This window comes from Mirounga angustirostris, unplaced genomic scaffold (assembly GCF_029215605.1).
Source record: "Mirounga angustirostris isolate CCGP_5_RB_7025 unplaced genomic scaffold, mMirAng1.0.hap1 SCAF_6, whole genome shotgun sequence".
NCBI lineage: Eukaryota > Metazoa > Chordata > Mammalia > Carnivora > Phocidae > Mirounga > Mirounga angustirostris.
This window is the reverse complement of record NW_026991714.1, coordinates 2759408-2903065: the sequence shown is the minus strand read 5'-3', so window position 1 is coordinate 2903065 and position 143658 is coordinate 2759408. Positions and strand designations below refer to the sequence as shown.

Here is a 143658-nt window from a genome sequence, read left to right as displayed (position 1 = left end):
TTTGAATATCATCTTAATTGTTTTATCTGAACCAGCTCTGCCATAGACAATGGGACATGGTCTCTAATTGTGCCCATTTCTCCATTAGTAACTTCCCTAAGAGGATGCATTCCAAATTTATGGGGAGCTCCTGGAAGATAGGGAGTTCCACTCCTGGTATGTCCAGCTGAGCTGGGAGCAGATGGATCTTGGGATTTATAAGAAGGCTGGATAGCAACAGAGCTGGTGTCCTCTTTGTCTGGACTGGCTGGTGATTCCTCCAGTGGCCCAGGTTTGTTAGGAGGAATGGGTCTATTTACACAATCATCATCCAATATGTCCAGAGGGGGGTTATTAACTTGGCTCCTGGTTAGACATATTCTGCAAGAGGCCCTCAGGTCTGGATCCTGATTTAGGGCCATGAAGGCCTGGACATAGGGTACCTCAGTCCATTTGCCCTGTTTCTCACAGAAGTGATCTAACTTATAGATCATATTAAAGTATAATGTCCTATCAATGGGTCATTTTTTTCTCATCTCCTAAGGAGTACTGAGGCCAGACATAAGAAGATTAGTTCATTTGTTCTTTCTTTCTTTCCTTTCTTCCTTTTCTTTTTTTTAGTTTAAATTTTAGTAAGTGAACATACAGTGCAATATTGGTTTCTGGAGTAGAATTCAGTGATTCATCACTTACATACAATACCCAGTGCTCATCACAACAAGTGCCCTCCTTAATGCCCATCACCCATCTAGCCCATCACCCACCCATCTCATTCCATCAAACCTCAGTTTGTTCTCTATCTTCAAGACTCTCCTATGGTTTGTTACCCTCTCTCCTTTTTCTTCCCCCCTTCCCCTATGTTCATTTGTCTTGTTTCTTAAATTCCACATATAAGTGAGATCATATGGTATTTGTCTTTCTCTGACTGATGTATTTCACAGAGCATAATACACTCTAGCTGCATCCATATCATTGCAAATGACAAAATTTCATTCTTTTTGATGGCTGAGTAATATTCCAGTGCGTGTGTGTGTGTGTGTGTGTGTGTGTGTGTGTGTGTGTAAACCAAACTTCTTTATCCACTCATCAGTCAATGGACATTTGGGCTCTCTGCATAGTTTGGCTATTGTTGATAATGTTGCTATAAGCATTGGGGTGCATTACCCCTTCAAATCTGTATTTTTGTATTGTTTGGGTAAATACCTAGTATTGCAATTGCTGGATCATAGGGTAGTTCTATTTTTAACTTTTTGAGGAACCTCCATACTATTTTCCAGAGTGGCTGCACCGGTTTGCATTTCCACCAACAGCACACAGGGTTCCCCTTTCTCTGCATCCTCGCCAGCCCCTGTAATGTTTCCTGTGTTGTTAATTTTAGCCATTCTGACAGGTGTGAGGTGGTATCTCATTGTGGTTTTGATTTGTATTTCCTTGGTGATGAGTGACATTGAGCATCTTTTCATGTGTCTGTTAACCATCTGGATGTTTTCTTTGAAAAAGTGTCTATTCATGTCTTCTGTCCATTTCTTAAATGGATTATTTGTTTTTGGGGTGTTGAGTTTGATAAGTTCTTTATAGATTTTGGATACTAACGCCTTTTTTTTTTTAAGATTTTATTTATTTATTTGACAGAGAGAGAGATAGCGAGAGCAGGAACACAAGCAGGGGGAGTGGGAGAGGAAGAAGCAGGCTTCCCGCCGGGAGCCGGATGGGGGACTCGATCCCAGGACCCTGGGATCATGACCTGAGCCGAAGGCAGACACTTAACGACTGAGCCACCCAGGCGGCCCACTAACCCCTTTTTCAGATATGTTGTTTGCAAATATCTTCTCCCATTCTGCAGACTGCCTTTTAGTTTTGTTGATTGTCCCCTTTGCTATGCAGAAGCTTTTTATCTTGATGAAGTCCCAATAGTTCATTTTTGCTTTTGTTTCCCTTGCCTCAGGCAATGTGTCTAGTAAGAAGTTGCTATGGATGAGGTCAAAGAGATTTCTGCCTGTGTTCTCTAGGATTTTGATGGTTTCCAGTCTCACATTTAGGTCTTTCATCCACTTTGAATTTATTTTTGTGTATGGCATAAGGAAATGGTCCAGGTTCATTCTTCTGCATGTGGCTGTCCAATTTTCCCAACACCATTTGTTGAAGAGACTGTCTTTTTCCCATTGGACATTCTTCCCTGCTTTGTCAAAGATGAGTTGACCATAGAGTTGAGGGTCCATTTCTGGGCTCTCTATTCTGTTCCATTGATCTATGTGTCTGTTTTTGTGCCAGTACCATACTGTCTTGATGATGACAGCTTTGTAATACAGTTTGAAATCCAGAATCGTGATGCCTCCAGTCTTGTTTTTCTTTTTCAGGATTGCTTTGGCTATTTGGGGCCTTTTGTGGTTCCATACAAATTTTAGGATTGTTTCTTCTAGCTCTATGAAAAATGCTGGCGGTATTTTGATAGGGATTGCATTAAGTGTGTAGATTGCTTCGGGTAGTATAGATATTTTAACAATGTTTGTTCTTCCAATCCATGAGCATGAAATGCATTCCCATTTCTTTGTGTCCTCTTCAATTTCTTTCATAAGCATTCTATAGTTTGCAGACTCCAAATATTTTACCTCTTTAGTTAGTTTTATTCTTATGTGTTGGAATTCTTAAGTATCTTATTGTTTTTGGTGCAGTTGCAAATGGGACTGATTCCTTGATTTCTTTTGCTGCTGTTTCATTATTGGTGTATAGAAATGCAACAAATTTCTGCACATTGATTTTATATCCTATAACTTTGCTGAATTCATGTATTCTAGCAATTTTTTGGTGGAGCCTTTTAGGTTTTCTACATAGAGTATCATGTCGTCTGCATATAGTGGAAGTTTGATTTCTTTCTTGCTGATTTGGATGCCTTTTATTTTTGTTGTTGTTGTTGTTGTTGTGTGATTGCTGAGGCTAAGACTTCCAGTACTATGTTAAATAGTAATGGTGAGAGTGGACATCCCTGTCTTTTTCCTGACCATAGAGGAAAAGCTCTCATCTTTGAAGGTGATACTAACTGTGGGTCTTTCATATATGGCCTTTATGACATTGAGGTGTGTTCCATCTATCCCTACTTTGTTGAGGGTTTTTACCAAGAATGGATGCTGTATTTTGTCAAATGATTTTTCTGCCTCTATTGAGATGATCACATGGTTTTTATCTTTTCTTTTATTAAAGTTGTGCATCACATTGATTGATTTATGAATATTGAACCACCCTTAGGACTCAAGAATAAATCCCACTTGATTGTGGTGAATAATTCTTTTAATGTACCGTTGAATTTGATTTGCTAGTATTTTATTGAGAATTTTTGCATCCATGTTCATCAGGGATATTGGGGTGTAATTCTCCTTTCTAGTGGGGTCTTTGTCTGCTTTTGGAATCAAGGTAATGCTGGCTTTGTAGAATGAGTTTGGAAGTTTTCCTCCCATTTCTATTTTTTGAAACAGTTTGAGAAGACTAGGTATTAACTCTTCTTTAAATGTTTGGTAAAATTCCCCTGGGAAGCCATCTGGCCAGGACTTTTGTTTGTTGGGAGATTTTTGATTACTGATTCTATTTCTTTGCTGGTTATGAGTCTGTTCAAATTTTCTATTTCTTCCTGTTTCAGTTTTAGTAGTTTGTACATTTCTACCAGATTGCCCAGTTTGTTGGGGCATAATTTTTCTTAGTATTATCTTATAATTGTTTGTATTTCTGTGGTGTTGGTTATGATCTCTCCTCTTTCTTTCATGATTTTATTTATTTGGGTCCTTTCTCTTTTCTTTTTGATGAGTCAGGCTAGGGGTTTATCAATTATATGAATTCTTTTGAAGAAGCAGCTCTTAGTTTCATTGATCTGTTCTCCTGGGATTTTTTGTTTCTTTCTATATCATTTATTTCTGCTCTAATCTTTATTATTTCCCTTCTTTTGGCTTTAGGCTTTATTTGCTGTTCCTTTTCTAGCTCCTTTAGGTGTAAGTAGATTGTGTACTTGAGACTTTTCTTGCTTCTTGAGGTAGGCCTGAATTGCATTATACTTCCCTCTTAGGACTGCCTTTGCTGCATCCCAAAGGTTTTGGACTGTCATGTTTTCATTTGCACTTGCTTCCATGAGCTTTTATTATTATTATTATTATTTATTCTTTAATTTCCTGGTTAACCCATTAATTCTTTAGTAGGATGTTTTTTAATCTCCATGTATTTGAGGCCTTCCCAGTTTTTTTCTTGTGATTGACCTCAAGTTTCATAGCATTGTGGTCTGAAAATATGCATTGTATGATCTCAGTCTTTTTGTTCTTGTTGAGAGCTGATTTGTGACATAGTATGTGATGTAGTCTGGCAAATGTTCCATGAGTATTCAAAAAGAATGTGCATTCTGCTGCTTTAGGATGAAATGTTCTGAATATATATGTTAAGTCTGTCCAGTCCAGTCTGTCATTCAAAGTCATTGTTCCTTATTCATTTTCTGCTTAGACCATCTGTCCATTGCTGTAAGTGGGGTGTTAAAGTCCCCTACTATTATTGTATTATTATCAATGAGTTTCTTTTTTTAATTTTATTATGTTGTGTTAGTCACCATACAATACATCATTAGTTTTTGATGTAGTGATCCACGATTCATTGTTTTCGTATAACACCCAGTGCTCCATGCAGTATGTGCCCTCCTTAATACCCATTACCAGGCTAACCCATTCCTCCCACCCCCCTCCCCTCTAAAACACTCAGATTGTTTCTCAGAGTCCATAGTCTCTCATGGCTCATGTCTCCCTCCGATTTCCACCCCCCCTTCATTTTTCCCTTCCTTCTCCTAATGTCCTCCATGCTATTCCTTATGTTCCACAAATAAGTGAAACCATATGATAATTGACTTTCTCTGCTTGACTTATTTCACTTAGCATAATCTCCTCCAGTCCCATCCATGTTGATGTAAAAGTTGGGTATTCATCCCTTCTGATGGCTGAGTAATATTCCATTGTATATATGAACCACATCTTCTTTATCCGTTCATCTGTTGAAGGGCATCTCGGCTCTTTCCACAGTTTGGCTATTGCGGACATTGCTGCTATGAACATTGGGGTGCATATGGCCCTTCTTTTCACTACATCTGTGTCTTTGGGGTAAATACCCAATAGTGCGATTGCTGAGTCATAGGGTAGCTCTATTTTTAATTTTCTGAGGCACCTTCACACTGTTTTCAAAGTGGCTGTACCAACTTGCATTCCCACCAAGAGTGTAAGAGGGTTCCCCTTTCTCCACAACCTCTCCAACATTTGTTGTTTCTTGCCGTGTCAATTTTTGCCATTCTGACTGGTGTAAGATGGTATCTCAATGTGATTTTGATTTGAATTTCCCTGATGGCTAATGATGATGAACATTTTTTCATGTGTCTGTTAGCCATATTTATGTCTTCTTTGGAGAAGTGTCTGTTCATGACTTCTGCCCATTTTTTGACTTGATTATTTGGTTTTTGGGTGTTGAGTTTGAGAAGTTCTCTATAGATCTTGGATACCAGCCCTTTATCTGTAGTATCATATGCAAATATATTCTCCCATTCTGTGGGTTGCCTCTTTGTTTAGTTGACTGTTTCCTTTACTGTGCAGAAGCTTTTTATCTTGATAAAGTGCCAAAAGTTCATTTTTGCTTTTGTTTCACTAGCCTTTGGAGATGTATCTTAAAAAATGTTGCTGTGGACAATGTCAAAGAGGTTACTGCCTATGTTCTCCTCTAGGATTCTGATGGATTCCTGTCTCACACTGAGGTCTTTCATCCATTTTGAGTTTATCTTTTTGTAGGGTGTTAGGGAATGGTCGAGTTTCATTCTTCTGCATGTGGCTGTCCAATTTTCCCATCACCATTTATTGAAGAGACTGTCTTTTTTCCATTACATATATTTTCTTGCTTTGTCAAAGATTATTTGACCATAGAGTGGAGGGTCCACATCTCGGCTCTCTATTCTGTTCCATTGGTCTATATGTCTATTTTTGTGCCAGTATCATGTTGTCTTGGTGATCACTGCTTTGTAATATAGCTTGAAATTGGGCAACGTGATGCCCCCAGCTTTGTTTTTCTTTTTCAACATTACCTTGGCAGTTCAGGGTCTTTTCTGATTCCATACAAATTTTAGGATTGTTTGTTCCAGCACTTTGAAAAATGTCATTGGAATTTTGATTGGGATGGTGTTGAAGGTATAGATTGCTCTGGGTAGCATAGACGTTTTAACAATGTTTATTCTTCCGATCCATGAGCATGGAATATTTTTCCATCTTTTTGTGTCTTCTTCAATTTCTTTTGTTAGTGTTCTGTAGTTCCTAGAGTACAGATCCTTTACCACTTTCGTTAGGTTTATTCCGAGGTATCTTATGGTTTTTGGTGCTAGTGTAAATGGAATCGTTTCTCTAATTTCTGTTTCTACAGTTGCATTGTTAGTGTATAAGAAAGCAACTAATTTCTGTGCATTGATTTTGTATCCTGCCACATTACTGAATTGCTGGATGAGTTCTAGTAATTTGGGGGTGGAGTTTTGGGTTTTCCACATAAAGTATCATGTCATCTGCAAAAAGAGAGAGTTTGACTTCTTCTTTGTCAATTTGAATACCTTTTATTTCTTTTGTTGTCTGATTGCTGTTGCTAGGACTTCTAGTACTATGTTGAACAGTAGTGGTGAGAGTGGGCATCCTTGACGTGTTCTTGATCTTAAGGGAAAGGCTCTCAGTTTTTCCCCATTGAGGATGATATTCACTGTGGGTTTTTCATAGATGGATTTTATGAACTTGAGGAATGTTCCTTCTATGCTTATACTCTGAAGAGTTCTAATCATGAAAGGATGCTATATTTTGTCAAATGCTTTTTCTGCATCAATTGAGAGAACCATATTGTTCTTCTCTCTCCTCTTATTAGTGTGTTCTATCACACTGATTGATTTGTGAATGCTGAACCACCCTTGCATCCCAGGGATAAATCCCATGTGGTCTTGGTGGATGATCCTTTTAATGTATTGTTGGATCCTATTACCTAGGATTTTGCTGAGGATTTTGGAATCCATATTCATCAGGGATATCGGTCTGAAATTCTCCTTTTTGATGGGGTCTTTGCCTGGTTTGGGGATTAAGGTAATGCTGGCCTCATAGAATGAGTATGGAGGCTTTCCTTCTGTTTCTATTTTTTGAAACAGCTTCAGGAGAATAGGTACTATTTCTTCTTTGAATGTTTGGTAGAATTCCCCAGGGAATCCATCAGGCCCTGGACTCTTGTTTTTTGGGAGGTTTTTGATCACTGTTTCAATCTCATTACTGGTTATTGGCCTATTCAGGTTGTCTATTTCTTCCTGTTTCAGTCTTGGCAGTTTATAGGTTTCCAGGAAGGCATCTATGTCATCCAGATTGCTCAGTTTATTGGCATATAGTTGTTGATAATAATTTCTAATAATTGTTTCTATTTCCTTGGTGTTAGTCGTGATCTCTCCCCTTTCATTCATAATTTTGTTAATTTGGGTCCTTTCTCTTTTCTTTTGGATAAGTCTGTCCAGTTGCTAATCAATCTTACTAATCCTTTCAAAGAGCGAGCTTCTAGTTTTGTTGATCTGATCTACTGTGTTTCTGGTTTCTAATTCATTCATCTCTGCTCTAATCTTAATTATTTCTCTTCTAATGTGTGGCTTAGGCATTGTTTGTTGCTTTTTCTCCAGTTCTTTAAGGTGTAGAGTTAGTTGGTGAATTCAGGATTTTTCTATTTTTTTGAGTGAGGCTTGGATGGCTATGTATTTCCCCCTTAGGACCGCCTTTGCAGTATCCCATAGGTTTTGGACCAATGTGTTTTCATTCTCATTGGTTTCCATGAGTTGTTTAAGTTCTTCTTTGATATCCTGGTTGACCCAAACATTCCTGAGCAGAGTGGTCTTTAGTTTCCAAGTGTTTGAATTTCTTCCAAATTTTTTCTTGTGATTGAGTTTCAGTTTTAAAGCATTGTGGTCTGAGAATATGCAGGGAATAATCTCTGGTTGAGACCTGATTTGTGACCCAGTATGTGGTCTATTCTGGAGAAAGTTCCATGTGTGCTCGAGAAGAATGAGTATTCTGTTGTTTTAGGGTGGAATGTTCTGTATATATCTATGAGGTCCCTCTGGTTCAGTGTGTCATTCAAAGCTCTTGTTTCTTTGTTGATTTTCGGCTTAGATGATCTGTCTATTGCTGAGAGTGAAGTATTGAGGTCTCCTACAATTAACATATTGTTATCAATATGACTCTTTATTTTGGTTAACAGTTGGCTTATGTAGATGGCTGCTCCCATGTTGGGGGCATAGATATTTACAATTGTTAGATCTTCTTGTTGGATAGACCCTTTAAGAATGATTTAGTGTCCTTCCATGTCTCTAACTACAGTTTTTAGTTTAAAATCTAATTTGTCTAATATAAGAATTGCTACCCCAGCTTTCTTTTGAGGTCCATTGGCATGGAAGATGGATCTCCATCCCTTCACTTTTAGTCTGGATGTATCTTTAGGTTCAAAATGAGTCTCTTGTAGACAGCATATAGATGGGTCCTGTCTTTTTATCCAATCTGCAACCCTGTGCCATTTTATGGGAACATTTAGGCCGTTCATGTTGAGAGTGATTATTGAAAGATACGAATTTATTGTCATCATGTTGCCTGTGAAGACCTTGTTTCTATAGATTGTCTCTGTAAATTTCTGTTCTATATCACTCTTGGGGTCTTTCTCCTTTTATAGGATCCCTCTTAATATTTCTTGCAGGGCCAGCTTAGTGGTCACATATTCTTTCAGTTTCTGCCAGTCTTGGAAGCTCTGCATCTCTCCATCCATTCTAAATGAAAGCCTTGCCGATAAAGTATTCTTGGCTGCATGTTCTTCTCATTTAGTACCCTTAGAATATGTTTTGCCAGGCCTTTCTGGCTTGCCAGGTCTCTGTGGATAGGTCTGATGTTATTCTTATGTTCCTTCCCTCTGTACGTAAGGAATCTCTTCCCCCTAACTGCCCTTAAGATGGTTTCCTTGGTTCTAAGATTTGCGAGTTTTACTATTACATGCCGGGGTGTTGCCCTGTTTTCCTTGATCTTGGGAGGGGTCCTCTCTGCCTCTAGGACATGAATGTTTGTTTCATTCCCCAGATTAGGGAAGTTCTCAGCTACTATTCGCTCAAATATATCTTCTAGTCTTCTCTCTTTCTCCAGCCCCTCAGGGATTCCAATAATTCTGACATTGGAACATTTCATGGTGTCACTTATTTCTCTGATTCTATTTTCATGGATTCTGAGTTGTTTTTCCCTGGCCTCCTTTTTTCCCTTTTTATCTATTAAATGGTCTTCCAGGTCACTAATTTGTTCTTCTGCCTTGCTTACCCTGGCTGTTAGATTATCTAGATTAGATTGGATCTCATTGATAACATTTTTAAGTTCTGCCAATTCAGCTTTCATTTTTGCCCTTAGAGACTCTATGTTGCCATTAATCAATTTCTCCATTCTAGCTATTGTCTTAACAATTGCTAGCCTGAATTCCATCTCCAACATCTTGGTTATATCTGCATCCATTTGTAAATCTGCAGCATAAATCATAATCTTTGAGTCTTTCCTATTTTGGGGGTTCCTCCTCCTAGTCATTCTGTTGAGGGGTGGTTGAGGGAATGTATAGAATCCAAATTATTGACCACAACCCAAGCAAGATGCACCTGTTTTCGAGGGACCTTAGTGTTGCTGGTCTCTTGTTTTCCCAGCCTGTCTTCTGGGGGAGGGGGCTGCTGTGCTGTTACTTAGGCAACCCTGTTTGGGCAGAGTTGCCCTGCCCCCTGTGGTGGGGGATGGGCTCAGTGAAAACCGGTTTTCTGGGGCTTTTGTTCTCTGGAGGCTTTCTGCGTCTCAGAACAGAAGAGACCATTTCCAACCCTTGCCTCAGAGCAGAGAGATTGCAGTCTGTTCTTCAGTGAGCTCTCCAGGCCACACTATCTCCATTTCCTTTTGTGCTGCTATAAACTGCAGCGTCCTGGGTTGTGCACCCCTCAGCAGCTCTCCCCGTCCTCGCCTCCAGGTTGGGGCACTCTCTGCCCTTTGTGCTTCTAAAACCACCAGTTTGCACTCATGGCCCTGCAGCTCCAGGTTTCTGTCCAGCGGGCTGCCCTAAAGTCCTTTCCCTGCCCCTACTGGTCTGCGAGTCTGTGCCCTGTCCCCAGCGTGGGAGGCTATCACTCACCAGCGGTGTAGGATCCCGGCAGTGTAGGATCCCTTCGGCTTGGCTCCCTCCCCATTCCATTTATCCTCCAATATCTGCCCTCAGAATCACGGCTCCCTGCTTTATACCTCGAAACCAACTGCCTACAATATTCTGTTTGTAGAGATCCAGATCTATCTTCTTACATCTCAGGCTGATTTTGTGGGTGTTCAGAGTTGTCTAGTAGATATCCAGCTCAATTCTGGGGACAGGTTGGAATAGAGTCCCCTACTACTCCATGATCTTTTCCAGTCTCTATCAATGAGTTTATTAATTGACATACATTTTGGTGCTCCCAGGTTGGGGGCATAAATATTTATAATTGTTAGATCTTCTTGATGGATAGATCCTTTAATTATGATATAATGCCCTTCATCTCTTGTTACAGTCTTTGTTTTAAAATCAAGTTAGTCTGATATAAGTATGGCTACTCCAGCTTTGTTTTGACATCCATTAGCATGATAGATGGTTCTCCATCCCCTCACTTCCAGTCTGCAGGTGGCTTTAGGTCTAAAATGAGCCTCTTGTAGGCAGCATATAGATGGATCTTGTTTTTTCATCCATTCTGATACCCTAGGTCTTTTGATTGGAACATTTAGTCCATTTACATTCAGAGTGATTATTGAAAGATATGAATTTAGTGCCATTGTGTTACCTGTAGAGTTGGTGTTTCTGGTGATATTCTCTGTTCCTTTTTAGTCTTTGTTGCTTTTGGTGTTTCTTTTCCCCACTCCAAGAGTCTCCCTTAATATTTCTTGCAGGGCTGGTTTAGTGGTCATGAACTCCTTTACTTTTTGTTTTTCCTGGGAAACTTTTTTTAAATTTTATTATGTTATGTTAGTCACCATACAATACATCATTAGTTCTTCATTTTTTCTAGATCTTCATTGTTTTCATATAAAACCCAGTGCTCCATGCAGTACATGCCCTCCTTAATACCCCTGAACAGGCTAACCTATCCCCCTACCCCCTCCCCTCTAACACCCTCACTTTGTTTCTCAGAGTCCATAGTCTCTCATGATTCATCTCTCCCTCCAATTTCCCCCCTTCATTTTTACATTCCTTCTCCTAGTGTCCTCCATGCTATTCCTTATGTTCCACAAATAAGTGAAACCATATGGTAACTGACTTTCTCTGCTTGACTTATTTCACTTAGCATAATCTCCTCCAGTCCCATCCATGTTGATGTAAAAGTTGGGTATTCATCCCTTCTGATGGCTGATTAATATTCCATTGTATGGACCACCCGGGAAACTTTTTATCTCTCCTTCTATTCTGAATGACAGCATCGCTGGACAAAATATCCTTGGCTGCATATTTTTCCCATTCAGCACTTTGAATATACCCTGTCCCTCTATTCTGGCCTGTCAAGATCTGCTGTGAACCTGACTGGTCTTCCCTTGTAGGTTAAGGACTTTTTTTCTCTTGCTGCTTTCAGGATTTTTTCCTTGTCTGTGTATTTTGCGAATTTGACTCTGATATGCCTTGGCAATGGTCAGCTTTTGTTGAATTCAATGGGAGTTCTCTGTGCTTCTTGGATTTTGATGTCTGTGTCCTTCCCCAGATTAAGGAAGTGTTCAGCTATAATTTTCTTGAATAAACCTTCTGCCCCTTTTTCTCTCTCTTCATCTTCTGGGACTCCTATGATACGAATGTTATTGTGTTTTAAGTAGTCACTGAGTTCCCTAAGTTAACTTCATGGTCCATTACCATTCTTTCTCTCTTCTTTTCAGCTTCATTATTTTCCATAATTTTATCTCCTATATCACTGATTCCCCTCCTCTGCTTCATCCACCCTAGTTTTTATGGCATCCATTTGGGTTTGCATCTTAGTTATAACATTTTTAATTTTGGCCTGATTGGATTTTAGCTCTTTTTTTTTTTTTTTTTTTTTTTTTTTTTTTTTTTTTATGATATTGTATATAGCACCTTACGTTTTTTTTTTTTTTTTTTTTTAATTTTTTTATTCTTATGTTATTCCCCTTACATTACAACATTAGTTTTAGATGAAGTGTTCCATGATTCATTGTTTGTGCACAACACCCAGTGCTCCATGCAGAATGTGCCCTCCTAAATACCCACCACCAGGCTAACCCATCCTCCCACCCCCCTCCCCTCTAGAACCCTGTTTGTTTTTCAGAGTCCATCGTCTCTCATGGTTCGTCTACCCCTCCGATTTCCCCCGCTTCATTCTTCCCCTCCCGCTACCTTCTTCTTCTTCTTCTTCTTTTTTTTTTTTTCTTAACATATATTGCATTATTTGTTTCAGAGGTACAGATCTGAGATTCAACAGTCTTGCACAATTCACAGCGCTTACCAGAGCACATACACTCCCCAGTGTCTATCACCCAGTCCCCCCATCCCTCCCACCCCACCCCCCACTCCAACAACCCTCAGTTTGTTTCCTGCGATTAAGAATTCCTCATATCAGTGAGATCATATGATACATGTCTTTCTCTGTTTGACTTATTTCACTCAACATAATACCCTCCAGTTCCATCCACGTCGTTGCAAATGGCAAGATCTCATTCTTTTTGATGGCTGCATAATATTCCATTGTATATATATACCACATCTTCTTTATCCATTCATCTGTCGATGGACATCTTGGCTCTTTCCACAGTTTGGCTATTGTGGACATTGCTGCTATAAACATCGGGGTGCACGTAGCCCTTCGGATCCCTACTTTTGTATCTTTGGGGTAAATACCCAGTAGTGCAATTGCTGGATCATATGGTAGCTCTATTTTCAACTTTTTGAGGAACCTCCATACAGTTTTCCAGAGTGGCTGCACCAGCTTGCATTCCCACCAACAGTGTAGGAGGGTTCCCCTTTCTCCGCATCCCCGCCAACATCTGTCGTTTCCTGACTTGTTAATTTTAGCCATTCTGACTGGTGTGAGGTGATATCTCATTGAGGTTTTGATTTGGATTTCCCTGATGCTGAGCGATATTGAGCACTTTTTCATGTGTCTGTTGGCCATTTGGATGTCTTCTTTGGAAAAATGTCTGTTCATGTCTTCTGCCCATTTCTTAATTGGATTCTTTGTTCTTTGGGTGTTGAGTTTGATGAGTTCTTTATAGATTTTGGATACTAGCCCTTTATCTGATATGTCATTTGCAAATATCTTCTCCCATTCTGTCGGTTGTCTTTTGGTTTTGTTAACTGTTTCCTTTGCTTTGCAAAAGCTTCTTATCTTGATGAAGTCCCAATAGTTCATTTTTGCCCTTGCTTCCCTTGCCTTTGGCGATGTTTCTAGGAAGAAGTTGCTTCGGCTGAGGTCAAAGAGGTTGTTGCCTGTGTTCTCCTTTAGGATTTTGATGGACTCCTGTCTCACATTGAGGTCTTTCAACCATTTGGAGTCTATTTTTGTGTGTGGTGTAAGGAAGTGGTCCAGTTTCATTCTTCTGCATGTGTCTATCCAATTTTCCCAACACCATTTGTTGAAGAGACTGTCTTTGTTCCATTGGACATTCTTTCCCGCTTTGTCGAAGATTAGTTGACCATAGAGTTGAGGGTCCATTTCTGGGCTCTCTATTCTGTTCCATTGATCGATGTGTCTGTTTTTGTGCCAGTACCATGCTGTCTTGATGATGACAGCTTTGTAATAGAGCTTGAAGTCCGGAATTGTGATGCCACCGGCTTTGCTTTTCTTTTTCAATATTCCTCTGGCTATGCGGGGTCTTTTCTGGTTCCATACAAATTTTAGGATTATTTGTTCCATTTCTTTGAAAAAAGTGGATGGTATTTTGATGGGGATTGCATTGAATGTGTAGATTGCTCTAGGTAGCATTGACATCTTCACAATATTTGTTCTTCCAATCCATGAGCATGGAACGTTTTTCCATTTCTTTGTGTCTTCCTCAATTTCTTTCATGAGTATTTTATAGTTTTCTGAGTACAGATCCTTTGTCTCTTTGGTTAGATTTATTCCTAGGTATCTTATGGTTTTGGGTGCAATTGTAAATGGGATCGACTCCTTAATTTCTCTTTCTTCTGTCTTGTTGTTGGTGTATAGGAATGCCACTGACTTCTGTGCATTGATTTTATATCCTGCCACTTTACTGAATTCCTGTATGAGTTCTAGCAGTTTTGGGGTGGAGTCTTTTGGGTTTTCCACATAAAGTATCATATCATCTGCAAAGAGTGAGAGTTTGACTTCTTCTTTGCCAATTTGGATGCCTTTGATTTCTTTTTGTTGTCTGATTGCTGTGGCTAGGACTTCCAATACTATGTTGAATAGCAGTGGTGATAGTGGACATCCCTGCCGCGTTCCTGACCTTAGGGGGAAAGCTCTCAGTTTTTCCCCATTGAGAATAATATTTGCTGTAGGTTTTTCATAGATGGCTTTTATGATATTGAGGTATGTACCCTCTATCCCTATACTCTGAAGAGTTTTGATCAAGAAAGGATGCTGTACTTTGTCAAAAGCTTTTTCAGCATCTATCGAGAGGATCATATGATTCTTGTTCTTTCCTTTGTTAATGTACTGTATCACATTGATTGATTTGCGGATGTTGAACCAACCTTGCAGCCCAGGGATAAATCCCACTTGGTCATGGTGAATAATCCTTTTAATGTACTGTTGGATCCTATTGGCTAGTATTTTGGTGAGAATTTTTGCATCCATGTTCATCAGGGATATTGGTCTGTAATTCTCCTTTTTGATGGGGTCTTTGTCTGGTTTGGGGATCAAGGTAATGCTGGCCTCGTAAAATGAGTTTGGAAGTTTTCCTTCCGTTTCAATTTTTTGGAACAGTTTCAGAAGAATAGGTATTAATTCTTCTTGAAATGTTTGGTAGAATTCCCCAGGGAAGCCATCTGGCCCTGGGCTTTTGTTTTTTGGGAGATTTTTGATGACTGCTTCAATTTCCTTAGTGGTTATAGGTCTGTTCAGGTTTTCTATTTCATCCTGGTTCAGTTTTGGTAGTTGATACATCTCTAGGAATGCATCCATCTCTTCCAGGTTATCTAATTTGCTGGCATAGAGTTGCTCATAATATGTTCTTATAATTGTTTGTATTTCTTTGGTGTTGGTTGTGATCTCTCCTCTTTCACTCATGATTTTGTTGATTTGGGTCATTTCTCTTCTCTTTTTGATAAGTCTGGCCAGGGGTTTATCAATCTTGTTAATTCTTTCAAAGAACCAGCTCCTAGTTTCGTTGATCTGTTCTACTGTTCTTTTAGTTTCTATTTCATTGATTTCTGCTCTGATCTTTATGATTTCTCTTCTCCTGCTGGGTTTAGGCTTTATTTGCTGTTCTTTCTCCAGCTCCTTTAGGTGTAGGGTTAGGTTGTGTACTTGAGACCTTTCTTGTTTCTTGAGAAAGGCTTGTATTGCTATATACTTTCCTCTTAGGACTGCCTTTGCTGCATCCCAAAGATTTTGAACAGTTGTGTTTTCATTTTCATTAGTTTCCATGTATTTTTTTAATTCTTCTTTAATTTCCTGGTTGACCCATTCATTCTTCAGTAGGATGCTCTTTAGCCTCCATGTATTTGAGTTCTTTCCGACTTTCCTCTTGGGATTGAGTTCTAGTTTCAAAGCATTGTGGTCTGAAAATAGGCAGGGAATGATCCCAATCTTTTGGTACCGGTTGAGACCTGATTTATGACCTAGGATGTGGTCGATTCTGGAGAATGTTCCATGGGCAGTAGAGAAGAATGTGTATTCCGTTGCTTTGGGGTGGAATGTTCTGAATATGTCTGTGAAGTCCATTTGGTCCAGTGTGTCATTTAAAGTCTTTATTTCCTTGTTGATCTTTTGCTTAGATGATCTGTCCATTTCAGTGAGGGGGATGTTAAAGTCCCCCACTATTATTGTATTGTTGTTGATGTGTTTCTTTGCTTTTGTTATTAATTGCCTTATATAATTGGCTGCTCCCATGTTAGGGGCATAGATATTTACAATTGTTAGATCTTCTTGTTGGATAGATCCTTTAAGTATGATATAGTGTCCTTCCTCATCTCTTATTACAGTCTTTGGTTTAAAATCTAATTTGTCTGATATAAGGATTGCCACCCCAGCTTTCTTTTGGTGTCCATTAGCATGGTAAATGGTTTTCCACCCCCTCACTTTCAATCTGGGGGTGTCTTTGGGTCTAAAATGAGTCTCTTGCAGACAGCATATCGATGGATCTTGTTTTTTAATCCAGTCTGTTAGCCTGTGTCTTTTGATTGGGGCATTTAGCCCATTTACATTCAAGGTAACTATTGAAAGATAGGAATTTAGTGCCATTGTATTGCCTGTAAGGTGACTGTTACCATATATTGTCTGTGTTCCTTTCTGGTCTATGTTGCTTTTAGGGTCTCTCTTTGCTTAGAGGACCCCTTTCAAGATTTCCTGTAGGGCTGGTTTTGTGTTTGCAAATTCCTTTAGTTTTTTTTTGTCCTGGAAACTTTTTATCTCTCCTTCAATTTTCAATGACAGCCTAGCTGGATAGAGTATTCTTGGCTGCATATTTTTCTCATTTAGTGCTCTGAATATATCCTGCCAGTCCTTTCTGGCCTGCCAGGTCTCTGTGGATAGGTCTGTTGCCAATCTAATGTTTCTACCATTGTAGGTTACATATCTCTTCTCCCGAGCTGCTTTCAGGATTTTCTCTTTGTCTGTGAGACTTGTAAGTTTTACTATTAGATGTCGGGAAGTTGACCTATTTTTATTGATTTTGAGAGGGGTTCTCTGTGCTTCCTGGATTTTCATGCCTGTTTCTTTCCCCAAATTAGGGAAGTTCTCTGCTATAATTTGCTCCATTATACCTTCTGCCCCCCTCTCTCTTTCTTCTTCTTCTGGGATCCCAATTATTCTAATGTTGTTTCGTCTTATGGTATCACTTATCTCTCGAATTCTGCCCTCATGATCCAGTAGTTGTTTATCTCTCTTTTTCTCAGCTTCTTTATTTTCCAGCATTTCATCTTCTATATTACTGATTCTCTCTTCTGCCTCATTTATTCTAGCAGTTAGTGCCCCCATTTTTGATTGCACCTCATTAATAGCCTTTTTGATTTCTACTTGGTTGGATTTTAGCTCTTTTACTTCTCCAGAAAGAGTTTCTCTAATAACTTCCATATTTTTTTCAAGCCCAGCTAGTATCTTTAAAGTGATGATTCTGAACTCTAGATCTGACATCGTACTAATGTCCGTATTGAGTAGGTCCCTGGCAGTCGGTACTGCCTCTTGTTCTTTTTGTTGAGGTGATTTTTTCCGTCTCGTCATTTTGTGCAGAGGAGAATAGATTAATGAGAGAACAAAATGCTAGCAGAGTAACCACGTCCCCAGAAAATATACTCTAAACAAATCAGAAAAGACCTGAAGCAGTGCGATAAGAAGGGGAAAGAGAGAAAAAAAAAAAAGAAAAAAAAAAGAAAAAGATAAAGATAAAAACAACAACAAACAAAACAAAAGAACAACAACAAAAGAAAAACCGGAATGTGATCAAATATGATCTATATGGTATATAGATCAGTGCCACACACTAGATTTGGGGTGTGTTTTGGTCTTTTAGAAGAAAGTGTCTCCCAAAATTTTAAAGAAAGAGAAACTTATATATGTACAAAAATAAGGGTTGATATGATGAAGGGATGGAAAATGACTGTAAAAATGGAAATTATAAAAAATTTTATAAAAGGAATTGATAAGAAGTTGTTTGAAAAAAGAAAGAGGATTTAAAAAAAGAAAAAAGAAAAAGAAAAAAAAAGGGAGAGGATGTGATCAGGCAGGGGAATAGAGAACACCATATACTAGAGATTTAGGGTATATTTTAATCTGTTAGAAGAAACTATCTCAAAATTTTAAAGAGAGAACAACTTATATATATAAGCCAAAAATATGGGTAACTACTATGAAGGGATAGAATATGACTCTAAAAATGAAAAATAAAAATGTTTTTTTTAAAAAAAAGGGATTGATAAGATGTTGTTTGAAAAAGGGAAAAAGAAAAATTCAAAAAGAAATAAAAAGACAAAAAGACAGTTAAAAAAAAAATTAACTTTAAAAGACTAAGGAATCATGGTAAAAAAGCCGTGAATTCTGTGTGCAGTAGTCCCCTAGCGCTGGAGTTCTGCCGTTCTCATTGATCGGTCAACTTGGTCTTGGCTGGCTGTTCTCGCTGATCTTCTGGGGAGGGGCCTGTTGCCGTGGTTTCCAAATGTCTCTGCCGGAGGCGGAAGTGCCCCGCCCTTGCCCCCTCCCGGCTGAGTCATCTGCTCGGGTTTGCTCTCCGGGGCTTTTGTTCCCTGCGAGCTTTCCGTACAGCTTTGGAGGCGGAGAGTGAAAATGGCGGCCTCCCAATCTCCGCCCCGGAGGAGCCGAGAACTCGGGCCCGCTCCTCAGGGAGCCCCCAGAGAAAAGCCGTCAGTCACTCCCGTCTCCCCGGTCTGCAGCTGCACTCCGTGCTCAACCGGCCTGTGACCACGCGTTTCTATCTCTGGCACCGGACCCGGTCTGGAGTCTCCAAACCCAGCAGATCCCTGCGGTGCCCTCCCGCGCGGCTCCTCCCGGGGGAGGAAGGGGAGTCTCCCCGGATCGGCCGCTTGTTGGGTCCCTGCTGGAGGAGCAGGGGCCCGACTGGGCCGCGGATCCCGGTTTATGGCCACCCCGAGCTGAGAGCCCGCGTCTGGGCTCCGCCTCTGCAGCCGGCTTCCCGGCTCCGATACCTGGGAGCTCTGCTGCCCTCAGGCACCCCCGGTCTTTCTGTGACCCCGAGGGTCCTGAGACCACACTGTCCCGGAGGGTTCCACCCCCCGCTGAGCCACCAGAGTGACGTCCCTCGGCGGAGCAGACTTTTAAAAGTTCCGATTTTGTGCTCCGCGGCTCTATCACTTGCCAGAAGCGGCCGACGGAGGCCCCTCCCCCGCCGTCTATCCTCCCGAATATCGCCTCGGATTCACTTCTCCGCACGTCCTACCTTCCAGAAAGTGGTCGCTTTTCTGATCAGAAAGTTGTTGCTCTTCTTTTCTTCGATCTCCTGTTGAGTTTGTAGGTGTTCAGAATGGTTTGATCCCTATCCAGCTGAATTCCTGAGAGGAGACGAAATCCAGGTCTCCTACTCCTCCGCCATCTTGCTCCGCCCCCCCGGATTTTAGCTCTTTTATCTCTGCAGTAAGGGATTCTCCAGTGTCTTCTATGCTTTTTTCCATCCCAGCTAGTATCTTTATAATTGTTGTTTTAAGTTCTAATTCAGACTTCTTACTTACATCTGTATTATTTAAATCCTTGGCCATGAGTTCTACTTCCTACTCTTCTTTTGGGGTGAATTTCTCCATCTCATCATTTTGTCCAGAAAAGAACACAAGAAACAAATAAAACAAAACAAAAACAAAACAAAAATGAAAAATAAAACAAAATAAAAACCAAAAAAACTAAATCCTGAGTGTGTTTTGGTCTGCTTGTTAGAAGAACCTAGGTCCCAAAATAATAATAATAATAATAATAATAATAATAATAATAATAATAATAATAATAAATAAAATGAAAATAAACAAAAATATAAAATATATATAAATTAAAAATAAATAAAAAAGGAATTGAAGAAATAAAATAAATGAAAAAAATTAAAAATAAAAGTAAAAAGGAAGCTAGATCTTATTTCTCCTAGAGCTGAAGCTCTGCAACACTCTATGATCAGTAGACTTGGTGCAAGTGAGTTGTTTGAGCTGGTCTCGGGGAGGGGTGTGTTGAGCTAATTCTCAGGCTGACTTGTTTCAGTGGAGATACACCTCCAGGGCACAGAGGGGCGGGACTCGGTGTAAGTGGCTCTGGACTCCACTAGGTGGTGCTGTTTTGCTCCGTGAAGTCTTCAGGGCTGATGCGTGGGATGAATATGGTGTGCTCCGCTCTCCAGCACGGGAGTTGTTAAGTTTGCACCCCCCGCCCTTCAGTGAGCCCTTACAGAAATGCGATCAATCACCCTTCTTGTGCCCCTGGTTTCCGTGTGAATCCTGCATTTGCCCTGCCTGTGTCTGAGCTGTTTTATCTCAGGCATGCAACAGAGTTTCAGAACTCCAAATTTTAGGGACTCCTGCATTGCAGACCCACACTGTTCCTCTGGGGGAGGGTCTTGCTGTGCTTTTGCTGTGTGCTGGCCAGTCCCAGGAAAGCAGGTGCACAACCACACAGCAGTCTGCAGTTCATGGCAAGGTGGAATGGAAATCCAGCACCAAAACTCACTGCTCTCAGCCGGCTTCCCTGCACCCATGCCTGGGAACAGCGTGCACGTTGGCACCACTTGTTCTTCTTGCAACCCAGGGGATCCTCACCCGACCACACTGTCACTCCTGGCGCTCTGCCCTGCTTCACCACCTGAGCACCTTTAAGCCTGGCATGTACCTCACAGTAGTGGACTTCTAACAGTTCAGATTTTGCACTCCACTGCTTATAATACTTTGTGGTAGGCTACAAATCAGGCTCCTTCCCTGCTGCCATATCCACAGCTATATCTCCCCCAAGTCACCTTCTGCACCTCCTGCCTTCCAGAAGGTAGTCACTCTTCTACTTGTAGACTTGCGGTTTTTGTTCTCTCAGAACTCTGATTGACTTCTCGGATGTTCAGAATGATTTAATAACTATCTAGCTGCGTTGGAAAGAGACAAGCTTATAGGGTCCCCTACTCCTCCACCACCTTAACTCTCCAGTTTTTTTCTTTTTTAGAAAAGAATTGATCCCAGTGGGTTAAAAACATCCCAAGGGAGAGTCTTGGGACTGAAGAAGAAGATCCCATGTTTCTAGAAAAGTAGAGGTCCATTACCAAAAATTTCCCCCCAACTCCTGGATGGTGTCCCACCAGGATATATCAGAGGTTCCAGGTGTCAAAAGCAGCTGGTGGTGTCCTTCAAAGGAAATTGGTATTGACCACCATTCTTCCATAAAGGCCCCACAGGAGGGATGTCAGGGACCCCCTCCTTCCCCATTGCATTCTAGACTACAAATAGGTGCCAGAGCATGGACTGAAATACCGTGCTGTGCCATGAAGAACCTGCCATTTTTTAACCCATGGAAAACACCAGAAAAGCTTTACAAGGGGACATTACCCAATTTTGTAACTTAAGTAGTCAGTAGGGGACATTGATGAAAAACAGTAAAGATAGAAATCCATCATGATCTAAGTGACATCCCAACACATGTAGTCTGCACAGCCAATTTCTCTAGGAAACATCCTTGGTTAGGTTTTAATTCTATTCACTACTGGTTTTGGCCAGTTCTGAGTGGAGTTTCCTCAGCCAGAAGTAGCTAGCTAGGCCAAGGATGTGGAGGGGATCACATTAGACCAATGAAGAGGAAACCTCACATGGGAGTCTTAAGTTCAGCGGCTATGCTGGTCACTTAGGTAGCTGTCTCATGCCCAAGACAGACACCTTTCTATAAGGACAGGAATAAAGAGAGGTCATCAAGTTTCTGGGTCTTATTACCATTCTGGCCAGGGTACTAACTTCTAGCCAAAAGGCAGGCTTTCTCCTCCTCCTAGAGTAGCCACGGGCTAGAGGTTTAGAGCCTGAGCAATCAACAGGACAGTGTTCAATAAGACCATACTCCTTGAAAAGCTCCTGGAGTGAAAGTAAAGGGAGAGGAGAGGAAATAGTCACCAAATTTCATCAAGGCTCAGAGTCCAGATGAGCAGACTCAAAGCCCCATGTTGGACACCAAATGATGTAAATGATGTGACTTGAAGTTTTGGGTTTGTGAGCGAATGGCTAAGGAAGAATTCTTGAGACATTTTTGGTGCAAAAAGTGATTTTATTGTAACATGGGGACAGGACCCGTAGGCAGAAAGAGTTGCACTGGCATTGTGATGGGTGACACTATATACTTTTAGGTTTGTGGAGGAAGGTGGGGTAGAGATAAAGTAAGTTTCAAAGGAATTTTGAAGCGAGCCTTTCAAGATGTCGAAGGGCTGCCTGCTGTTAAGATAAGATTACTCTTGGTCTCCAGCAAAACATCCACATCAAGGCAGCCTCAAGTTCCTCAAAGAAGGTCACGCTCTGCATGTCTCAGGGATCTATCAGTGGGCTGCAAGCTGTAAGATTTGATTTAAGCTAGATTTCTCTTGCCTTTGTTTTCCTCATTAGAGACCCAAAAGAAGAAAGGACTAGAGAGACAAAAACAGGTCACCAGAAATACTTCAGTTAGGGGAGCAAAAAGGAAAAAAAGCCCCATGAGGCAAGTCAATACCCACATTGTGAGGATTTCAGGAGAAGGAGGGACGGACCAGAAAGATAAGGAAATAATGGCCAAGAACTCTCCAGAGCTGGGGAGGGAAATTGACAAACTATGAGAAACGTTCCTGGGGCTGAAACAGGAAATAATTAGGAAAGATCCGTGGACCGCGAGGCTGCAGAGGGCCCCTCTGGGGACCGTCCACATTGGACACAGGGTTTCTGTGTGAGTAGATGGGGGTTTCCGTTTATAGGGCAAGCTCCTGCCTGAAGGCTGTGGTGCCCAGAGCACCCATTGCATGGTGGCAGCCCCTGGCCTCTGAGACCGAGCCACCGCCCTCCACCCCATGCTCCCTTGTTTCAGAGATCTTAGTCGATCTCACTAACTGACCGTTTGGACCTCTTATTTGTTTTGTTTTTGTTTTTTTTTTCTTCACGAACTTAAATTCCTGCTCTTATGTTAAATTCTCTGATAAAGAGTAAGCCCATGAAACCCGAAGTGCCCTCCACCCAATAAAAGCAGAAGAACCCCAGGCTTGTGGCCTCGCTGTGTGGTCCCAGGTGTGTCATGTACTTCCCAGGACATGTGAGTAATAAACCTCCCCCCCGCCCGCCACCATGTTTCCTGATGGTTATTGCTGGGGGCAATGGTGAGAACCACAGGGGCTGATCCAGACACAACACTGGTTGTTGACAGGCTGAGACCCCCACATCACAGGTTCTTGTTTGTGTGCTTGTTCATTCATCCCCTCATCTGTGCAGGTCTGAGTGGCACTTAGTGGGGCCTGTTTTGTTAATCTGCAGAGGGGTTTTGTTTTTGTTTTTTTAAGTAGGCTCAACGCCAAACATAGGGCTGGAACTCATGACCCTGAGATCAAGAGTCGTACGCTCCACCAACCGAGCCAATCTGCAAATTTCTATTATTTTCCTCCTCAGCAACCTCAGGCCAGCTTGTATAAAGTTCAAAAGGCTTTTACATCTGCTTTGACCCTTTGACTTTGTGGGGCTCACATCATAAAACATACCTTGACACCCCACTCACCAAGTGTGTCTATATTAGGACCTCATGTGACACAAAAGTTAGTATGAATTTAAGGTAAGGAAGGGGGTTTCCATTTGAAAAATGAAGAAAAAGTTATTTAAATACTAGAAAATCCACAGCTTGGCATTTTCTGAGGACCCAGGCACAGCCTTGGAGACGTTTTTCCTGACAGGCGTGGACCACCGGAAGGTGGCCACCGACATCGGAAACGGCACAGCCCCGAAAGACAAGCAGCATGTAGGAAGGTAGCCACATTCACATTTTGAGAACATAGGCAAGATATGATTATTTTACTTCCTCTTTGTAACTCTTGTGAGCCTTATCTGAGTACCACTATCCGGTCGTCCTTCGCAGATGGGGGAGAAGCCTGGCCTCTGGTGAGATGAGCTTTCCCTGCCATCGGCCAGGCCGGGTCGCCAGGCTTCTGCAGCTGCTGCTGCTGACCCTGGGTGAGTAGGGGCCACACAGGGACAGGGGCCTAAGTTCCTAATGTCAGCCAGTGGGGGGAAACCCAGGGGGCTTCTGCCTCCGCTTCCACTTGGGCTTCAGAGACACAGCAGGAGGTGGAAAGTGAGCAGAGCCAGGTTTCCAGGAAAACCAAAAGGCTCCAGAGACCTTGGAGTCTTTTGTGGCCCCTTGGCTTCCTGCCTGGTCCCTCTCCCACCTCATAGGAAGCTGGGATTTTTCTCTCTGCCAAACCACACCTCTAAACCCTCAGAGAAACAATTACTGCCAACATGGGCAAGGGAGGGAAGGTCTGCAGAGCAATACAGCTCCCTTCCTGAGATTTTAAGCCAATATTTAACCAGAGATTGAAAAAGTCGGGGGTTGGGTGCCTGGGTGACTCAGTCGTTAAGCGTCTGCCTTCAGCCCAGGTCTTGATCCCAGGGTCCTGGGATTGAGCCCCATGTCAGGGCTCTCTGCTCAGCTGGGAGTCTGCTTCTCTCTCCCTCTGCCTCTTCCCCTCCTTGTGCTCTCTCTCGCTCTTGCTCTCTCAAATAAATAAATAAAATCTTTTAAAAAAAAGAAAGAAAAAGTAGGGGGAACAGTGCCCAAGAAGTGGGGTTGAGGGGGGAGATAAGGCATCTCTCCCAGCCCTTCTCTGCTTCTGCCCTGCCCCAGTTCAGGCCGGAGAAGAGAGGGAGAGCGAGCACAAGCTACTATGTGCATAGCAGGGAGACCAGGGGTGTGGGTACGAGACATTCACGTTCATTCCATAAATCATAGGCTGTGTTTTTGTTTGGGCGCTATGGGAGGTATGGAATGTGGGGGAAGGAATGGGAGGAAGAGCCTGAGAAGGGGCTGTGGCTGGGATGCTGGGGCATTTCTCAGAGTCTAAGGAAGCGATGGAACAGCATCACCCCATGCTAACCTTTAACCCTTGGCTCTCTCACAGCTTCCGGACAAGAGCAGCCAGGTCAGTCTTCCTTTCTCTTTCCTTCCTGCTCTCTGGGCATTGGTCCTCCTGGCCAGCACGCCTGTCCCCGTACATGCAGGCTGAGGGGATGTGTCAGCAGGAGTGGTGCTGCCACTCTGGGGTCACACCTGTTACCATGGCGCCTGAGCAGAACCTCCCGTGATCTCTGCAGCCTTCAGTTCTTTCCGCATCAGTGCAGGGCAAGGAAGCATTTGCAGAGACAAGAGGCTAATGCCCAGAACCTTCCAACTGTCTCTTTTCTTCCCTAAGGACCATCCCCTCACACCTGTATATTCAAGCTAGAGCCACCATCAAAGGACAGAAAAACAGCTCCCATTCACAGAACAAGTGCTGCAGCCAAATCTTTATACACCTCCAAGGGAGTTCATGTTGCTATCCCACTTCAATTTCTGGTCCCATTTGTCGGTTGCGATCTTACATACAAAGATGATTTCCCAAGTAGCCCATGCCTCTCCATTCAAATTCTTTATACCCTTTAATCTTTTATTGTGTCTGACTTAGATGGAGTGTAGACAAAGGTTGTCTTCTCCATAGAATCTCAAGTTAAACAAAGTTTAAAAGTAATGAAAGCAGAAAAAAAAAAAAAAAAACGTTCATTATATATGAGCAATCAAGTAGGAAGTGGTTTTTCAGAGTTTAGAAACTACATCCCAGGCCCACCTATACCTTGACAGGAATGTACAGGACAAGAGCATTTCAAAATCAGCCACCTACAGAGGCCCTCATAGTGTGTCCCCAGCTACACATCCCATCTCCCGAGCTTTTCTGAGCCCACCCCAAGGACCTGAGACCTCTCCCCTATGACACCTACCTGCCCACTTCTGGGCTAGGCAAAGGATGAGGAAGAGCAGGTTCTGCCCCAGGCATGTCCCCAGGTTGTATCTGCTCCCTTCCCAGTGGGAATCAGCCCAGCTGCAGGTTGGGCCTTCCCCTGGGTTCAACCCACTTCCCATTCACCTTCACCTGCCTGCACCTTTCTCTTTCCTATTCAGCAACATTCCCAAAAGCTTTTCTTCTCCTCACACCTCCATGGTCCACAACCTTCAAAGGAGAGAAAATGACTCTCACCTGCAAGGATCACCATTCTCTGGTCCAGGGATACATATCTTGGTATTACAATGGGGCTTTATGGAGAAGAGGACCTGAAACAATCGAAATAAAGACGTCTGCACATTACTCATGCAAGACCCAAAGATCTTCCCTCAGTGACCCCGTGCATGTGGAATTTTTATCTGGTGAGGAAAGAAAGGGGTGAGTTTCTGAAATCAAGCTGCTGGGCACATGTCTGAAGGTTGGGTGAATGCAGGGAACCCAGACAGAGTTGTAAGCAGACATGAGGATATCTGATGAGCTGATCCCAGTGGGGAGAATGAGGAGATAGGGCTGTGGAGGATAGCACACTGTCCATCTCCTCCATCCAGAGACACATTAGTAACCCAGAAGCCACCAGACAAAAAGGGACTCAGGTCTGAAGAAAGATATGGTAGAAAATTCCTCTTTTAATGATACATAGGAGGATCTCTTAAGTATGTTTTCTGAAAATTAGTTCACTATTGAGGACAAGGGAGTATTGGGTATTGGGGCCACATGAAATGGTGGTGGAAGACATTTACTGGTGTTTGCAGGGCTGTAGCTCTTCCCTCATGGGTAGAAGTGAGAGTTTGAAGAAAGAAAGAGATGGAATATGTTTGTTCACTCTTTGCAGACTGGCTGATCCTCCAGGCTTCTCACCCTGTCTTTGAAGGAGATGATGTATATCTGAGATGCCGGGGGAAGGAAGAAGAAGATATTAATGAAAAGATTTACTACAGAAATAACAAACAAATTACGCATGATTATAACTCAGAAGTCATAAGACTACATTCAGTATCCAGGGACAATAGCAAATATCATTGTACTGCTTCTGGGGGATCTTTTTGGGGGCCATGGGAAATAACTTCCAAACCTTTAAAGATCCAAGTTCAAGGTAATGGCTACACTCCTGTGGGTAATAGGTCTTGGCAGGGGAAGTGTGTGAGGATCAAAGAGGGAGTACTCATCAGTGGGGACTTCATGAGAAGCCTCTTCTGAGCAGCCATGAGAAGGAGATGGGAGGTGGTTCCATCTCCACGGGTCCCTACCTCCTGATGCTCTGCTTAGAACACAGATGCATCTCTCCAGGAGCTCGGAGCCTCACTGCCCTGGAAACTGTGTTTGTTCTCTCTAGAGCTGTTTCCACATCCTGTGCTGAGAGCCAGCTCCTCCCAGCCCATCGAGGGGAGCCCAGTGAGCCTGAAATGTGAGACCTGGCTCCCTCCACTGAGGTCACACATTCAGCTTCAGTTCTGTTTCTTCAGAGAAGATAAGGTCCTAGGATCTGGCTGGATCGACTCACCGGAGCTCCAGATCCTCACCATGTGGAGTGAAGACTCAGGGTCCTACTGGTGCCAGGCAAAGGCAGTGACCCCCAATATCATAAAAAAAAGCCTGAGATCCTGGATACATGTGCAGAGTTGAGTGTCTGTGGGGCAGCTTTTCCAGAGTGAGGACTGGGAGATGAGAGCAGAGCATGACTTCACCTGCTCCCTGAGATAGTGAACATGGCAGAAAGGAGCTGCCAGCCATCCCGCTATCCTTTTCTCTTAGGTTCAACGTTGGCCTAACTTCCCTATAACATTCTCTCCCACCTAAGTTAGGTGATAGTCGTTATTGATCACTTACTGGGTGTCCAACATGTGGGGGCCTCAAAGACATACAGGGTACATTTTCTCATGGGTCAACAGTTACCGAAAAGCACCAATGACCACGCAAAGTCTGTAGAAGCCCCTATGGGGCTGTCCATGTGTCGACCGAAAATTATTCCAAAATAATAAGAAAAGAGGACGATAAACACAAACTAAAATAGTCAGAGAAGAAGGAGGGGAGGTGGTGCTGAGAGTGGAGCTTTGGAGGATGGAGAGAGGTTTGGGATCTGAATCAACTGGAGGAGCCTTGGAGGATGGAGAGAGGTTTGGGATCTGAATCAAGTCACTTCGGGATACAAGGAACCTTCCCTGTTCTCTATCTTTGTGGTCCATTGGATACATCAGAGATGTCTTACAGATAAAGGTCTGTAAAATTTGACTGTGGTCAATGCTAAGTTTAAAAAGAAGATAGACCTGGCCCCCACATTACCCAAGGATGGTAACTGTTGTGTGTGGGGACAGGTACTGCTCCCTTCATAAGAATGTACACAATCAAGTCCTTATTTCCCACTTTAGACCTGTTGCTATTGGCTTATTCGTGGCAACCCCAGCCTTCCCCTTGGCCCTGCAGCACCTGCCTTTGAGACCCTCTCAAGACCTTCTCTGTCCTCCTAGGGATCCCTGTGTCTGATGTGAATCTAGAGATCCAGCCCCCTGGGGGCCAGCTGATTGAAGGAGAAGATCTGGTCCTTATCTGCTCAGTTGCCAAGGGCACAGGGACTGTCACGTTCTCCTGGCACCGGGAGGGCACAGAGAGGAACTTGGGCAGGAAGATTCAGCGTGCCCTGTCAGCAGAGCTGCGGATAGCCGCCATGAAGGAGCAGGATGCTGGGAGGTACTACTGCTCAGCCGACAACTTCTATGGCCCCATCCTCAGTAAACGGATCAGAGTCACACTGAGAAGTAAGTTCCTCCTTCTTTCACTCAACCTTGTTCCCAAGCCAGGGTTTAGGTTCTCTGTCAGCCACTAGGATCTTCTGAAGGAGGCAAGGAAGAGAGGCGTGAAGATTTAAATGCCAACAAGGAATGGCAAAAGTGGAAAGTAATGTGAGACAATTTACTTCTTGTGGAGAAGACTGAGTGGTAATGAAAACAAAATCATCTAACATCCCTCCTCATGGTTCAAGGAATCCATCTACTTTTAGGCTCCTTGAGTGGAGCCATTAATCTGTCACAGTGTCAGGGACTCTTTCTGACGGCCCCCTATCTCCCTCAGTTCCAGCGTCCCGCCCCGTCCTCACCCTCAGGACTCCCGGGACCCGGGCCGTGGTGGGGGACGTGGTGGAGCTTCGCTGTGAGGCCCAGAGGGGCTCTCCCCCGATCCAGTACCGGTTTTATCACGAGGATGTCACCCTGGGGAGCAGCTCAGCCCCGTCTGGAGGAGGAGTGTCCTTCAACCTCTCTCTGACCCCAGAACATTCTGGAAACTACTCATGTGAGGCTGACAACAGCCTGGGGGCCCAGCACAGCGAGGCGGTACCACTCAGGGTCACAGGTAGGACATGTCCTGATCCCAGGTCCATATTCCTCCCACTAAATTATGCTGGATATTTCCTTTATTATCTGGTATACTTGCTCAATTAAAACTGCCCATGAACTATGTTTACTCCCTCAGTTCCAGTGTCCCGCCCTGTCCTCACCTTCAACCCTGCTCGGGCCCAGGTTATGGTGGGAGATTTGTTAGAACTTCGCTGCGAGGTCCAGAGAGGCTCCCCCCCGATCTTATACTGGTTTTATCATGAAGATACCGTCCTGGGGAACACCTCAGCCCCCTTTGGAGGAGGATCATCTTTTAACCTCTCCCTGACCACAGAGCATTCTGGAAATTACTCCTGTGGGGCTGACAATGGCCTGGGAGTCCAGAGCAGTTACATGGTGACACTCAACTTCACAGGTGGGTTGGGGGTACCTGAGCTACAGGTGAGAGTTAAGGTCAATAAATATTTTTCCTACAGACTATACAAATTCTATCAGCACAAAGAGTTTTTGAACATGCCACCAAGGCTTGGGGCTTCTAGAGATTGTGCTGATTTCATGGGGGAAGGAAAGGGAATAGATTTCAATCTTAGATGCTGACAATCATGTGCCATTATTTTGAAAGTTACAAATTATACTGGAGATCATTTAAATGGAGGAATCAGAACCTGGAAGAAAACTGCCCTGATAGATCTCTAGCCCCCACCTTCATGTTGTCTAGATCAAAAACACTTGCCAACAGAACTCAAATATAGGTCTTCCCACTTAGGGCTTTCCACGAACAAAGTAATCCAAATCACTTCGGGCGTCATCGGGTGGCTGCTAAGCATGCTTGGCCTTGCTGCTACTGCTTCTTTGGTGAGTCACTTCAGGACCCAAAGGAAATCAGGTGAGTGTCTATGTATTACCCTTTGGAGTTGTGACTTTTGCCATTGCCATAATACTTGGGACTTGTATGGTGCATCCTATTAAGGTCATTATTCTTTTTTTTTTTTTTTTTTTTTAATTTTTTTATTCTTATGTTAATCCCCTTACATTACAACATTAGTTTTAGATGAAGTGTTCCATGATTCATTGTTTGTGCACAACACCCAGTGCTCCATGCAGAATGTGCCCTCCTAAATACCCACCACCAGGCTAACCCATCCTCCCACCCCCCTCCCCTCTAGAACCCTGTTTGTTTTTCAGAGTCCATCGTCTCTCATGGTTCGTCTACCCCTCCGATTTCCCCCGCTTCATTCTTCCCCTCCTGCTACCTTCTTCTTCTTCTTCTTCTTTTTTTTTTTTCTTAACATATATTGCATTATTTGTTTCAGAGGTACAGATCTGAGATTCAACAGTCTTGCACAATTCACAGCGCTTACCAGAGCACATACACTCCCCAGTGTCTATCACCCAGTCACCCCATCCCTCCCACCCCACCCCCCACTCCAACAACACTCAGTTTGTTTCCTGCGATTAAGAATTCCTCATATCAGTGAGATCATATGATACATGTCTTTCTCTGTTTGACTTATTTCACTCAACATAATACCCTCCAGTTCCATCCACGTTGTTGCAAATGGCAATATCTCATTCCTTTTGATGGCTGCATAATATTCCATTGTATATATATACCACCTCTTCTTTATCCATTCATCTGTCGATGGACATCTTGGCTCTTTCCACAGTTTGGCTATTGTGGACATTGCTGCTATAAACATCGGGGTGCACGTACCCCTTCGGATCCCTACTTTTGTATCTTTGGGGTAAATACCCAGTAGTGCAATTGCTGGATCCTATGGTAGCTCTATTTTCAACTTTTTGAGGAACCTTCATACAGTTTTCCAGAGTGGCTGCACCAGTTTGCATTCCCACCAACAGTGTAGGAGGGTTCCCCTTTCTCCGCATCCCCGCCAACATCTGTCGTTTCCTGACTTGTTAATTTTAGCCATTCTGACTGGTGTGAGGTGATACCTCATTGAGGTTTTGATTTGGATTTCCCTGATGCCGAGCGATATTGAGCACTTTTTCATGTGTCTGTTGGCCATTTGGATGTCTTCTTTGGAAAAATGTCTGTTCATGTCTTCTGCCCATTTCTTAATTGGATTCTTTGTTCTTTGGGTGTTGAGTTTGATGAGTTCTTTATAGATTTTGGATACTAGCCCTTTATCTGATATGTCATTTGCAAATATCTTCTCCCATTCTGTCGGTTGTCTTTTGGTTTTCTTAACTGTTTCCTTTGCTTTGCAAAAGCTTTTTATCTTGATGAAGTCCCAATAGTTCATTTTTGCCCTTGCTTCCCTTGCCTTTGGTGATGTTTCTAGGAAGAAGTTGCTTCGGCTGAGGTCAAAGAGGTTGTTGCCTGTGTTCTCCTTTAGGATTTTGATGGACTCCTGTCTCACATTGAGGTCTTTCAGCCATTTGGAGTCTATTTTTGTGTGTGGTGTAAGGAAGTGGTCCAGTTTCATTCTTCTGCATGTGTCTATCCAATTTTCCCAACACCATTTGTTGAAGAGACTGTCTTTGTTCCATTGGACATTCTTTCCTGCTTTGTCGAAGATTAGTTGACCATAGAGTTGAGGGTCCATTTCTGGGCTCTCTATTCTGTTCCATTGATCTATGTGTCTGTTTTTGTGCCAGTACCATGCTGTCTTGATGATGACAGCTTTGTAATAGAGCTTGAAGTCCGGAATTGTGATGCCACCGGCTTTGCTTTTCTTTTTCAATATTCCTCTGGCTATGCGGGGTCTTTTCTGGTTCCATACAAATTTTAGGATTATTTGTTCCATTTCTTTGAAAAAAATGGATGGTATTTTGATGGGGATTGCATTGAATGTGTAGATTGCTCTAGGTAGCATTGACATCTTCACAATATTTGTTCTTCCAATCCATGAGCATGGAATGTTTTTCCATTTCTTTGTGTCTTCCTCAATTTCTTTCATGAGTATTTTATAGTTTTCTGAGTAAAGATCCTTTGTCTCTTTGGTTAGATTTATTCCTAGGTATCTTATGGTTTTGGGTGCAATTGTAAATGGGATCGACTCCTTAATTTCTCTTTCTTCTGTCTTGTTGTTGGTGTATAGGAATGCCACTGACTTCTGTGCATTGATTTTATATCCTGCCACGTTACTGAATTCCTGTATGAGTTCTAGCAGTTTTGGGGTGGAGTCTTTTGGGTTTTCCACATAAAGTATCATATCATCTGCAAAGAGTGAGAGTTTGACTTCTTCTTTGCCAATTTGGATGCCTTTGATTTCTTTTTGTTGTCTGATTGCTGTGGCTAGGACTTCCAATACTATGTTGAATAGCAGTGGTGATAGTGGACATCCCTGCCGCGTTCCTGACCTTAGGGGGAAAGCTCTCAGTTTTTCCCCATTGAGAATAATATTTGCTGTAGGTTTTTCATAGATGGCTTTTATGATATTGAGGTATGTACCCTCGATCCCTATACTCTGAAGAGTTTTGATCAAGAAAGGATGCTGTACTTTGTCAAAAGCTTTTTCTGCATCTATTGAGAGGATCATATGATTCTTGTTCTTTCCTTTGTTAATGTACTGTATCACATTGATTGATTTGCGGATGTTGAACCAACCTTGCAGCCCAGGGATAAATCCCACTTGGTCATGGTGAATAATCCTTTTAATGTACTGTTGGATTCTATTGGCTAGTATTTTGGTGAGAATTTTTGCATCCATGTTCATCAGGGATATTGGTCTGTAATTCTCCTTTTTGATGGGGTCTTTGTCTGGTTTGGGGATCAAGGTAATGCTGGCCTCATAAAATGAGTTTGGAAGTTTTCCTTCCGTTTCGATTTTTTGGAACAGTTTCAGAAGAATAGGTATTAATTCTTCTTGAAATGTTTGGTAGAATTCCCCAGGGAAGCCATCTGGCCCTGGGCTTTTGTTTTTTGGGAGATTTTTGATGACTGCTTCAATTTCCTTAGTGGTTATAGGTCTGTTCAGGTTTTCTATTTCATCCTGGTTCAGTTTTGGTAGTTGATACATCTCTAGGAATGCATCCATCTCTTCCAGGTTATCTAATTTGCTGGCATAGAGTTGCTCATAATATGTTCTTATAATTGTTTGTATTTCTTTGGTGTTGGTTGTGATCTCTCCTCTTTCATTCATGATTTTGTTGATTTGGGTCATTTCTCTTCTCTTTTTGATAAGTCTGGCCAGGGGTTTATCAATCTTGTTAATTCTTTCAAAGAACCAGCTCCTAGTTTCGTTGATCTGTTCTACTGTTCTTTTAGTTTCTATTTCATTGATTTCTGCTCTGATCTTTATGATTTCTCTTCTCCTGCTGGGTTTAGGCTTTATTTGCTGTTCTTTCTCCAGCTCCTTTAGGTGTAGGGTTAGGTTGTGTACTTGAGACCTTTCTTGTTTCTTGAGAAAGGCTTGTATTGCTATATACTTTCCTCTTAGGACTGCCTTTGCTGCATCCCAAAGATTTTGAACAGTTGTGTTTTCATTTTCATTGGTTTCCATGTATTTTTTTAATTCTTCTTTAATTTCCTGGTTGACCCATTCATTCTTCAGTAGGATGCTCTTTAGCCTCCATGTATTTGAGTTCTTTCCGACTTTCCTCTTGGGATTGAGTTCTAGTTTCAAAGCATTGTGGTCTGAAAATAGGCAGGGAATGATCCCAATCTTTTGGTACCGGTTGAGACCTGATTTATGACCTAGGATGTGATCGATTCTGGAGAATGTTCCATGGGCACTAGAGAAGAATGTGTATTCCGTTGCTTTGGGGTGGAATGTTCTGAATATGTCTGTGAAGTCCATTTGGTCCAGTGTGTCATTTAAAGTCTTTATTTCCTTGTTGATCTTTTGCTTAGATGATCTGTCCATTTCAGTGAGGGGGATGTTAAAGTCCCCCACTATTATTGTATTGTTGTTGATGTGTTTCTTTGCTTTTGTTATTAATTGCCTTATATAATTGGCTGCTCCCATGTTAGGGGCATAGATATTTACAATTGTTAGATCTTCTTGTTGGATAGATCCTTTAAGTATGATATAGTGTCCTTCCTCATCTCTTATTACAGTCTTTGGTTTAAAATCTAATTTGTCTGATATAAGGATTGCCACCCCAGCTTTCTTTTGGTGTCCATTAGCATGGTAAATGGTTTTCCACCCCCTCACTTTCAATCTGGGGGTGTCTTTGGGTCTAAAATGAGTCTCTTGCAGACAGCATATCGATGGATCTTGTTTTTTAATCCAGTCTGTTAGCCTGTGTCTTTTGATTGGGGCATTTAGCCCATTTACATTCAAGGTAACTATTGAAAGATAGGAATTTAGTGCCATTGTATTGCCTGTAAGGTGACTGTTACCGTATATTGTCTGTGTTCCTTTCTGGTCTATGTTGCTTTTAGGGTCTCTCTTTGCTTAGAGGACCCCTTTCAAGATTTCCTGTAGGGCTGGTTTTGTGTTTGCAAATTCCTTTAGTTTTTGTTTGTCCTGGAAGCTTTTTATCTCTCCTTCAATTTTCAATGACAGCCTAGCTGGATAGAGTATTCTTGGCTGCATATTTTTCTCATTTAGTGCTCTGAATATATCCTGCCAGTCCTTTCTGGCCTGCCAGGTCTCTGTGGATAGGTCTGTTGCCAATCTAATGTTTCTACCATTGTAGGTTACATATCTCTTCTCCCGAGCTGCTTTCAGGATTTTCTCTTTGTCTCTGAGACTCGTAAGTTTTACTATTAGATGTCGGGGAGTTGACCTATTTTTATTGATTTTGAGAGGGGTTCTCTGTGCTTCCTGGATTTTCATGCCTGTTTCTTTCCCCAAATTAGGGAAGTTCTCTGCTATAATTTGCTCCATTATATTAAGGTCATTATTCTCTTCCAAACACTAGACCCTCAGCTCTACTCACTGGCACTCTGTAGGCAATAGTGACAAAATGGTAGAATACATTTCTCAATGAAGTTGTTACTCCATGTGTTTAATTTGAGATTTAAGTCAGGTAGCAGAATTTTGTTTCCAATTAAAAATTAGAAAGGTAAGTATTTACTATTCCACTCCTGGTTCAAAACTTACTGAGAACAAAAGGAATAATAATAAAAAGGCTTCCATTTGTAACAACAAAAAATAGGTCATAGCCATGGTGCAAACGGTAAACTCTGAGATATATTTGAGTTCCAGTCAAATATCGTGAAATTTGGAAAATTAATGGAGATGCTGAGAATGAAATTAAAATTTCAGGTTTTATTATTGCTAGTATATAGAAATACAATTGATTTTTATATTGATCTTAAGTCCTGCAACCATGCTAAATATATACTTATTAGTTCCAATCTCTGTTTTGTAGATTCCATCAGATTTTCTGCATAGGTGATTCTGTCATCTGCAAATAAAGATAGTCCTACTCCTTCCTTTCCAATCTGGGTTACTTTTATTTCTTCTTCTTGCCTTAAGGCACTGGCTAGAACCTCCTGTACATGCTGAATAGAAGTGGTGAGAGCAGACATGCTGGTCTTGTTCCTAATCTTAGGGGAAAGTATTTGGTCTCTCATCATTTACTATGATAATGTTAGCTGTGGATTTTTTATACATGTTTTTTTATTAGGCTAAGGCAGTCCCTACTATTTATAATTTGCTGAAAATTTTTATAGGAAAAATGTTTGTCAAATGCTTTTTCGACATTGATTAAGATGATCGTATGATTTTCTTTTCTAGTCTATTGATATGGATTTTGAATTTTGAATGTTAAAACAGCCTTGCATTTGTGAGGTCAACTTCACTTGGTCATGATTGTTGAATTTGATTTGGTAAAATTTTGTTAAGAATGCTTGCAACTACATTCATGAGGTATATTGCTTGGTAGCTTTATTTTCTTGTCATACCTTTATCTGACTTGATGTCAATGTAACACCCACTTAGTTACCACTTCTAGTATTTGTCATTCCTTTTTGTGTTTCCGTATTTCCATATGGTATCACTTTCTTTCTGCCTGAAGTATTTTTCACATTTCTTACAGTATGGGTCTGCTGGTGAACTTGCCTGGTTGTGTTGCTAAAGTCTATTATATCCTTACTGATTTTCTACTTGATCTATCAATTATTGAAAGAAGGGTATTGAAATAGCTGTCTCTCTTGTGCCGCTTGGCCATACCTCCTTAGAGTGCATGCTGCTTTTACTGACTGAATAAGTATGATTCTGGGCAACTATCTTTCCAGACCCCAACTTCCTCATTGGTAATCTCCTATGGGGGTAGAGGGGTGGGTTAGAGCCAGATGTTCTCTAAGATTTGCCATAGCTGAGACCTAGAATAAACCTGATTTCCAGGAAAGGACATTCTAATGTAGAGCCCACTACCTACACAGCTCACTCACCATCAGTTATCCTTTGTTTTTCAGGAGGACTTCCTGACACTGGAACACCCAGGTGAGGTCTCTTGTTTCTTATGCTGACAACATTGTCATGATTTAGTCATACCCACAAAACAGGGTCACAGAATTATAAGTACATTAAAAAATATTTGACCGGACTTCCTATTAACATTTTCAAATTCTTACGAAATCCAAAAATGTGATTCAGAAAGCCACTTTCAGCCATATTTATAATACTCACTTAGACCTACACATACACAGAACTCATGTCATTTGCCCTCCATGTTAATCTATCTACTTCCTTAAATGTGCCCTGGTGGAGAGCTGACCCCTCACACCTTAATGGCATCATCTGTCACAGGGCTGCACCTCACTCTTCCCCCCTCATTCCTCTACCACACACTCATTCAGGACATAATTATTGAATCCTGGCAATGTTCAATTCCCAATATTAATTGCAGAAGGAAACAGAAGTGGGAAAAAACACACCACTCTTTTCCCAGAAAGTCTTCATGATATCTTACAAGAAAGGTAGATTATTGTAATATGAGCTGGAACATTGAAAGGGACCTTTTTAAAAAGACAAAGGTCAAGTTCTGTGGGAATGCAAAAGTCTTTTTGTATCAGTGTTTAAACATTTAAATTTTTGAGAACAATAAAAAATTAGGCAGATATAACTGTTTACCAGAAAGATCTTGAGACTGTGCACTTTTGCCCACTGACCTTGTGTCAGTCCTCCCTCTCTGTAATGCTGTCTTGGGCTGCACATCGTGTCACACACACCTTCTGAGTTCTCTTGAGAGAGCCATGCAGAGTCAGGCTAGGCAGCCATGATATTTTTAAAATATTTTATTTATTTATTATTTGAGAGAGAGAGCGAGAGCATGAGTGAGCATGAGCAGGGAAAGGGCAGAGGGAAAAGGAAGGAACTGTCAGAGAGAGAATCCCAAGCAGACTCCACACTGAGCGTGGAGCCTGATGCGGTGCTCGATTTCATGACCTTGAGATTATGACCCGAGCCAAAATCAAGAGTCCGACGCTTAACCAAATGAGCCACCCAGGCGTCACCACAGCCATGATATTTTTACATGGACCATGCTGGGCTCCTCCTGGATACCGGTTTTCCTGAGACTCGGTATGATCCACAAATCCTTTTCTCCCTTGTGTCTCTCCCTGTCTGTCACAGTTACAGTCCCGAGGAGCATCGAGAGCCTTCCCGGTCCAGACCCTCCAGCACAGACCCCCACAGGCCCATCCACTCTGAGCCAGCAGCCCTGATAGAGCTGCAGCCTGTGTATAGCAATGGTGAGGACTTCCTAAGTATCCCAGGGCTCCAGGGATGAGCCAGAGTGGGAGGAGAGGTTGAGCCACTGCCCAGGAATGAGTCACACTCAACTTTAAAATGACATTCCTGGCACTGTGTCTGAGACAGAAGGTGGTTATGAACTTAGTGGCTGAGAAGAGTCTAGAGTGTGGGTTCTGGACTACAGCTAGCTATCATCTGTTCTCTCACAGTGAGTCCTGGACATGACAATCTGGTTTATTCCCAGATCTGGAGCAGCCATCATACAAAGGAAAATCCAGGTGAGACTGCTTCCGAGCAAGTGGAGGTGAGGTGGCCATGTGTGAGCGGATCCTCGAGGGGCCTCTGATCAGGCCTCTCAAATATGAGTGGGACACGGAAGGAAGGCATCATCTCCTCCCGCACTGCCATCATATGGCTGAGTCCCTTCCCATGGACCCGTGTGCACTGCCACCGGACCCCGCAAACTCTCTGAGGACAGACACTATTGTTTCCCATGAACATACCAACAGCATTGGTTAGAAAACTAACCAAAAACTAACCAGTGCTTAGAAAACTATGGGCCTCTTCAAATACTGTTTTGAAAGAATGCATGACTGGTAATTGCTAAGTGTCACTTTCTCATAACCTAATGTGTAGACAATCATAATTCTCCCAACTGGTCTCTTTATTTCTAATCTTGTCCTCCTCTAGCCCCCAACACTGTTTCCAGCACAATCCCTCTGAGACACACTGCTGATCACACCCTGCCTCAGTGACTCTTCATTCCAAAGCAGGACCCTTGCCCCCGCTGCACTTCACCCCCTCCTCAATGCCTCCTCTGTCCTTACTCTAGCCGAGCTGACCCTTCCCATTTTCCTGCTCATACTGGGCTGTTGCCTGCTTTGGTGCTCATGTGTCTTATTTGTTCTGAAATGTCCTTACCCCCACCTAGTTTACCTCCGACCCCTGCTCACATGTCAAGACATAGTTCAGGTACCTCTGTGAAACGTCCCACCAGCCCTCCCTGTGTCCGAACCTGGGAGGACGGATTTCCCTTTTGGCAACAACAGAGTTCAGTAGGTATTTCTATCTTGGTGCCCATTGTACTTGTTGCATACATTTACACGTCCATTGTCCCCCTTACAAATTATAGGCTCCTTGGGTATATGGACTGAGTTTGTGTTGTTTCTCTGTCCTTGTAGCTTACCAGTGCTTAATAGAAGGTCAGTGTTCACTGAGTGCTTATTGGCTGAATAAATAAATGAAAGAGATCCAGAGGATCCCTTGGAAAGACAGAAGAAACACACACACTGAATTTTCTTAATGCTTCACTGCAAATCTTCACTGGGAATTTACTGTGTGGCCTTAGAATGACAACCCCCTCTCCAGCCTCCTCCACTCTCCCTGCATGAAGTGAAACCCGTATTCCACTTTCTCCCAATCAGTGCAGCCACAGAAGCCCTGAATGGGGGTGGGATGGGAGCAGGGGGACCGCTTTCCTGGGGTGAAGAGCAGTGGAGAGAGAAGGAAATCATCAGGAAAGTCACTCTGGACATTTGGTGGGCAGGGGAAAGGCTTTATCAGTGCACGGGGGTGGGGTACTCTGTCTGAGGCTTGGAAGAATCCAGCAGAGCAAACCGTTGAAAGCTGAGTCAGCAGAGGAGAGATTTTGAAATGCATTGTGAGTGGGTTGTAAGTTGGAATATGTCACCCACAGTCTAATACTTTTCTTCCCTCCTCCCATCCAACAGCACCTTCACCAAAGACACATCAGAAGGATGAGGTGGGTCACCCTTTCCGGCTCCCTCTCCCCTCTGCACCTCCTCACCTTTACTTAGGTACTTACTGTTTGTGGGTTTCCCGCCAGGAACCAGCAATCATCTATTCAGAGGTGAAGAAGGCACATCCAGATGACCATGAAGGGCAGGCCCATGAAGATGCTGCAGAAAACTATGAGAATCTCCCATGTGTACCGCTGGCCCTGGACCACTAGCCCCCTGCCCAGAGTGGCCCACAGGGAGCCTGGGAGCAGCCTATGCCTTCTCCCTGTTCTCCACAACCATGCACCCCCCTTCCGCTCAGGGGGCTGAGTGAAAGTTCCGCCCCACCCCTCCATGCCTGAGTCTCTGTGCTCTCTGGGAGCAAAAGGGGCAGCATTTCAGTAAACACTGCATTTCTTCACAGTAGAGACACATGTGAAGGCAGGGCAGATGGGCCTTCACCCCCTGGCCCATGGAACAGCGGAGGAAGGGCGAATGGTCTAGCCAGGATCACAAGGGTGCAGTCATGACCATGAGCTCCAAGTGTGATCGAAAGCTTTGAATGCGCCATCTCTGCATAAACAATTTGCTCTAAGCACTTTGTTTCCTTTTTTAGGTAGATAGGTGATAAGTGACTGATGATGATGATATTAATGAATAAGATAAATACAGATATAAGACACACACACCAATCCACTCAGAGTTTGGGGCCTGCACAAGTCTTCCTCTCTCACAAGATCAAACCTCCCTCCTTCCTGTAGTGGCCGAGTTCCACTGCTTAATTGTTCAACATCCACTATTTGGAGGCTCCAGAAATCAGCAGCAATCCTGGAATCCCAGTGGAGCCGGTGACTCTCACGACTCACAGGGCAAAGCCTAGTGTCGTGACACACCCCTCCCTTTGCCCACCGACTCCCAGTTAATCCAAGCACTGAGTGTCCACCATGGGAGAAAACATTTAAAAAGCATGCCATCTGTGCTTAAGTCTCCAGAAAAGCAGCAGAGTTGCTTTGAGTGGCTTTTATTCGTATGGAATAGCTGGAATCGTTAGCTTGTGTCACCTGGGGTGACAGTGAAGTTTTTACTGCAGTAAAAAAAAATAGGCCTTAGCAAGCTGGTGCGTTCACCGAGGACTGGTGTACATCAGCTGATACACGTTATGGACAGTGGTGATTTCACACCTGCCGTATTTATGACTTCAAGTAAATAACACAGTGAGGCTTTGCAAACCTTTGGAGTAGCATGAATAAAAAGTACTAAGTGTATTTCAAATGTTATTCCTTTCCCTGTGGGTGTCAGAAGCTTAGGCAACGGGAAGTGTAACATACAGCAAAATGCAATCCAATTTGAGGTTTTAATCTTAGCCTTAGGAATTTGGCTAGCAAGCTAATTTGCTGAGGGGGAAAAAAAAGTGATGTCCTTTATAGAGGGAATACATTATTTGTTATGCAAGAGGGACTTATATGTCTTGTTTCCGTATTATCTGGTACAAAATGCTCTCCAGAATGTATGCTTGGCCTTTAGAGAGAGCAAGAAATCCAGGTGTAATCTGTGCCTATGCTTAAATTTGGCCGTGAATGCCTCCCAACTTTGGGCTCCAGGAAGAATAGAGCCAAGGGGGAGAGGGACATGCCACGAGGTGCCAGCTGTGGGAAACCCATCAGAAAGAATGGTGACAAAAGGCAAAGCCCCAAGGGAGAGAGGCAGCATCAAGGCATCATTCTGTGGCCGGTAAGAGTCACTCTGCAGAAGGGCACATCAGCCATGGAACAGCCACCAGGACGGCAGCCACTCAGGTGGACAAGATCCGTGATGCCAGCAAGAAATGGAGACTGCACGAGGCTCTCTGGTGCACAGAACAGCTCTGACAGGGTGCAGACCCTTCTCCCAGAACTCCTTATCCAGGTCCTCAAACTGAGGGCAAACAGTACCTGTGAGCAGTCAGGAAGAGCCTAAGGAATAATTGGGAGAATATCCAAGAGGAAATCATGTTTCCAGCTAGTCAAGAAGGTAACATTTGAGTCATCAAGATCTAAGACATGACTATAATCTCTTTCTTTATATTTATTTTATTTAGTTACAAATGTCTTGAAGAATAATTTATACGCAATAAATCACACATATCTAAAGTATACAATTTGATGTTTTGGCAGAAATGTACATCCACGAAACCACCACAATCAAGATCCCAAACATCTCCATCACTCCCCAGTGTTCTCCTGCCCTAAGGAACACCTCTTTCCCTCCACACCTTCTCATGCCATCACGAGATGCTTTCTGTCACTGTAGATTAGAGCGTATTTTCTAAAGTTTTATGTAAATAGAATCATACAGTATATACTCTTTTGTGCCGGGCTTCCCTCACTAAGCAAAAGAATTTTGAGACTCATTCCCATTGTATCAATAGCCGCAACACATTCCTTTTTATTGCTACATAATATTCCACTGGATATACCACATTTTCATTATCCATCTATCTGTAAATGGACGTTTGGATTGTTTCATTTGTCATTAAAAATAAAACTACTACAAAAATTCACATACAAGTGTTTGTGTGGACATGTTTCCATTGCTCCTTTGTAAATACCCGGGAGTATAATTGCTGAGTCACATAGTAGATTTATGTTGAAGGTTTTAAGAGGCTTGATACTCTTTTTCCAAAATACCTGCACCATGTCACATCCCCGCCAGCACTGACTGATAGCTACAGTAGTTCCACACCCTTGTCAACACTTGGCATTTGCAGTCTTTAACTTTAGCCGTTGCAAAGAGTGTGTGCTCTAGTGTAGCGTGATCTCACTGTGGTTTTAATTTCCCTGGTGACCCACGATGCTGATTCTCTTCTCAAGTCCTTATTCACTCTTTGCAGACTTTTGTGAAGGGGCTGTTCACACCTTTCACTTCTTTATTGGGCTATTTGTCTTTTTATTATTGAATTGCAAGAATTTGGTATCTTTAGTTTTTTATTCTGGTCTGATTTACATGTTGCAAATATCTTCTCTATGTAGCTTGCTGTTCATTTTCTTAATGATATTTTTTGAAGAGCACAAGTTTTCAGTTTTGAAAAGGTGCAATTTATCAATTTTTTTAATTTTGTGAGCCTACTCTGTGTTTCTTATCTAAGAAAGTATACCCCAAGGTCAAAAAGATTCTCTTCTATTTTTCCCTAGAAGTTTTATAGTTTTCGTATGTACATTCAGGTCTATTCACCATTCAAAGTGAATTTTTTGGTATATGTATAGTATAGGGAAAATATTCTTTTTATTCCTGTGACTATCCACTTGTTCCAGCACCATTTGCTGAGTAAGCATTCTTTTGCTTCTTTTTAATTTGAGTTGTTCATCTCTTATCCAATTACTGGAGTTATTTATGTATTTGGGATATATATCCCTGTGTCAGATATATGTTTAGCAAATATTTCCTCCTGATTTGTGACCTGTGTTTATGTCCTCCTAACTGTGTCTTTCAAACAGCAAAGATTTATAATTTAATGGAAATTATTTACCATTTTTCTCTTACAATTCATATTTTGTATAGCCTGTTTAAAAACTATTTGCCTAACTGAATATTATAAAGTTCTTTGTCTACATTTTCTTCTAGAAATATAACAGTTTTTAACTCTTCTATTTAGATATGTGGTGCATATCAAGTTAATTTTTGTATACTATGAGGTGAGAGCTGATGTTAATTTTTTCCCATACAGACATCCAGGTGTTTTGCCACCATTTCCTTAAAAAACAAAACAAAAACAAAAGCAAAAACCGTACCTTTTTTCCATAGAATTACTTTATAACCTTTGTCAACAATAATGGGCCATATCAATGTTGGCCTACCTCTGGGTTACCAGTAGATGATCTTACACATCTATCCTTATGCCCAAAACCACACTTTCCTGATTACTGTTGCTTTGTGTTAAGTCTTGAGATCAATTGGTATAAGCTCACCAACTATGTTGTTGTTTTTTTCCAAAATTGTTTTAACTAACCCAGGGTTTTTTGCCTTTCCATATGAATTTTTACACTGATTTTTAAAATTTATTCAAAAAATCCTCTTAGAATTTCAACTGGGATTGCATTGAATCTGTGGATGAATTTGAAGAGAGCCGCCATCTTAAAAACACTGTGTTCCAATCCATGAACTTCATACAACTTTCCATTTTTGTAGTTCTATTTTGCACATTTTTAATTAAATTTATTCCTGATTGTTTTATACTGTATGCAAACATAAGTGGAGTTTTTATTTCCTTTTAAAATTATTACTAGTACTCTTTGGTAATACTCCTCAATTTTCTGAAAGAGTTTGTGTAGAATTGAAATGTTTCCCCCTTGGATATTTGATAGAATACACCAGTGAGGCTGTTTGGACCTGGATTTTTCTTCATGGGAAAGTTTTTGGATAAGGAACTTAAGCTCTTAATTGATAGAGGACTATTCAGACTTTTTTTTTCTTTTTGTGTCAATTTTGGCAAGTTGTATTTTCCAAGGAATTTGCTCACTTCATTTAGTTGTCAATTTTATTAGCATAAAATTTTACATAATATTTTCTGATTCAGTGCTGACTTTCTTTCATTCCTAGTATTTCTGATGTTTTTGCTCTTTTTCTTTTTGATCTGTTTAGCTAAGTTTCTCAGTTTTATCGAAGAATTGACTTTGGTCTTTGCTAATCAATTCTATTTTTTTTGTTTTTCATGACTTTGCTTCTGTTATCTTTATGGTTTTATTCCTCTGACTTACTTTATGTGTGGTAGATAGAACTCTTAGATGGATCCTAAGATTCCTGCCCCCGATGACCCTCATCCTTGTCTTCTCTTCTCTTCTCGAATGTGATCAGGACTTGTAAATACAATGAGATATTGCTCAATAAATAGGTTACTAATCATTGATTTTTGGTTAATCAAAAGGGAGATTTTCCTAAGCTACCTAATCAGGTATGTCTTGAAAAAGAAATGAAACATCAGAGAGATTCTCCTACAGGCCTCAAAGAAGAAGCAAGCCATGTGCTGGAAAGGGCCCATGAGGATAGGGACCATGTGCAGGAGCTGAGGTTGGTCCCCAGCCCACTGCCAGCAAGAACAAAAGGACCTCAGTCACACAGCAGAAAAGGAATTAAGGGAACTGGGGAGGGGATCTTGCCCCCTTATGAGGATTCAGTCAGCTGACACTCAGATTCCAGACTTGTGAAACCTTGAGCCAAATACCCAGTGGAAGTTCCAGGCCCCTCACCCACCCAGACTGCAAGCAATAGATGTTTGTTGGCTTAAGTTGCTATATTTGTTGTAATAGAAACACAATAGACAGCGAATATGTTGTCTGCTCTGTTCCTCTGTTTCTTGCTGCTTCTTTTTTTTTTTTTTTTTTGTCTTTTAAGAGAGAGAGGGAATGGGGGGAAAGGGCAGAAGGAGAAGGTTAGAGAGAATCCCAAGCAGGCTCCACACTCAGCACAGAGCCCGAGGCGGGGCTTGATCTCACGACCCTGAGATCATGACCTGAGCCAAAATCAAGAGTCAGTGAACCTACTGAGTCACCAAGTGCCCCCTCTGTTTCTTGCTTCTTAAAATGGTACATTGAGTCATTCATTTTCAACCTTTCTTCTTTTCTAATATCAGCATTAAAAGCTATGGGGTTTTGATACTAAAACTTGTGAAGCAGAATCCCAAAGTTTGGTTACTATTGATATGGTTAATTTAGGCTGTTATTTTTTGTTTTTTGTTTTCCTGATTTGTCTTTCTCTGCTCACTCTTCCTGCCTTCTTCTAGATTATTTGCATATTTTAAAAATATTTTATTCAAGGGCGCCTGGGTGGCTCAGTTGGTTAAGCGACTGCCTTCGGCTCAGGTCATGATCCTGGAGTCCCTGGATCGAGTCCCACATTGAGTTCCCTGCTCGGCAGGGAGTCTGCTTCTCCCTCTGACCCTCCCCCCTCTCATGTGCCCTCTCTCTCATTCTCTCTCTCTCAAATAAATAAATAAAATCTTTAAAAAAATAAATAAATAAAATAAAATATTTTATTCAGTTCTAAATAGTCTGTAGTAGCCATTATGATTTTTCTTTGACTCAGTAATTATTTAAAAGAATATTGTTAATTCCCAAGTATTTGGGATTTTCCCAAATATTTTATTGGTACTGATTTCTTATTTTTACATTTTCATACTTAAATATTCTTCTAAAATTTCAATTTAATAGCTTGATAATATTACATTATATAGATGTATTCTCACTTACCATTCCATCAGTTTTGACAATTCCTTTTTTTTCTATTTTTATAAAAACTTAGAGTTGAAACTTTTGTCTGCATCTCTGATTTTTTCCTCACAATCAATTCTTATTGGGGAAAGGACTATAAAGAACTTTCCAGCTTTTTTTTTAAAGATTTTATTTATTTATTTTACAGAGAGAGATATATAGAGAGGGAACACAAGTAGGGGGAGAGGGAGAAGCAGGCTTCCCGCAGAGCAGGGAGCCCAATGCGGGGCTCGATCCCAGGACGCTGGGATCACGACCTGAGCCAAAGGCAGATGTTTAATGACTGAGCCACCCAGGCGCCCCAAGAACTTTTCAGCTCTTAATACAGAAAAGATTTACAGTTTATAGTCCTAGAAACATTGTTCATTAGTTTCAACATTAGGTGGTTCACTTTTTTTACAAAAATGATAGAAATTATATTTTATTGTTTCAAGTTTCATTTATTTAGTCATTAGTGGAGTTGAATATAATTTTGTGTGTTTGGGGCAGAGTTTTTTCCTTTAATAAATAGTTTAGGATCAGAACTTTACTCATTTTCTAGAAATTGGAATAGTCTTTTCCTTTTTTTTCTTTTTAAAAAATTTTTTTAATTTAAATTTTTTTTAATTCTTTATTTAAATTCAGTTTATTAACATATACTGTATTATTAGTTTCAAGCATAGAATTTAGTGATTCATCAGTTGCATATAACACCAGTGCTCATTACATTAAGTGCCCTCCTTAATGCCCATCACCCAATTACTTCTTCCCCGTCCAGCAATCCTCAGTTTGTTTCCTAGAGTTCAGTGTCTCTTATGGTTTCCTCCCTCTCTATTTTTTTCTTCCCTTCCCCTATGTTCATCTGTTTTGTTTCTTAATTTCCCCATATGAGGGAAATCATATGGCATTTGTCTTCCTCTGACTCTTATTTCATTTAGCATAAAATCCTCTAGTTCTATCCACATCATTGCAAATGGCAAGATTTCATTCTTTGTGATGGCTGAGTAATATTCCATTGTGTGTGTATATATATATATATATATATATATATATATATATATATATATATATATATATATATCACATCTTCTTTATCCATTCATCCATCAATGGACATCTGGGCTTTTTCCATAGTTTGGCTATTGTGGACATTACTGCTGTAAACATTTGGGTGTATGTGCCCCTTCGGATCACTACACTTGTATCTTTGGGATAAATACCCAGTAGGGCAATTGCTGGGTCGTAAGGTAGCTCTATTTTTAACTCTTTGAGGAACCATCATACTGTTATCCAGAGTGGCTGCACCAGTTTGTATTCTCACCAACAGTGCAAGAGGGTCCCCCCCTTCTCCACATCCTCACCAACATCTCTTGTTTCCTGAGTTGTTAATTTTAGCCATTCTAACTGGTGTGAGGTGGTATCTCATTGTGGGTTTGATTTGGATTTCCCTGATGCCAAGTGATGTTGAGCATTTTTTCATGTGTCTGTTGGCCATTTGTATGTCTTCTTTGGAGAAATGTCTGAAGAATAAAAGTGAACCACTTTCTTACACCATACACAAAAATAGACTCAAAACGGATGAAAGATCTAAATGTGAGACAGGAATCCATCAAAACCCTAGAGGAGAACACAGGCAGCAGCTTCTCCAACCTGAGCTGCAATAACTTCTTGCTAGACACAATGCCAAAGTCAAGGGAAACAAAGGCAAAAATGAACTATTGGGACTTCATCAAGATAAAAAGCTTTTGCACAGCAAAGGAAACAGTTAACAAAACTAAAGGACAACCTATGGAGTGGGAGAAGATATTTGCAAATGACTTATCAAATAAAGGGCTTGTATCCAAAATCTATAAAGAACTTAACAAACTCAAAACCCAAAAAACAAAAAAATCCAGTCAAGAAATGGGCAGAAGACATGGAATAGTCTTTTTCTAATGAGTTGTATGAGTACTTTATAAACTAGGGATACTAATTCTTTATCTATTATGTGTGATGTAGATATTCATGGTGTGCCATTTGCCTTATACTTTTGCTTGTGGTATTTTAATATGCCAAAGTCCTCACATAGATTATGAAAATATATTCCTTACTAAGATGCTTTCTTCTAGTTGTGGGTTTTGGGTCATAAGACATATCCTGAGACTTCTTTAAATTTCTCTAAACCTGAAATCCAGACTTAGTCTCAAGAGAGGAAATATTCATGTGAATGTGGGAGAAAAGCCACTTCTCCAATTGTGTTCTCCAAAGCAGAATGTCTTGATGGTCTTATTCTTAATATTCTTAATATTCTTAAGCCAAAAGCAGTGCTCATCGATGAATGAAGAGACATGTATGTGAAGAATTATAACCCATAACACAGTAGCCCCTCAAAAACCCCTTTGATATCTGTTTCCTCCTGAGACTAATCTTTCTGTACATGAAATCATATTTACAAACTGTCTCCTCCTCGTAACTGTAAATCTTCTCTCCCTTCCTTGGATTGGAGGAAGTTGAATGGATCTATGTACACATGCCACTCTGAAATCAATCTCTCCCCTCTTCCTTATCAGTGAATAATTAATGTGATTCTGCTTCCACAACTGGCATTTCTTCTGCCCCTGAGCAAGGTCAGGGCTGCTTTACATGCGGTAGGAGGGGTAAAAATGGAACAGAGGGAAGTAGAAACAAAAGGAAGAAGTAGTGGTTAGTGGTCTGCTGAGAAAGTTTTCAGAAGACTACAAAATCAAAAAGATGAGAAAATGAATAATTCTGTGCAAGTCTCTGGTTTCTTCTTTTTGGCAGTTCCAGGCAGAAGAAAAAGAATCTGTCCCTTCTTCTGTTCTCTCTTCAAGATTTCCAGGCAAGGCCAGCTCCCTGGCCAGTGCCCAGAGGCTCCTATGTATCTACCTAAGCCCCTTTTAACAATGACAACAGTGTGGTCTCCCATCACCCAAGGCCACAGGAGCTCTGTAGTCACACCTGCCTGCCTCCCATTCTGTGTGAGCATGGCCTGCCCCACAGGTAAGCCTGACTTCTGAGGAATGGCAACGAGGGGATGAATAAGATCTCCAAAGAGAAGGGCAGGTTTTACAGGTGGCTATTGATGAAACAATGTCTGAGCTATAAATCTGCTCACAGTTCAGCAGCTGACAGACTCCAGTGAGATGGATCTGAAAACAAACATGCACCAAGGGAGTCTTACTGAAAAGTCCCTGCTTCCTGCCAGAATCAAGTGGTCTCACTGTGAATCTGTTTTCAATACCCTGTCACTTTGCTTCAGCTTCAGGTTAACAAGGTACCTGGAATATTTCTTGGCACAAACTGCTTTTGACCCTCTGTACCTGGTGGAATTAGAAAGATCCCCACACTAGTTTGGAAAAGAGAAGACACTTGCTCTCGACAGAGGCTTAAATCTACTGAAAGTGGGACTTGCTCTTTTATTCATAAAATATCAACAAGCTTCTTTTGGAATCAGGAACATGGTCCAAGTTATATGGCCTTAAATAGAAATGGGAATTTATTCCCATTAGGAATGGCTTTTAGAACACCGATCAGGAAGGTCAAGAATAAACTGGGATCAGAAGGCAGCATGCTGTGGGAAGCTGGCAGAAACCTGCCCCTCACCTGCCATGGGTGTCGTACTCAACCTCCCTGTGCCTCCATCTCCTTACCCTAAAATGAGATCAAACGTGCAGCTCATAAGATCTTGTGAAAATTAAATGAGTTAATGCATGTGAAGGCCTTAGAACTATGTCTGGAATTTACCAAATACTCAAATGTTAGTGATTTCTCTTGCTGTCTGCTCTTGCTTCTATCTGCCTACACATCAGTTTCTATTTTGCTTCTCTGACAGAACGTCCCAGCATCTGAAATTATCTTTTTTGCTTAACTGTTCACTTGTATGACATCGACCTTCCTTCACAGCCTCCATTGAGGGGGACAGTCTGCTCTGCTGTGTGCTCCATGCTGGTGCTGAGAACTCAGGCTGCCTTTCACTGACGCTCTGAATGCTTCTGCTCTGGAAACTGTCACTGTCTGGCACACCCGGACTGTTTCTGTCTCCCCAGGGAAGGCTGAACTTCTGGACTCAGGGAGGCGTGGTTGATCAAAATTCATCTGGTTCAAGTCAGACTGATGGAGAAGATGACTACATGCAACACTTGAAGTCCTGCCCCTGGGAGGTTTCCTTCATCACCTGCTTGGAGGGACGATGCTGATTGGGGATGCTATGTGACAACAGACCCCCTCCCATGAATTCCAGCACACTGTACAAGAACACCTGTGAAGCAAGCCCTGGTTCCTCTTCTTCGGTTCCTTGTCTCCAGTGAACTGGTTTTACAGAGTTTGACACGGGGCCATAAGTGTGGACTGAGGGAGAAGACAGGCAGCAGAAGTCAAGCTACATGCTCCTACAATGCCCATATGCCAGCATGAGCCTGTGAGGAGGGACGCTGCTGTGCACGCACAGCCTGGTGGTCACAGGAGACTTGCTCATGATGGATGAGCAGTTCAGATTGCCTCATCCTTCAATGTGCCATGATGGAGCATGAAATTTCCAGTAAGACCCAGTGGCGAACTGGATGCTTTTTCTCAAAAAAGAATATAGTTTGCCTTAAAACCCTAGGAGCCATGCCCTGATTCTCTCATCCTGGCTCCTTGGAAGCCCCATGCAAGACCCATTTTGGCTACAGTCACTCCGGACAACACGAGATCTGCTGTATCCCTCGTCTCAAGTGGTTGAGCAGTTTCTGCAGCAATCCGAGCTTGCAGATCCTTCTCTTGCCCTGGGCCTGGCTGAAAACTGACTGCCTTATGGGCTACTCAGCAATTGGGTAAGAACAATACACTTAAGTGAGGAATATGTTGCCTCCAAAATCCAAAGAAATCCGCCGAGTATTTTATCTCTTCTTTAGTGACAAAGGGGTACAAGTGGCAGCAATTTGCTTTAACTCTGAAGATGTCCTAAGATGGGGTTAATAAAAACATCTAACTTACATGAACTCTGTGAGGAGAAATTGGATACTTGGGCCAATACATGGTGTTGAGCAAGTGCTTGTAAGTGTTAGCTCTGACGATGATGATGGTAATGCTGATTACGTTTATTATTGTTGTTATATTTGAAATTTAAGCAAGATTGTACAGAAAAGGCCTTTTTAGTTCTCTAAAAGCCTCCCTTTGCCCCTTCCTGGCCATGGCACACCACACAGTCAGTGTGGTCAGTCAGTGGGGTCAGAAGGAGCAGAGGTAATGTCTGACACAGATATGACAGGAGCCACATCTCTTCCACTCAGTCCCTTTACCTAAGGTTGAATCTCCTGAGTAACTCAGATACACAGCCAGGTTTGGGCTAGTTTGGGCTAATTAACAAAACCAACAATAACATAGGAAATATTGAGTACCAGATACTGTTACCTTCACTTAGCATGCATTAATGAATTTAATCTCCATTTGAGAGGTATTATTACTGTTTTCCTCATTTCACAGACACAGAAATCAAAGCACAGGGTGGTTGAACAACTTACCCAAAGTGGCCCAGCCAGTAGCTGGCTAAGGAAGCGTGGCCCCAGAACCTTGCTCTGTTGCATACACACTATTCGTAAAAAGTACAGCAAGGCCCACAGAAGCTAAGTGATTCACTCAGGTTAACCAGCCAGTAGCCAAATCACTAAATTTTCCAGGTGCAAAGCACCAGCTGGCTGCCCTTGGGAAGACAGGCATCTCACATTTTTCATTCATTCCACTAACACGTATGAAGCACGAGCTCTCTGCCAGGAGGGAGAGACACTGTGGGATGAGCCGGGGCACCGACAGCCAAGGAGTATATAGGGTGGCGGTCCCACGACATGTCCTGACTGCACATTTCTGGGCAAGGAGCCTGCCAGCCTGTATTCTGAGGTGCCTAAAACAAGTGGACCACTTGTGTGCAATCCATCCCCAGAGAATGTGCCCTTGGCCAACACCAACGCTTTGCCATGTGGGAAGGGTGCCAGGGCCAACACCCGAAGCTGAGACTGCTGTGTTTAGTCCACACTTATGGGCTGGTTCACTTATTCAACATTTATTATGCATGTGCTAAGATGCTGAAATTCTCCTGATTTAACACTCAAAACAGAGAACTTGGGAAAAGTCTCAAAACAGGAATTTGAACATGCTGCATTCTACATCGCTTGCCTTCTTTGGCACTAAGCACATGCTGTACCTCCTGAAACAACCACTTCTGCTACCCCCACCCCCCACTCCTGGCTAACTCCTGCTTCTTCATATTCCAGCTCAGTGCCACTGTCTCTGAGAAGTCCCATTGTTCTCCCAACTCCATTAAAAATAATGATGAAAGATTATAATTCCTAATGATAATAATAGCTAGTCCTTAACACAGCACTTGCCTCGAGCCCCGCACTGTTCTAAGTGCTGGACATATGTTAACTGATTGTATACAGTATTGTTTACATATGAGGGACTTAGGCACAGGGAGGGCAAGCAAGTTAGCCAAGGTCACACAACCAGCAAATGATAAAGCCTAGTTTTGAACTCAAAAGTCTGGCTCCAGAATCAATACAAAGATGCCATAGATTTAAGACAATATTTTATGACACCTTTCAGAATGCAAAAAAGAAACACTGCATTAAATGTATACTAAAACCCTGTGTTGATGACAATTGATATATATTCACATAATTGTATCCCATTTTCTTCCTTGATGTTACATTTGACTTTTGTGTCCACGACTCCCTCTCACTGAGAGTGTACATTTTCTTCTGAACCACTTCAGCCAGCAGCAGTATATGGGTACTTTAGATGTCATGATACAGTTTCCAGGCATATCAGAGAGCAAAAAGCTAAGTCGAAGTTTCATTTTTTTATCTGGGTTGTACCAGTTAAGTAACTTTTCTGGGACACTAGCCCAATGTGATAGAAAGATACATACACAGCCTAGATCTCTGAAGGAGATGACAATGAGCAATGCTATTGATGAAAATTTCCAGTCAGGTGATTAGTTTTCTCTGAACTTGCCTCAGACATCCCCAGCTTAGATTCATCCTGGTCACCCCGGGCCACAGGGCTTGCTCCTGGCAGACCTCACCTGCACTACCCATGCACAGCTGTGTGAGGCAGCAGGCGACCGATCTTGCCAGACCCTGTGCCTCTCTTGGTGCTGGATCCCTGACACTCTACCTTTTAGCTCCCTTGCCAGCCTTTCTCCCCTCCCTCTGATTCACCGTGGACCCTCCCCAGCCCCGGTCCCTAACTCACCCTTCCCAGCCAAGGACCAGGAGCCCATGTCGAGCCAGGGTGACCACAGCTGTCAGGTAGGGGTTCCAAGGGAGGGGCCCAGCTCTGTGAGATGAGGCTTGTAAGGATGTCCTTGACAGCCCAGGGCCTGCTGAGACTCACTTGGGGGGTCAAGGGAGGCATGCAGCGGGTGGTTGGGGAAAGTGCCTGTGTGAGCGCTTGGCCACAGTCTCCCGTCTAACCTTGTCCTTCTTTGGGAGCATCCCGCATGTCTGGACATGGCTTATGCCCAGGTCTGGAGCGGCCGTCAGGGACAGGAAAGTGCAGATGAGCTTTGGAGCGGTGCCTCTGTCTTTGCTGGAGCTGAGGGGTGCTGGGGTTCAGGGCACAGCAGAGCCCTGCCCAGCAGTGGCTGCTGGCCCCTTGGCATGGGCAGAGACCATTGCTCGGCACGTGGGAAGAGCGTGGTCTCTGCTGCTGGTTTCCTTCAGAGCCTGCTGCTACCGTGCCCTTTCCATCTTCGGAGAGAGCCTGAAGCCCCGTAGGATGAAGTTTCAGGACTGAGCTCTAAGAGGCTCACTGTTATTTTTTTTTACTACTCCTGATTCTCTCATTTCCTCCACCAGAGCCGCTAGGAACACCTAGGAAGGCAAGCAGGGTCCAAGTCCCCGGCTCTTCTCTTCCAGGGACTTAGTCTCCAAATGGAGTGTGTGGTACAGCACATTAGACACAGCGGGCCCTCAACAAACCTTATTTTCCTTTGTTTCATGAATGGTTTCCTCCTCAGGGCCCCTCTGTTCTCTGCTCCATGGTGAAGAGAGGGCAGCCTCGGCTGAGCAGCCCAGGCATGGAGGGAGCCCCAGAGGCAGCTACAGTAAATGAATAATGTCCTGCAGGCGTGTCTTGATCTTGACTCAATCGTCAGGGTCTCCAGGTGCCAACCAGGATGCCCGTGTGCATCCCTCCCTGGAGTCCTCAGCCACTGCTTCCAAGAAAAGGAGAAATATTCACCAGGGAGCTGGCAGGATGGCCAGTGGCTCAGAAGTGCCCCATGAGGATGCTGGAGAAGGTTCTGAGACTGTCCAGTCCCTGACCTGCTCATGACCCAGACCCAGACACTCAGGGACCAGGGCTTGCGTGGCCGAGCTGCCCTCCCGGTTCTTTCCATCCCCTCGCTCATGGCTATCCCTCCTGCACCCTGAGGTGAAGCCAGCCCCACCCCAGCCAGAACAGCCAAGGCACAGAAGGGACACAGGCTGAGGGGACCCGGGTGAGTAGGAGCTGCCCACAAGCCCCTGAGGGCCAGCCGTGCAGAGTCTGCTCCCACACATGGTGAGCAGGAGCGCGGGCCAGGCCACGGTTGGTGTAGCAGAGCCCCTGGGGGACATGTTGCCACGGTCCTTGGGTTTGGTGGTGACAAAGGGCCTCAACTGGGTAAGCAGTGGGAGGAGACCTGGACTTTGCCACTCGGGGCAAAACTGGCGTCCCTCTCAGGAATGTCACCAAGCCAGAACGAAACTTAGCAACAGCTCTTCGCTTTGGTCACTGGAAGACCAAACCCTGAGCTTTCAGCCACTTGAACACGTGGGCAGGACCTTCCAGTTTTATCTTGACATTTGAATCTTGATTGTCATACATAGTTCCATCATCCACCTCGTGAGACCCGTGTAAGTGAATAAACTAAACATAAGAACGTAGTGTCGATAGTTCTGGTTGCAGTGAGAAAACCAGTTGTGAAAGCAAATTGCTGCAACGCTCCTGCACCGATGGCCGACTTCTAGTCCCACCACGATGGTGGAACACGCAGACTACATCATACTGCATTAACTTAATTATGTGAAAAACTACCTTCTAGCCAGTAAGTTCCTGGCTAACGGACTCCCTTCCTCACTATGCACCCTCTACTTCCCACTCTTAGGAAACAAATTAATTCTTAACACGGTTTTTAGATTAACTTCACAACATTTTAAGAGAAAAAAACACTTGACTTTCCAAGGCAATTTGAGCATGAATATTCTTTCTAGAACTTTTTTACATGTAATCAGCCTTAATATCACACATCAATGCAGAGTCCTAGAAATTTCAAACAGGTATGAAGTAAGGCTTTCATATCAAAGAATACAAATAATTGAGACAAATGTGAATCTGCCTTTACAGGCTAGTTCACTGCAACTGTTCCTAAAGCAGAGAACTGCTTCTCTTTTTCTTTTATGCCAAATTTCATAGAGTCCCTGGTTCTCCAAACAGCACAGACTGTCTCTCTTCTTACCTCCACCCCACTTCCCACCATATACCACCATCAGCCTCCTGGATTGCAGGAAAAATTAAAATCTTTGAAATGTTTCCAGAAACTTGAAGCCAAGTAGATGAGACATATAATTCTGAATTAAAAGCAAAGGAAAATAAATCCTAAAAAAGAAGAGGAATGCGACCCATTAGCTCCTGGGTGCTACAGAAATAATAAAAAATATTATTGACAGGCAAGATGGGGAAAAAATGAATAGAGGAAGGAAGGAAAACCTGACAAAGTAGCTGGGGTGAAATCGAGACATGGTAGTGAATTTTACATGTCAACATAACTGGGCTCAGGGGTGCCCAGATAGCTGGGAAGACATTCATTCTGGGCGTGTCTTCGAGGCATCTCTGAAGACATCAGCATGGGAACCAGTAGGCCGGGCAGAGAAGGTCACCCTCACCAGTGTGGGCAGGCATCGTCCATGCTGCCGAGGACAGATAGAACAAGAAGTTGAAGAAAGGGCTTGAGGTGGTACATCCACACTCCAGGTTCTCAAGTCTTGGACGTGGACCTGGACTCACATCATGGGCCCTGTGGTTCTCAGGCCCACGGGTTTGGACCGGAACTCCACCAGCGGCTTCCCTGGGCCCCCAGCTTGTAGATGGCAGACTGTGGGACTTCTCCATACAAAGAAGTATATAGTATGGGTTATGCTTCCATAATTGCATGAGACAATCCCTCATAATAAACATTTTTCCTCTGGAGAACCCTGACTGATACAAAGCACAAAGAACTATCTAGTTCAACAAAAAATAAGACATGTTTGGAAGAAGAGCAGCATGGCCACTGTGCTTTAGAGCTGGCGATCCTGGCAGGTGCCCATGAGTAAGTTACAAACGTGTAAGATCTGAAAACAAGATGAGGTATGATAATATCTGGTTGACACATGGATAGTAAAGATCACTGCAGAGACTCAAGAATAACAACATCGGTTCACAGGTCACAATTGGGAATAGTCCCTTCCCACTGTTTTTGGAAGACAGGTGACTCGGCAGAACAAGAAGACACGATTTGGGCTGGGCGGGAGTGCTGACCACCATGCATGCTGTCTGACCTTGAGAGCTTATTGTCCTCTCTGAGCCTCCGACATCTTCTCTACAAATGGGAGCGATTGCCCCATCTAGTAGGGTTGTTGGAAGACGAAATGAGACCTTCTAAGCAATGCCTGTTGCAAAGAAGACATATCATCAATGGCAAATTTAATGTTGGATCATTGCTACCATTTTTATGATGGGAAGTAAAGTCTCTTTTAGATATTCCAAAAACTACTCATCAGGAGGTCTCCAGTGAATCCTATTCATGTTGCTGCCATGATATTCTCCATCCTGGGTGTCCAAACCCAGGCACATACATAGGATCCTGTATGCATTCATCTAGGCTCATCCAGTCTTCAGACAGTATTTCAGTCAGAACTCTTGGTTCTGGCAACAGAACGTCTCTGGATCTCTTTTTTCAAAAGGGGGAAACTTCACTGGAAGTATATCAAGAGCTCAGAAAATGGGAGCTGGAAACCCAAGCATTAGGAGCCACAGTAAGTGTCCTGCTATAGAAACGTGACCCACGCACTGCCCCATCCACGGTCTTGGCTGGACAGCTCTGTGCCACCAGCAAGTCCCAGGGTAGAGGTCTGACTTGCTGAGCCCAGGTCGCAAGCCCAACCCAAGGCAGCTCAGGCAATGGGGGATGAAGAGTCTTCTTCCTTGGGCTTTTCAAATAAGAGGCTATCCTGCCCCCACCGTGCCCGTACTTCAGGTGAGTCCATCTAAAGGGAACTCAAAGAACCAATGGGAAGGGTGTGTGGTACTCAAGACATCAAATAAATAAGTAAGCAACAAAACTCTGCTGAAGACAGTAACACACAGCCCCACAAACTCCGTTCTTTCCCTGCCTGGAAAACTTGGACATTAAAAGAACATGAGTCTGAGAAGTTCTAGATTCTCTATGTTCCAATTACAGATTTATTTCATTAACCAGTTCAAATATTTTCTTGACTCTACTTTCTACTCTGAAATGGGAGATTTTTTGATTAGATGTGTTTTGTGATCTTTATAAAATCAATACACTAGCTGGTGTGACTTACCCCAATGCAGGAGATACTAATTCTATATAACAAGCCACCCTATAACTTTTTTTAAAAAGATTTTATTTATTTAAGAGAGAGCACAAGCAGGGGGAGCAGCAGGCAGAGGGAGAAGCAGGCTCCCCGCTGAGCAAGGAGCCCAACACGGGACTCGATCCCAGGACTCTGGGATCATGACCTGAGCTGAAGGCAGACGCTTAATCGTCTGAGCCACCCAGGTGTCCCATCCACCCTAAAACTTAATGGCTTAAGTCAACAGCCAGTTATTTATCCTGTGGTTCTGCAGTTTGGCAGCATGAGCTGGATCCAGCTAGACAGTTCTTATCACCTGGGCGGTGCTGGCCTGATTCGTCTGGACTCTTTTATGTGTTTCTGTTGTCAGTGGAAGGATGGTTTGGGCTGCCCGGTTTGTGATGGCCTCACTTGGCGTGGCTGGGATGACGGGGTCCTTTCCCCCATGGTCTTTCATCTTCAGCATCTAGCCCGGGCTTGGTCACATGGCAGTTACTGTCTGCCAAACAGTGAAGGCAGATGCATACAAAGCCTCTTGAGACAAATACCCAGAACATGCACAACATTTCTCCTGCCCCTTCTAATGGCCAAAACAAGTCACAAGGCCAGACCATGTTCAAGATGCACAGAAACAGATTTCCTCTTTATGAGAGGAGTCACATTATAAGGTCATTCATGCAGGGAAGGGAAGCATTTGTGGGGTGCTGTAAGTGGTGAAAAGTTGAATATAGCCTGGACAAACTTAGTAAACAGAATGTAGATAGACCCTGCAGTGGTCACGGCTAACACTGCACTCATGAGAAATTTAAGTTCAGGAGCGCCTGGTGGCTCAGTCTTGATTTCAGCTCAGGGTCGTGAGCTCGAGCCCTGCATCACGCTCATACTGAGCATAGAGCCTGCTTAGGATTCTCCTTCTTCCTCTGCCCCCACCATTCTCTCTTTCTCTCAAAAAAAAAAGAAAAAGAGAGAGAGAAAGAGAGAAAGAAAGAAAGAAAGAAAGAAAGAAAGAAAGAAAGAAAGAAAGAAAGAAAGAAAGAAAGAAAGAAAGAAAGAAAGAAAGAAATGTGAGCTCAAATTGACAATGTTTTGCAATGATAGGAACTTAAATCCCACATTACATCATTGATTAGGAATCAGTCTGCACTAAAAAGTTAGAAATGGAACACATCTCAAACTCAGTAATTAAAACCACGAACTAGACATGCCCCTGAGATGAGCAGGTCAGAGAGGTCAGAGTTTAGGTCTTCACCCGAGAGCAAGACACAGGGCATGGTGGTCATCGAGGAGTCTTGCTTGTCACACAGCACCAAAGGGAAGAGGAAAAAAACAACTTGTTTCCGTCATCTGAGGAGCAGTCTGGCCTCAGCTCCCCACCAGAGATGAGATCAAATACATGGCTCTTTTAGCAGATGAAACAATCCATTTAAACTGTAACGGTTTCTCCAAGAAGCGCTCATTAGGAATTGCCCCAAATTAGGGATTTTAGTCACTGAAGTCAGTTCCTAGAAATAAAAGGGTGGATTTAAATGCATAGTCCCAAATCGTGGAACTGAAAAGTGAATGTGGAAAATGTAAATCTGAACATCAACCAGCATGGTTAAACTGGCCTTTCCCGATGAATATGATCACTGAAGAGTAAGGTGACCTCACACCTACCAACAAACCCGGCCACGTGGGAACGGCAGAACTGTACATACCTCAGCAGCTCCCCTAAATACAAGGAGTGTGGTGCAAAGTTTCTACCCGTGATCGGGAGCGCTTGTAAACTTGTACAGTAATAAAACAAGAAAACTAAAGAGTGGCACTATTGAACGTTTACAGAACTGAATTTTATGTTGCACACACACCATGAAATGCCAATTCTGGTCTTGATTTCTTGATGCAGGAGAAAAGACGTCAGGTTTCCAGTTCCCGATTTAAACGTAATGAACAACGAAGGAAAAGTAATAATTTAATTATGTCTACATTCCAATTTGTTTTTTCAAATTTGGATTTAGAATATAATCTCCAACTTTTCCGTGTTTATATTACGAGGCACACGTATCCAATAGTTCAGTAAAAACAATTACACTTTTGTTGCATTCTGGCAGTTGATTTTTCTCACACCTCGCTTTCTTTACTCCACACTGCCTGCCAGCATCCCAAGGCTTTGAATTCACACCCCTTAAAATAGGCTGAGTCAGATTAAAACAGATGCCTGGGGCGCCAATCTATGAAAAGCAATTAAAGCAGAGTAAATCGGTAAAATGTAAATCTTCCCACTCCCATCAAGTAGACAGCACCCTCTCTAAAACCTTCTCTCTGGTGAGGTTTTTCTGATGTGCACGCAGTTCCAGCCAAAAATCCGTAGCCACAGATGAAATTTGGAAGCCAAATGCATAGTTTAATGTTGTTTGCCAGTGGATGAGTGATTTTACTTTGGTGCTGTCGGGGAGCAAGAATTCCTGTCCCCTTCATGGCCCTTCTAGCCAAATTGACATGCGACAGATTAACAGGAAAAAATCAAGTTTAATAGCATATATATGGGGAATCCACACAGATATGGAAATTTCAAAGACCATCAGGCAAAATGAAGTATCTATGTCATCCCACACTAAGGAGAAGGGGGCAGGGGTCTGGGACTTTAGAGGGAAGGAGTGTGGTTCACAGGGCAATGTGGAGAAGAGCAGATGTTTGGTAATTAGGTGTTTGCCCTGCCGTGCAGATGGGTCACGCAGATAAAATTCATCTCTGCTAGTAACCCTCATTCTAGGAAAGATCCCCAATTTAGATTCTTCTGTGTGGTTAAGGGAGGGGCAAAAGTTTCTCTTGAGCCCCTCGATTGCCTTCAGCTCAGAATAATCTTCATGCTAGAGTGGCCCATTTGGGGGTAGTCTACCCTCAGTGCCTACGGTAGCTAAATTTTATTTTTTATTTTATTTACTTATGTATTCATTCATTCATTTAATTTGAGTATAGTTGACACACAATGTTATACTAGTTGCAGGCATACAACAGAGGTATCTAAGTTTTAAATTTTTTAATATACAGACTTCCAGTGAATTGCCAGGTTTGGAAAAATCACAAAATTGAACTAAAAATTACAGTTTAAAACAATTTTTATTTTGCTGATTTTTTTTTTTCAAAATGTTTTAACCAATGATGGTGAAATAATAATAATAAAGTTAGTTTCTACTGTTGGAGAGGAAAAACTCTTATCTATCCTTCAAGACTCTTCTGACTGGTGTAAGAATTAAACTGCCATGATACAGATTACCAGGAGAAAATAAAATTTAATTACATCTGTATGGGGAATCCACATAAGCACGAGATTCCAAATATGTTGGGCAAAATGAGGTATTTATGTCATTCCGAACTAAGGGGAACAAAGGGTCTAGGACTTAGAGGGAAGGAAAACAATGCATAGGAAGAGGGAAAAGTAAATTTTCGGTAGACAAATGTCTGCTGGTCCATACAGCAACGATGGGACACAGAAATCCTCACAACAGACTTGGCTAAGTTCTCCCTGTCTCCCACCCCTGGTTCATATTGTAACGTAGTTATCTATGGTGAGAGCTCCCTTCCTGGAGCAGGTCATCAGTCCAAATTCTTTTAGGCAGTCCGGGGGGAAGGTCAAAATTTCTTTCTGAATCTTGACTGTTTTCAGCTCAAAATAAACTGCATGCCAAATTGGCACACCTTGCGGTCACTGATTCTAATCCCCACACTACATATAAGTGAAATCAGTGGAAAGCAATATGTCCTCTCCCCTTCCAAACAAGTGTTAGGTGTCCCCCCCACCCCACATCTGGCCCAGGACTATGGTCAAATGGAGGCCTTCACACTATACATCTAAAGGTTTAAAAGTTAGAGCTCAATCTAGTAAACTAATAACATAGATTTTATCCCCCTGCCTTGACAAATATAGCTTTATTATAACCTGGTAGTCTAGGTTCAAATAGAAAATTCTTGGATCCTTGGGATTCCCTACAGAACATGGCAGTGTAAGGAAAGTAAGCTTCTGGTCGCTGACCCCAAGCCCGCAGTGTCCTCCTTCTCTCCCCATGCCCAGCTCTACCCCGTAGCAGAATACTTGTGAACAAGCCAGCCTGCACACACCAGCTCCTTACACATCCTGCAAACACTGTTGTCTTGGCCATCGCTCAGAAAAAGATTAGCAAATGTGACAACATGTTAACAATTGATGAATCTAGGTAAAGAACATGCCAGTATTCATTGTGTTATTCTTGCCATTTTTCTAAAGGTTTTAAATTTTTTTAAATGTAGGGGGAAAAATCAGCATTTTGTTTTAAAAAGATAATAAATCTCAAAGTGGTGAAGTGCATTGACTTTGACCTGTACAGCTCTTGAGTGACAGAGCGAGTCCACCGCCAGGCCTTAGGCTGCAAATCTAGTTCCGCACCCTCTGCCACATCAGTGTGGGTCGTGAGTCTGAGCACCAAAGAGCTGTGATTCTGTTCTCAACTGGCCCTTTTTTTTTTTTTTAAGATTTATTTATTTGAGAGAGAGAGCATAGAGGAGTGCAGAGGGAGAGGGAGAGAGTCTCAAGCAGACTCAGAGCTGAGCACGGAGCCTGATGTGGGGCTCGATCTCACAACCCTAAGATCACGACCTGAGTTGAAACCAAGAGATGGACACTGAACCGACTCCACCACCAGGCGCCCGTCAGCTGGTCCAGTTTGTGAGCAGAAAGATCTGTATGTTCATGAATATGGAGGCATCTAGACTTAGAACAAGTGACCATCTTGGAAAATTTTCTAATACCAAAGAGGAGTGTCTTTTGCCATTGGAGGTTAGAACTATCCGTATCTGTATGTAGGAAAAGTGAAAGAAGTCTTGCAGATAGCATTGGCCTCCAAAGATGTGTAACAGAGCAGACACACTGCCTTTTCTCTGAGGGTCAAAGTGGACGATTCTAAGGACTTACTCTTCCATCACTTGCAAGTCAGCCTCGGGACAATGGTTACAGAAACCACAGCTGCTGGTTTGGGAGCAGAGTCTGTTAATAACAAGATTTATAACAAATTTATCTGTTCAGTATTTTTCCACTCATAAAGTATTCTCAAGATGACAGATTTCCTGTCCCTTACTTAAAAATGCATAACATTCCCCCAGTAGTGAGAAACATACCCAGCACCCAGATCTTAGTTTCTAAGTGCCATTTTCTACAGAAAAAGACAGAGATCCTTGGAGGAATGGCTGGTTCTAGAGCAGGGGCAGGAAAACACAAGACAAGCCCAGAATATCTTGTAGTGCCAGAAAGTTCCAGAAGTGCCCCGAGAAAAGCAAAAGGATGAGGGCATGTCAAAGGGACACAGGAGCTAATGTGAAAGAGCCCCGAGTGGCCAAAGCTGGAAACATTTGAGCAATGAAATAAAGTAGCCTAGCCTTGGATTATTACCTAACGTACAAAATAAATATACATGAGTCTGTGGTGATAGAAACAAATGACTGATTGAATGAATGAATGAATGAATGAACACACACACAAACAAATAAATAAATGAAGGAGAAGAGACAAGTCTTCCTTACAGAGCTGGAACTTAACCCCTTCCTTGTCCCACCCCCCGAGGGACAGGACCTTGTGGCTTGTTTCCAAACAACCGAGTGTGGAAAGGGACAAACAGCATCTTCACGTTGAAGAAACCTGGTGAGACCACCAGAACCACATGATCACGATGAGCAGCACCTGCAATAATTATGCCGATATCACAGATTCCCTGATAGGACATGACAAGAAGTACACGTGACTCCTGTGTCATTCTTTCTGAAAGCCCAGACCTCCAGTCTCATGTTTTCATGAGAAAAGCACCAAACCCAGACCGAAGACATTACCAAATATTTGACTGATGTTCTTCAATACAATCAAGGTCACAAAAAAAGAAGAAAAAAAAAGAAAACTGAGAAATGGTCACAAATCAGGGGAGACTAAGGAGAGGTAAACAAATGCAATGTGGTATTTTGGATGGGATATTGGAAGAGGAAAAGGCTATTAATGGAAAAGCTGATGAAATCTGAATAAAGAGTCGAGCTGATTAATCCTAAGGTACTCATCCTGGTTTCTTAGTATTGACAAATGACCCGGTACAGTGTGAGATGACCACCTTCAGGGAAACGGGAACGGGGTGAGAGATATATGGGCACTTTCTTTCCTGTCTTTGCAACTTTTCTGTGAGTCTAAACTCATTCCAAAATTTAAAGTTTAGTCTTGAACTATAGGATTTTAAATGCTTTTTTTTTTAATATGAAAAAGATCAGGATTTTCACAGTTTCTAACAGTCACTGACTCCAAGTAGTACTGGCCTCCCTTCATGTAAAATCTAAACGCTGTCCCCGATTAATCAAGCCACAGCCTAGTAAATTGTGGTCTATGCAATGCACAGCTGATATTTTGAAATGAAACCACAGTTTTGGTGCCGTAACTGAGACATTCATCTCAGTGACTCAAACACAACTGAAAAAAACAGCACTTAACTTACTTAAACTATTTAAGTCTTTGGAAGTTGACTGTAAACATGACTTGTGTGTTTGGACATCTTATATCATGTCATGAATGCAAAATTTTATTTGCTAATTGAAAGCCCCTCTTTCAACAAAATTAATGCCAGAAACAAGAGAACAGAGGATAGGACTTCAACTTCCCCTCAAGCCTTCGTCAATCAATAATATTCGAGTTTTCCACTTCTGTAAACCACTCTTGTTGGTTGGAAACTATATCAGTCATGAAGCGTGTCCCAGTTCATGGCTGTAGAATAGTCATAGTGACATTGAGTGTTCACGGTGCACTGGGCTCTGGGCCACGAACTCTACAGCATCATTGCTCTCATACATACATCGATGCCAACATCCCCCTAAAGTGGATATTATTTTTACCTCCTTTGTAGTAGTAGTGCTGAGAGTGGGGCCTGAGGACGCTAACTAGGTACTTGACCAAGGTCACGTAACTAATAAGAGGCAGAGGCAGGATCTCATCTCAGCTCTCCTGAGACAAATAAAGGCAGCGGAGACAGGGTGCAGAGGCCAGAGGGCTAGGTGACGAAGGGCCGAATGCCACTTGACCCCCTTTGTGTCCCCAGAGGGCCTGATGTCTATGGCTCATATGGCTCATACCACATTTTATAAGGTTTTGAAAGAAATGCATCTTATTCATCTTATTATACTTCTAAGGTCCTGGACATTGCGTGGAATATAACTGATGTTCAACACAAGCTCGTCGGAGAAAGAAGCTGTTATAGACACATGGACACACGTCGTTACATTAGAACAATAGCAAACGTTCATTATTCATCCTCTGTCTGATGTCCTCTGCTCACAGAAAGATCAGGGTCATTTACTCATGGGTATCTTGAGGGTGAGGATGATGGTGATGGTGACCACCTTCTACCCTTGTCCATGCTCATCACTCAGTCCCAGAATGATGCCTTCTCAACTTGGGTGTTTCTTCCACTGAGAAACCTCTCCTGGGTCTCCAGAATTGGGTTAGATTTCCCTCCTACTGGACCATCAGAGCACTTTCCACTCTGTATTTAACTCCCTGCTGGCTCTTCTGCCTGCCCCACTAGAAGTAAGTAAAGCCTACTGAGTCTCGCTTACCACTGTACTCCCAGCACCCGGCCCCATACATAACATACCGTTACAGAATCCGGATGGATTTGTCAAGATATTCCTGTAACAGATTTTAGATTCTAGAACACTAAGTTAAAAATATTACAGTCCATTCTCTAGGAAGAGCAAGACAGGGCTATAATTTATTCTGTGGTCTATGTCCTAATCAGACCAAAGTGTGTGACTTCCTCTGAGACAAATGACTCAAGATATTTTCATATGTGACAGACAGGGTATGAGTTGTCTTATGATTTAGATGCTTCATCATATATGAATGGTCAGCTGGGAGTGGTCCAGCAGAGGCCTTGGGGTTCGGAGGAGTGTCTTTCTGCATTGAAAGAGGACCTTTTGGGGCGCCTGGGTGGCTCAGGCGGTTGGGCGTCTGCCTTCAGCTCAGGTCACAGTCTCAGGGTCCTGGGATCAAGTCCCTGCATTGGGCTCCCTGCTCAGCAGGGAGTTCGCTTCTCCCTCCTCTCTGCCCCTCCCCCCACTGCTTGTGCACGCCCTCTCAAGTAAATAAATAAAATCTTAAAAAAAAAAAAAAAAAAAAGAAAGAGAACTTCTCCAGCTCTGGAGCGATTCAGGTACCTCTTCGGATTATGTGAATCTCAGCAGGATTGCAGTCTTGCCTGGTATCTGGTAGCAGAGGGAATGTGTTGCATTGTCCTTGGAAGACAGTGGCTGAAGTTTCCGAAAATACGGTAACTAAAGCTTTGAGGAGCTTTTCACACCAAGAAGTCAGAGTGCTACTTCAGGCATTCTGTTAAATAGTGACTTTCGTTCTCGGGAGTCTCTGACACCAGGTAACATGCTGCTGGTATTTTAAGAAAGATTCCTCTACTTCTCCTTTTCACTTGATGACTGCATGAGCTGTTCTCAGAAGCACCTCGCTGCACTCACTGCCGGCCGCTGGGCCTGCGCCTTGTTCGAGCTATTCCTCGGGGTTCCAGGGCACGCTCCCATGCTCCCGTGGGCGTCTCTGCTGTTCCTCGGTAAGTGCTGGTGGGGAAGCCTCCGCTCGAGGAGGAGCCAGGGCCTCTCCACGAGCCAAAGGCTTCCCCTGTGGACTTTGGGACAAGTGGATTATTTATGCTCCTGTTTCAGAGCCACAGAGAATGAACCAAGGGGAAGATACTGAGGGGATTGGGGGGGATTGATTTCCAAAAGTGCATCCATCGCTTGCTTTTAATTGCCTACAAAAAATTCCTCCTACTCAAGAAGTGGGCTTATTTTTCCATATAAAAAAAATCTACAGTTAGGGGCTGCTTGGCTGGCTCAGTCGATGGAACGCTTGACTCTTGATCTCAGGGTTGTGAGTGTGACCCCCACGTTGGGTGTAGAGATTACTTACAAAAAAACTTAAAAAAAAAAAAAAAAAAAACTTAAAAAAAAATCTGCAGTTAGATTCAGTTACCTCCCCAATCACAGATCATGGAGACCCAGGCTGAAAGATGAACTGAGTCTGTGTGAATGTCCTAATTGTGAGCTGATGTAGAAATGAGCTTCTGCTGGGAATAGTTATTTCCTTCTCGGTGTCCTACGATCATGCCTGCTCTGATAATTGCAAAAAGCATGAAAGGAGCAGAAATAAGATGGTTTCCCTTCGATTATTTCTCCCTGCGTCTGTACTATTTTCAATATTTGTCCAAGTGAGGCACTGATTTCCTAGTAGCTCAAACTAGGGAAACAAAGACCAGTCAGTCAGTCGTATAGTAAATATTTATGAAGCGTGTTTGTCTTATTCCCAGCTGCATGTCCAGACCCTAACTAAAGGACCAGTTATTAGTGTGGCTGGCACATCATGGGAACTCGGTAAAAAGTGAATGAAGGGGTACACTGGGCACAGTGCAGTGCTGGGCAGTGAGAGGACACAGGGACGTGGAGGACAGTCTCTGCCCCCAAGAGCTGACCCTCTAATGAGGAAATCAAGGTACAAGTGCAAGAGCATTTGACTTGAAAACATAGACAAAAATATTACACAGGGGGTTATAAGATAATGTGTGATAATTATTCACTCTTGCTGATAGTAATTAATAATTAATTGCTGAGCCCTGACTATGCCAGACACTCCTCGAAGAGTATCCCATGTATTGATCTATCCAATCTTCTAACAATCAGTGAGCTGGAACTGCTATAAATCCCATTTTACAGATAAGGGAGCCGAGGCACAGAGACAGTCTCTTGCCTTAAGCTCCGTGCAGTGGCAGAGCCGGGAGGGAAACCCACCCATGGCATTGGGACCACGCTGCTAGCCGCCGTCCCGCGCTGCATGTCCAATTTCCAGCCCCAGGGAGCTGTGACTGCGGTGTTCTGAGCCTAGAGCAGCGTGAGGGCACGGCAGCCCACAGGCATCCAAGAAGGCTTCATGGAGGAAGTGGCTTTGCTCGGGGTGTCGGGCTTGGGTGTGACTTGACTTTGCTCGGTACTGAAGGAGACTAACGTCCCGGGCGAGGAGACGGTGAAGCCCCGTAGGACAGCAGCCACAGCACGGTCGTGTCTGAGGAAGAGTGACAGTGGCCATTCATGGAAGACTTACTAATTAGACTCACTGAAATAGGACTACGAGGCCACTTTTATGGTCCCCATGTGACCGATGAGGAGAGGCAGGCTTGGGAGTTTGCCGTAGCTTGCCCAGTGCCGCACGGCTCAGCTTCAGGCCTCGGTGGCCCTGGCTTCTCCGGGTGGTGGAGCTGGGCGCTCCTCTCCCGCCCTCGGATGGGCTGGGGCGGGCAGTGGGCTCTCTGGGTGGGAGGGCTCGGCTCCATGCCTCTTGCTGACCTTGGCCCTCACCTCTCTTACAGCCGCAGTTGATGGACAGCTTGGTAAGTAGGTCCCCTTTTCCTTTCTTCTTTTATGTTTCTAGATATTCTAGTGACCATCTCTGCACGAAATGCTGGTAAGGGGGGGCCTGGTACTTGCGTCCTCATCCTGAGGACTTCGGGCAGGGCAGCATCACCCCGTCCTATGACCCTGACCCTAGGAGCTGGGAGTCACACTCTTGGCCCAAATCCGCCATTGTGTCAGGTGAACCTAAGGGGCCTGGGACGCAGGACATGGAGGTCAAGGAGGGGTGTGTCCCCACCTGATGTGGGGTGCTGGCCAGCCTGACAGAGTGCGCAGCCCCCAGAGGAACACTAGGAATAGGCTGAGACCGCAGTGGCGTCGGAGGGCGGCCGAGGCGCAAACAGCTCTGCTCCTCCACCCTCCGTGGCCCAGCCCAGCACGGCCACAACCACTGCATCCCAAACTCCAGCACGCTGTGAACAGCTCAGATCACAGTGCCTCTGAGCGCCCCTCCTCTGGTCAGCAGGAAGGCCCCCTCTCCGGGGGAGCTGTCTCCAGGTGTAGTAGTAATCCCTGAAAATCCCTTCAAGAGGGCGCCTGGGTGGCTCAGTTGGTTAAGCGACTGCCTTCGGCTCAGGTCATGATCCTGGAGTCCCGGGATCGAGTCCCGCATCGGGCTCCCTGCTCGGCAGGGAGTCTGCTTCTCCCTCTGACCCTCCTCCCTCTCATGCTCTCTGTCTCTCCTTCTCTCTCTCACAAATAAATAAAATCTTAAAAAAAAAGAAAGAAAGAAAAGCACTCAGGGGCGCCTGGGTGGCTCAGTTGGTTAAGCGACTGCCTTCGGCTCAGGTCATGATCCTGGAGTCCCGGGATCGAGTCCCGCATCGGACTCCCTGCTCAGCGGGGAGTCTGCTTCTCCCTCTGACCCTCTTCCCTCTCGTGCTCTCTCTCATTCTCTCTCTCAAATAAATAAATAAAATCTTTTAAAAAAAAAAAAATCCCTTCAAGAGCACCGAGTTCATCCTGGGGGCTGCTCGCTGTCGCCCAGCCCCAGCCAGCTGGCATGCACCCTCTCCCCTGCGGCTCCTGGCTCCGCAGTCCTTCCGCTCGATGCCTGGACACAGACCATCTCCCACAAATCGCTGCCCAACTGGGAAGAGACTGTAACTTGACAGAACTTTGTTAAACACTCCGGGAGGGAGAAATAGAATACAGAGAGTGTCTCAGATGAGCTGCCAGACGTGGTTAAGCTAGAGCTCACTGACTCAGTCCCAGCCTCACAAGGCCCCGACCAGATGTGTCTTCTTGCAGTACATGGCAGCGGCAGGTACAGGACCGGTGGGGAATCTGGCTGCACCCCCCTGGCCGAAGCTTCCCCTCCTTGGGGCAGGAGAACTGCTGCCCTGTCCCCACTTCCCATCCCAGAGGCCTCCCAGGAATACAGACAGTGGGGATTTCTGTTCTCTCCAGGAGAAACACGACTCACTGGAAACATGGGACATTCTATGCAATCCTCTAAAGAGAGAAAGAAAAAGTCTGCAGAGACACATGAACGTTTGCATTACCAAACAGAACATTGAGCTGCTTCATCTAAAACGAGCGTTCAGGTTACTCTCTGCCCCCAAACACGGGGAGGGTATTTCCTTTACATTTGGGTGTAACTAAAAGATCTATTTGGGCATTCTTGCAGACAAAGGTAAGAATACTTCAAGTCTCAAGCTTTAGAAAAGCAACCATTTGTAGGTCCTTAAAGGTAGATAGTCCTCCTTATCTGAGTGTCAAGGTACTAAAGAAAAAACACACCTCAAGGGATTCCACTTAAAATTTTATGGTAAATTACATACCCCCATAATTGAGATTTTAGTTTTGAAAAATAAAAATAATGCAAATGGAAATAATCTGGCTTATTTCTGCTTCACAGCATTTAGATTACCATAGGCAATTTGCAGAACAAATTGAATCGAATATTGATTTTTTAAATGTGGTAGCTGTCACAACTTCAGGCATCCTGATGGCTCAGGGCGGAAAGCTGGGGGAGGAGGGAGGTACCTAAAACTATAAGAGAGCTCCCCCCCACCCCGCCCCGAACTTGACCTTGCTTTGCTCCTTTACTGCGGGGGTGAAACCTCCTGCAGCAACCCCATCCCCAACCCCCCCCCGGCTCTGTTCCCCTGACAGCCCCTCACCCAGAACTCCATCCTGTGGCCGCTAACTATTCCCAGCGTCCTGAATTCCTGCCTCTCCGCCAGAATCCGAGAGGGCACTTTCCAATCCCGTTCCCTGGTGCAGCCGCGTGCGGTCAGCCCATCAACCCACGGATCTTTCGGCGGGCTGGACAGCAGTAAGATAGGGGGAGGTGTGCGAGAGCGTGTATCCAATAGCGAGTAACATCCCAGGGAAGAACAATGTCTCTTTCCTCTTAAGTTTATCACTGGGGCCGGCCAATTAGACAGACAAAAGATAGGTGAGCAGGGGAAAGATGCGTATTCCCTTTTCAGAGGGGCGTGCAGAAACTGCGAGCCAGGGAGACGGTTAGGACTTGGGGCTGGGACGCCGTCTGAGCAGGGAAAGGGCCGGGATGAGGGCACCTGCGGGAAAACAAATGACGTTCAGGAAAGACAAGCCAGCCCTTTGAAGAACAGATAGATGGCAGCTGAAGTTTGTGACAATATCTGTTGAGTCCCTGGTGATCAGGGTCAGGGCTTCATGGCAGCTCCTGGGGAGGCGATTTATAACAGTATTCTTTGGGGAGGCCCTGCTGTTAGGCAGGTATGGGTGTTCGGAATAAAATAGGAAACCTATTCTGCAATACCGTCAGCTCAAGATACTTTTTAGGCCACAGTGGCGTGTTCTGAATACCTTCAGTGACCAAGCACGGGCGGGCAGCAGGGAGTCCCGAGGGATTTCCCCCAGGGCCGGCCAGCATCTCCCCCTCCCACAGTACCTAGGGCCTGCTGGGGTTCTCCCCTCAAGGCCAGCCTGCTCCTACAGACCACCGAGTGGCCACTACACTCCCGGGAAAGGCGGACACAGCTGGAGAACCCGCAGTCCTCCCGGGGGTGTTCCAGGTCCTCGGGTCCATCCCACACAGAAGACTGCGCTGCGGACCACAGGGGTCTCCATCGCAGACTCTGTCTCTTCCTTCCTCAGCAGCTGCACCCAAACCCGTGATTTCCCTCCATCCTCCATGGATCACCTTCTTCAAAGGAGAGGCAGTGACTCTGACTTGCATTGCACCTCGCGTCCACGCAGCAGGGAACATAAAATGGTACCGGTGGTACCTCGGCACAGAAATGCTATGTGAGACCCCAGGAAACACCCTCGAGGCCCGTGTCTCTGGAAGGTACAAATGCCAGACCCAGGACTCACCGCTAAGTGACGACGTGAGCTTGATCTTTTCTTCAGGTGAGCAAGAGGGTGAGTTAGTGCAAACGTTAGAAGTGGTTCCAGTGCATCCTAGTCCCCGGGAGCTGGCGAGACCCGGGCTCCTTCCTGCTGCTCGAAGCCCCGACCTCCTCCGGCCTCATGTCCTTAGTGTTCCTCGTGTCTACAGGTGTTTTTCACACTACTGTTGACATTAGAGTTTCATCATCTAATGGTAATCAGTAGACCTCCCTGCACGTTTACACAGTGGAGGAGGAGTTCATTTTTAGGGGATTCAAAACAGAAGCCACCTTAGCCCCGGCCCTCTGGGCACGCACAGCCGCCGCCCGCAGGAGAAACGACACAGACAAGAATGCACTGAGCACCAAGCAGGTGCGAAAAGTGGCCTCGGACAAGAGTTTGGAGGAAAGAGTCTCCGCCTCAGGCCTGTGTCCCCACCTGTCCTGACACCTGACCCTTCCCTACTCCTGCTTTCCCGCCTCGGGGGCACCACTCTTCCTGTCCCGATTTTCGCAGAGAATGATTTGGACCACTGCACGGCCCTGTGCTGGGGGAGAGGCTGTCCCTCAGTTGCCTTAGACAGAGAGGAGAGAACTGACCTCTCACAAGGATCTGAAGAGCAGGAGCATGTCTGCACGGGACCCATTCCCCATCCCTCGCCCCTGGGTCTGTGTCTGACCACAAGCCTGCTGCAGAATGAGCCCCAGCGCACGGTGACACTTTCTAGTCTGTTCCCTCCACGGTGACTCCAGCTCTGGGACCGGGGAGCAGGCTGGTGTGATTTTTAACCGTGTTCGACAATGTCTGAGTGTCGCTCACCTCCCACTCAGCTCTCCATCCCCACGTTAGAATCCTCTACTAGGAATCTGTCCTTGAGTGTGAAACAGGTGCTGGGTTGGTGTGTTTGGGACTTATTTATGAAACAGGTCATGAGGATTTGGAAGGAAATGAGTGAGCCTGGGGCAGGAACCTAAATCCTGTGGAAGAGAAAAGAGAACCCGTCGAGCCTCGTAGGCCGAGCTGCACGGAGGAAAAGGGTGTTCCTGAGTGACAGGCTCTCGTCTCTGTGTGCTTTCCAGGATCGCTCATCCTTCAGGCTCCACACTCCGTGTTTGAAGGTGACACGCTCCTTCTGAGATGCCAGGTGAAGGGGAGAGAGAAACTGGGCACTGTGAAATACTGCTGGAATGGGCAAGTTATCTCTACCTCTGATAAAGGCCAGGATCTTTTGATACCACAAGCAAGTTTGAACAACAGCGGCCATTACCAATGCATTGGATTTCTGGAGAGAAATCAGCACACCTATAGGTCAAATAAGAGAATTATTAAAATTCAAGGTAAGCTCTTCATTTCATATAGATTGCTGAGTAACGTCAGGGTGGGGAGCTGGGTGTGATGGGGGATCCATACATTGATGCCCCAACTCTGGATAATGAGAGGTGTAGGTCCTCCAGCAAACACAGTGAGCGGGGTCATTGCACTGGGAGCTGGGAAAGGATGATGGGATAGCGGGGTCGATGAGTATCTGTCTTGCTGTGTGTCTGTCTGAAGTTCCCTGGGGCCAAGAAGCCAAGGCTGCCCATCCCGGGGCTCTAAGTACCACATTGTGAGAACTCGGTTTACCTCTTCTCTCCAGAACTATTTCCACGTCCAAAGCTGGAAGTCACACCCCCCCAGCCTATGGAGGGCGGCTCAGCAAACCTGAGCTGTCAGACACGGCTGCCCCTCGAGCGGCCGGATGCTCTGCTGTCCTTCATCTTCTTCAGGGACCGCGGGGTCATGCTATCCAACTGGAGCAGGTCCCCGGAACTCCAGATCACAGCCATCTGGAGAGAGGACTCGGGGTCCTATTGGTGTGCAGCCGCAGCTGGGGTCCCCAGCATCCGCAAACACAGCCTCCCGATGCAGGTCCACGTGCAGGGTGAGTGTCGGAGAGCCGGTGGAGGGCGGGGCTGTGGCACCCTCCCCGACGGCTCCCCGTGGCCTGTGCAGGGACAGACTGCCCAGCACTGATGGATTTAGTCATCCTGACGGATGCAGGCTGGCACTGAGAAGTCAGGTACTATAATAAAAGAAATACAGGGCTCATTTCTACCACGATCTTTCTAAAAACTCAGACTTCCTTTGGAACTCTAGCATGAAATGATAGAGTGGTTCATGAAGTTAGATACAAAAGTTAGGGAAAACAAACAAAAAGCAAGGTGTCCTGAGCTGACACATTCTAGAAGGCCAGATCTTGGGGCAAACTATTGAGGAGATCAGCCTCAGCCTCTTCCTAATCAATAGCAGCAAATAATGGGAGTGCCCACCACATGTGATGCACAAGAGGACACACAGGTAAAGATAAACATGCTAAGTATTGTCTTGTCTCAGGTACAAAAGCAGGACTCCTGGAAATGGGTGTGGTCCAGCCCGGTGGGGGGCCACTGTCTCTGCCACCTGTCCCTGCAGACAATCCAGACTGCCAGCTAGGACATCAGACAAAACTCACAGGCGTCTTCAGGGATAACCAGTTTTTCTCTCCTGGGGCTCCGTGTGTCAGGATGGAACTGTTACATTTGGCGACGTTCTAGGTCCAAACTCCACAGTCTACAGGCTACAAAGCCAGCCGCTGCTGGAGTATATCTTCAAGTCACATAAAGAGTGTCCCCATCCAACGTGCCAGCCCTGCCCTCCCCACACGGACCCTCACCTGCCCTCTCGTGTTCACGCAGGTGTCCCACGGGCCCTTGCCTGCCCTCACCTGGCCTCACCTGCCCTCACCTGCCCTCACCTGGCCTCACCTGCCCTCACTTGGCCTCACCTGGCCTCACCTGCCCTCACCTGGCCTCACCTGCCCTCACCTGCCCTCACCTGCCCTCACTTGGCCTCACCTGCCCTCACCTGGCCTCACCTGGCTTCACCTGGCCTCACCTGGCCACACCTGCCCTCACCTGCCCTCACTTGGCCTCACCTGCCCTCACCTGGCCTCACCTGGCTTCACCTGGCCTCACCTGGCCTCACCTGCCCTCACTTGGCCTCACCTGCCCTCACCTGCCCTCACCTGGCCTCACCTGCCCTCACCTGGCCTCACCTGCCCTCACCTGGCCTCACCTGGCCTCACCTGCCCTCACCTGGCCTCACCTGGCCTCATCTGCCCTCACCTGGCCTCACCTACCCTCACCTGCCCTCACCTGGCCTCACCTGGCCTCATCTGCCCTCACCTGGCCTCACCTACCCTCACCTGCCCTCACCTGGCCTCACCTGGCCTCACCTGCCCTCACCTGGCCTCACCTACCCTCACCTGCCCTCACCTGGCCTCACCTGGCCTCACCTGCCCTCACCTGGCCTCACCTGCCCTCACCTGCCCTCACTTGGCCTCACCTGCCCTCACCTGCCCTGTCTCGTTCACGCAGGCGTCCCGGTGTCGGCAGTGCTCCTGGAGACCCAGCCCCAGGGGGGACAGGTGCTTGCAGGGGAGCGTCTGGTCCTCGTCTGCTCCGTGGCTGAAGGCACAGGGGACACCACGTTCTTCTGGCACAGAGAGGACACGGGGGAGAGTGTGGGGAGCAAGCGCCAGCGTTCCCGGAGAGCAGAGCTGGAGATCCCTGCCGTCGGGGAGAGCCATGCGGGTGGCTACTACTGCGTGGCGGACAATGGCCACGGCCTGGCCCGCAGCGGGGCCCTGAACGTCACCGTCACAGGTGAGATTGAGTCTCCGTGGACCTTGTTCGTGCTCAGTGTTCTCAGGTTCTCAGACATGGCCGGCCCTCCTGGTGATTCTCCCCTTTCTGGCTCCATTCGGCCGCCTTCCGTGGCGATACGCAGTTTCCTCACGCAGATATTAATACTCAGGTTACGGTGAGTTCTCCAGTGAGGGAGTGCTGGCCAGGAGCCTTGTCACGCCCCGGAGACAGTTTGTCTGTACTCTGCTCCACCGTGTGTTGACGTCAAAGAGCAGCATGAGCCGGTTAACCGCGCTGCAGGGTCCTCGCCTCTCCGTGAGTCTTCATGGCCCAGAGCACCCCTGGGTGCTCTCCTACTTGCCTAGGCCAAAACTCGGGCTTCGTTCTTGACTCTTCTTCTAATTTTGTCTTCCACATTTAATCCACCTGCCAGTCCTGCTGGCTCTACCTTCAGGATATAGCGAGGCTGTGACTCATTTCCCCCACTTCCACTGCCACCCCCGGCCCAAGCCACCAGGGCTCCTTCCCTGGGCTACTGCGTGACATCCTCGCTGGCCTTCTGCTTCACCATTGCTGCGCACAGTCTATTCCCAGTGCAGCATCAGAAGGAAACTCTAAGTCATGTTGCTCTTCTGCACAAAATCCTCCTTTGGCTCCCCACCTCCTTCAGAGTGGCAGCCATCATCCTCATTGGCCCCCGAGGCCCTGCTGCTCTGACCTGATCTCCCCCCTCCCTCCCCTCCCCTCCTCCACTCTAACCACCATGACCCCCTGTCTCTTCCTCAAGCCTTCCAGTCATGATCCCACCTCAGGGCCTTTGCACTGCTCTTCTGTGATATCCTCATGCTCACCTCTCACCTCCCCCAGGAGTCTACTCCCCTCTTTAGGAAGACCTTCCCAAACCACCTGTGTAACACAGGAGCCCTTCACCCTGGCACCCCATCTCCAGACTCCCCTGGATTCTTCCTCGAAGCACTAATCCCCACCTGCCGTGCCCTGTCTCTGTCCCTCCCACTTCCCCCGTGCTCACCTCACGAAGGCAGCTCTTTATTCTGACCACTATTGTATCCCGGGTGCCTGGACTAGGGCTTAGCCCACGTTAGGCACTCAGTAAGTATCTACGGAATAAGTGAATTTTACACACGCCGTTTTACTGACCATAGTAACAATCCCAGAAGACCAAGATATCGGTATCTCCATTCTACAGAAAAGGAGCATGAAGCTCAGAAAGGTTTGGTAATGTGCACAAGGCCACAAAGGGTATACACCTCCACACAATCACTTGGCTCAGAGACAAAGAGGGCATTGCCAGTCCTCCAAAGGAGCCCACAGGCCTGTGTAGCTGTCCTCCCACCATGCTACACAGGCAGAGAACCATGCAGTCTCTGTGAGCGCTGAGCCCTGACAGAGCCATGACCCTGAACAGTCGGGGCAGCAGCTGTGGGAAGGGGCCTCTACACGGGCGGCCCAGCTGCTCTGCAGTTTTCCCCTCAGCTCCCTCGAGGCGGGTCCTGTGACCAAGGGGCCCTCCCCGGGCAGGTCTTCCCACCAGCAGATGCCACGGACTATGTGCTTCTCACTCTGGAAACTTCTCAGTGAACAGTAAGAGTGGGTGCAACCCCCAGCACAGAGGGGCAGAGACTGAGCCTGGTGGTCGTGTGGATGGCATTTCAAGAGGGAGAAGAGGTCAGCAGAGCAACAAGCTGCCAAGGGGCACCCTCCCCTCACCCCCCGAAGACGTGCCGGCCCGGAAACCCAGAGGGGCTCTGAAGGCGGGAGGGCTGCTTATCCAGGAAGGCTCTTGTACTGAAAAGTGTCCTTGGGGAGCCCAAGGCTACACTCCCTGAAGAGGGCAGTGAGGAGTCTGTTGGAAATGCACACCTGTGTGAAGGTGTTCATCCTCCCCTTGGCGTTAAGGTCAGTAGAATGCGTCCACCTCCTGAGCTCCGGGCAGCCAGCTGGCTGCTCACACATGGCACTGGGCTGGCTTGCACGAGCCTGCAAGGCAGACGTCGTCCTCTGTTAAGGAAACAGGCGATCTCAGAGAGTAAGCAGATGTCAAGGATTCAGGTGACATATGGCAGAGCAGGGATTTCTTACTAGACCTTTTCTATTCGTGGACCTTACGCAAAATCTCTGGGCTCAGAAATGGGAGAATTTCTAGCAGCAGGGAAACTCTGCAGTAGCCTGGAGCACCAGGCTAACGTGGGCTGTCTTAGCTCATGCGGTTTTAGCAACAGAAATTCATTTCTCACAGCCCTGGAGGCCGGAAGTCTGAGATCAGGGTCCCAGTGTGGTCAGGTTCTGGGGAGAGCCTTCTTTCTTGCAGACAACTGCCTTCTTGGAGCAGGTGTGTCCTCACACGGCAAAGAGGCGTGAGAGAGAGAGAGGTGTCTCTGGTGTCTCTTCTTGTAAGGACACTAATCCCATCAGGAGGGCCCACCCCCCCAACCTCGTCTAAACCTGACCTCCCAAAGGCCCCATCCCCAAAACCGGCACACTGGGGGTTAGAGCTGCGTCAGCACATGAATTTGGGGGTAGACACAATTCGGTCCATAGAATGGGTCAATGTTGGCCAGGGTGGTGCTGTGTGGGTGCAAGCTAAGGTGTGGGGGTGTCCCCTGAGCTGATCGAGGGGAGCATGAAGTTCCTGAGGGCCCAGGTGCAGTGTGAGGGGCACCAGAGAAGAGCTGATACACAGAAACAGCACGCACCGCGAGCCAGGGACGGTTCACAGCACTTGACGTCCAACACGTCATTGAATCCAACACCCACAGTGATACTTGGTTACCATCCTCCCCGTGTTACAGATAAGAAAACCGAGGCACAGGGGGACTACATACTTTTCCCTGGCCACACAGCTAGGACGTGGAGGAGCTGGGGATTTTAACCCGCCAAACTAGTTATAGAGTCTACACTGTTCTCTTTTATCCCCCACCTTCCTTGAGATATAGTTGACATATAACATTGTATAAATTCAGGGTATACAACTTAGCGATTTGCTCAATGTATCTTGTGAGAAATGATTACAGCAATAGGGTTATTTAACCCCTCTGTCACCACAGATAATTATCGTGCGTGGGTGCGTGTGGCGGGGACATAGGTGGTGATACGGTGTTGTTAACATAGTCACCACATTGTGCATCATGTCCCCAGAACTCACTCCTCTTATAACTGGAAGTTGATGACCTGTGACAAACGCCCTGCCCTTCCCTCACCCCGCAAAGCCCCTGGCAATCACCCGTCGTTCTGTTTCTATGACTTCAGTGTTTTTAGGTTCCACATCTAAGTGAACTCTTACAGTATTTGTCTTTCCGTCTGACTGATTTCACTGAGCATGATGTTCTCAAGTTTCGTTCATGTCGTTGAAAATGGCAGGCTATCGTTTTCACAGCCGGGTAGTATCCCATTGGATATATACAGGGTGATGTGTACCATATTTTCTTGATCCGTTTGTCCGTTAGTGGACACTTAGGTTGTTTCTGTGTCTTGGCTACTGCAGTAAACATGGGGAGGCAGATGTCTCTTCCAGATAGTGATTTCATTTTCTTCAAATACATCTCCAGAAGTGAGATTGCTGGATCATATAGAAGTTCTATTTCTAAATGTGTGAGGAGCCTCCATCCTGTTTTCCACAGTGGCTGCACCAGCCTACGTTCCCACCAACAGTGCACGGGGGGCTCCTTTTCTCCAAGTCCTCACTAACACTTGCTACTTCTTGTCATTTTGATAATGGCCATTCTAACAGGTGTGAGCTGATATCTCACTGTGGTTTTGATTTGCATTTCCCTGATGATCAGTGATGTTGAGCCCCTGGTCATGTGCCCATTGGCTACTCATATATCTTCTTTGGAAATCTTTGCTTCTATATTCATCAGCCACACTGGTCTGTACTTTTCTCGTCATGTCCTTATCTGACTTTGGTGTCAGGGTGATGCCGGCCTCATAAAATGAGTTTGGAAATGTTCACTCCTCTTCAGTTTTGTGGAAGACTTTGAGAGGTTTGGAGTTAACTCTTCTTTAAGTGTTTGGTAGAACCCACCAGTGACACCATCTGGCCTGGGCTTTCTTTGGTGGGAGGGTTTATTACTGAGTCAATCTCCTATTCATCACTGGTCTGTCTAATCTTCATGATTCGGTCCTGGCTGGTTGTATGCCTTTAGGAATGTACCTATTTCTTCTAGACTCTCTTATTTGTTGGTGCATAATTGTTCTGTGCCTTTTGAACTAAGAGAAATTTCAACTCTTCCCAGAGTAGACATTTCTTCTAGGAGATAGAGTTACCAGGAAGGGGAAAGATTTGCTCTCCGCTCATTAGGTCTGGAACCCCAGGTACCCAGCAGAAGGCTGACTCTCTTTTTGCACAGGTGCTTGCCCCAGCAGGCAATCGGGAAGATTCACTCTAGGACACAGCAGCCAAGCTGCTCTGCCCGTGGATCTCTCCCCGGCACTCCACTCCTCTGGTTTAGCTGTCATGGTGGGGAGGCTGGGCTCATGACCCCCATGAACTACTATCTGCCGGTGGAACCACTCATAGGTCGGGTTTGTTGACTTTGTCAGGGAGGGAAAGCGTGGAGACAAATGTCACCAACGGCCAGTGGCCATGTGTACCGACTGCCTGCTTTGTGGCAGGAATCATAGATGCAGAACACCATGCCATAACCGGGAATTATCATCCGTGGTGCTGTCGTTCTGATATGTGAATGTTCTCTGTGTAATTCAGTGGCACTGGCATCCAAAGTCTGAATTTGGTTTACCTGGGGACCAAGGATCTGCACGCAAAGCACCTCTACCCACCCCCCACTCCTTGCCCTTCTTATTCCACGTTTGCTTTTTCACAAATGTACCTGTGTGTTTATTGTCTGCCTCCCCTCCCTGGGCTATAAACTCCTGGAGGGCAGGGACCTCACTGTCCCGTTCACTGCTCTGTCCTCAAGGCCTGGCATGGCAGGACTCAGGAAATGTCGGCTCAATGAGTGAACGAATCTGCCAAATGAAGTCTCTTGAATGAGAAGATAGGAGAACGGACCCAGTGGAAAATCAGAAACCCCACCAGCTGAGTGTGTTGCTCCCACCAGCTTCTCTCCTCCCCTTTGGAGCTTCTCTAAGGATGGAGACGGTGCTGTTTCCCTGTGGTGTCCCACTGTGGTTTTGTAATGGTGCTGCTGGTCCACGAGTGCCCAGTGGGGAGTGCCTGTCCTACTGAAGGGCTGACACAGCAGCGTCAGGCCACATCTTCCCAGGTGGCCTGCGGAAATTCCCGAGGCCAGATTACTAGAAGATGGGACATACAGAGAAAGAGAGAGATGCCCCGCAAATGCTGATTTTTGAACCGATGTCGGTGGGTCGGTGGAGAGAGCTGGCTGCATTCTCCGCTTCTGCCACGGCCCCCCCAGACCCTCAGCCTGCACCTCCTACCAGAGCACAGAGTCCCGTCCCGGAGCGGAAATCTGCCTCCTGTGTGCACCAGCCCTGGCCTCGCCCTTGTCCGTTAGATCCCTCCCCGCCCCAGGGCTCAGGACCCCAGCCGCGTTGAGGAAAGGTGCCGGGGCATCATGGCCCTCTCCCCGGGGCTCACGCAGGCTCTTCCCCCTCAGGCACTCCGGGGAACAGAAGCGGCCTTGTTGCTGTGGGAGCCACTGGGGGGCTGCTCAGCATTCTTCTCCTGGCGGTGGCCCTGTGGATTTGCCACCAGCACCAGTGGAAGTCAGGTTTGTGCTCTCTCTTACCCTCTGCTAGAGGCCATGCCCTGTCCCTGCCAAGCACCTCGGTCACCAGCATGCCCACCATTCTCCCTCTCACCACCCCAACACCCACAGACCTACACCCTTCACGGAGGGGAGCTGAACAGACGCTGTTGGTGAGGGTTGCTTGTGCTAGTTGGGTTCACTAAGGAAGGAAGTGCAATTTTTTTATGTAAAGTTTCAAAAACTTAACCCAAACTGTTTCTCTGGGCAGTTTTTTGGCTCATACAGACTCGTCAACTACACACTTCAGCCCATTCTAAATCCCCCATAAACGGGCAGTCACAATATGTCACAGGGCTCTGAGAATGGGAGCTGGTTAATCCACATCCTTCCTCCTCCTCGGAGACTTCCCCGAGCCAAAGCCCGAACCCGCCATCCTGCGCTCCAAGGGCTGGAGTCCCCCCAGGCCAGCCCACCAGCTCCTCCCTTACCTGGGGGAGAGTCGCACTTCCAGAGGCTTCTTGCCTTGGCCCAGCTCAGACTAGTTTCAGGTGCTAGAGAGCCTCGTGTGGGAGATGGGCACAGAAGCTGTTCCGGCTCTAGGACAATTACCCACACCCTCCAACTCTGTCTCTTGGTTTAAATCAGTTCCGTTCAACCCATCACATTGTTCTCAGCACCGTCCCTGTCCCCTGCATGGGCTGCTTTGGATGACGAGCCTTCTTGACGAGCTGGAGCTGGAGTGGGAGCCCGAGGCTCCTCCGGGCATGACCACGGATGCTCCTCAAAGTCCGCCTGCAGCCCCTCACTGCTCTGCCTGCCAGACTATTTGGTCCTATTTAGTGTTTCTTGAGGTGTATCTTCACAGCCTTCAACCTTAATCAAGTCTCAAGTAATTGCATGTTTGACCCAGGAATGTGCAGCCCTGTCCCCAGCAAGTTATGCACTTTGTTCCATTCTTTTCCAGATCGTTTTCCTAAAAATTGAGGACAGGGTGCATGCTTGAATTGACTCTTTCTGATGACCTAAGGCAGTTTGTGTGTGGGAACTGTTTGAGAACGAGCTCCCTCTGCTGACACGAATGTGCCTTTGCTTTGTTTTGCAGGAGATGGTTTTCTGGGAAACACAGCCAGGTGAGGCCTCAGCCTTCGGGTCTTCCAAGAATAGAATAGGCAGAACTGTGGGTTCACACAATTAGGTCAAGTCCTGTCTCCCTGTCCCTGTGGCTAGGTGCCCGCATCTTCACATCCCTTGAAATGACCCAAATCACAACTTACAGAACCTTCTAATAGTTCCTATCATGGATTTTGCAGGTATTTGGATCCATTTGTTATTTGAAATTTATCCACTCATCCAAATGGGTGATACCAAAGATGACAGGTCTTCTAGGTGGGCACACAATATTTGTGGCGCAGCTAACACCCCAGTCAGACGATGCGTGGCTGTAAATACGTGCCCAGTGACTGTGCCAGATTTTCCAGGAAGTCTCGGTTTCGAATCATTTTCTTTTGCCCCACACGTGCACATGTGCTCCTCAGACTTTGTATCTTTAACTTTGGTTTGGAAAACATGGTCCTGCGTGTCTCAGGCTTGGGTGGTAGCCAGTGGTAGCCAGTGACTTGGGGCACAGACGGTGTCTAGTTCCTTCCTGACTTGTCCAGGCGGGACAGTGTGAAGACATGGAGTCACCACCTCCTGGGGATGAGGCGAGGATTTTAACCAATTGAGAGTGGTCGCTCTGTCTCTGAGGTGGTTGTTACGAAGCTGTCAGAGAGTGGTCAGCCTGTTCCCTGCAGCCCGCCACACCGTGGTCCTCCAGTTGCTCTCAAAAACAATCGGGCTCTATATGGACCTACTGAATGTCCAGTTAAACCATTCCCGGTCCCGGTCCCCTGCCATCTGCTGACCCCTCCCCTCCTGCTCCCCCAACCTTGTTATGCGCCCCCCTTGGTCCCAGGTCCCCTGCTTTCGGCTGGCGCCCCCCCGTGCCCCTCCCTCTCTGGGTCCCGAGTCCCCTGCTTTCGGCTGGCACCCCCCCGTACCCCTCCCTCTCTGGGTCCCGGGTCCCCTGCTTTCGGCTGGCGCCCCCCCATGCCCCTCCCTCTCTGGGTCCCGAGTCCCCTGCTTTCGGCTGGCACCCCCCCCGTACCCCTCCCTCTCTGGGTCCCGGGTCTCCTGCTTTCAGCTGGCGCCCCCCCATGCCCCTCCCTCTCTGGGTCCCGAGTCCCCTGCTTTCGGCTGGCACCCCCCCGTACCCCTCCCTCTCTGGGTCCCGGGTCCCCTGCTTTCGGCTGGCGCCCCCCCATGCCCCTCCCTCTCTGGGTCCCGAGTCCCCTGCTTTCGGCTGGCACCCCCCCGTACCCCTCCCTCTCTGGGTCCCGGGTCCCCTGCTTTCGGCTGGCACCCCCCCCGTACCCCTCCCTCTCTGGGTCCCGGGTCCCCTGCTTTCCGCTGGCGCCCCCCCGTGCCCCTCCCTCTCTGGGTCCCGGGTCCCCTGCTTTCGGCTGGCGCCCCCCCATGCCCCTCCCTCTCTGGGTCCCGAGTCCCCTGCTTTCGGCTGGCACCCCCCCGTACCCCTCCCTCTCTGGGTCCCGGGTCCCCTGCTTTCGGCTGGCACCCCCCCCGTACCCCTCCCTCTCTGGGTCCCGGGTCCCCTGCTTTCGGCTGGCACCCCCCCCGTACCCCTCCCTCTCTGGGTCCCGAGTCCCCTGCTTTCGGCTGGCACCCCCCCGTACCCCTCCCTCTCTGGGTCCCGGGTCCCCTGCTTTCGGCTGGCGCCCCCCCATGCCCCTCCCTCTCTGGGTCCCGAGTCCCCTGCTTTCGGCTGGCACCCCCCCCGTACCCCTCCCTCTCTGGGTCCCGGGTCTCCTGCTTTCAGCTGGCGCCCCCCCATGCCCCTCCCTCTCTGGGTCCCGAGTCCCCTGCTTTCGGCTGGCACCCCCCCGTACCCCTCCCTCTCTGGGTCCCGGGTCCCCTGCTTTCGGCTGGCGCCCCCCCATGCCCCTCCCTCTCTGGGTCCCGAGTCCCCTGCTTTCGGCTGGCACCCCCCCGTACCCCTCCCTCTCTGGGTCCCGGGTCCCCTGCTTTCGGCTGGCACCCCCCCCGTACCCCTCCCTCTCTGGGTCCCGGGTCCCCTGCTTTCCGCTGGCGCCCCCCCGTGCCCCTCCCTCTCTGGCCATCCCGCTGCCGTGCACCGTATGCCGTTCCAGGGATGATCATGCGGTTCCATCTCTCACAGGAGCCCTCCCGCCCCAGGCCAAGGAAAGTCGCCCCGTGCCGGGTGCCCTGCCCCAGTGGAACTGCAGCGGTTATATGACAATGGTGAGAAGCCCCGCAGGGAAGCCGCTCCCACTGGAGCCAGGGAGAGATAATGTGCTTGAGGCCTGGCGGAGTCCTGGTCTCCTTACGGGGTCGCAAACCCAGACCCGCAGGAAAGCACCACTTCATCCTGCATCCACGAAGCGTGGGGACGAGCTTTAGAAGAGGCCTGTGTGGTGCATACTTCTGGGGGGGCGGCCTAGAAAGCGCTGTTTCTCCTTTGCAGGGCACCCCGGAGAGGGAGGCTTGGTGTATTCTGAGATCCAGATTATTCAGCTGGGACAAGAAGCGGCCGGTAAGTCCCTGGGGAAGATTCGGGGTGCAAACTATATTCCTTCATTCAACATAAGCAAGGTGCTAGGCACTGCTGAACGTACAAGGAGTCAGTCAGCAAACAAGACAGATAAAAACCCCTGCAGTGGTGCTTAGATTCTAAAGAAAGAAAAAAGACACTAAAAAATCCATTATATATCTTTGCTGATGATCAGAACAGAAATTGAACATCCTTCTAATCGGTATCATGATCGTGAAGGTGTATGTATGAAATTTTTTTAAGATTTATTTATTTATTTAACAGAGAGAACACGCATGAGCGGGAGGGGGGAAGGGCAGAGGGAGAAGCAGACTCCCCGCTGAGCAGGGAGGCCAATGCGAGACTCGATCCCAGGACCCCGGGATCATAACCTAAGCTGAAGGCAGACGCTCAACCGACTGAGCCACCCAGGTGCCCCAGAAAATTTCTTTTGAGTAATGAATTAAGTAGTCAAGTGATGAGGTTTACAAGCCACCTACTATGTGGTAAAAACATTTATAGATATATGTTCACATAATGTATATATATGCGTAGACAAATGCTCAGTTAGTCCATATAAACAACCCTGTGTGACCAATACACTGAACAAGTAAGACCTGTGACTTCATTACAAAAATTGTGTTTCCCACTGTTTCCTGAAACTTTACTCTGTGGGAGATCTGCCCAGGCCCTTCGGATGAACATTTTGGCAGCACAGGCTTTTCAACACATTCTCCAGTCTCTTAGGTAACGGACGGCAGGTGGACACTGTCACAGTCTCAATTCAGCGACTAGAACAGCTGGCCCTCCACTCGTTCAGGCAAATTTCAGGATGGGAGCTTGCCGGGGCGGGAGCATAGGATGGAGCTGGCTTCTCTGTTTCCGTGGCTGCCACCCCTCACTGGCCTGGAGGGCGCTGAGGACCTGAGCGGGAAGGACGCACCCAGCTGGTGCTTGGGAGCTGGCGCCGGCTGTCGGGCTGGCCGGCGCAGAAGTGGGTCCTCCCGGCGTGAGGTGGTGCGCGCTCTCTTCTGAGGCTCCCTGTCAGATGCTCCTCCCTGCAGCTCCTTTGGCACAGTTGGCCATCTCCCATCCCCGCGGGTGCTTGTGACCCTTCAGGGGCCTCCTTCCCCCATCACTCACATCCAGCTTCCTGCTGCTGGAGTCCCCTGGTACCCGTCAGCCCTACTAGACGCCGCCTTGGCTACACTCTTGTCCTCTGTCCCTGGGGGCACATGCCGCCTCGGCAATGTGTTGATAGTACCACCGGCTGCGAGTCAGCGCTCTCAAGCCTCTGGACTGGTGACTCTCAAACATTTTTATTGTAATCCACAGTAAGAGAGACAGATTGTACTGTCAGCCGGTGTGAACACGCACACACACAAATACTAACGCGTAAGTGCAACTCAAGTTCTATAATTGTACTTAGTGTGATGCCCTCGAGTTTCTACTCCACTCAAAGTTTGGTTTTAATCAGATTTATTGAGGTATAACCTACATATGGTAGAACTCGCTAATTTAAAATGCACAATTTAATTAATGTTAACAAACGTATCCAGTCCCAGACCCACCGCCACCCCCAAGACGTGGAATGTTTCCAACACCCCGGAAAGTCCCTTGCTGCCCCTTTGCAGATAACTTTTCCAGCTCTACCCTGACCACCACTGACCCACTTTCTGTCCCCAGAGCTTTGTTTTTCTACAATTTCACGTAAATGGAAACCTATGTAATGTAGTCTCTTTGTCTGGCTTCTGTCCCTTAACATAATAATGTTCTGCAACTCATCCATGTTCTAGCGTATTTTAAGTAGCTCACTACTTAAAGGTAAGAATATGGTGATAACGAGAGAAGCCCCACTTATCCCAGAGGCCCTTTTTTTGGTCTCTGTCTCCATAATGGCTCTGATGCTTCCATCCTGTTCCCCGAGACCCTTAATTTCTAACATGTAGGATCTGGCGAATCCCACCTGCTAACCCTCCCTTCACTGCAGCTCCATCTCTAGAAAACCATGGAAATAAACTAAGAACTAGAACACACTAATGTGAGAGAGGGTTTTCCCATGGGCACACACCTGAAGCACTCTCATGGGAACTTGCTGAGCAATCACGGGGGTGCTCTGAGGTTAAGATGAGATGGAGGAGCTCTAAGTTAGGAGAGGCAAAAGTTAAAACAGAGAGACATTCTATGTCGATATCTGGTAAAGGAAGGGAGCAAGGTTTCTTGGTGTGGTAGTAAGGAGAGACCTTACAGATCAATGGAGCTTATAAAGAACTTGCAGAGGACTGGGCTAAGAAACGGTAAAAGAGAAAATCACATGTGCCATAGGGGGTTGGGGTGTGGGAAACATAACCACGGGTGGAAAAGGTTCAATGGCTCCCAACCTCTGGGGAAAAGCTTGCAGCCTGTTCTAAACAGGTCGTGATACCCATAGTTCAGTGAGGCCCTTTCCCTCCACAGCCAGCACATCCAGAACATCTCTAGAGGACAAGGTGAGTATCAGTCCCTGACTGTTTTCTCTCCCACCGCTACCGCCAGCCCCATCCTCCCTCTCTCTTTCCAGTTCTTCTTCTAACTCCTTTCCACCCCAGCACAGCTCAGTTGTCTACTCTGCGGTGAAGACACAGCTCCCAGAGGACTCAGCTGGAGAGGTCAGGTCTCAGGATGAAGACGCCGTGGAAAGTTATGAGAATGTCCAATTCGCATGACTTGTCCCTGATCCAAAACCCCCAGCTCAGTGCTGTCCTCGGGGTCCTTGGAGTGACGAACTGGTTCCAACGTACCAGTTCTTCTTGCCAGTGTTCATTCACATCCGGGACTCCTAATTCACCTGCTCTGAAATGGTGATGGGGCGGCCACTGAGAGACTTGCTCAAGTGACCAGAGTCCACAGGGGAGACAAGACCCTGCGCACCTGCTCTGAGCCTAACCTGATGTGTTCCTCAGGGTCTGATTTAGGGGATAGGAAAAATGGGGAAGAAGTACTCCTGTTGAAAGGCAGAAGCACAAATTTTGGTGAATTGGAATTTGCACGTAGACACAACTGAGTGACTCAGGTCTCTGCTCAATGAGTCTCCAACAACTGTCCCACTGGGGATCATCTGCATCAGTTGGCTTAGCTATGAGTGGTGCCTAGGTCCTTCCCAGACAATGCCCAGAGCCACCCCTCCTGCTTATACTGTTTATACCGTCAGGATTCAGTTGCAGACAAAATAATCCACTCCAGTGGTTTACAGAGAAAAGAATTTAAACAAGATATTAGGTACTTTACAAAATCATCTGAAGAGCTAGAGAAGCAGGCTCGAGGCTGAGCTTCCAAAAGCAAAAGGCAACTATGTTAATGTTATTTCAGACAAAGATTTTTAACATTAGAGAAAAGAAATTTTAAAAATTGAATTAAAAAGTTAACTAATAGCCATACAAATCTAAATTTGAGTTGGAAGTTATCAGCATAAGCTGATGTCAAACCCTGTTTTTTTTTTTAAAGATATTTATTTCCTAGGTCTGTCCACTGAAAAGGCCTAGAAATAATTAGCAATCCGACAGCAGTGAGCACATTTCCACAGGTTGCATTCTCCAAATGCTATTTCCCCACCACCAAATAGTTGATGTGGGAATAAATAATTCTTCCAATAAATGAAGAAAGAATGAAAGAAACAGCAAACCACTATTTTGACCAGATATTTCATGGGACACCTACTGATTAGGTTCTATCAAAAACCAAATAGCCTAATATTATGTGCTTCCTGATGGAAGTATTCAATGTTACCTACAACGTATTCATGCCCAAAATATCAAAACTGAATCCAATCAAGCTTCTAGATGCAACCAGCAGCTTACAGGAAATACACGGAGCTACAACATAACACCATGAGATGGTACCACAGGGCTACAATCAACAAAATCCACACAGTGGGAAAATCTACAGGACAAATGACTGGGTTTCTTCACCAAACCAATGACGGAAGGAAGGAAGGAAGGAAGGGAGGGAGGGAGGGAGGGAAGAAGGAAGGAAGGAAGGAAGGAAGGAAGGGAGGGAGGGAGGGAGGGAGGGAAGAAGGAAGAGAGGGAGGGAGGGAGGGAGGGAGGAAGGAAGGAAGGAAGGAAGGAAGGAAGGAAGGAAGGAAGGAAGGAAAGAAGGGTAGAGGGAGGGAGGGAGGGGGGAGGGAGGGAGGGAAGGAAGGCAGAGGGAAGACCTACAAACTCAGTGAGACCTAACACACATCAACCAAAGGGACAGCCAACCTTGTTCGGATCCTGACTCAAACCAAGTTAAGAAAAATACCACTTAGGAAATTCTAAAGGAAATTTGTACACTAATGTTAAGAAATTATGGTATGTTTTGGATATAAGTGATAGTGTTATGGTTATGTTTTATTTTAAAAATACAGTATTCATCTTTAAGAACTCCTACTGAGGTATTTGTGCATTAAATGATACAACCTTGTTTGAAATAACCCGGTAAGAGCAGGGTGGGTGCGATGAAATGGGGCTGGCTGTGTGTGCAGCATTTCTGAAGCTGGGTGGCAGGCCCATTGTGGGAGGAAAGGGGTTTTGCACTAGTTTCTGCTTTTGTATGTTTTTAATTTTCCACAATAAAATACTAAAATATCCATACCCAGACACTGTCGCATTCTGTGACCAGCAGCACCCCCACCCTGGTGAGGCCCCCTCATCCATCAAGCGGTGGGTTCGCTGTCCCCTTGCTGGTGTCTTTCCTCCATACCCCCCATTCTTAGCACCGTGGTCACGTGCTCAGACCCTTGCAGTGAGTTCTCCCCATCTCCCCTTACATGCCCACAACACTCCACCAACCTCCCTCCTGGGCCTCCGGGGCCTCATCTCCTGCCCCCTCATTACTGAGCTCCAGACACTGCATGCACCAGGCAAACGCCGCCCTAAAGCCTGCACAGAGAGCTCTTCCTCCCAGATGTCCATCAAGGCCTTGGGGCCCACCCTGAATCACATGTACCTCGGAAACCGTTATCCCCCATCTCCAGGACTGCAAGTGTCCCTACCTACACCACTTTACTTTTTTCCCCATAGCACATCACTTCAAAACATACTACAAAATTTACTTATTTGTTACACTTCTTGTAACAGAAAGAAAGTTTCATAGGGACAACACTTTCTGTCTTTTTTGCTCACTGATAGATCCCAATCACCTACAATGGTGCCTGGCACACAGTAGGTGCTTAATAAATACTTTTTAGAGAATAAATGATCTATTTCATTGAAAAAAATCCTGTCCTCCCTGTGATGGAAGAGATCCGATGTAAACAGTCTACCACCATGTAGCAAGCTGGCCTCACGGGGGTCTTCCACTCCATCAGAAGCTCAGGTTTGGCCCCTGCGTCTGCCAGCGGCCAGTCTGGCCTCGGCGAGCAGGTGTTTGTATAATGTCTGCATCCCCCATCAATGTCACTTCATACGCGGTGCATCCTCAAGCCTGCACAGGGGGTGCGGCGAAGAGACCGACAGCCCCGGCAGGTCAGAGACCCCCGCCCGCAGCAAGGCCTGGTGAGCGCTCACACAGGACACGGATGGTCTCGTGCTCTGGGCCCATTCCCCCAGGCCCGCCCATACGGCTTGTCCCTGACCATCCAGTTGTGTTCTTTCCTGACCTGCGGCCACACGGCCCCCGCTCACAGGCTAGAGCCGACCGGCCTCTGGGTAAGTCTTCTTGCAGGCAAAGCGGGCTGAGGGTGTGCGGCCGGAAGCCCTCCCACTGGCAGAGTTCTTCTTCAGCCTCCTTCCAGGACTCCCTGGATGCCGGCATATTTAAACCACGAGAGACGTCTTTTCCTCCTTTGTCAACCGGTCACAGGAACCCGCCTGTAACAGTAACAGTAGTTACTCGCCAAGGCCGTAGGTTTGCTTCAAAATCCTCAGGTCATCGACAGCTCTTCCCCGTCAAGGCTGGCTGCAGACCTCAGCCAGCATCCCCATCAGCCACAGCACGTCTGCCCCCTTCGGGTACCCTGGCTCATAAAATCCAGGGACACCCTGATCGTGCTGTAGCCGGAACAGGCGAGAGGCGTCTTGCTTGCCCAGGGCCCACTCAGAGATGCAGCTTTATGGCTTATCCGGTTATGCAGTCAGAGCAGGGCAGCCCAATGTGACATACTTTGCCTCCGATGTCCGGTGGCCTATCCAGGGCTGGGCTTCTCTCTGAAGAGAATGGGAGAAGCCACCAGTCTGCATGTGAAAGGACGAGCTCAACGTGTCACAGGGGACCAATTACACTCGAAACCCTGAAGGGGAGGGATTGCCTGTCCCAAGAATTAAAAGACTTTACCAATGTACGACAGCCCAAACCTGGATATTTTGCCAAGGCTAGGAAACCAGGGAGAAGGAGGACAATTCAGTCTGCGGCTCGGGTATTGGGATCTGGCGCACTTGCCAGGGTCTGGGCTCCCGCCCCGCGCACGGTGGTCCTCATTAGCTGCTCTCTTGGTGGGGCAGACTTTGACTGTTAGTCCACGGCGGCCCGGGATCCGTGAAGTTGGGGTAACAGCAATGCCTTGGTGTAGTGTAGTGCAAGGATTCAGGATTTATGCAGATGAGGTTGTGGAAGTGGGTATATCGTGTTCGACCCCCTCACGTACACCCTGACTGCGTCTCCCAAGAGGGCCCAGGGGACAGGGCTTTGCACACATGGTGCTGAAAAATGCGCATGAGGAAAATCCAAGCCTCTCTGAAAAGCATCATAGAAAGAGGCCCCGGGATGGAGGTGAAGATACTGCTTCGGAAGTGGGCTCCCTGATTCCGACGGGTCCGGGGAGGCAGAGCCCCAGGAGGGCACGGCGCCTACGAGAGCAAACAAGGCCAGAACGGTCATCAGAATACCATGGCTGAGCAGGACTTTGGATCACGGGACGGGAAGAGACAGGCAGGCCATATCTGTGTCACTGAAAACGTCTGGAAGCCTGGCCTGAATCAGACAAGTGAGTCATTGCCACCCCATACTTTGTGCTCGTTGCTACATCAGCCAGGGTTCAGTGGCAGACAACAGAATCCACGGCAGCGGATCTACGAGGAGAGAGATTTAATATCGGGCATTAGGGGAAATCAGGAGAGTGCGCCTCTAGGGCCGAGTCTCCAGGAGCAATAGCCAGCAGGCGGGCAGGAGAGCAGCCCCCCTCCCCGACAGCTGACTCCCCCATCAAGGGGCCTTTGTGGCTACCAGAGAGCTGCTGCAACCAGGGAAGCCGGAGGCGACCATGCCACCCATGGGAACAGCCTGCTCTGCACACCATCCTCCCTGGTTCCCCTCCATGTTGCATTTCATGGGCCAGGATTTAATGTTCCCCCCAAAACTTCTAGAAACTTTGAGATTCACATCGGTTTTCTCTCCCCCTAGCCTAAACTTTTTTTTTTTTTTTAAGAATTTTGAGTGCTTTTGACAATTCCTTGCCTTTCCACTTGAGTCTAGGTAGAAAGTTGACCTAGATGATCTCTGTGCCCCTTCCAGCCATGTATCTGATGACCCCGCGGGGCACACCATCGGCCTTCGGCTCATGTGAGCTCCATCCCTGTTTCTTGTTTATTATATTTAATAAAATCTAAAAGGCTGAGTGTGAACTGGAGATAAAATATAAAACAGCCTCCAGACAAATGTCAGTTCAAGAGTTTCAGAAAGAGGAACCCCAAGATAAATATATCATTTATGTTTATGCAAAAGTGTGTTGGGTCTTTGGACTTCCCAGAGGCATGGAAAAATAACACCTGAAAAATTTACATAAGCTGGAGGGCGGGGGAAGGCCTCGAACCGGTTGGCTTCTGTTATTGTCTGGTTTAAAAAATGAGAGTTTTCATTAGGAAAGGAAGTCAGCTCAGGCATGGGGCCCTCCTTCCCCGAGCGCACAAGAAGCCAGTGCTCCCCCCCCCGGGGCTGCTCAGGACCACAGATGAGAGAGCAGGGTGCCGGCCAGCAGAAAAGGGAAATGCAAGACCCCTTGCTCAAAAGGCAAGGGAAAAAATTGTTGTTCAAAGTGCAGAAATATAAGCTTCTTCCTTTTTCCCATGGTCTCTGCCTCCACTTATCATGATGTTTTTGGTATTTAATTCTTAGTCGTGTTCTAAGAAGAGAAAAAATACAATTTTAAGTCATTACCGTGAATCTTATTGTTCATCTTTGTATTTGAACTGCAAACACAAGAGCATTTCCTGCATCTGTGGAATCACTGAAGTTAGACAATTTGCATCTCAGCGTTGATGCATATGCATATGCATTTTGTTCTTATGAGAGGGTGGAAATGTGGAAAAACAGCCTCTCGGCTTTTGCACTCATCTCTTCATATGTGCACCTCCTGCCCACACTCTGTGCCCTTGGGAAGCTGGGAGGGAAGGAGGTCTGGGAGGTAGAGGGCTGCACACAGGCTGGTCTGACTTCCTCTGTCCTTCCTGCTGTTTCCAGCCTGAGTGAGAAGCCAACGCAGGACGGCTGGGTAAGGAGGGATAGGCAGGTTTCCTTGTTGTCCAAGTTTCTTCACTGCGTTCGAAGCCAAGTTCTGGTTCAAATAGAAAGCGTGGCTTCTCAGGGCTGTTAGTCATCAATGTTATAATACGCTTGCTCTTCACTCCCTTTGAGCCTTGCTGACTCACACGCCCTGTGGGCCCACCTGGACTTGTGTGTTCAAGGGCCCTGGGAACATGTTTGCTGACAGGCAGCAAGGAAGGCGGGCACGTGTGTGGCAGGGATTTCCTCTGCGCACGTGTTGACTCCATGGTCCCATCAGACTTCATTTACAAAACACAGGTCCAGTCAGTTGAGCATCTGATTGATTTCGGCTCAGGTCATGATCTCAGGGTCATGAGATCAAGCCCCGTGTCAGGTTCCATGCTCAGCGTGGACTCTGCTTCTCTCTCCCCCCTCCCTCCCTCTCGGCCCCTCCCCACTCCTCTCCCTCTCTTAACAAAATTAAAATAACAAAATTAAAAAAGAAAACACAGGTTCAAAAAGAAAATTATCAGGAATTTCAAGATGGCAACCAAGCTCGGGGCCTTCCTGAGCGCAGGGCCCTGCATGACGGCGCAGCTCCTAGCCGGCCAGGCCAGCACAGTCCCATGCTTCACGTCGTGAGGTGCTGGGCAGCGGCCAACTCCAACTGGGAACCGACCTCCTGGATCAAACAGGCCCCAGACAAATTCTAGCTCTCTTTTTCTAAATTCTTCATAACTCGATGAACCACTGTTGGCTTTCTAACTGGGTGAGTCCTGGGGTTAGAAGGCACTTGCCCGCGCGAGCCCAGGGCTGAGAGCAGCCTGGTGACGCAGCTACCCCGTAAGTGGAAAGGTCAGAGGCCGGAGGTCAGGGTGGGGGGGCTCGTGAACTCCCTAACTGCCTTGTGTTCAGCCTCTTCTCTGTGCTGATGGCACAGACTTTGCAAACATCTGATCCAGTCCTGACAACTAGGCTGCAAGGATAAGTAACACCTGCTTTATAAATGAGGAAATTGGGGCTCAAACTCTTGAGATTCGGCTTCGTGTCTGCCCAACGCGAGCACCCACAGGCCTCCCACACAGCAGGCTTCCTCCCTGGCCAGCCACCGGAGTGTGAACAGACGAGACAGATGGGGTGTGGAGACGGCTAAGCTGGGAAAGAAACAAGCAGAGAAGAGGGTCTCTGTGCGGAGGGTTTAGGTGGGGCTCACCTTGGCACACCCCCAAGGTGGGGGGGATTTGCTTGGCCAATCTCATGATGGCTGCCTGCCTCCGTTAGTTTTTCTAACTATAACCAGGCAAATTAGGTAATTAAGGAGAAATAAAAATCCATGTAAACAGACTAATAGAGGGCATTTGGAGGTTGAATTAGTGAGAGATTCGGGCATGACTGGAGGACCAGCCACAAGCTGGAAGAATGGGGACGATAGTTCCCCGGAGCCCCTTGCAAGGCGGCCGAGCCCCTGCATAGAGAAGGGCAGCATTCAAGGACGACGCTGAGGGCCAGCCTAACCTGACCTAATTTCGCCTCTGGACGTGGTCAGAACAATAGTAACAAGGGTGCAAGTGACCCAAGGGCATGGGAGGTTTGCCCCCAAACCCCAGAAATTCTGATGGCAGATGGCAGACATGTCCTTTCTTCGTTATTTCTGGCTCTTGCTCTCGTTTATCAGACTCAAGTTGCTGTAGGCACTACTCCAAAGGAAACGGTGAAATCCTCCAGGAGACTCTTCAATCTTGTTATCCTAGCCAAGAACACTCAAACCGCAAAACATCCATTCGCCAAACACTGAGGCTGACACAGGGATGAGCCTCAGAAACGTATAGTAAGTGAAAGCAGCCAGACCCAGGAGAGCACCTATCACATGAATCCCTGTGTATGGTCAGAAAGACAAACCCACAGAGAAAGAAAATAAATTAGTAATCTGCTGCCTGGGGTTGTGGGTGAGAATGGAAAGTGCAAATGGGTGCCCAGTTTCTATTTGGGGTAGTGGAAATTTTTACAACTTAGGTGGTAGTGATAAGACAAGAGAATTTTTTCATTGAAAATTACACTTCACTGGAGTTTATTCAATATATACATATTGGCCCAGTGATTTTTCATAAGTGTTCATTCCCACACATGAGGGCAGTTAGGTAGAATCACTGAGGTGTAGAAAGCTGGAGAGAGCAGGAGGCTTCGGCGCAAGCTGGCTGGGTTTTGAATTTGCCGAGGATGGAGTTTTCGCACCAGCCCCAGGGCATGGGTGTTGTTGTCCCTGTCTGTAAAGACAAAGCAACTTGGGATCAAGTTTAATAATCTGTTTAAGGCCATGCAGCTGGTAAGAGGCAGAGCCCCGAGTCTCTCCGGGGACAGGGCCTGTTCCCCGCCCTCTGTCTGTCCCAACAGAACAGTGTCTGTTAGAGTTTCCCTCAGGAAAATGACCTCAAGGTACCATTTAAGAAATTAAACTCTCCTTTCATCCAGATTTGTTTACGCTGCGAAGATTTCTTCCTCACCTGTGTGCCCTCCCTCCCCACTACGTTCCATGAGACCTTTCCCTGTGGTTTCCTCGACGACGGAGGACCACCTGGGAGGTGCCGCCCCTTTCCCAGATGGACTCACAGAGCCCTAAAAGGATTGGATGGGGCTAATCCCCCCTTCCTACTAATCTGTCTCTCCGGTCCTCCACAAGCATTTGCTTTGATCCGCAGAGACCTAGTGCGATGGTACGCATACATATAAATAGTCCAGTGTTAATTTATAAATTCAGAACACGGGGTTTCAGGGTTTCCATTTCCTGCCACCAGGGACTCAGAATAGGCCCTTAATTGCTCTTGAGAGTCATTTAACCATAGAAACTGCTGCTTTAGCCGTGTTGTATCTAGATCCCTGCTCAAATGTCAATGGCCACTGACTCTCTTCACTGGATTTGCTTGGCCCCCGCTCAGACAGATGTGGGTTTCAGTCCTGGCTCTACCACTTACTGGCTGCGAGCTCTGGGTTCACAAGGTCCTTGAAGTTAAGGTTCCTAATGTCTTTGAGCCTCAGTTTTCCTCATCTGTAAAATTAGGGTAGTAATGCCTGCTTGATAGAACATTGCCTGTCTTACCCCTTGTTCCACATGCTTCAGCTTTAATGCACAGATTAAAGCAGGGAAGAGAGACAAAGGGCCTGGTGTGACCCTGTATTACAGTAAGTGTCCACCATAGGGGAACTCTTAGGATAAGGATCTCGTTCAGTTCAGAATAAAAGCTTATCTACCACATTTTACTTTCTGAAACCAACCACAAATGACAAAAAGAATGAAAAATTCTATCTTCGATGAAACTGTTGGAAAAGTCTGCATTCTTCCTCACAAATTAGGAAGAACGGCTTTTAACCCCAGTGACATTCAAATTTAAAACCACACCAAGGGAAGAAAGAATGTGACCGTGACCCTACACACACCTCTAGGAAGACCTCCAGCTCCTCCAAAAGTTGGTGGCAAAATCCCCAAGGTCCAAAGCTTCCGTACGTGACCCCTTACCCAAAAGGCAAGATCTGGGGAGTCTGGGGGCTGGGAGACTGGATGGTAGGGCCGAACAAAGCACCACACAGACGCAGGCAGGGATGGTGGGTGGTATTCGTTCTGCAGGGGCAAACGCCGTCAGCTGGGGAGAGGTACGGGCCAACCCCATCACACAGGAATGCCGTGAAATACTTCAAGCCCGGACGAACCCTTTCTGCTCCCAAGACAGGGGCCGTGGCAGAGACGGTGAGGAAATGCCCTGAAGTGACATGAGGAGGTGGGAGCAGTCTGCTGCCCGGCTCACATCCCTGATCTTCCCCACAGCCAGAACCTCATTCAGAGAGAAGCCTCCCTACAGTGTAACTGGCATGGGGGTCACCTTATGGACAAGAGTAATTCTGAAAAGAGCATGGCCCGAAGTAGAGCCATACCACTAAGTCAAAGGGGGGAAATCAGATACTGTCTTCTCCACGATATCAAAGGAATTCTTTTAAAATTTCTCTTTTTTATGTAAAAGATATTTTGGGAGTGAAAAACAAAAGAAAAGAAACAAGGTTGGAGGTAAATGAATAACATTTGAAAATGGAAGAGGGAAATCAGCCATATTTAAATCAGAAAACAGAAAAAGAATAAACACTGCTACAATGCACCGAGTGATGAAAGATAGGTTTGAGAAAAGTAAGCAAACTAAAATCGGAAAGAAGGTTAAAATTATTACGGGAAAATAACTGATACAATTGACAGATGGAAGAGCCTACATACCCGTTCATGGCACGCTGAGCGAAGCCAACAGAATAAACGAAAATGGAAAATATCTAAAGATGTCATCGAAGAGAACAAGCGGAACACCGGAACAGGATTGCCAACGAGACATATTCTGCTGAAGGGAAGAGTCCAGCAGGGCGAACAGGAAGGAGTCGCGTGGCGGGAATCCAGCGGGGAGGCAGTGTTCCAACTCACACCACAAGAGGACAGGCCGAATCTGCAAGAGAAACATGTTTAACCCAAGAATTTTAAACCCGGATATCTTAAGAATAAAGAGAAAGATTCTTTCTAACATGTCTAACATGCGAGAGCGCAGGGACTGTAGCATATTGAGCCCTGAGGACAAAATACAACCTAGACTTGGGGTGAGTCTTCGACCACGTGAACATGGCACCAATACCATGCAATTGTGAAAATTATGGTGGTAGCACTCGGCACAAATGCTGTAACTTTGGAAAATGTGGAAATTATATTATTACTAACCAGGAGGTGAAAGAGAGGAAAACATGGGTAGAGGTACAGAGCGCTGATTTCTTTCTTTTTTTCTCAGGAAATAGAGTCCAATTAAGAAAAAGAGTTTTAAGAACACTAAAGTCATAGAGTTAAACCACTAAGAGAACTAAAGAGAAGCTATAGCCTCTTCGAAGTGTGAGCAACATGATACAATCTTAAAAGAAAATACAAACGAGGGACTGGAAAGAAAATAAAACAACTAGAAGAGAAAGTTTGATAACACAAAATTAAATGACAGAATGAAGACCAACATAGTTGTCATTTGAATATATATGTGATAAATAAGTGTTATAAAAGCAATAGACACATTTGGGATCTAAAAATAAAATCCAATAGGTTTTTGCATATACTATATGCAAGAAATAATTCTAAAACAAAGTGACCCAAAAGGTAAAGTAAATTAATGCTAAAAGCATACCCAAGAGACACACAAAGAGGAAGAGGAATCCTGCAATTAATACAAAACAAATCTAATTCAAGCTAAAAAGAAAAAAATTTTAAATTATACCAAAAGAAGGGTATCATATAATGATATAGAACCTAAGATTGATCATGAGTTTCCATCTATCAGAGCACATAATTTTACAATTTATAAATCAACCAAAAGTTAAGTATTACATGAGAATACTAAAGATTTACTTAACATATTTAATCAGCGGGCTCTCCTAAATATATGTAGAACTTTCTTTCTTTAAGATAAAGAATACACACTCCTTTTAATGGAATACTTAACAACAACAATAAAGACCACTTTAGGGTTACAGAAACTCCCAGTAAATTCCAGAAACTAGGATATGTACACACCATATTCTTTGATTTAAATGGAATGGTTAACAAAACGTCATTATTAATATCAAAAAATAGAAAAAGAAAAATCTACCATGTAGATATTTGAAAACTCTAAAAACTCCTGTTTCAAAGAGAAAATCAAAACTAAAATTGTAAACTATCTAGGACATGCTGTAATAAAGACTGTATCAGAACCTACAAAATATAGCTAAAGCACAGGAAAAAAAAATCTATAGCCTTAAATATTCATATTGCTCAACAGGAAAAAAATTAAAATAGGTTAACATTTTATTGAATAATTTGAAGAAAACAATACATGTAAGAAAAGCAGAAATGTATAAATTACAAAACAGGAAAAAGAACCATAATAAAATTCGAGAGCTGGTTATTTTGAAATAAAGGCATAAATACCAGGAAATAAAAACCAGAAAAAATAAATAAAATAAAAATAAAAATTGTCCTGAGATAAGGAAGAAACTCTGAACAGATAAATTATCATGGCAGAAATTTAGACCATTGCCAAGGAACAACCTTATAAAAAAACCATCAGTTCAAGATAGTTTCTCAGCTAGATTTTTGCAACACCACTGACTATATTCCTTACTATATCCTAAAAGTTAATTTTTATTTCAAGTTACATATCCAATATGAGTTGGGAGCTCCCCCCAAAAGGGAAGATGAGCCGGGTTTCACCACTTTGTACCTGCACTCTCTGGAACACACGGGCTGTTGGGACACGCACACCTGCTCTTCTCTATTTCAGGCTGGGAGTAGGAGGGACCACTTTCACTCACAGCCCACCAGACACGTCCATGGTCCTCTACTATTTGGAAGCTGGGAAAAGGGGAGCATGTGGCTATTTAGTGAGCAGTAAATGTCTAGCCAATGATTAAAGGCCAAGAGAAATAAAATATAAAAATTAGAAAGAATAAGGTAAAATTAAAACATACATGCATAAGAAAGCAGAAGCTGAGGCCGACTAAAATTAGGAAGAGTGCAGATTTGAATGACATGATTAACAAGCTTGATCTAATTAGAAAAATAAACTTGAAGACAAAGGCATTATTAGGGAAAAATGAATTATTACTTAATGATAAAAAAATAACATTCCTAAGGAAGACATAATAAGCCAATCTCAGTTACCTATTGCTGCATATAAAACCACCCCAAAACCTTGTGGCTTAAAACAACAATGATGCTGTTGGTTGTCCATGCACCTGGATCAGCTAGTGTCCCTCAGGTAGCTGCATTCAGCTAGGAATGCAGCCGGGTGGGGACACGCAAGATGGCTTCATTCACACGTCTGGCGCCTTGTCTGGGGAGGCTGGGGCAGCTGCAGTTGGTAAGACTCTCCAGTAGGGCACTCAGACTTCGCACGAGGACGTTTCTGGCTCCAAGATAATAAAAATGAACATTGCCAGGACTTTGAAGGGCCAGGCTCCAATGTGCTCAGCTTTACTTCTGTCATGTTCTATTGGCAAGTCACAGGTCAGCTAGATTCAAGTGTAAACTTTCTGATGGGAAGAGCAGAATGCACATACAGATGTGAGAAGAGTTGTCTCTTTGGAGACAGTCCATCCTCTGGCCACAAATATTCACATCCTTCTTATATGAAAAATAAGCCCACCACCTCCAGAGACCCCCAAAGACTTATCCAATCACAGCATCAGATTCAGATTCAGATTCAATCCTCTAAATCAGGTCCAAAGGTGGATGAGCCCCCTCCAATGTGGTTCTCAGGTTAGAAACATCTAGAGAAACTGAGGGTTGCTGGAGGGGAGGAGGATGGAGGGATGGGGAAACTGGGTGATGGGCATTAAGGAGGTCACTTGAAGTGGTGAGCACTGGGTGTTATGCGCAACTGATGAACCACTAAATTCTACCTCTGAAACTGATAATACAGTATTTGTTAATTAAATTGAATTAATTGAATTTAAATTAAAAAATTTAAAAAGAAACATATAGAGATAAGACAGACATTTAATATGGTGTGTTAAACCACAGGATCTTTGTTGACCAGGATGGAAACAAAGATCCTGAAGACATTAGTACCATGAGGAATGCCAATTTCTTCCTTTCCAATAATGTTTCTTATCCCTTTTTTTCAAGGTTCATACCTTGGTCTCCTAAGGGGAGACTTATTGCAATGTCTTCCCCGGTCTGTGGTTTGCCTGTTCCCTCTGTGATAAGAGCCTTTGACAAACCACCACTCTAATTCTGATGTGCCCTTTATCAGTCTTTTCCTTTATGGTTAGAGCTTTTTCCGTCCCTTCCAGGAAGTTTTATCTACTCCAAGCTCTTGCAGCTGTTCTCCTGTTATTTTCTAGAAATATTTATTTTACTTTTATTTTATCTACAGTGTCATTGGAATTGACTTTTGTCTATAAGTAAGGGTTTATATTCACCTACAAATGGCCACTTTGCCTGGTTCTCATATTTATTGAAAATCCAGGCTTTCCACAGCACTGTGCAATTTCACCTTTGTCGTAAAACCAGCAGCCATGTGGTCTGCTTCTGGAAACTGTTCTCTTCTGGTCAGCTGTCCGTTCTCATGCCAACACCACACTGTCCTAATTAATATTGCTTTTTTATTTCTACTTTTTAAAAGATTTTATTTATTTATTTTGAGAGAGAGAGAGGGAAAGAGCGTGAGAGAGGGAGCGCAAGAAAGAGTGTGAGTATCCGAAAAAGGACCAACATCCAGCTAGCTTTAAAAGCCCCACAGTACAGAATGAGAAAGACTGAAAACCAATAGAAAAATGGGAGAGGATTTGAACAGACGTTTCACATTAAAAAAGAATATCTAAATTGCCAACTAAAATATGAAAGTTGCTCAATTGCAAAATTCACCAGGGACACAACAATTGAAACCATATTGAGATCATCCCAGCAGAAGGGCTAAAATTTACAAGACTACATATAATACCAATATCATCAAGGATTTTAGAGCAACGAGAACTCGCACACCTTGGTTGATGGGGTGTGCATTAGCACAACCACTTTGGAAAATAATTTAGTGGTATCTTCTAAAAATATATGCAAGCCTTACAAGCCACGGATTCCGCTCCCAGGTGTGTACCCAGACTCCGCTCCCAGGTGCACACACGCACCAGGAGAACTATCCAAGAATATTCACAGCAGCGCTGTTTGTATCCAAAAGCATGTAAAGGCTCTTTGCTGGACTAAGATGGATTAATCTCTATTTACCCTTATATACTTTTCTTGTCTCCGAGCACAGCAGGTGGGAGGTAGCATAATATATGTAAGGTGATGTGCATTTGTAGACGTGAAATGTCCCCTTAGGAGACCAAGGTATGAACCTTGAAAAAAAGAGATAAGAAACATTATTGGAAAGGAAGAAATTGGCATTCCTCATGGTACTAATGTCTTCAGGATCTTTGTTGACCAGGATGGAAACTTGACTTAAAAAGTTATAAAAGCAATACACATACATAGTAATTTTTCAAAAAAATCAAACAGTATAGAAAGACATAAACAAATATTTCCTTCCCATCCACAGTTCTTTAAATGCAACTACTATTTTAAGTCTACTTTCCAGGAAAAAAAAAAAAAGTATATTTCTATCAGTTGATACACACACGGATTCCGTTTTTCACATGTACCCCCCTGGGACCACACTACATGTATCAATCTCCTCCTTACGTTCTCCTCTTCCCACTATCCAGGGTGGTGTTGCCAGCTGGTCTGTGCGGGTTGGTCTCATCCTTAATAGCTGCATTGTGTATTGTTGTAGAGATGTATCAGAATATTTGTAAACAGTCCCGCATTTGTGATCATTCATGTGCTTGCGGTGTTTTGGCAATTATGAATGACACTACCATACACATTCTTTTAGACTGTCTATGCATTCCTTAAGGTAATTTCTCAACATTAGAAATGTGGGGACAAGGGTATGTGCTTTTTAAAAACCCTAGCATTATTTTCTCACTTTGATCACAGGGCAGGAAATTTTGATGAGGAGTTAAAATGGGGACTTCCACTTCCTGTTTTCTAATTCACTAATGCATCCTGCTCTTTAAAAAAGAAATTTCTCAGATGTGCTCCTTGGGGCTGCTGGGCAACGTACTACTCTAAGATCAAAACTCCTGAGAAAACCTCTCTTTTGGTCTCAGCCCTGGGCAGGCCAGGTCTTCATGCTGCTGTGGCTGTCAGTGCTGGTCCTGGGTGAGTAGAACTGCTCGATGGGGTCCCCAGGTGGGGCACGGACAGCCTCTCTCTCCCCCTGGGTTCTCTCCCCCTTCTTGGGGCTCGGACATTCTTTCCTGTGTGGGGAGATTATATTCTCAGGATTCACCAGCCAGCTCAGGGGCTTCTCCCTTGAGGCTGAAGGAGTGGTCAGAGCTGGGATAAACCTTCAATCCTACAGAGGAGGAAGCCCAGTGACCCCAGTAGTTAAGGATCTATTCATTGTTTTTCTACAATAAATATTACTTCAAGAAGTCCAGAAAATGTATGATATTTGCTTGTTCCTACTGCCTTATTCACAGAAGACCTTCCTTTTCTCTCTGCAAAAGACATATACTTATTGCTTGCATGACAAGCCCAGGTCCTGGTCCTGGGCAGGGGAGGGCATGGTCTCTAACACAAAAGATGTCTCCTTCCCCTATACTCGAATGCAAACCACAGCAGTGATGGGCAGATAAAGAACACAGGGGCAGGGAGGGACCCAGAGGGGAGGTGGGTAAGGCACAGGGAAAACCTAAGGCACACTGCATTCTTTTTCCCCAGGTTTATTGAAGTATAATTGACAAATAAAAAATTGTGCATATTTAAGATATAAAAGGTGACGTTTTGATACACATATATTATTAAAATAAGTACCAGAATGGAGCTAATTAACATTTCTATCTTTTCACTTACCTTTTGTGTGAGTGTTTGGTAAGAACTCTCAGAACCTACTCTCCTAGCAAATTTCAAGTATACATTACTATTAACTATAGTCACCATGCTGTGCATTAGGTCTCCAGAACTTATTTATCTTATAAATTAAAGTTTGTTTGCTTTGACCAACATCTCCCCAGGTCCCCCACTGCCTGGAAAACATCAGTTTATTCTCTGCTTCTGTGAGTTTAATTTTTTTAGGTTCCCCATGAAAGTGAGGTCATGCAGTATTCACCTGGGTCTGGCTAATTTCACTTAGCATAGTGTCCTCCAGGTTCATCCATGTTGTCACAACGGCAGGATTTCTTTCTTTTTTGAGGCTGAGTAATACTCCATTGTGTATCTGTGCCTTGTTGTCTTTATTTATTCACTGGCTGGTAGACATTTAGATTGTTTCCATATACTGGCTATTGTAAAGAATGGCGCAGTGAACGCAGGAGTGCAGGTGTCTCTGGAAGATACTAGTATCATTTCCTTTGGATAGATATCCAAAGTGGGATTGCTGGATCCTATGGTAGTTTTATTTTTAATTGTTTGAGGAATCTTCATAATAGCTACTCCAAGTACATTCCCACCAATAGCACAAGGGTTTCTTTTCTCCACTTCCTAGACAATGCTTGTTATCTTCTGTCTTTGTGATAATAATCAATCTGACAGATGGGAGGTGATGTCTCATTGTGGTTTTTGCTTTGCATTTCCCTGATGATGAGTGATGTTGAGCATCTTTTCATGTACTTATTGGCCTTTGTACATCTTCTAGTGAGAATATCAATTCAGGTCCTTACCTGTTTTTTAATGAGGCTATTTGTTTTCTTGTTGATTTGTTAGAGTTCCTTATACACGTTAGATGTTAATCCCCCTTATCAGATATAAGGCTTACAAATATTTTCTCCCATTCTGCAAGTTACCTCTTCATGCTTTCGATTGTTTCCTTTGCTATGCATAAGCTTTTTATTTTGATGTAATCCCATTTGCTTATTTTTCTTTTGTTCCCTGTGCTTTGGGGGTCCTAGCCAAAAAATCATGTCCAAGACCAATGCCACGAAGCTTCCTACCTATGTTTCCTTCTGGTAATTTTATAGTTTGGGGTCTTATATGTAAGTCATTAATATATTTTAAGTTTATTTTTGTACATGGTGAGATATAAGGGCCCAATTTTATTTTTCTTCATGTGGACATTCAGTTTTCCCAGCACATTATACAGAAAAGACTATTCTTTCCCCATTGTGTGTTCTTAGCACTCTTGTTGAAGACCAGTCGACTGTAAACGTGTGGATTTATTTCTGGGTCCTTGATTCTGTTTCATTGTTCTATATGTCTTCTTTTACCCCAGTTTTGGATTAGTATAGTTTTGTAATATAGTTTGAAGTCAAGAAGTATGATGTCTTGGGCACCCGGGTGGCTCAGTCGTTCAGCGTCTGCCTTCAGCTCAGGCCATGGTCCCAGGGTCCTGGGATCGAGTCCCACATCGGACTCCCTGCTCGGCAGGAAGCCTGCTTCTCCCTCTCCCACTCCCCCTTGCTTGTGTTCCCTCTCTCGCTGTGTCTCTCTCTGTCAAATAAATAAATAAAATCTTTAAAAAACAAAAAAAAGAAGTTTGATGTCTTCAGGTTTGTTTTTGTTCAGTATTGCTTTGACGGTCAGGATCTTTTGCGGCTCCATATAAATTTTAGGATGCTTTTTTCTAGTTCTGTGAAAAAATGCCATTGGAATTTTGATAGGGATTACATTGAATCTGTAGATTGCTTTGTATAATATGAACATTTTAACATATTAATTGTTCCAAACCATAAACACAGGATGTCTTTATATTTATTTGTGTTTTCTTTAATTTCTTTCAATGTTTTGTAGTTTTCAGTATAGAGATGGTTCACTTTCCTGGTTAAATTATTCCTCAATATTTTATTCTTGTTGATGTTATTGTAAGTAGGATTGTTTCCCTCTTTCCTTTTTCAAATAGTTTCTTGCTAGTGTATGGAAATGTAACTCATTTTTCCCTCAACTGTACTGAATGTGTTTATTAGTTCCAACAGTTTTTTGGCAGAATCTTTAGGGTTTTCTTTTTATAAGATAATACCATCTGCAAACAGAAAATTTTACTTCTTCCTTTCTGATTTGGATGTCTTTTATTTCTTGTTCTTGCCTATTTACTCTGGCTAGAACTTTCAGCACTATATTGAATAGAAGTGGCAAGAGTAAGCATTCTTGCCTTGTTCCTGATCTGAAAGGAAAAGCTTTTAGCTTTTCACGATTGACTATGATGTTAGTTGTGGATTTGTCATATATGGGAGATAATTTCCTTCTAGACATAATCTGTTGATTTTTTTTATCGTGAAAGTATGTTGAATTTTGTGAAATGCTTTTTATGCATCTATTGAGATGATCCTTAGATTTTAATCCTTCATTCTGTTAATTTAGTGTATCACATTTATTGCCTTGCACAAGTTGGGTCATCCCAGGGGTAAATTCCACATAATCCTCTTAATATACTGTTGAATTCAGTTGGCTAACACTTCATTTTAGGATTTTTTAAATCTATGCTTATCAGAGATATTGGCCTGTAATTTTGTTTTCTCGTAGTGTACTTGTTTGGCTGACCTCATAAAGTGTGTTTAGAAGTGTTCTTGCCTCTTCATTTCTTTGGAAGAGTTTGAGAGGGTTAGAGTTAATTCTTTAAGTGTTTGGTAGAATTCACCAGTGAAGTCATCTGATTCTGGGCTTTTGTTGTTGTTGTTGTTTTTTAAGATTTCTTTATTTGAGATACAGACAGGGAGAGAGAGAGAATGTGAGTGGGGGGAGAGGCAGAGGGAGAGGGAGAGAATCTCAAACAGACTCTCCATTGAGTGCAGAGCCTAGCGCAGGGCTCGATCTCATGACCCTGAGACTCTAACCTGAGCAGAAATTAAGAGTCAGATGCTTAACCAACTGAGCTACCCAGACACCCCTTTGTTGGGAGGTTTTTGATTAACAAGTAAATCTCCTTACTTGTTATCAGTCTGTTCAGATTTTCTATTTCTTCATGATCCAATATTGGTAGGTTTCTAGAAATTTATTGATTTCTTCTAAGTTTTTCAATTTGTTGGTATATACTGTTTATAATAGTCTTTGTTTATAATTCTGTGGTATTGGTTTTAATGCCTCCTCTTTCATTTCTGATTTTATTTGAGTCTTCTCTCTTTTTTTCTTGGTCTATCTAAAGATTTGTCAATTTAGTTTATCTTTTTTTATTTTTTTTTTACCATTTCTCTCACTAATATCTGTTTATTTAAATACAGAATAAATCTGACAATTTGCCATTATGTTTTTTATTATGTTATGTTAGTTTATCTTTTTTAAAATATAGCTCTAGTTTTGGTGTTCTTTTCTATTATTTTTTATTTTCTATTTGATTTATTTCTGCTATAATTTTTATTATTTCCATTCTTCTGCCAACTTTGGCCTTCTTGAGGTATAAAGTTAGGTTTTTTACTTGGGAGCTTTATCTTTTTCTTAAACTAGGCCTTAATCACTATTAACTTTTCTCTTAGAATTGCTTGTCCATAAGTTTTACTATGTTGTGTTTCCATTTTTGTTTCTCTCAAGATATTTTCTGATTCCCCTTTCGATTTCTTCTTTGACTGTTCAGGAGCTTGTTGCTTCACTTCCATTATTTGTGAATTTTCCAGTTTTATCCTGTTAACGATTTCTAGTTTCATACCATTATGGTCAGAAAATTCAATCTTCTTAAATTTGAGACTTGTTTTGTGGCCTAATATATAGTCTATGCTGGAGAATGTCTCATGTTCACTTGAGAAGAATGTGTGTTCTGCTACTGTAGGATAAAATGTTCTATATATATCCATTGGGTTTACAAATAGATACATAGACTCTTCGGTCTAGAGTTTTGTACAAGTCTGCCATTTCTTTATTGATTTTCTGTCTGAATGATGTACCCACTGTTGAAAGCGGGTTATTAAAGTCCCCTAACATTATTGTATTGTTACCTATTTCTTATTTCAAATTTGCTATTTGTTTTATATATTTAGGTGCTTTCATATAGGGTGCATATATATTTATGATTGTATATCCTCTTGATGAATTGTCTACTTTATCATTGTATAATACCTTTCTTTGTCTCTTGTTACAATCTTTTTAATCTTTATTTTTATTTTATTTTATTTATTTATTTGAGAGAGAGACAGAGAGAGTGAGAGAAAGTGAGAGAGAGAGAACATGAGCTGCATGAGGGGCAGAGGAAGAAGCAGACTCCCTGAACAAGGAGCCCGATGTGGGGCTCGATCTCAGGACCCTGGGATCATGACCTGAACCAAAGGCAGATGATTAACTGACTGAGCCATCCAGGCACCCCTCTTGTTACAATTTTTGACTTAAAATCTATTTTGTCTGATAAAAGTAGAGTCATTCTTGCTCTCTTTTGGTTACCATATGCATGGAATATGTTTTCCATCCTTTTACTTTGAGCCTATGTGTGCCCTTTAAATCTAAAATGAAACTCTTGTAGGTAGCATATAGTTGTATTATTTTTATTCATTCAGCTACTCTGTGTTTTTTATTGGAAAATTTAATCCTTTTAAATTAAAAGTAGTTATTTATAGGTAAGGACTACTATTGTCATTTTTTCATTGTTTTCTGACTATTTTGCAGTTCCTTTTTTTTCTTTCTTCCTCTCCTATTGTCTTCCTTTGTGATTTGATGATTTTTTCTAGTGGTGTGCTTTGATTGCTCTCTTTTTATCTGTTGTGTATCTACTATAGTTTTTTTTTCCCTTTGTGATTACCATGAGGCTTATATAAAACATCTTATGGTTATAACAGTCAATTTGAGCTAGGAAATTTATTTCAATCATGTATAAAAACTCTACACTTTTACTTCTCCTTCCCCACATTTTGTTATTAATGTCACAATCTACACATTTTTATATTGTGTATACATTAACAAATTATTGTAGCTATAGTTATTTTTAATGGTTTTGTCTTTTTTAACTTATACAACAGTTAAAAGTGATTATATATCACCATACAGTATGCTATGGTCTGTGCCCCCCAAAATTCATGTTAAAATTCTGACCTGTCAGGTGGTAGTATTAGGAGATGGTGGGGCTTTGGAAAGTGATTAAGTCTTTAGGGCAAAGCCCTCATTAATGAGATTAGTACCCTTATAAAAGAGGCCAGAGAGAGCTCTCTCACCCTTCTGCCTTGTTAGATCAGAAGATGGCTGTCTATGATGAAATAGGCCCTCACCAGAAAGGAATCAGGCTTGTGCCTTAATATTGGAGTTTCCAGCTTCCAGAACTGTGAGAAATAAATTTCTGTTGTTCATAAGCCACTCACTATGGTATTTTTGTCATAGCAGAATGAATGGACTAAGATACTGTATTTAGAGTATTCTGAATTTGACAACACATTTACCTTCACCAGGGAGTTTTTTACTTCTGTGTGTTTTTATGTTCTTAATAATGTCCTTTCTTTGGTGTTCTTGAAGAACTCCTTTTTGCTTTTCTTGTAAGGCAGGTCTAGTGGTGGTTAACTCCCTCAGCTTTTGTTTGTTTTGGAAAGTATTTAACTCTCCTTCATTTTTTGAAGGGCAGTTTCGCTGGGTATAGTATTTTGATTGGCAGGGTTTGTTTTTTTTTCTTTTAGTGTTTTGAATATATCATCTCACTCTACCCTGGCCTATAACATTGCTAAAGAAATCCACTATAAGCCCTATGGGGGTTTCTTTGTATGAGACTCCTTAATGAGTCATTTTTCTTTTACTGATTTCAAAACTCTCCGTGTCTTTGACTTTTGAGAATTCGAATATGATGTGTCTTGGTTTAGACCTTTGATGTTCAGCGTATTGGGGGTTCTTTGGGGATCATGAATCTGGATACACATTTCCCTCCCCAGATTTGGGAAGTTTTCTGTCATTATTTCTTCAAATAATCTTTCTGTCTGTGTTCTCAGCTTCTTCTGGGACTTCAGTAATATGTATATTGATTCACTTATTGTTATTCCATAAGTCACTCAAGCATTTTTCACTTATTGTCATTCTTTCTTTTCTTTTTGTTCTTCTAACTGGATAATTTCAAATGTTCTGTCTTCAAGTTTGCTTATTCTTTCTCCTGAATGATCAGTTATGCTATTGAAGGTCTCTATTGAACTTTCCAGTTTGGTCATTTTATTCTTTAATCCCAAGATTTCTGTTTGAGTCTTTTTTGTTTTCTATTTCTTTGTTAAAATTCACATTTTGTTTAGGTATTATTTTCCTGATTTCATTTAGTTGTGTCCACTTATAGCTCACTGAGCTTCTTTAAGACTATTATTTTGAATTATTTGTCAAGCAGTACATGGATCCCCTTTTCTTTAGGGTCAGTTGCTGGAGCTTTATTAATTTCTATTGATGTTTTCATATTTTCCTGACTCTTCATGATTTGTGTAACTTCTCATGGGTGTCTGTTTATTTAGAAGAACAGATAACTTTACAGACTGGTTTGGGCAGGTAAATACCATCTGCTGCTTCCCTGGACTTATGGGACTGCCTCTAGGATCATGGTTGAGCAGGGCTGGAGCTGGATCTCGTGGCCATTGCTAGGTCTGCAGTTGGGTCCACAGTTGGCAAGCCTGTTACCAGGGGCATGAATGGGTGTGATTTCTCCTGGGTCCCTGAGTATTCTCCCAATGGGTTGTTAAGCTGATTCCTGGATGGCCAACACTACCTCTAGACTGCAGTAAAGTGGGACTGGAGCTGGGTCACGGGACTGCTTCAGCAACAGTAGTCAGGTCTGAGATCAGTGGGCCTGCTACCGGGGCATGGATGTGGATGATTCCTCTTGGGTCCCTTGGCAACGGGATCTAGAGGCAAGACCATGGACAAATTGGACTAGAGTTGAGTCCACAGAAAGATGAGTTAGCTCTAGGTCTGCAGATGGGCTCATAGTCAGTGAGTTTTCTACAGGGCATGTGCCTGCCTTCTCAAAGTGATCCTCCTTGGTCTTTGGTTCCAGTGGGATTTTGCAATCTCCTACCTGGGTCTTACAGCTCTCCACTTTTATCTGTGGATGGCTGCCAAATATGTGTTTCTGTGGGAGACACAGGTTGTAGACCTCCTATTCCATCATCTTGTTCCTGTCATTTCTGGTACTTGACATTCTAATTGCACCTGTTGATGTGTTTCAGTTTCTGTTAATTCATACATATAAATGGGTTTGTTTTTACCAAAGTTTAAATTACTAGAATAAAATATATTTATTCATTTATTTAACAAAAATTTTAGTAACATTTATGTACAGCATTGCACTAGGTGTTGAGAATGATGGGAAAGCATAGGAGGCAGCATTTCTGTGCTTAGGAAGCTCATGCTATAAAAGGGCCTCCAGCCAGTCCCTAGTGTACAGGAAACATCCACCTAACAAGATCCCAGTTAAATAATTGTCCAAAGGTACCAATTATGGTGCAAGTAAATAATAAACTATATGCCAAGTAGCTGGTAATGACTTCATGGAACAGAGAGTGGGAGCTGGAAGGGGCAGGGATGGAGTGGGGCACAATATAAGAAAAAAGGCCCCATGGAAGCTGCATGAAACACTCCAGAAATAGGAAGCACATCCCAGTGTGGTACCAACACAAAAGGGCAAGATCGGCCAAGAGTACATGCTTTGGGACCAAATAGGATGTGTTCAAACACATGGTTCAAAACTCCATTCTGCTGCCTACTAACTACTTAGACCAGTTTATGGCCTGTAAATGGGGATAATCATAGAACTTACTTCATAGGGGTATTAACAAGATTACATGAAATAATGTATGTGAAAGTCTACCACATCGGAAACATTCAGAAAAGTTTTAGCTACATTTAAAACAACACGAATTCCATGGTGACGAAGATATTTGGGTAATGGCAAATAATCCATTGTTCTCTATCAAACACTTAGGTTTGGATTACTTCTCCATCATCCTCATGTGGAGAGGGACAATATCTCTCTTGCTTACTGATGGATTTCCTTTGTCCTATCCAGTCCCTGGCATATAGCTGACATTTCAAAAATTTCTGTTGAATAAACCAAATCTGTCTCTCATCTGAAATGTCTAAGCAATTTATAAACTTGCCAATTTTTCCTCCTCTGTCTTTCTATTACCCATTTCTCAAGCCTGTATCCTCCTATCTCTATTTATTGACCTAGTTACTTAATTTGTTACTCAATAAATAAATAGTCAATAAATATTTATGGAATATCTCTTATATGCCAGGCACTGTTATAGGTACGGGGGCGGGAGGGGGGGGGGACATATGATGAATTTAAGAAGTTCCTGCTCTCACAGAACTTCTATTCCAGAGAAGGGAAAGTAAACAAAGTAAACAAGCAAATAATTTTGGGTAAACACTCCGAAGAAAATTAAATATTATCATCTCTTGTCCTGCCTTCTAATCAGTCTCTCTGCTTCACATCTGGTCTCACTGACGTTTACCCACTGTCATAATGCTCCATCTAAGTTTCAAATTCTAACTTTGTCACTCTCTACTTGAAGACTTTCCATGTCTCTTGGTTATAATAATAAAACTGTAGCTTTTATAATAAAACCATAGCTACCTACCACCCATGACATGAGCCCTACATGCCTCTCTCACCTGATTCCCCTTCATTCTCTACCTTTCAGAACTTCACCTTAACCCCTGAACATCAATGCTATTTCTTCACTTCTATGCCCTTTATGCCTCTATTACCCTCTCCATCACCTCTTGTCATACACAGACTCCTTTGCCTGGTTGAATCCTATGTGTTCATTCAGTTTTCTCAAGCATCCCTCTTTCAGGTACCTGTCATAGCCCACCTTCCTCACCACACACTCACACACACCTCACACACTGGCAGGGGTGGTCCTTCTGCCCACAAAGTGCCCTATGTGTACTTCTATTGCACTTACATTCTATATTATAATTATATAATTTTGCTTCATGTTTCTGCTTCCACCTTCTGTCAACTTCTTACAAGCAGGCACCATTTTTTGTTCATCTTAAAAGTCCAAGCACAATGACTAGGATATACAGAGATATTTGACAAATGTCAATTAAATTTTTTAAATATGAATTTCTAATGAAAGAAATAATAAATGGATAGAAAAAAACAGGCATTACTTTTGAAAAGCCAAAGAATCCTTGCTCTGTATTCATCTCTAGCTCTTTTTTTTCTTTTTTTTTTTTTTTTTTGCAGCTCCTGTCAGTGGACAATTTGGTGAGTTCTCCATTCTTTTGCTCTTCAGTGTCTCTGGATAAGAGTGTCTCCCTAATAAATATGAGGCATTTGCAATGGCTATCAGAGGATCTCTAATATCTCCTGTTCTTGCTGAGACCAGAAGGGATGTGAAAGTGTTACGTGGTCTATTGGCATCACCCAGTGGCTAAGATAGCCATGTGGCTACCCTTTGACTCTCCCTGGAAGAACGGACAAATGCACAAGCAGTTCCTGGCCTTTGGTAGGCCCTGCACTTACCCCTATCGCCAATGGACCCCACTTGACCAGGCAGGACATCTTCAACTCCATGGTAAACATGCAGGACTTGGGATAGGGTTTTCTCCAATCAGCAAGCCAGAAAAACTTCTCTGATAACACCACACTGTGAAGATATCAGCAGGAATATTACATCCTCGATAGTTTTAGAAGTAAAATCCTCCAGGAAATGTGTGGAGAATAGAAGAACATCCAAAAATTGGGGCCTTTAAAGGAAGAAATGCAAAAAAGAAGAGATCGGGGGAGAAGATGTATTATCTGTATCACACATGTTCTTAGTTCTGACTCTTATTGCCATTCTCCTGGGTCAGAGAGTGGCCCATAAATAGCAAGGAAGATCTACATCCTCTCTCCTTGTCCAGAACCAGCTGACCCGGGATTTCTTCCTTGTCTGGGTCACCTCTGGATTCCAGCAAATGACTTGTCCATTCCTTGCTCTGCCACAATTAGCTATGATAAGAGTTTCTGGGCATCTGAATCATCTGTGAAATGAAGGTGTTAAAAAAGTTAATCTCTCAAGCTTTACTCAGTGCCAAAATCTTCAGAAAATATGATTTATCCTTTTAGGAAAGTACAAACCTGTTATTTACACAATTCCTTTGGAGGTTCTTATGAGTTCGTGAACACGATAAACCAATATCCCATGTGGGGCAGGGATGGGTTTCTCTAGGATCCACACCAGACTAACTAGCTATTTCTCCCACTGGCATTTGGCAGTGAATCCCGCTGGTGTTGCCTTCTTGAAATCATTTAGCTCATTGCCATCCCTGAGCAACCATTCTCCCCTGGGGGCTCTGGTCCACAATTGGCCTTAAGCAATCACTGACCTTCCCAGATGGCTTCCTTGGGAATTCTCCAAAGCCTGGTCCTTGGGTCTGTCCCACACATACAACTGTGGTGGGGACCACAAGGTTCTCTATCTCAGACTCTGTCTCTTCCTTCCTCAGCACCTGCACCCAAACCCGTGATTTCCCTCCATCCTCCATGGACCATCGTTTTCAAAGGAGAGGCAGTGACTCTGACTTGCCACATATCTCACTTCCCTGCAGCAGAGAACAAAAAATTGTACCAGTGGTACCTTGGAACAGAAATAATACGTGAAATCCCAGGAAATACCCTCCAGGTCCGTGATTCCGGAGAGTACAGATGCCAAACCCAGGGCTCGCCCCTAAGTGATGGTGTGAGCTTGACTTTTTCTTCAGGTGAGAAAAAAGTGAAAGAAATAAAAACTTTAGGAACCATACAGTTACGCAGAACCTGCCCTATAGTTACTGGATCAAAATCTATACAGATAGGGCCAAGGTAAAAAGAAATTTTTTTAAATTTTTTATTTAAATTCAATTTAGTTAACATATACTGTATTATTAATTTCAGGTGTAGAATTTAGTGATTCATCAGTTGCATTTAACACCAGTGTCATTATATTAAGTGCCCTCCTTAATGCCCATCACCCAATTACTCTTTCCCCGCCCAGCAACCCTCAATTTGTTTCCTAGAGTTCAATGTCTCTTATGGTTTGCCTGCCTCTCTATTTTCATCTTATTTTATTTTTTCTTCCCTTCCCCTATGTTCATCTGTTTTGTTTCTTAATTTCCACATATGAGGGAAATCATATGGTATTTGTCTTCCTCTGACTGACTTATTTCACTTAGCATAATATCCTCTAGTTCCATCCACATCATTGCAAATGGCAAGATTTCATTATTTTTGATGGCTGAGTAATATTCCATTGTGTATCTATATACCACATCTTCTTTTATCATTCATCTGTCCATGGACATCTGGGCTTTTCCCATATTTTGGCAATTGTGGACATTGCTGCTATAAACATTGGTGTGCTTGTGACTTAGGTAAAAGGGAATTTGAGAAGTAACTTATTTGAATGGTTTCTGAGTCTATGTATAATTTTAACCTTAAAAGATTAACTTGGAAGGGTGCCTGGATGGCTCAGTCAGTGAAGCATCTGACTTCAGCTCAGGTTATGATCCCAGAGTCCTGGGATCAAACCCCATGTTGGATTCCCTGCTCAGCTGGGAGTTTGCTTCTCCCTCTCCCTCTGCAGCCCCCCCCCCTCCCCTACTTGTGCTCTCTCTCTCTCTCAGATAAATAAATAAATTTTTTTAAAAAAAAAGATTTACTTGGAATAATAAGCAGCATGAGAATTTTTCAGCTAGGTAGACAGGCAGACAGATAGAGGTACAGCTGACCCATGAAAACATGGGTGTGAATTGCACAGATCCACTTACATGCAGTTTTTTTTTTTTTTACAGGACAGAGCTGTAAATGTATTTTCTCTTCCTTATGAATTTCTTAATAACATTTCCCTCTAGTTTACTTTGTTATAAGATTATAGCCTATAATACAGAGAACATACAAAATACGTGTCCGTTGACTGTTCATGTTATCAGTAAGGCTTCTAGTACAGCTGGCTATTAGTAGTTAGGTTTTGGGAGAGTCAAAAGTTATACTCTGATTTTCCACTGCGTGGAGGATCCATGCCCCACCCCCACATTGTGCGAGGGTCAACTGTATACAGAAAGCAAGAGAGAAGGAAGAAACATTTCTCTTTTTTAGGTGCCCTAAAGCCACCTGTTTTGAATTTGAAGAAGTTATAATGCTGTTTGCTTTCATGAACAAGGAAACAGTATAGTAACAGGGAGAAAATAAGATGCTTATCCTCTTTGAACTGGCAGTTCTTCTCCTAAGAATTTACCTACTGAAATCATAGATAAGCAGCCCCCAAACTGACGGAAATTGAATGGTCAAGGAAAGGAAACTCACTAAGTAAATTATATCATGTCACATTGAAGGAAAACTTGGAGGCCATTAGAAGTCAGGTTCTCTAACAATATTGGTGGCAAAGAAAAGTGTTCATAGCACAGTAAGTGAAAGAGCACGTTATCAAGTATATACATACTACTCTGATTTCATAAAGAGAACACAGTACACACAGACTCTCATGAACTTGCAAATGGAAAAGAGCACCAGAAAAGTGCACGCCTGAGAAAAAGAGATTTTTACTCACTTTCTGTTTTCCAAGTTTTCTCAGGGCATATGTGTTCATTTTAAAATCAGAAAAAAAGGAATTGTAATTATTTTATGCATTTTCCCCCATCCCTTATCCTATAAAATCTGTTCAATATACTAAGGACAAAAGGGAGAATCAGTGGAGGGGACCAAATGACCGCCTTGCATTTCTTGCAGCTAAACTGATCCTGCAGGCTCCCCATTCCGTGTTTGAAGGTGACTCTGTGATTCTGATGTGCCGAGCAAAGGCAGAAAAGGTAGACACAGCCCCGAAGACCAGGACCCTGTATAAGAATTACCATAGGCTGATGGACCTTGATGAAAACTCCAACTTCCACATTGAACACGCAGGGTTGAAGGATAATGGAGAATATTACTGTATTGAATCTGAGACCCATTGTTGCTCTGTTTCTTCAAACACAATCAAAATCCAAGTCCAAGGTAAACCCTTCATTATTTGTGAGAAGGGTTCATGGGAAGGAAGATCCCTGAGGTGGCTGAGGGAGAGAATGGTGGGCTGGGATATCACCCAACTCCAGGGCTCATTCCTGCAATAATCAGAGAAAGAGCAAGAGTGCTTTGAGCTGAAGAGTGTTGGGCTCGTAAGTGAACCCCTCTTTTCCCGCTCTTCTCACGGCAACTGCAGAAGAGCTGTACTTCTCTCCAGAGTAGCTCCAGGCCTCACTGCTCTGGGGCCTGTTGTGATTCTTCTTTCTAGAGCTGTTTCCACATCCCGTGCTGAAGGCCAACCCCTCCTTGGCCACCCCTGGGAACCCAGTGATCCTGACCTGTGAGACCCAGCTCTCCCCTCAGAAGTCAGACATCCAACTCTCGTTCCACTTCTTCAGAGATGGCCACATCTTGGGGTCAAGCTCGAAGAGCTTTCTGAAAATCTCCATCCCCTCCATCGTGGGGAACGAAGACCCACCGTATTACTGGTGTGAGGCACGGGCAGGGACTCCCAGTGTCTACAAACAGAGCCAGAAATTCCAGATACCTGTGCAGAGTAAGTGTAGGCAGGTGCTCAGATGTGCTGGGAAGAGCCGGGCAGAGCCGCACAGCCCCCCTCGATTGTCCCATCAATCAGTGAATAAAGGCCCCGCCACTCCTGGTCCTAGTCCTCTTCCTGCCACCCAACCCACCTCTCCCCTCACCCGCTTCCTGCTTCTTCCCCAAGTCGTCTGCACTCGTCTGCTCAGCTGCCTGACCTAAACACCACAGGCTGCATGTTTACACAACAGAAGTGTATTCTCTCAGAGTTCTGGGGGTTACGAGTCCAAGATCAAGGTGCCAGCAGATTGGTGCCTATGGACAGCCCATCTGTCCTGCAGGTGGCCACCTTCCCACTGTGTCCTTATCTAGCCTCGTTCCTCTGTCTCCTCCTCCTCTCCGAGGATTCCGGTCTTATCTGATTAGGGCCCCTTTAGCCTTCATGATCCCCTCAAAGACCCCATCTCCAAATAAGCCACACTGGGGGTTTGGGCTTCAACATATGCACTTCCAGGGAATAGAGTTCAGCTGATAACACATCTTGACATCTCTACCGGCTCCCAGATCTTTGAACATGTGTCTGTCTTTTGTGGGCCTCATGCTTTATCCAGCCCAGGACCATCACATCGCTCAGTGTGTCTGCAGCATCTCTCCCTCTCCCTCTCTCTCCCTCTCCTTTTTCTCTCTCTCCTTCCCCCCTCCCTATCTGTCTCCCTCTGTCTCCCCCAGGGATACGGAGGTGTCTGTTTCCCAATTATCAGTTAATTGCTGACAATAACCAATATGCGCCCCCTGATGGGATACAGAGATGGGTAGTGGCATCATGGTTACTCCAAAGATGTGGCCAGGGGTGCAGAGAACTGCAGACCCCATCTCTCCTTCACCAGTGCACTCAAGGCCATTAGGACAGTCGTGGCCGTGAAAGGTCACAGCTTCTACAGAGGCGTCCCTGCACTCAGGGCCAATGCCAGCCCACTCCCAAGAAGACATGGGATTCAGCACTAGGACCAGGACTCAGGAAGGAGACAAATCAAGGTCCTGGCTGGCTCTGGAAACAGCCTGCCGAGTGGCTGCCAACTAGTCTCTGAGCTTCTTCCTGCGTTCTCTCATCTGGAAACAGAGGGGGTCAGGCTGGGTGCAGGGAGAGTGTAGGAACAGACGAGAGGGTCCTGGAAGAGTGTGTGAATCTGGAAGGAAGAAGGGTGAAGGGATCCCTGAGTCCAGCCCCAGTGAGCGGAGAAGTGGAAAACAGGAACAGAGAGGAAGACTTCTTGACTTGGGTGGGGGAGGGGCAGCTCTTCCAGGGTCACAGGCAGGAGGAAGGAACAAGTAAGGGTGGGGCCTGGCAGCCGCAAAATAAGGAACTTCGTCCCCAAGAGCGTCATTTACACTGGGAAACCAGACTGAGGTCACCTAACAAGGGGCGCGGGTGGGGAGAAGGGGCCGCGGGTGGAGGGAAAGGGAAAGGCCAGCCTTTCCTGGAGGGCAGGGGCTGAGACTGGCCAGTGATGGAAATGCGCAGGAGCACCTGCTGACTGATGTTTCTCTCCCTCAGTCCCCGTGTCTCGTCCTGTCCTCACCCTCAGCACTCCTGGGGCCCGAGCTGTTGAGGGAGATTTGCTGACGCTTTCCTGTGAAGCCAAGACAGGCTCTTACCCCATCGTGTACCAGTTCTTTCATGAAGAAGTAGTTCTCAGGAAGACGAAGGCCACTTTTGGGGGGATGGTGACCTTCCACATCTCTCTGACTGCAGAGCACTCTGGGACCTACTCCTGCACCGCGGACAACAGCTTGGGTGTCCAGCGCAGCCAGCCGGTGTCCCTGTCTGTCACCGGTGAGCCTTGGGCGGTCAGTCCCCCATCCCTGTCTGGAACCGTGTCCCCACCTTCCAGGGCCTCTGCCTCTTCCTCCCCGCCTGATGTTCTGGCTCACACCTCGGCTGTCCACCTCTTTGCAGATCTCCGCTGGTTCAGGGCAGCAACCTCCCTCCCACCTCAACCCCTGAGGAGCCAGATGTTTTCCTCTTTCTCACCACTTGTCCTGTGAACCCCCAGAAGCACGGTGTTCTCGGAAACCAAAATCAGTCCCCAGGGGCCCACAGGTGTTTCTTGTCCCTTTAATATTGCATATTGATCACAACGGGTACAGAGCCACGAAAGACACATGGGCAGCAGTGGGAGCCGAGGTCCTCCACAGATGCCCAGGCACCTCTGGACTGACAGGCTGTGGGGCCAGGTGGGCGCCGGCAGGCAGGGGGAGGCAACGCAGGGGGCCCGGGGAGCAGAGATGGCTCTGCCTGCCGACTGGGCTTCAGACCCCGAAGCCACAAAGGTGGGTGTCCAAGTTATGAGGGGAAAGTGTCTTCCGCGGAGCCCTGAGTCTCAGTGTTGTGCTGTCTGCGGAGAACAAATTCCAGGCACAGTTTGGGGGGGCGGGGACTGGAGGGCGTGGGCCCGTACTGGTGCGGAGTCCAGTCTTGGCTCAGGCCCGGAGCAGACTCCGGTTCCTCGTCTGTAGAAAAAACACAACCAGGCAGGAGACAAGCCAGGATCCAGTCCCTCCCACAGCTGATGCGCAAAAGGTTCTGAGGAAATGGACCCGGGAGTCCTGTGGCAGGCGTCAGATGAAAGACACAGAGAAACAGGCTCTGACAGCCAGAGGCCCGCGGACATCGGCCAGCGGCATCACCATGAGCGCCCTCCGCTGCGGAAGGTTCTGCGGGACGGTGCCTCTGTTCACCTAAGGAAGAAGGGCCGTGCGCGCCCTGCTTGCGGGCTGCGCTCTGTCTCCGGAGGCCTCGGACTGGCCCGCGTGGCCTGTGCACACACTTCTGAGGTCGAGCAGCAGGTGTGGACCGCAGTAGGGCAAGCACCAGTCCAGGGGCTATGAGTACCTGGAGGCTGTGGGTGTAAAGGGGCACCCCAATCTCTGCTGTGCCGTAAGAGGATTCTAGGGGAGTCTGCGCATGAGCTGACGGCTGGATGGCGTGTCACGGGAAGCGGGGAAGGGCAGGGAGAGGCTGTGGTCCAGGCAGGGGCAGATGCCGAAGGCCTGCGGGAAGGAGGGGAATTGTGCAGGACCAGGACCTGGGGACACCTCAGACCCACGCCAAGGACTTGGGCCTCATCCTAAAGGGAGCTCTGGGCTCTAAGAACAGTTTTACACTGGGAGGATCACTCTGGCTGCAGGAGAGAATGGATGGCAGAAGAGCCCGCCTGGAGAGCAGCCAGGAGCCGAGCAGAGGCCCCAGAAGAGAGGCCAGTCAGGACCCCAGGCCAGCCCCGCGGAGGGGGAAGGCCCCACGGGGACTGTGGCTGGCAGAGGAGGCGCCATGTGCTCGTTTCCCACAGAAACCAAGGGAAGAGCCTGAGCAGAAGACAGGGACCAGTTCAGACAAATCAGCCGAGAGCTGGTGAGAGGCGAGAACTGAGTCACCTCCCCTGAGTTCAGCCACAGAGCGCTGAAAGCAGAAGCAGAATGCAAACGAGAACGGAGTCTCTGGGTGTGCCTGCTTCCTCACCACTTGCATCGTGAGGCCTCAGCTTCCCCTTCTGTAAGACAGGATCAATAATAGTACCTGCCCCCAGGGTTGTTTGGGAATTCAGTACGTGTCCGCATGCCTGTGTTTACCATTTTTTATGACAAACACACATACACCTGGCACCATGCATGGAAGCGTTGTATTATCATTATAATCACAAATATGAACAATCAACTTTACAGATTGGTGGGGATAAAAAGCAGGTCTCAATGCACACACACAAAAAATAAGTGAGAGGCAAAGAAGTGGAGACAGTAAATGTAGCCCCTTCTTTCAAAGATCCGTCCTCAGAACCAGGGAGAAAAGCATGATGGGGAAGAGCAAACACAGATCTGGTAGTTTTGTTTTGTTGATTTTCTCACGTGGAGAGGATGAAACACATCTAAATGGAATGCAGAAGAAGCCAGTAGAGCTGGAGCTGGACAGAGGCAGGTGGGCTCCCTGGGGGGAAGGAGGAGGACCCTCCTTGGTTGGGGGGGGGCAGCTTTTCCAGGGTCACAGGCAGGAGGAAGGAACAAATAAGGGTGGGGCCTGGCAGCCGCAAAATAAGAAACTTCTTCCCCAAGAGCGTCATTTACACTGGGAAACCAGACTGAGGTCACCTAACAAGGGGCGCGGGTGGGGAGAAGGGGCCACGGGTGTAGGGAAAAGGAAAGGCCAGCCTTTCCTGGAGGGCAGGGGCTGAGACTGGCCAGTGATGGAAATGCGCAGGAGCACCTGCTGACTGATGTTTCTCTCCCTCAGTCCCCGTGTCTCGTCCTGTCCTCACCCTCAGCACTCCTGGGGCCCAAGCTGTTGAGGGACAAAGGGCGACACTTCACTGTCAAGCCCGGAGAGGCTCACCCAGCATCCTGTACCAGTTTTATCATGGAGATGTCCCCCTGCGGAGCAGCTCGGCCCCCTCTGCAGGAGGGGCGTCCTTCAGTGTCACTCTGACTGCAGAGCACTCTGGGACCTACTCCTGCACCGCAGACAATGGCTTCGGCCCCCAGCGCAGTGACACCAAGAGCCTGTTTGTCACAGGTAAGCCCTGGATTCCTGCCAGTCCCTCATCTCTGACTCTTCTGTCCCTGTTTTACAGAAGAGGAAACTGAGGCCCCACGCGGTAAGTGGCGAGGTAGCAGGCACACCCAGGGACTCTGTTCTCATTCACATTCTTCTGCTTCTGCATTCAGTGCTTTGTGGCTGATCTCAGGGGAAGTGACTCAGTTCTCGTCTCTCACACTGAGCCCTTCAGAAGTCTGCATGTACCCTCCAGTCCCTGCACCCCCCACACACACACACACCTGGTGCCCCTGGCGGCTCCCTTCCTGTAGAACCAGCTACCTGTGGCCTCAGCCCTCACCCAGCCCTCGCTCAGCCAGACCCCTAGATAGCTCAGCGTACTCCCCAGCTTTTGCCAGATGAATTCATTCCCTCAGAATATTTTCTCATGCCCTGTAGGTTCAGTCCCCAAGGCAATTTTTTTTAACCCAATGCACAGAAGCATCCCCTGCTTTCCCCACTAACACATGCACTCACGTAGCCCAAGCACAGTCATGCGGACAACTCGCAGGCGAGCCCTCAATTTCTCCGGAGTTCCCAAGAGGTTCAAGCCCTCACAGTAGAGTCGACGAGGAAAGGAGGAATGGCTTTCTGGGGTTTCCATGATGCTTTGTCTTAATCCATTAAAATAAGTTTCATTTTACTGTATTACGTTTTTAAAGTTTTTGTTGAAGTATGACACGCATTCAGAAAAGTATACAAATCAGGGGTATACAGCTCATGGTGACTCATGTAACCACCAAAAAGGTGTCATCTTTGGAGTGAAGTTGCTTCTATTTACACTGGGATCTTTGCTTATTGGAGAGTGAAAGTCCAGTTGTTCATCGGTTTGTCTGCTTTTATGAGAAGCAGAAGTATGACCAAAAGATCTTGAGCGGTCCATTCCACATCACAAGGAAACAGAGGCCCGGGGTGTCCCCAGAGGGAGAGGGCTTGTATGGACATCCAGGAAGTGAGAAAAACAAGAAAGACAACACTTGTAGACCCATGGAAGAGCTGAGAGATGTCTCAGAATAGAACTTATTTCTCAAAAGCAGGTTATATTGATACGCAACGAGCTAGAAGCTCCCATCACTCAACTCACAGGCCACCAGCTATTTTCCTCTTATCCCCGCACACCATCCCTGCAGCTCCTGAGCATCCTCCACTCCTTTCCCTCTCTCTCATGACTTCTCTTGACTCACAGCTTCTGCAACACCCAACATCGACTGCTCAGCTTCTGGGTGTGACCCCTTTCTCTGTATTCCACCCTCTGCCCCATATGCCAATGCTGGGTGGCTCAGAGCCAAAGCAGTGGCTCTACCTGGTCTAAAGGGGGATTGGGGGGCAGCTTCGCCTCCAAGCCACCCCCTAGGCCACAGCCAGTGCACTGCCCACCTCTAGCCCAACAAAGTATGGAAACAACATGACACATAATGAAGTCTGTTTCAGAAAATACTTGTTTTAGGGAACTATATGCACAGCAGTCTCTGAGGTTTCCTAGAAAGAGCCAGTGTACCTGAAAAACACTTAGGTCGTCGGATCTAAGTATGAATCAGAAAACCTGAATTCTAGCTCTGGCTATGAACACAACTGGTTCGTAATTTGGGCAAAACGTTTGAACTTTCTTTGTCTCACTGTTTTCACCTAAATTCGAAGTTAGATAAGACAATAATTAGTGTCCCTCGTAGCCCCAGAGTTCTGTGATTTGAGTTGGAACAGGAACCCTAAGGCCAGGAGTTCATGAACCTCTGGAAGAAATGAAGTGAGGGAGAGTGTGAGAGGCACCAGTCAAAGCCCCAGAGAAGAGAGCCAGGGAAAACCGTGCATGCTGCCAAGCTGGGCTCCTTTACCTGTCCCAGCAAGAGAGAGCACCACCATGACGGAGCTTCATCATCGCTCACGGCGGAGCTGGGGGAGGCACCCTGAGGGTTGTGGGAGCGGGTGGTAGTCAGAGTGTGAGTGCAGCTGGGGGTGGGGGCTGCTGAGTATGCAAACTGGTGATGTGCTGGTCTTAGGAACACATGAGTCTGGGTACAGATGGTCTTATCTTTGAGCATATGGATCTGAAGGCTCTCAGCTCCTTGATAACCCTTGTTTTAGATCACAGAAATCAAGAATGACCAAAAGAAGACATTCCCCCAATATGAAATGTGGGGTAAAGAGATGATTTAAGAAATTTAAGTGTTCTGAGACCCAGATTCCAAAGCCAGAACTTAATCTATCTAGGAACGCCCCCAGCCCTAAGGCATCCTCCATCCGATTATCAAGTTTTATTTTCTTCTCAAATTTAGCAATGCCTGAAACCTCTTTATCTCCTGTTTCTTGTCTGCTTCCCTCCATACCATGATATAAGCTTCATGAGAATGGAACCTGATCACGGGGTTTCCATGACACCCCGTACCTATTTGGTGTCTGGCAAAGTAGAGGTCCTCAGTCAGCATTTACGATTCAATGAACAAAAAGTCTTTGAGGTAAAATGAGGAAGAGAGGAGCAGGAAGAGAACACTGATCTTTGCATCTGCTTATGTAAGTGAGCAGAAATTAATAAGCCCTAGATTAGCGAACAAGTTATCTGTGAGCTAAGTGAGACGCTTCACTGTGAGTCAGGCAGATATTCTGACAAAGCAATCTACTCTTTTGAGGGAATGTGCCCCCAAAAAAGGCAAAGAGATACCGTGGGAATGTGCTCTGATCTATATCACCAGCTCTGAGTCACTGAAACACACACACATACACACATGGACACATCCAGGGGCACACACACACAGCATTCTCAAGCAAATACAAGACTCTAAATACAACTTTATCCACTGAAGAATAGGTTATGAGCAAAAACGAAGCACAATATGGGAGTCTTTGCATTGATGCTTTTAAACTTAAAATGTAACACATAATATCTTTAAAAAGAAAAATTACTATAGGAAACAAAAAATCCTACAAATTCTTCTAAATATTCTCAAAACAATTAAGGAAAATATGGACTTCAGGGAAAAAAACTACAAAAAGGAATAAACAGGTTAGAGAAGAGATGATAACACGAGATTTTAAAAATTGTCTAGCAGAGCTCAGAAGAAACACCAAAAAAGAAAAAAAAAACCTACAAAGCTATTTTGGAAATGAAATCCAAATTTGAAACAGTAAGGCTAGAATGTATATTTCTATAAACTGTTAATAAAATGAAGAACTGGTTTGAGAAAATAATACAGAATGCGAAGTAGAAAGAGAGACACAGATACAAAGGCAATAAGACAAAAATATAAAATACAGAGGTCAGACAGTGAAGACCGCTGAGTGGAGTGTCTCTAAGTTAGGAAACCAAACTGAGGAAAGAAACAAAACTCAAAGATGTAATAAAAATTGTTCCTGAAGCGAAGAAAACTTGAATACATAGATGGAAAGATTTACCCTGGGGAGGTTACTGAATGTCGAGGTTAAACATCTGTCTGTGTGTGTGTGTGCGTGTGATCATGGCAATAAGTAAATAAGTAAATAAATGCAGTCATCTCGGAAAGAAGACTGGTCTCAGACTTTCCACAGAAATCATTGCTAAGAGAGAGGAGTCATGTCCAGACTTGTACTTTCGAGGGAGGAAAGAGAACCGAGAATTTTATACCAAATCCGAAAGTCATGCTCAGACATGCAGGGACTCAGGGAACTTAGTATCCATTAAACTTTCTTTAAAAATTACTTGATGACAAAATCCAGCCAGCCAAAATAGGAATTGATACAAAGGACTCAAAATGACTTCACTGTGATATAAAACGTATACACTGAATCTCTCTCAGCGCTGGCTGCCGGGAGAATCACTTAGGAACTCTGAAACAGGCTCGTTACTAAGCCTCTCTCCAGACCAATTAAACTTAGAATCTCTCAGATGTGGCCTCAGAATCAATATTTTTTAACACATCCTTAAGTGAGACTATCGTACAAATAGGGCTGAAAACCACTGATTCAGAAATGAAAACAAAGGCTAATCAACTATGAGAATCATGGTTACAGAAAGTGCCCAAAATGTAAAAAATATATGTAACAAAGAAAAGTCAGTTGGTCTACGGGAGGAGAAGAAATAAAAGAACAACAATTCTCTCATGATTATTGTTCTTATTTCATAGTGGAGAACAAAACAGAATTGACTGGATACATTTTGAAAAATTAAGCACAGCTTTCAAACTTTCCATTTTGTCAGTAACGTCTGAATCCTCTACAGGCAATAACTTCTCATTAATGGATTGTAGTTCACCAGCAGCCCCTGAAACACCCACTAGAAGACCGCAGGGTCACATAGGATGCAATGGGTGAATTGTTCAGAGACAATAACTATAGAATTTAGGATTAGGAAGAGAAGAAATAATAAGCTTCTGCACCTCCTTTGACTCTCACTGATGAGAGTGTGGGAACTGGAATTCTTATATTCCCTTAGTGCAAGTGCAAACAGGTCCAAAGTTTTTGAAGAACAGTCTAGCATAATATATGTTTATTTGAAATGTTCATATTTCTCATCCCAGAAATTCCACTTCTAAGAATTTCTCCTAAGAAGTGCGTACACAAACGTGCCATGATGGATGTGCAGGACTGTTGGCTGTGACGTTATCTGCAGGAGGAGAGCAAGGACATTCCCAGTGGCGGGGAATTCCTTCAGTGCACTATGGTGAATCCATACACTGGAAGGCTTTGCGCTTGTTAAAATAATCGAGCAGTATTCACCCCAAATCATCAAACTGTAAATTTAAAAGAGTTGCATTTTGTTATGTACTAATTATACCTCAATAAAGTTGGTCTCTAAAGGTGGATGAGATAGACCTTTAAGAATGATGTAGAAAGGGGCTCATGATGTGCTGCTGAAGGGAAAACCAGGGTATAGACCAGGATGTGTATTGTGATCCCATGCATGTGTGTGCATGTATGTTTTTATGTGTTTATTTATGTGTTGGTGTGAATGGGTGTTCATCTACATAGAAAAGATCTAGAAAGTGTCACAAATACTCTACAGAAGTAATCTCTGAAAAATGAAAATAAAGGAAATGTGAAAAGATACTGATGTCAACTAATTTATTTTTGCCCTCAGTCCCAGCGTCCCGCCCCGTCCTCACTCTCAGGACTCCCAGGACCCGGGCTGTGGTGGGGGACGTGGTGGAGCTTCGCTGTGAGGCCCAGAGGGGCTCTCCCCCAATCCAGTACTGGTTTTATCACGAGGATGTCACCCTGGGGAGCAGCTCGGCCCCCTCTGGAGGAGGAGCATCCATCAACCTCTCTCTGACTGCAAAACATTCTGGAAACTATGCCTGTGAAGCAAACAACGGCCTGGGGGCCCAGCACAGCGAGGTGGTGACACTCAGCGTCACAGGTGGGTTGCTTGTTCCAACTATAGCCCAACCGGCGACCCACTGTGCCCCCACCTTCCCCTGCAGCCGAGACTGGAGGTCCCATGGGGCCCTTTGTGCTGGGACATCACAGCAGGCCCACTGCCCACTCAGCCTCCACCTGGGAGCTCAGGATTCTGCATTTGCAGGAACTTGCACCTTCTCTTTGCTTGCTATGCACTTGCTAGAAGCAACACTGTAGTCACGGTGACCCGAACTTCCCTAACATAGACGCAAAGGTTTTCGGTACCAACTACATCCTGGTCAACAGTCATCAGCAAGAAAGGAAATTATAAGTGCAGCGGGTCTCACCTCGGAGGAGATTTAGGTGGAGTTCCCTCTGTATGATAATCCAGAAAAAGGCCAACTCACTCTCTCGTTGGCCCTTCAGTTTCCCTCGGCTCGGGCTCCCACCAGGAGCTCTGGCTAGAAGACTTCCCAACGTCCTCTCCTGACTTCTTACCCGCCCTGTTGTGTTCAGCTACAGCACGGTCTCCACCTGGCCCTGTCATGGGCTGACCTCCCCGCCAAGCCCCTTTAGTGCAGGCTTGGTGCCTCACCCATAGTCTTCCTCTCTACCTGCATTCGCCATCGGTCCATGACTCCAACGTCCACACGGCTGGGCCACTCATCACCGTGGCTTGTCGTCACATCAGCCACATCCACCTGCAGCTCCAATAACCTGGCCACAGCCTCCTGTCCTACTTGCTCCTTCAGCCCATCCGATCACCCCTGTTCTCAGACCCCAGCAGAGCCCCAGCTCACCGACATCTTACTCCCTCCCGACACTCGGTGACATCCCCGGCTGCGTGAATAACGAGCCTCTCCTGTTCCTAGTTTTGATTACACCAATTTCTCCTTTTCTCCAGGTGTCTCTTGATTCCTCAGAAGTCAGTTTAATCTTTGTTTTCAGGTTCCGCAGGCACACCCGTGACTGCACACCCAAGCACAGGAACCACACACAGCACCGCACCAATGTCATTGTTTCTTCAGATCAGAACAAATTACAGCTGGGTTCTGAGTAATGTTCCAAGGCCACTAAAACCCGAGGAAAACAGTTTCCAGTTTGAAAGGTCTCTCCTATGAAGAAACATATTTAAACAGTAGAAACTGATGCTTAACTATTTTTCTTCCCTCAGTCCCAGCGTCCTGCCCCGTCCTCACCCTCAGGACTCCCAGGACCCGGGCCGTGGTGGGGGATGTGGTGGAGCTTCACTGCGAGGCCCAGAGCGGCTCTCCCCCGATCCAGTACCGGTTTTATCACGAGGATGTCTCCCTGGGGAGCAGCTCGGCCCCCTCTGGAGGAGGAGCATCCTTCAACCTCTCTCTGACCCCAGAACATTCTGGAAACTATGCCTGTGAGGCTGATAATGGCCTGGGGGCCCAGCGCAGCGAAGCGTTTACACTCAGCGTCACAGGTGGGTTGGTCCTACCCTCAAGCAACACAACCAAGCCTGGCATGCCTTCTCTCCCCAGTGGCCAGACTGGAGCTCCGACACCCCCACTGCCGGTGTGACAGCCCAGCCGGGGACTTCCTGCCGGCACAAACCCATCTGCAAGTCCAGGTCCCTTCCTGCAGTTACGGCTGTAGGAGCCTGGACCTTCCAAGCAGCACAGTCTTCCTATATGGGATCAAAACTCCTCGCTAAAAATGCAAAAGCTTTTTAGACCATACACTATATACTGATCTATAAGTATGATTACTGAAAGGGAAATTAAGAAATTTTGAGTACGTGCTTCTCTGCTCCAAAAAAAGTTTTGGCCATTCCTTGTCTGGATTTTTCTCCCTCTTACCCCCACAAGCCTCTACTCTTGTGCTTCTTTTATTACCAGGAATATAAATATGCCTCAAACTTCTTTATTAAAAACTCTATATTAACATTAACTCCATGCATAGCCTTTCAGGAGACACAACCAAACCTGTTTACAAAGTGATTCTTTTTTTTTTTTTTAAAGGTTTTATTTATTTATTTGACAGAGAAAGACACAGCGATAGAGGGAACATAAGCAGGGGGAAGTGGGAGAGGGAGAAGCAGGCTTCCCGCCGAGCAGGGAGCCCGATGCGGGGCTCGATCCCAGGACCCTGAGATCATGACCTGAGCTGAAGGCAGAGGCTCAACGGCTGAGCCACCCAGGCGCCCCTACAAAGTGATTCTTAAAGCAGTGGTGGCACAGGAAGCACAGAGAGGTGAAAGCAAGATGGCATGGATGGAATCGGTCAGCCCTCCACCAAACTCCTCCATTCTCTATGCTACCCTCTGACCTCTTGCCATTAAGTATTATATCCAAAGGGAAACTGCTTCTTGTGAGCTCTGAACCTATTGTGATGGCCCCTCCTGGCTGGCCAAACCTCCAGACTCCTGCTTAGGAAGAACTGGGGTATAGCAAAACTATGTAGGGACAGTTGAGAAGAATGTTCTGGTCATCACCATTATCACCACCACCATCACCATCACCACCACCATCACCACCACCATCACCGTCATCACCACCACCATCACCACCACCATCACCGTCATCACCACCACCATCACCGCCACCATCACCGTCATCACCACCACCATCACCGCCACCATCACCGTCATCACCACCACCATCACCGCCACCATCACCGTCATCACCACCACCATCACCGCCACCATCACCGTCATCACCACCACCATCACCGCCACCATCACCGTCATCACCACCACCATCACCGCCACCATCACCACCACCACCACCACCATCACCATCATCACCACCACCATCACCACCATCATCACCACCACCATCACCACCACCATCACCACCCCCACCACCATCACCATCACCACCATCACCACCACAATCACCACCACCACCACCTCACCACCATCACCACCACCATCACCATCATCATCACCATCACCATCATTACCACCAACATCATCATCACCATCACAACCATCATCACCACCACCATCACCACCACCATCACCACCACCATCACCATCATCATCACCATCACCATCATTACCACCAACATCATCATCATCACCATCACAACCATCATCACCACCATCATTACCACCACCATCACCACCATCATTACCACCACCATCACCACCACCATCACCACCATCACCACCACCATCACCACCATCACCATCATCACCACCACAATCACCACCACCACCACCATCACCACCACCACCACCATCACCACCACCACCACCATCACCACCATCACCACCACCATCACCGTCATCACCACCACCATCACCACCACCATCACCACCATCACAACCACCATCATCACCACCACCATCACCACCATCACCACCATTATCACCCCAGCATCACCACCACCATCACCATCATCACCACCACCATCACCACCACCATCACCACCACCATCACTGTCATCACCACCACCATCACCACCACCATCACCACCAGCATCACCATCATCACAACCATCACCGTCATCATCACCACCATCACCACCACCATCACCACCAGCATCACCATCATCACCACCATCACCACCATCATTACCACCAGCATCACCATCACCACCACCATCACCGTCATCACCACCACCACCATCACTGTCATCACCACCACCATCACCACCATCATTACCACCAGCATCACCATCACCACCATCACCACCACCATCACCATCACCACCAGCATCACCATCATCACCACCATCACCGTCATCACCACCACCATCACCACCACCATCACCACCATCATCACCACAAGCATCACCAACACCATCACCACCATCATCACCAGCACCATCACCACCATCACCACCACCACCATCACCACCACCATCACCACCACCACCACCATCACCACCATCACCACCACCATCACCACCACCACCACCATCACCACCACAATCACCACCACCACCACCATCACCACCACCATCACCACCACCATCACCGTCATCACCACCACCATCACCACCACCATCACCATCACCACATCACCACCACCATCACCGTCATCACCACCACCATCACCACCACCATCACTGTCATCACCACCACCACCATCACCATCATCACCACCACCATCACCACCACCATCACCACCACCATCACTGTCATCACCATCACCACCATCACCGTCATCACCTCCACCATCACCACCATCACCACCACCACCACCATCACCATCATCACCATCACCATCATTACCACCATCATCATCATCACCATCACAACCATCATCACCACCACCATCACCACCATCATTACCACCAGCATCACCATCATCACCACCACCACCATCATCACCACCAGCATCACCAGCATCACCACCACCACCATCATCATCACCACCATCACCACCACCATCACCACCACCACCACCATCACCACCACCACCACCACCATCACCAACATCATCATCATCACCATCACAACCACCATCACCACCATCATCATCACCACCATCACCATCACCACCATCATTACCACCAGCATCACCATCATCACCACCAGCATCACCATCATCATCACCCCTGAGTCCTTGCATGTGCTAGGCCCTGTGCTTAGTACTTAGCATGTAATATCTCATTTCATCTTTAAGATAAACCAGTGAAACTACTTTTATCCCCAATTTGCAGGAGAGGTAGGTGAGGCTCAGAGGTAGAAAGTAGCCAGTTTACACACAGCTGGGAATGGGACAGCCAGGTTGAGGCATGGGCCTACCCAGGTCTCCACCTAAGTCTACATCGTGACATTCCTTCATCCTTTGTGGCCATGTTTTAACACAACTTTTGAGTTTTTAGTAATTCATTTTTCTGAAGGAATACATAAATCTTCATGATAAGAAAAGTGAATGGTACAAAAGGGACAATATGAAAAGTAAAGGTCTCATTCTACCTGCAGGCACACACTTTCATGTCCACATACTTCCAAGATATAACCACTGTTAATAGTTTCATGGGAGAAAAGAAAAAAAGGAAAAGGAAAAGAAAGGAAAGGAAAGGAAAAGAAAATAGTTTCATGAGTATTTTTCTCTCTTTTTAAAAATTTTTTATTTAAATTTAATTTAGTTAACATATGTAGTATTAGTTTCAGGGATAGAATTTAGTAATTCGTCAGTTGCATATAACACCCAGTGCTCATTACATCAAGTGCCTCCTTAATGCCCATCACCCAGTTACCTCATCCCCCACCCATCTGCCCTCCAGCAACCCTCAGTTTGTTTCCTAAAGTTAAGAGTCTCTTATGGTTTGTCTCCCTCTCTGCTTTTGTCTTATTTTAGTCTTCCCTCCCTTCTCCTATCTTCATCTGTTTTGTTTCTTAAATTCCACATATGAGTGAGATCATATGGTATTTGTCTTTTTCTGACTGACTTATTTCTTTTAGCATAATACCCTTTAGAAGTCCTAGCCTCAGCAATCAGACAACTAAAAGAAATAAAAGGCATCCAAATTGGCAAAGAAGAAGTCAAATTTTCACTCTTCACAGATGACATTATAGTCTATGTAGAAAACGCAACATACCCCACCCCAAAATTGCTAGAACTCATGAATACTTTTCTAGAAACATTCAAATATATTATAAACATAAAGGTGTAAAGTTTTTTCACAGAAGTAGAATCAGGTTATACATAATTATGCAACTTGCATTTTCACTTAAAAAATACATCTTGGACGTCTTTTGTATTTCATCAGTCAGTTAACTATCCCTAAAGGAAGCAGTCTTAGAGGCAGATTTGCAGGGTCAAATTTGATGTGCATTTTAAATTTGGCAACTTAAGTTTGCCAAATTTGAGAAAGTGTCTCAAATCCGCAATCCCGCCTAGAGCATGTTGAGGTGCCTGTTTGTCCACAAGTCCAAGAGTATTATCTGTCTTTTTAGGCTTTGTCCTTCTGATGGGTGTTTTTATTTGTATGTATTTAATTAGTAACGGAGATAATTATCTATTGGCTACTTGAAGTTTTCAGCGATTCATACCCTTTCCACACTTTCCTGTTGGGTATTTTTGTGCATCTGTAGATTAAGGTCAGTAGCTTTGTCTGTCATATGAGTTTCAATCTAATTTCCAAGATTGAGATCTGGCCTCTGCCATTTGTTTATAATTTCTGCTCATTTACGAATATGTTAGAAGTAGGAACTTGTATTAACTTTTTGTCTCCCTCAGTCCCAGCGTCCCGCCCCGTCCTCACCCTCAGGACGCCCGGGACCCAGGCCTTCCCTGGGGACGTGGTGGAGCTTCGCTGTGAGGCCCAGAGCGGCTCTCCCCCAATCCAGTACCGGTTTTATCACGAGGATGTCACCCTGGGGAGCAGCTCGGCCCCCTCTGGAGGAGGAGCGTCCTTCAACCTCTCTCTGACCCCAGAACGTTCTGGAAACTACTCCTGTGAAGCCGACAACGGCCTGGGGCCCCAGCGCAGCGAGGAGGTTCCACTGTCCATCTCAGGTAAGTTTCCTGTGCCCAGGCCACCGGTGTGGACAGATATCCCCTCCAAGGATATTCTGATAATCCTCACGATGTGCGAGCAGAGTACTTCTTCTCAAGGACAGGGACACGAAGCTGAGGGTTCTCTACGTGGTCCTCCTCTGAAGTGTGTCTGAAGGGGTGGTACTAGAGTGGGAGCAGGGGGCCAAGGAGGACCACCGACTATGATGCTCGCTGGTGGGCCCCGTCCCTTCCGGCCCTCCAGTCTGGCCTCAGCCGCAGACATGAGCTTCCTCCCCAAGAGCAGAGCCATTTCCCGGGCTGCTGCCTAGGCCCCCAGTCCTGGTGCCTGGACTCTTCCTCCCTCCCAGGCCCAGCATCAGCTGCCGGGGTCAGAGCAGCTCAAGACCACGAGCCTCTCCCTGCAGCTCACGTGCGGCTCTCCCCTCCAGGGCGGACAGGGAGCAGAAGCGGCTCTGTTGCCACCGGCGTGGCTGGGGGCCTGCTCAGCGTGGTGGGCCTCGTGGTCTTAGCACAGCTGCTGTATTACCGCCTCCCCAGGAGAGCAGGTGGGTACCTTCCGCTTGAGGCCCTGCCCTCCCCGCCGCCTCCCCTCAGGCTGCCTTTGTAAGCACCCCTGAGCTCGCAACAGCTCCCCACCTTCCCCGCCTGCTCCCCCAGAATTCGTCTTTACAAACACAGGGTTCCCAAAACAGCTCCAGTGCACCAAGATGCCTCGACGAGACAGAGTTTATCCAGAATCATAAACCTCAGTGTGTCTCCCTCTCCACCCTTACGAGCCCCCAGGGAAGGGGAGGAAGAGGAGAAAGCCCGAGAAATAGGAATGGGAGCAGAAACCCAGTGGGATCTGCTGACCTCCTGATTGTTTAATATGCAGTGTGTCCACCGCGGATCAGACCTGTTTCCCGCTGGCAGCTGTGGAGCATTGCTCTTGACAAAATCCTCTTTCATGGTGTGACTATGCCCCGCTGCAAGCCAGGCTCAGCAGTTTTCGCCCCATCTGCCACCTCCCTTGGGCACAGCGGAGCCGGGTCCACCTAGTGCTGGCGGCCTGTGCAGCAGGTTCTCGTGAGCCTCCTAGCAGCTGTGCCCCTTGTGACGGCCTCCTTCCCCTGGCTCCAGTGACCCTCTGCTTTCCTTTGCAGGAGGAAGGCCAACCTCCGGCCCCTCCAGGTAAGACCCGGGCTGTGCTGCTTGTGGCTCATGAGATGCCCACAGGGGATAAAAATGAACCAGGTCTGGCCACTGCTGGGGACACAGACAGGTTGTGCACCTTCGTGTTGCTGTTTTGCTTGGCATATGTCGAGGCAGTTGCCAGGACCTTCTCACCACCACCTTAGCTACACATACCTTCTTGCATCAAGAGTTAAGTGCTTTTTATTTAGTAACTTACATTCTCTACCACTGCCGCCTTGCTTGTCTGAGTGACCACTATAAGACTGAATCCATCCATGTCCTAAGCTAGTCTCACCTTGGCCACTGCAAAGCTCTGGACATGACCAACCTAATACCTGCTCTGGGGACACCCGAGACGATGGAGTCACACGACCGGCCACCCAGAGAGACCGCTCTTCCCACCGGAGGTGGTGCCTGTAAGAAGGGGCTGCCATCGTGGATCCCAGAGGCTAACCTTGGGACCCCCACCATGGCTCACAAACCATCTCTGGGCAAGCCCATGGCTGCAGCATCCAGACCATGCAGAGTTCCTCTGAGCACTCATCATGACTGATTTCTCTGAGATCCTGATCTAAGAGTTCGAATCCTGGCTCTTGCCCTTTGTAGTCACGTGGTCTTGAGCAAGTCACTTCGCCTCTTGGAACCATCACCTTCTCCATCTATAAAAGAGGGATAATGATAGAATCCGCTTCATATTGTTATAAGCATTAGCACAGTGCCTGGTGTGTATCAGGTGCCCACGAAGTCTGGAAACATCGTGGTTTGTAATGTGATCGTTCATACCAGCAGAACGTCGGGTATGTGCTCACCTACGCGTCCAAGCTTGGCAGCCAGCCGCTGGTATAAAGACCTGCAAGCAGGGAGTGATGATTACAGCGGCTTCGTCAGGGCTGCTGGGAGACATGGCTATTTCTGTCTCACAGGAGCCCTTCAGACTCGGACCCCCAGGAGCCCACCTACTACAATGTTCCAGGCTGGATGGAGCTGCAACCGGTGTATAGCAATGGTGAGGACCAAGGACCCCCCACTAGGGCAGGGACCCCAGGGTTGGTCCAGGCGGGGGTGGGGCAGGAGAGGACCATGGGGCTGTGCAGAGGACAAGCTCTGGCTGGGGGAAGTAGGGTCGGATAAGAGGCAAGGACCTTATAGCTCTCTCAAACTGCCCCTTCTTTCCAAGTCAACCCTAAAGGAGGAGATGTGGTGTACTCAGAAGTGCGGACGATTCAGGAGGGGAACAGACATGCAGGTAAGACCCGTGGACTCTCGACTTCGAAGGCACCAGCCGCACGCAGCTCGGCCTCCACCCCTTCTGCAGGTCTGGGCCGACCGGACACAGAGCTGCCCCTCACGCAGGGTCGCTGGTTTTCTTCACTTGCGCCCACCTGCCCTGCTGGGCTCCCCGGCCCCACCATGCCAGCCGTGCTCTCCATCCCCCACCGACGGCCTCGGGAGAGCCTGGGGGACACCTGCTCTGTCCAGGCTTTGGCATTCCCCGATGTCAAGAGACATGGGCTGGCATTTCTCTTCTCCCTCCATCACCTTTCTATTGCTGCCGTGACGCATGTCACCGACGCATGATCTTACGGTGCTGGAGGTCAGAGGCCAGACACAGGCCTCCCCGGGCTGCGCTCCTTTCTGGAGGCTCCAGGGGAAAAAGTACTTTCTTGCCCTTTCTGGCTTCTCAAGGACACCCCTCCACACGGCTCATGGCCCCTTCCTCCATCTTCAAAGCGGACAGTGCTGTGCTGCATCCCTCTGATCATTCGTCCAAAGCCGGGTCTCCCTCTGAGCACAGCTGGGAAAGTTCTCTGATTTAAAGTTCTCCCTAAAATCTCACCTGGATAATCCAGGATAATCTCCCACTGCAAGGTGCTTAATCTGAATCACATCTGCGAGCGAAGTCCCTTCTTTCGAGGTCACACACTCACAGGCTCCAGGGATTGGGACACAGACATCTCGGGGGCATGACTCTTCCTCCCACTCTAACCCACAGGGTTGAGAAAGCAGATGTCGTCCCAGCAGCTTGAGGATGACTCACTGCTGCTGGGCTGGCTCTGCCCATCCTCTCCGGTGGGTGCTCAGCCATGGCCGGCCCCAGCCCGGCTCCCTCCTGCACAAGAGACCTGCCTCTGGGGCAGACTCCCTTTCACCTGTGCTCTGTAAGGAGCGCTGTGTGATTTTACCCATTCTGCTTCCCTCTCTGGTTTTCTGATCCTCTTGTATAAAGTCAAACGAACTGTGTTTGTGCCCATGCTTGGTTCAATGGCTTACCTGTCACACACAGGAACTTGCTCATACTCACAACTTCCTTTGAGGTGAGTATTGTTATTATCTCAATCTTATAAATGAGGGAACTAAGGCCAAGGACCTTAAGTGAGACCGGCCTGAAGTCACAAAGCCTAGACAGTCCCTCCAAGCCAACAGGAGAGAGCCGCCCGCCGGATGTCACATTCCACGTTCCAGATTTAGGATAGTATATAAAAGTAATAACAACACCTAACGTCCCACCAACATGTGTTGAGATCCTGTGTGCCAAGTACAGTTCCAGGTGCTATAAATAAATACGCTATGTGCGCTTATATATTTAATGCTTGTTTATGTGTTTATTCATAGCAGTCAGGACCGTACCTGGCACACGTGACGGACACTGGAAAATACACACACACGCACGCACACACACAAACTCATATCAATTTACAGTAACCCCAGAGGGGGATGATGTTATTACTCCCACCATATGGAGGAGACCACCAGGGCAGGAGAGGTGGCCGTGACCTGCCTGAGGCCACACAGGTGACCCGGCCGGGCTCTCCGCAGTGCATGCAAGGAGTCTGAGCTCAAAGCACTAACAAGAGAAGAGGTGGTCTCAGGGAGCCTGGGGAGCTGGGAGGGATGCTGAGGAGGGCTGGGCCCCACCGGAGGCCGGGGTCTCAGGCCAGGGCCCTGGCGGTACAGGGAGGCTGCCGTCCGGGCGGGGAGAGGACCCGGGGTGGGACGGGGCCGGTGGGGACGTGGGGCGGGGCGAGAGCGCTGGGTCATCTTTGCCAGCTGAGTGCTGCTCTTCTTCCCACAGCAGCTTCAAACTCCACATTAAGGCTCCTCCAGACCCACCTGCCCTCCCACGGCCCGGCCGCCGGCCAGCAGCGGCTTTCCAGACCCCAGGGCTCCTCTGTCATCTACTCGCAGGTAAAGGTGGCACCACTCCCGGCCTCCGCGGCTCCTCGCAGCTGAGTCCACACACCGGCCCTGCACCCTAAGCCATCCTGGGGACAGGGACATGGAAGTGGGAAGATCTGAGTGGCTCCAGGCCCCATCCTGTGGCCTCGGCCATCAGCGTGACCAGAGCACGGGACCTGCAGGACACGGCTGTTTCCCAAGTGACAGGCTGGAGCTTGTGGGTTTTTTGTCCAGTGACGTGTGTCTCCCACCCAGGACCATCTTGTCCCCTGGCTTCCTCAGCAGGCTTCAGCCACAGTCTCTTCTCTGAGTCCCACTCCCACATACACCCCAAACTCTACCCAGTGGGGCCTGCTCCTGGACATCTGTGGACATCTGTGCCCTGTGGACACCTGTCCTCCCCACAGACATCTGCCCCCGCCCCCCGTCAACGCCCGTTCTCCCTGCGGACACCTGTCCTCCCCCGATGGGCACCTGCCCCCCACAGTGGCTTTCCTCAATGGTCATCACCCTGGCAGGACTCTACTGCAGCACTCAGCCAGGTGGGACAGCATGTGGCCCTGGGAACAGGCACGGGCAGTCTGCGGACCTTCTCACCATGGGGCTGCACTCTGTGCCCCCATCTGCCTCAGACACTAAGGTCAGCCCCTGACACCAGGACAGCTTCTCCCCTGCAAACGGGCTGATACCCCTGCCCGAGTCGGTGGGTTCACAGCCCCTTCCCGTGCGCCCTCCTGTGCGGGCACAGAGATGTCCTCTCACCCGTCACCGGGAGGAGACACACATTCCAAGCATGGGCCGTTCTGACAGAGCCACCTCCGAATGTCATAAAGACAGAGAACGGGGGACGGAGGAGGTCTGACAGTCTAGTAGGGACCGTGATTGGATGCCAGATCAAGAAGAAGCCACGGGAGAAATTTTGGACACAGGGAAAAAAGAATATGAACTTTATAGTATTGATACTATTGAATCAATAATCTGATATTACTTTAAGAATATTTTAGAAAATATTTGAAATACCTTGAAGCGATTCAGTAAAAATGTTTAAATGTGTGTGTTTGTGTGTGTGTTAGTGCACATTTCTTTGAGTTTGTGTGTGTATTCGGCCCCTGAGCAGCCTCCTGGGAGCACCCCCAGGCAGTGAGGTTGGTCCCTCCACGCTCTGACATGGGTCAGAAGGGTGATTGCGTCAGGGGCCACTCTAGGCCACGCCACACCCAAAGCCAAAAGCCCCTCTCTGCCCTATTACCCTTCCCGGATTATGTCATCTGAACTGTCTGGCCGTCCTTTGGGGCCAGCGTGCCAACCACTGAGCACCGCAGATACTCCCGAGACAGTTAAGCTCTGTCGGGGAGGGAAAGGCTCTGGGGCCATAACCGTGGACTACTGGGGGGTGTAGGGAAAATGTAGGACTTGGGTGTACAACAGAAAAACCCCAAGCTGACCTCCACACAGCAGGTTAGAAGGCAGTCTGAACACAGGTAGGGGTCTCTGTGAAGACTGTGTGCAGAGAACAAGTCGCTTGGATGATACACCGGTTAGAACTCAAAGATCCTAACCTGGTCTTAGTCCCTGATGATGCGGTGGAGACCTCTGATCCCCCAGGAGCAGCAACAATAAACATAACAGCAACTAGGAAGCCCTGGAGAAACCAGACAGATGAGGGGGTCCTGCTTTGAACCTGACACAGGCTCAATGCGAGGTGGTGGTGGGCAGATGACCGAGTGGAAGGCAGACACCATCCCCCGCGGACCGTTGTCCTCCGAGCTCCCAAGGTTTCCCTACATAGCTTTTTATTTCCTCCCGCGGGGGCCTCATTCCGGTGCTTGCTTCTGCGCGGGTAAGGCTCACGGCATCATGATGCCTTCACGCTGTGTCAATGCATTTTCAGAATCAAACCAAAGCACAGGACACTTAACGACAGTTGCTTCGGTCTTTTTTTTTTTTTTTTAAGAATTTTTTTTATTTATTCATTTGAGACAGAAAGATACAGAGTGAGACAGAGAGAGAGCAAGAGCAGGGGGAGCAGCAGAGGAAGAGGGAGAAGCAGACTCCTTGCTGAGCAGGGGACCTGGAGATCATGACCTGAGCTGGAGGCAGACGCTTAAACCAGCTGAGCCACCCAAGCACCCCCGCTTCGGTCTTTATGTACGATAAACACGCTAACCTGACAGAAATCAGAGGCAGCGAGCCCAGGCCCATCTACGCGCACTATTTCCTCATTTCCTATAGTCGAGAACCAGCAGATTTTGTCTTGAGATGATACAACGAGAAATAGATTCAAGTCACTCTTTTTAAGCATAAATCGAACCCTGGAAAAACCTTGTAATTTTACAAGTCAAAGCCAGGAAGTAGAGGGGCAGGAAGAAAGGAAGGTCATAAAAGACTAAATTCTTTCTCTTCCCTACAGTGGAGTTAATAGACACTCTCTAAAGTTGATAAATCCAGAATTTGCAGATGGTATCGTGACATTTATATCTGTGAGCCAATAACCAGATGACTAAAAACAGAAATTGTTAATTGCAGGGGCAAACCTCAAGTAAAAGGAGGAGAAACTTCCCTTTCGTTGTCCGCTCTGATCTACCGTTTGAATTTTTAAGCACAAGCATGTGTCCTTTGCAGGAGGACGTGTCTCTGTGGAGGGGTATCAGAGGATTGTTGCTGCACAGTGAAAACTCAAGGTAAAGCTGACCACTAGTGACCACTGGATGCCACTGGGTCCCCGGGCTGGCGCCAGGCCTGGGCGAAGAGTAGCCAGGAACAAGCTGGGGGAGCTGCGTCCTGTCTCCTGGGGGCCACCCTGCTGGAGACTGGTGGCCTTGCCAGGTGCCAGCAGCAGGAGAAGCATCCTGCTCCCGGACACGGCAGCCCCAGGCTGCCCAGGGGTTAGTGCCCTGCCTGGAGCACCCTGCCGTGTGGCATCACCTCGGGAGAAAACGCGCTGATGGACAGGTGCTGCAGGAAGGCGGGGCGGGGCAGGCGGCGCGAGGAGGGGCAGAGACGGGAAAGCCCCGGAAGGCGGCGTGGGATGGGACAGAGGCCAGCGGGCCAAGAAGCCATCGCATCAGGCAAGAGGGTGGAGCCCAGACTCCTGAGATCTGCCCCGTGCCTCGTGCCCCAGGTCAGCTGCCTAACCCGAGGCCGGCTTAGTGCGCTCACCTGCAGGGTGGGGTAAGGACAGGACCTACCCCAAGCAGCTGTGGTGAAGACTAAGATTTAAACATTTAAAAAACTGTTTTCTTGGGCGCCTGGGTGGCTCAGTTGGTTAAGCGACTGCCTTCGGCTCAGGTCATGATCCTGGAGTCCCGGGATCGAGTCCCGCATCGGGCTCCCTGTTCAGCAGGGTGTCTGCTTCTCCCTCTGACTTTCCTCCTTCTCATGCTCTCTGTCTCTCATTCTCTCTCTCTCAAATAAATAAATAAATAAAATCTTAAAAAAAAAAATTTAAAAAAAAAAACTGTTTTCTCAGCTTGGTAGTCTCCCATAAAGCTACACCCACACTTACAGCAGCCAGCAAGCCCTCCCCCCATCTCTGACCCCAGGGAAGTGAAAACCACCATTTACACCAAAACCTGCGCGTGAACATTTTTAGCAGTTTGATGACAAGTCTCCAAAAACTGGAAACAACGCAAATATCCCCAAACTGGTAAACGGATCAATCAAATGGACAAATCCCATACAATGGAATCTCACTGGGCACTAAAGAGAAAGACGGAGCTACTGGTCTCTGCGACCGCAGGGCTGAAGCTCACCTGCATCGCCCCGCGTGAAAGAACCATCTTCAGAAACTACAGACTGCGCACATCCATTTTCATGGTACCCCTACAAGGAGGAACCACAGGGACAGCTAGCCCGGCAGGGGCTGGAGCGCCGGGAGGGCTGGGCTGCAGGGCTCCCCACAAAAGGGACAGGGGGGTTCTTGGCGGCGATGGAATGTTCTGTCTTGACTGTGCTGCTGGTGGTTACATGAGCGTCTGTATTTGCCAAGACTCAGACCATGCACTAGAAAGAGTACATGTTTAAGTGGAAGGAGGCCTGTCTCTCGGGGAGCCTTTGTCCTTGTTGCGCCCCTGCCGGCTTCTCCTTCCCCAGAGCTTTACAGGGCTCAAGTTTCTGTCCAGAAGGCCCTTCCGGAGAGAGGCTAGCTCCGACCCCAGCCCCACGCCCGGCGCCGCTCACTGGCCCTTCGCGCGGCTTCCAGGCTCTTCACGGTCTTATCGCTGTGGGACCTCCTGTCACAGCGGCTCGTTTCCCCATCCTCTCCTCCCGCTAAGGCGCGGAGACCCCACAGCCCCCTTGGGTAATGCGTAGACAGTGCCCAGCAGGGTCTCGTTAAGTATGTTGTGAACGATGAAGGAATGATGCTTAGAGCAGAGCTGGGCGCGTGGACAGTAGTCCTTACGCGGTAGCTCTACCACCGTCATGTCTAGTGGTCACTCGTAGTGCTGGTGGCGATGCCAGGCCATGCGTCACCTTTATTAAAACGACACACGGCCCGGCGGTAACGTAAGTAGGTCTCTCTTCTCTTCCAGCGGAAGGACTGCACACATCGCAAAGGCTCAGCCAAAGCCAGGTCAAGTTGTTCGAGTGTCCAGGCCCAGAAGAGTTGCTAGGAAGCCCCGGGAGGGACGGGGCGGGAGCGGGAGAGGCCAGCATGCTGCTGTGGCCAATCCCCTGTGATGGGGGGGGACCTGTCCTGGCCTCCGGGAGCTCAGCCTGGCCGAGGGGACGGGGCTGCGGGGGACTGGGAGGGGGGGGGTCTCGTGATTGTTTGCTATCCCACCTGGCAGCAGACTGGAACCCCACACTTCTTTCCGTCCAGGCTCCGCTTCCGTGCACACCCCGCCCCGCACGCACGGGGGACACCTTCAGTGTCCAGACCCCGCCCCTGCCCCGCACGCACCGGGGACGCCTTCAGTGTCCAGTACCCGCCCCGCACGCACGGGGGACACTTTCAGTGTCCAGACCCCGCCCCTGCCCCGCACGCACCGGGGACACCTGCAGTGTCCAGCCCCCGCCCCGCATGCACGGGGGACACTTTCAGTGTCCAGCCCCCGCCCCGCACGCATCGGGGACGCCTTCAGTGACAGATAAGAGCTCTAGTCCCAGAAGGTTGACAGCCTGCACTTGAGGCAGCTTTGGTCCTAGGCTGGGGGTGTCTGTGATGGGAGACGGACGGTGGGATCCAGCACTCCGACTCAGCCCCAGGATGCCCCGTGCACCTGCGTGGACACACCGAGACTTTAGCCCGAAACAGGTAATACTCCGGGGGTCTATTTGTTTACATTTTTTTCTGGTTTATTGCCTGTGGTTAAGGTTAAGATCAACTGGTTAAATAAAGTCGTATGTTGAGAAATACAGGGGAGCTGAATGGCTGTGACTCCGGAGGCCCAGGTGAAGGCCCCGCCAACTCCGCCAGGTATTTTGGGATGAAGCCAGAGCCCCTGTCCCCACAGCGTGCGTGTAGTTTAAGCCCCCAGCCTGCTGGCAGCCGTATGGTTATCTTCACCTGTCAACTAAGCAAGGCGCGGGCAGCTGGTAAAACAGTATTCCCAGGTGTCTGTGAGGGCGTTTCCAAAAGAAATTAGCGCTTGGATTGGGAGACTAAAAATCACCCTTACCACTGTAGGTGGCTTCAGCCAATGGGTTGAGGCCCCAGTAGACCCAGTAGAACAAAACGGTGGAGGGAAGGCAGATCCACACGCCGCCTGAGCGGCGCATCCGCCTTCTCCCGGGGGGCCAGCAGCGCCCAGCTTCTTGGGTCCTCAGGCTGAGACTGGGACTCCCCTGCTGGCTTCGCGGCCCCAGTCCCACCCACAGGGGCTCCTCAGTCGCCGTGTCCAGTGAGCCCACCCTCACCACGTCTCTTCCCCTCTGTCCCTTCCTCTCTGTCCATGGGTCTGTCTGGCCTGTTGGTTCTGTTCCTCCCGAGAACCCCGGCTGACACAGCAGCCCCAGGGTGACCAAGACCGCTTGTCACCAGGGAAGTTCTTGCTATCGAGATTTAAAGAAAAAGTCTCAAGGCCAAAATCTGTTGTTGCTGTTTGCGTTGGGGTTAGGGTCTTGCTCCCATCAAACTCCTCCCCGCTCTGAGGGAAGAGAAGACCCCCCCCCCCCCTCCAATGAAGCTTGCTAACTGGTTTTCACAGAAGACACATTAAAACCTTGATGTTTCGGGCGCCTGGGTGGCTCAGTTGGTTAAGCGACTGCCTTCGGCTCAGGTCATGGTCCTGGAGTCCCGGGATCGAGTCCCGCATCGGGCTCCCTGCTCGGTGGGGAGCCTGCTTCTCCCTCTGACCCTCCTCCCTCTCATGCTCTCTGTCTCTCATTCTCTCTCTCAAATAAATAAATAAAATCTTTAAAAAAAATAAAAATAAAAAATAAAACCTTGATGTTTCAACAGTTTAAAGGACGAAATGTTTAGATACATTATTCAAGTCATAAGAAAACAATTAGGTAAATGTTAAAGCTGCTTTGGAACGTTACTCTGGTGGACACAAATGATTCAGCAGCACGTTGCTCAAACTGTTTGGCGTGTGGTGTTACAGGACTTCTTTTCCATGCTTGAAAGATCATTGTGTCAAGGGAAGGAGATCACCGTCCTCTTCCAACAAAACAAACATTTT

At 46.0% G+C, this 143658-nt stretch overlaps 3 protein-coding genes across 3 annotated transcripts; all 3 read left to right on the top strand.

The window, feature by feature from the left end:
- The first annotated feature begins 22975 nt into the window (after positions 1-22975).
- Positions 22976-41830, top strand: FCRL3 (Fc receptor like 3). Its single transcript, XM_064593565.1, has 15 exons — positions 22976-22997; positions 23562-23634; positions 23744-23838; positions 25820-26062; positions 26533-26793; positions 27034-27318; positions 28166-28453; positions 28767-29045; positions 29166-29444; positions 29796-29915; positions 36363-36390; positions 37522-37640; positions 37851-37919; positions 39372-39403; positions 39488-41830. The coding sequence occupies exons 1-15, from the start codon at positions 22976-22978 to the stop codon at positions 39611-39613; spliced, it is 2319 nt and encodes a 772-aa protein (XP_064449635.1). The 3' UTR covers positions 39614-41830.
- Positions 41831-68901: 27071 nt separating this feature from the next.
- Positions 68902-86505, top strand: FCRL4 (Fc receptor like 4). The gene is made up of 11 exons (XM_064593564.1): positions 68902-68914; positions 70738-70992; positions 72051-72308; positions 72608-72892; positions 74367-74654; positions 80234-80347; positions 81429-81456; positions 83562-83644; positions 83868-83936; positions 86391-86422; positions 86494-86505. Exons 1-11 carry the CDS (start codon positions 68902-68904, stop codon positions 86503-86505), a joined length of 1437 nt encoding a protein of 478 aa, XP_064449634.1.
- Positions 86506-112977: 26472 nt separating this feature from the next.
- On the top strand, positions 112978-137086 carry FCRL5 (Fc receptor like 5). Its single transcript, XM_045876341.3, has 14 exons — positions 112978-113523; positions 115526-115789; positions 116067-116354; positions 117894-118172; positions 120624-120902; positions 125971-126249; positions 127405-127683; positions 132401-132679; positions 133111-133227; positions 133825-133852; positions 134779-134861; positions 135033-135101; positions 135849-135925; positions 136961-137086. The coding sequence occupies exons 1-14, from the start codon at positions 113157-113159 to the stop codon at positions 137084-137086; spliced, it is 2814 nt and encodes a 937-aa protein (XP_045732297.2). The 5' UTR covers positions 112978-113156.
- Positions 137087-143658: the final 6572 nt, after the last annotated feature.

What these genes read in the sequence shown, in the direction of transcription:
- FCRL5 (XM_045876341.3), top strand. Translation starts at nt 113,157, where the DNA reads ATGGCTTCCTTGGGAATTCTCCAAAGCCTGGTCCTTGGGTCTGTCCCA. An exon ending in CAAGAGCCTGTTTGTCACAG is followed by an intron (nt 120,903 to 125,970) that starts GTAAGCCCTGGA and finishes TTTTGCCCTCAG; the next exon opens with TCCCAGCGTCCCGCCCCGTC. An exon ending in GCAACCGGTGTATAGCAATG is followed by an intron (nt 134,862 to 135,032) that starts GTGAGGACCAAG and finishes CTTCTTTCCAAG; the next exon opens with TCAACCCTAAAGGAGGAGAT.
- FCRL3 (XM_064593565.1), top strand. Translation starts at nt 22,976, where the DNA reads ATGGTTATTGCTGGGGGCAATG. An exon ending in TTTAAAGATCCAAGTTCAAG is followed by an intron (nt 26,794 to 27,033) that starts GTAATGGCTACA and finishes TGTTCTCTCTAG; the next exon opens with AGCTGTTTCCACATCCTGTG. An exon ending in TCATACAAAGGAAAATCCAG is followed by an intron (nt 37,920 to 39,371) that starts GTGAGACTGCTT and finishes CCCATCCAACAG; the next exon opens with CACCTTCACCAAAGACACAT.
- FCRL4 (XM_064593564.1), top strand. An exon ending in GAGCTTGATCTTTTCTTCAG is followed by an intron (nt 70,993 to 72,050) that starts GTGAGCAAGAGG and finishes TGTGCTTTCCAG; the next exon opens with GATCGCTCATCCTTCAGGCT. An exon ending in CCAGCACCAGTGGAAGTCAG is followed by an intron (nt 80,348 to 81,428) that starts GTTTGTGCTCTC and finishes TTTGTTTTGCAG; the next exon opens with GAGATGGTTTTCTGGGAAAC.